Below are 144,179 nucleotides of genomic sequence, written 5' to 3' on the forward strand. Positions count from 1 at the left end.
CCGAAGAGGTTAAGTGCCTTGCCTGACCTTGGGTACTGCTAACAAAGAGCAAAGCCAGGATTCAGACTAAGTATCTTGGACTCCAGAATCAATCCTCTTTGCATTGTACCATCCTGCCTCTTCAGTTTTCTTGTTCAAACAAAAATAAAATCTATTGCAGAACAAAGAAAATTACTCGTCTTTATTCTAATGCTATTCCTTTACTTAAGGAAATGGCAGGAAAATTCCAATAAACTACAAAACAGGGATTCTTTTTAATTAAAATTCTTTCCAGGCCTGGAATTAGGATCTTCCAGTAAGAAAACCACTGGTGCCAAAGCATTTTTTGTTTACTAGTAAGAAAAAATATAACATAAAAGTTGCCAATGTTCAGGGGAGCAGATGTTTTCCAAATTTTAAAAACAGTAAAATAGATACATCACTCTGTGCCCCAGTTTACAGTGGCTTTTTAGTCAAACCAACTCATTCCTTGGTTTTCATTTGGCATCTTTCTCCTTATAGTAAGAATGCCACAAATGATACACTCCTTGTGGAGTGCTTTGTAAGTTCAGTACACTTAAAGCTCTCTCCTAGATACCCTCTATTCACTTGTAAGGGAATTGGAGGCACTGATTCCATAAGTGACCAGAGTGTGGCATCAAATCTGAAGGCAATGAATGAGGCAGGAATGGAGCCCAGACTTAGGACTTTCAGATACATAATGAGCTAGGTGGTTTGTGCAACACTGCCTCATTTTTTATAAATCACGATGAAAATAATGTACAAGCAGATGCTGGAAATCAAGCATATTTCCCATTTTACATACATGATTATTGGATAAACATTGTTAAAGATAACGATCAAACTCTTGGGTTACAACTCTTATTGTCTCATCATTTCTATAACACTCAGTTGGAAGTTTTGTACCTCAAACAATAAGTTTGAAGAACTGATAATATTTTTAAAGCAAAGTAATTGGTGAACATCACAGAATTCTCATGTTCAGTTTTTGTTTTTTTAAATAAAGCCTTGGAATCTTGCATTAGGTCACAGCTTTCATGAAGAATGGTTATTTTTCATCTTAAAAATTTGAAATACTGAGAGGAAACCAAGGGGAAAGAACCCAAAAAAGTTTATCATTGTATTTTAGGGGATAATCCCTAAGCAAGAAAGGCAGCATGGTGCAGTGGATAGAGAGCAGACCTCTACTCAAGAAGATGTGGGTTCAAGTCCTGACTCTGATACATACTGGCTGTGTGATCCTGGTCAAGTCACTTAACTTCTTAGGACCCCAGGCAACTCTCTAAGACTATAGGTTACAAGATAGTTGTCAATCTGGATTGGTAGAGGGATTTTCCTCTTTGGGAGCTCTTTATACTAGTGAAACCACAAATCTATAGTAAAAAGTTCTTGGCAAACTTATTTATATCTTACAGATTCTTTAAAACAAAAATCTAATATAAAGTAATTCCATCATGATGAACTAGTCTTCATTTTCTAACAACTCAAATGCCACCCCCTAAATTGCACTTTCCAAACAGAGAATTCCACTCCAGAGGATCAAATGTGACTTCCTTTAAATTCATTACAATATACTTTCGTACCTATCTTACAAGAAGCAAGTGCTTTTGAACAAAAAACTGAACAGGGCAAATTTCCTCTCTCCCTAGTGGAAGTAGAATAGTTAATACTTTTGACAACACTCAAGATAGTCACTTTTGGCTTGATGAAATAAGATGGTGAATTTACTTTTAATGAGAAAATTTTGAGCTTTTAAAAAGCAAAAACAGCAGTAGCTAACATGTGACCACCTGAATGCAAAGACTGAATTTTGTTTGTCACCAAGCCACACTGGGTAGCTCATAACCATCTGTTCTTTGCAGCACTATCTCTATGAACTTCAAAATTCTTAGACTGCATAAATGAGCTCCTCACCAGCCAAACATGCCTGAAGCATCATAAATAATTACTAAAAAGGATTCCCTACCCCCAACCTTCCAACCCATAATAAAAATGCAATGGGCAATTTTTTAGAGAATTTGATCAGAAGCACTGGCTTAAATGCATAGGCTGGGATCATTTCAACAATGTCTTTTTGATAGGACTACCTGTTATAATCAATAAGTATTTCTGGTATTAGGAATAAAAATGCTGATAGGGTAAATATTTTAAATGGAAGAGTATCCACAAATGATTGAATTCTTGAAACAGTGTAACAGGTATGGGTGATTTTATTTAAAATGTGTCCAATAATATTTTCCATTTGGAATTACCATTTTTAACCTCTTTTCACAGATCAATATAAACATTATTTCTTGCTTTCTTGGATTTTTTTTAAAAGAAAGTTCTAAGTCATTAACAGAAGAGAAAAATGAAATCCCAAAGATTAAATAACAGGACATTTATATACAGCAGTGGGTTCTCTCACATATTGGGATCAAAGTACATACAATGACTATTCGGTTAAAAAAAATCCAGCCATGCAAATCATCTTACAATTCACTTATTTTACTTTTTTTTGAAGTTCTGACTTTCACATCCACTGGCACATATTTAAAATGTCATATTAACTTTTGTGAACATAAATTGACATACTTTTTTGTGTATGGTTTGCCACTTGAAAGCTGACAGGCAAACAAACAAATGTGCTATCATAGCAACACTGCATTACACAAGTAAAAGAAAAAAACCCTATTCTTATTCCACTATCAATTAATTACTTTGAATCCCGTCCTGGAGTAGGGTTGCTCTTTTTATTGAAAATCTCACCAGTCTTTTCTCGTTTTGTCTGTGAATAAAAGCATACCACAAAATCAGCATAGAGTACATTTTGACCAAGTGGGCAATGAACTTGTACCATAAGAACCTGGCAACGTCAGAATTTTTTTTTCCTATGAGGCAAAAGATCAGAGAGATCACAAATGAGGTCTAAATTTAGTCACAGCAGACCATAGCTCCACATAAAGACAAATCTTCAAGTTACATTGATTTGCTAGAAAACGAAATGAAGTTAAACAGCACAGCAAACATGTATCTGCGATGCACTGCTTCCCTATTAAAGATGAACAGCTTCATTTACATTGAAATGGACTGAGCAGAAATGGACAGATTTTCCATCTCTACTCTTTGGTGCAGCTGTCATGGCAAGAAGGTGAAGACAACATGAACTGTATGGGGGTAGGGGGTGGAGAAGGTGAATGAAGGGAAATGACAGCGTCTCAACATTCGCTCTAAAGTGACTTCAAGATGACCATTTATTATTGAAACATAATCCTAAACAGTATTTTTTCTACCCAACTCTCTCCCTCCCTCTTTCTCTTTCTGTAAACAATCTGTTCATAAATAACTTAAATGTCTCCTTGACATTCATGGTACAGTATCTAACAGAAGCTGACGTAGAAAAGGATGAGTGGATGTACAGCACTGAGGAGGAGATGTCATAGTATTTGTGTGTTTTGTTTTTTAAGCGTCTAATGCAAGGGTTGCAAATATCAGCCATCAGAGACCGGAGGGGTGACCCAACCATACTTTTCGTGAGTCTTCACCAAACTCTTAAACGTTGCTTCCGCTTCCTTGCGACTGAAGGATTTTTTTGATTTGCCAGCTTTTCTACAGATTCGGCCCTGTATGAGAGAGAGAGAGAGAGAGAGAGAGAGAGAGAGAGAGAGAGAGAGAGAGAGATTTCATTTTAGTTTGATTGCTATTTTCACATATAAATACATTGTGTGTGTGTGTGTGTGTGTGTGTGTGTGTGTGTGTGTGGCACACTATGCACACCTCAGGTGATTTCTAATGTCTAAATATGTGTAGCTTAACATCCATTGGAAACAACAGGAGATTTCTCATCCAGAATATAACCCTGAAAATCAGAGCAATTAGCTTAAGTATGATATGAAAAGGAATATTCAATTATGTACCAATTATTTAAGACAATGGTATCAAATTCAAATAAAAACAGAGGCCACTAAATCATACTTAAGGACCCCATGGTTCAAATATTGACTTAGTTTTAAAATGTAGTGTTATCCACATTTTATTGTATTTTTATTTATTTTGTTAAATATTTCTCAATTATATTTTAATCTGGTGCAGGCTGCATTCAGGAGTGTTGTGGTCCATGGGCCTCATTCTTGACACCTTTGATTTATGATTTTGATGAGGAAAGGAAGGGTAAGTGGGAGTAGGGAGAGAATAAACTGTGTCCTGAGTTCATATTCAAATTTTAAAGATCCTGAAAACTTTTTTTGAGTGTGATTTTCTGATATCATGGGGAAATTTAGTAATCAAACAGAAGTCTAATCCTCCAGAGACTGTTCCATCTTTTGGGCTAGAAATATCAAGGAATTAGTTCCTCTGGGGATGAACTATTAAAATATTCTCTTTGGTTACAGAAACTCAATTTCTTTTTCACTTTAATAGAGACCCCCAAAGGATCATACTATTAATAAGAGGCACTGGAGAATCCCAACCCTCTCTTGAAGCTGACTTTTCACCTTCCAAATACTGTAAAGAATCAAATCTCTATCTTGCTTTGTGAACCAGCTTTGTTGGAGCCATGCCACTCTGACTCCAAACAGATTAGGGATAAATTGGGAGAAATGAGGCATGGAAGATCCTTATACTTCTGTACATGAGGGAAAATGGAGAACCCCCAGACTTGGGGCCATCTCCACTTTTTGGTTCTCCCTATTGCAAGGAAAAACCACTTCTGTAACAACTCCAATTTAGCACTGGCAAAAGTTTCCCTTTTCAAAATAAAGTCAACTCAGGAACATAACATGTTCCAAGAGGATTTATAACAGAAACTGTCTTCTGCCCCCCCAAAAGAATAACTTAGTGGTCATAAACTTCAGTACACTTTGACAATATCATAAACTTTCTTTTAATAATTTTGTGATCCCTTTGGGGGTTTTCTTGGCAGAGATACTGGAGTGGTTTGTCATTTCCTTCTCTGGCTGATCTTACAAATGAGGAAATTGAACCAAATAGGGTCAAGTGACTTGCCCAGGGTCACACAGTTATTAAGTATCTGAGGCCACGCTTGAATTCAGTTCTTCCTGACTCTAGGCCCAGTACTCTATCCGCTGTACCATCTAGCTACACCATTTAATCCTGCACTGTATGGTTTTTATTCCTGTTTTACAGAGGAGGAACAGAGGGTGAGAAGTTAAGCAACTTGCATAAGGTCACATAGCTAGTGAGTGGCTGGGGCAGAATGTGAAGCTGGGTCTTCCTAAATACAAGTACAGTGCTCTGTCCATCCCACTACCTAGCAGCCTAACATGCCTATACTCTGGACACATGTTAATAAAATGCCAACTACAGGAACTTCCAATGTTTGAAGATTTGTTTACTTGTTGAATTCACAGCTGAATCCATCTCTCTCTCTTTTCTATGGAGCTAGTAGAAAGAGCTGCGAGGGGTTAGAAGTCTTAGTTCTAGTCTTATTTTTTCCCTAGTTGTGGAACCTTGGACAAGCCTTGTGTCTCAGTATTTTTATCTGTCAAATAAGGGTAATGATATCATTCATAAGCATTTAGAGTGTTTTTTGGTGAAATCAAATGAGATCACAGATGTTGAAGTGATTCAAATACATAAAAGAGGCATAGAGAAGTAAAATATTGCTATTATGCCATACCCTTTTATCATTTTTTTCTGCCATACTTCCTTTATTATTTACAATTTATAATGCTATCTGCTAACAACATTTAAAAACTATTGTATTGGGCCATTTATTATTAACAATAGAAATAATAATTGGAATTATTATTGGAAATTATTCTTTTTGGAAATAATAATTTTTCTCACTCTGATTATTGCAATCACTTTTTTAAAAATTAGATTTAATTTTTTATTTTGAATTTAATGAACACCGAAAGAGAGAACATTTTCAAAGTAGAATGGAAAAAAGTGTATCATATACGAAATCTATTCTGCACAACTTGCTTTTTTAAAAAGTATATAATAAGTTCAACAGAGTGGTCAGGGGATAAGCACAATTTAGTGACTTTTTGGGCAAAGTTCCAAATTGCTTTTCAAATAACCAGTTTATAGCTCTGTGCCTATCTTCTACAGCCTCTCCAACAATTATAATCTTCCTTCCTTCCTTCCTTTCTCTCTCTCTCTGTCTCTCTGTCTCTCTCTCTGCCAGTCTAATAGATGTGAGGCAGAGCTTGAGAGGTGTTTTTATTTGCATAATTTTTAATTATTTGGAGCATTTAAAAATATGGCTATTGATAGTTTGTATCTTTAAAAATTGCCTGTTCATATCCATTGGCAATTAATCTGTTGGCAAATCAGTTCCTTATACATTTTGGATATCGTATCTTTTATCAGAGAAATTTGCTGCAAAGATTTTTCCTCCTGTTAATTCTTTCCCTTCTAATTGTAACTGCACTAACTTTGTGCAAAAGTTTTTCAGTTTTGTGTAATCAAAATTGTCCATTTTATTTTCTATGATCATTTCTATGCTTTATCTGGTAATGAATTCTTCACCAAACCCTAACTACAAATGATTTTTTTCTTTTTTGTTCCTCTAATTTGCTTAGGATATAATCTTTTCAATCTAGGCCATGTATCCATTTAGAATGTATTGTAGTATAATGCCTCTGATGCTTACTAGCTGCATTGCCCTGGGTAAGCCTCTCAGTTCTCATCTGTAAAATGAGCTGGAGAAGGAAATGACAAATCACTCTAATATCTTTATCAAGAAAACTCCAAATGAAGAGTCAGACATAACTGAAAGCAACAGTAACAAGTGATATGAGAACTTGGACTAAATCCAGTTTTTGCCAGTCTGCTTTCTAATTTTCCCAGACTTTTTTGTTGTCATTTTTGTTTTCCAAATAATGTGTCCTCAGCCTGGCATTTATGGTCTTTGAGTTTATCAAACTTTATGTAACTATGCTCATTTGCTTCCATATGTTATGTACCTAATCTGTTCCATTGATTTCCCCCCCTGCTTTTTAGCCACTATCAAATGCTTTGATGATTATTGCTATGTAATATAACTTGAGACCTGGTATTGCTTGGCTTCCTTCATCCCATTTAAAAAAAATTCTCTTGAGAATCTTGAGAATTTCTTCCTCTCCCAAAATGTAGTTATTATTTTTTCTAGCTCCATAAAGTAATTCTTTGATATTCTGATTGGTATGGAAATTAGTAAGTAAATTAAGTATCATTATTACTTTTACTTTGTTGTCATATCTCCTTTATTACTTAAAAAAGTAAATGTTTACTTTACATTGTCATATTTATTCATCCTACCATGAGCAATTAATATTTAGGTCTCTTTTTATTTCTCTAAGGAGTATTTTATAGCTGTATTCATGTATTTCCTATGTGTGTCTTGGTAGGCAGACTTTTAAATATATATTTTGTATAAAAATTCTGTATTTTGAATGAGATTTCTCTCTTTCTGCTCGATTTTATCGGTAATATATAGAAAAACTCATGATTTGCAAGGAAGGAGTTGCTTTACTTAGGATATTCATTGTTTCGATTACTTCTTAGTTGAGTCTTTAGGGTTCTCTATGTCCTTACTATAATCCATCCTATTCAGTTGCCAAGATGACTTTTCTAAAGCCCAGGTCTCCTGTTTGGTGGGCTCAGTGGTTTCCTATTACCTGCAGAATCAAATAAAGACCTTGTTTGTCATTTAAAGTTCTTTACAACATGGCCCCTTCTTCCCTTGGCAGTCTCCTTACACTCGACTCCTTTCCTTGCAGCTCCTCCCCCAGCCTAACTGCTATTCCCCAGACATGGCACTCCATCTTCCATATCAGTGTCTTTTTCCCCCATTGTCCCCTTTGCCTGTAATACTTGGTCCTCTTACTTTAGTTTTTTTTTTTTCCTTTAAGTTTCAGCTTTCTCTTGGAGGGCCTTTCCAGGTTCCCACAGATGTTACTGACTTTCCTTTTCAGATTACCATCTATCTACTCTTTATATAGCTTATATATACCTAGTTATTTAGATGCTTTCTCTCCCATTAAAATGTAGGCTCCTCGAGTGTAGATACTGGGCTTTTTTTGTTTGTTTGTTTTGTTTTGCTGTTCTTTGCATCTCCACTGCTTAACACAGTTTCTGGAACATAGTAATTTAATAAAGCTTGTTGATTTGTTGACTGATTGATTCATAGAAAATCTGTGAAGTAGGTTATGGGGAAAATATGTAATAGTCCCATTTCACAGATGAAGGAAATGAGGCTGAAAGAATTTAGATATTTTGTCTGTGGTCATAAAGCTATGAAGTGACAAGGCTGGGACTGGAACTCATCTCTTGAGTCTAAGTGCGGGTTAATTTTTCCTAAACCACATTGTGACAAGGTGATATGTATAGTTAAACAGATAAATAAAATTAAATATTAGCATGGTCTGAGTTCTTCCATTAAATATTTGCAAATGTAATTTTTACAATGCAATGTAGACCCAATTTAGACATTAAATGTCAGGGAAAATATTAAGAATTTCATTGAGGTACAAAAATGGAGATTTAAGGCAATCTATATAATTATTTTTAATAATACTGAAATAATTTTGGAATAGTATATTTAGAAATGTTATTAATAAAAGGACCTTTTCAAAATGATGAGTATCAAAAACATCTAAGAATACTGTCATTTGTGGTAAGAATAGATATCTTGACTTATTCTTTGTGAAAGTATCAATTGTTTAACAAAAAAGTCAAACAGATAAACAAACATCTCTTTATTACTCTTTCTTCTCTGAATGAAATGATGAAGATAGAGCTACGACACTGAAGCTTCAGTCAATTTAGCCATCAGGATACAGAGTCTATTATAAACTGATTCGATATCAAAATTCATCTACTACACACAAATGTAAATACAAGACTGTGGTTTTATCTTCTGTCTTACTGTTCTGCTATACACCAAACCTATTGGTTTGTTTGTGTGTTTTAAACCACAAAGCCTCACAAAACTGTTCTTTTTACTTTCATTTAACAGTTAGCTCTTTTTATACTGTCCTATGAAATGGTTCTTTAAAACCACTGCTTATTTCCTAACGATCAATTTCACAAACTTGTCACTGAGACAAATTACTAGAATCACTAATACTTTTGAAATATGCTGCTATATTGACTTGTAGTCTGGGTTTTCATCAGGGCTATAGATCTTCCATCACATGATCTTGTCACTTTTAACTTTACCAAATGTTGCCTTACTCAGCTACAAAATAGAAAAAGCAATATTTACACGAACTACCTGACAGTTATTGTGGGAATCGAATAAGTGCTTTGGTAACTATAAAAAGCCATAAAAAGTAAGTTCTTATAATCATCATCATCACCCTCTTCTTCATCTAGAGGGGGAAGTTTTGTTCTACTTTATTAAATATAAATCTGCTTCAGAATAAGGAGGTCCTCTTCTTTCCAAGCTACTATATCATAATTCAATTCCATTGCATACATTAAAGATTTATGAAATACCTATTCTATTTTTAAGTCAGGTGATACTAGGACAGAGTAAAACAGTTCCTTCCCTCAAGGAATTTACATCCTAGTGGGGAGATACAATATTTAAACAGAAAAAAGTGGATACAGTATGATTTAAGGAAGGAGATAACACTAATAATTTGGGGGAATAAGGAAAGGCTTCCCATAGGGTCAGCACCTTAGTGGAGTCTTGAAGGAAGCTACTGATTTTAAAATAACAGATGTGAGGAGGGACTGTATTTTAGACATTATAGGGATAGGAGGTGGAATACCAAGTTCTGTGTATAGTAAGCAGGCAATTGCCTTAGGACTCTACCCTGCTCATTTACTGAGAGCTAGTTTAGATGTCTCTGTTTAGAATGACAGAGTATGCTCATAAAATACTTATATTTTATTCTCTGAAATAACATGCCATGCCACCCTAACCATGGTGTTTCAATAGCTGAATGTTACATTGATCATTGGGCAGTCAGGTTGCAAAGTGGATAGAGTGCTGGGCATGGAGTCAAGAAGACTCATCTTCCTAGGTTCAAATCTGGCCTCAGACACTTATTAGCTGTGTGACCTGAGCAAGTCACTTAACTCTATTTGCCTTGGTTTTCCCATCTGTAAAATGAAGTAGAGAAGGAAATGGCAAACCACTTCAGTATCTTTGCCAAGAAAACCCCAAACGAGGTCAAGAAGAGCTAGACACAACTGGACAACAAAAGCAACACTGACCATACCAGTGGTAGGCTCTTCAACAAGTAGAAACAACATGAACTAGTAATGGTTCATATAAGCATTTGTAGGAATATACATTGTACTATGACAAACTCAATTAATTAATCAAGCAACAGGTCAGGGGAATAGTATAATTTATAATAATAATCAAGAGCCGAATTGGCATAATAGAATTGCTTTCCTTTGTTTTAATGTGAAGCTTTTTCCCTTTGAATTTGACAAGGCCCAATAACAACAGCTAATCAAACAGATTCATGTTCTCTTAAAGGTACAGGTTCCTGTTCCCAACTTGAAACCCTCCTTTACAAACCCAGGTAAAAATAATCCCTATCCCCAATTTCAGTCAGCATCATGAATTAACAGCTCCCATGTCTTTTTGGGGTGGCTATTCATTCCCTGAATGCTAACAGGGAGCCTGAATGCTTCAGGATCAAAAAGGGGACATGCAAACTCTCAGAACACCATCTTGGTTTACTTTAGGGGCTTATAAGTCACCCACCTCCATTATATTAATATAGCCATGAGCCATGGAGCCAACTGACTGTGCATCATTCAGAGATGAACCTATAAGGTGGGCAATATGTTCAACCCTATGGGTGAAAAACTTGGTGATTTTATATTTTCATACTTTTCAACAAATTGAATGTCTGATGTTGGGGACAACAAGACTATGCAATGACTATGCAAAAATGCAATGACTTCTGGAAGATGTTTTAGGAAGTCTGAGATTTAAAAAAACAAATAAAAGCTTGACACAGAACTGTTATCCAGAATTTAAAAACAACAAGCAGATTGAAGCAATGGAAAGAGCATTGGACTGGGATCCAGGAGACCTTAGAGTATTAGTCTGGGCTTTGCCACCATGTGTGACCTTAACCAAATCAGGCCCTCTGTGCCTCAATTTTGTCATCTCTAAAATCTGGAGACTGGATACTTCGATGGGATAGATAGACTTAGGTGACTTCTGAAGTTTATTCCAATTCTGATATTCTATGATTACATGACTGTTATGACTCTTGAATATGTAACTATAATACTTTTCAATATTATAAACTTTATAACAATGATTGTGATAAGAGTTAGCTGATAACGTAATTTTTTAAAGAGAGAGCTGAAGGAACTTCATCCAATGATCCAATTCAACCCTCATGAGACAGATAAAGAAACTGTGGCACAGTGAAATTCAGAGATTTGTCCAAGAGCAAAAGCTAGTTAGTTATTTTTCTAGGTATATGAAAGTCTAAGGTGTCTTGCTTGATTCAAATACTTAGTGTTGTCTTTGAAAGGGGCGGCTGGTGGCAGAGGGATAGAGCACTGGGCCGGCAGTCAGGAAGACTTGAGTTTAAATCCAACTTCAGATATCTGCTAGCTTTGTGACTCTGAGCAAGTCACTTACCCTCTGTTTGCCTCAGTTTCCTCAACTGTCAAATGAGGAAGACAATAACAGGACCTGCCACTCAAGATGGTTGTGAGGAACAAATGATATAACATTTGTGTTAAAGTGATTAGCATAGTGCATGGCTCATAGTGGGTGCTATGTAGTGCTTATTCTCTCCATCCTCTTGAAAGCATTCTAAGGGCTAAAATAGATATAAACTACTTGCCCCAAAATTACTGGAAGTGGGCAAAAACACTAAAACACAACTAGTGAACAAGTATGATTGCAAACATGCAGTACTGTTTTAGGCTATCTAAATGACACTATCATTCAAGAGAATCAAGAGGCTCAGAAACCGAACCACAACTGGTTTCAGAAATCAGTAATTCCTCTTTTCCTGGAGGTTCAACTTCAAAAACAAAAAAAAGATCCAGAAAAAAATTTGGTTGCTTTAGAAGAGACAACCCACAATCCTTAAAGAGATTAATCTCTTTGCTTCAAAAACAAAACAAGACAAAACAAAAACAAAGAAAATAAAGTCAGCTTCAAGGGAAAAAAATACCAGGTCATCAGCTAGTGGCAGGTCACTCAGGCAGCAAACAGGAGGATGGGAGGAAGGGTGGACCACGAGAAACCTATAGAATTGATCCTGTTGCTTTAAAGGGATATTACCAAATGCAACCCTCCAGAAATAGATACTTTTTTGAGGAAGGAAGTTAAGAGAGTCAGGCTATCAAGAAGATTTAAAGTACAAAGTTCATCAAGGCTCAGAGAAGCTCTGTGATAGGTTGACATGCTTACTGAGGCATCTTGAACTTCAAGGGAGTTCTGTAATAGGAGAGTAAATCAACCAACCAAACAGACAACCAACCAACCAACCATGAGTACTGAAGAAAGGGAAAGCTGAGGAAAGCAGTCAAGGAGTCAGATGACCAGGACACTCCTCAGCCAGAGAACTTTGGAGACAATTAATTCTCTAAGCTCCTCCATTAGCTAAATTATTACTTAATTGCTTTCCTCAACTGCCAAAGTTCCTGTTCTACCTCCTGGCCTTCTGATTTCCTCATCCCCTATATTCACTATTACTGAAGTAGAGACCCACTGCGTGCCCCTAAATACCTCCTCCCTAACTTTAATTACTATCTAGATTACCCCTATTCTTTCCCCAGTCCACCTTTACTCCTATTTGAGACTCTTTCTGGATTATTTTATCGTGCCCTTTGTAAGCCAGTTGGGTATGGAGGTGGGGTGAGAGAAAGAGGATGGATGACTGAATGAATGTTTCTACTACCTATTCCTTTTGTGCCTTTGACTCCATGCCTACTCATCTCTTCCATGACACACATTCTCAGTATCTTCCTCTCCTGCAACCTTCCCATCTGCTTATAAACATGTTCATGTATAACTAGTTTTAAAAATTAAAAAAAGAAACCCTTCAGTGCTATTTAGCTGCCATTCCAATTCCATGTTGTTTTTCAATACCAAATGTATGGAAAAAAATAGTCTATATTCACTGCCTCCACTTTCATACCATCAACTTATCCCTTAAGTCATGCAATCTTACTTTTGTCTCCTACCATGTCACTGAAGTTGATATCTCAAAGATCACCAATTGCCTCATTATTGAAAAGTCTAATAGTATTGCCTTATTTCTAATTCTCCTTGACTCTTCTTTAGCGTTTGAAAAGCCAGTCATTCTTTCTTGCAGTAACTTCCTTAACTCATGCAAAATCATACTCTCTGGTTCTCCTCCTATCTTTCTAGCCATTCCTGTTTTGTTTCTTTCAATAGTTTTTTTTTCTTCATCTCTTAACATAGATATTACCCAAGGATCTGCCCTCTTCCCCTTTTTTTCTTACTTTGTCAGTCTTATGTACTTTTGTGGCTTCAATTATCACCACTATTTGACTGGATCCCAGTTCCAAATCTCTAGCCTTGACTTTCTCCAGAGCCTTCAACGTACATTTATAATTGCCTGCTTAACATCTCTACCTGGACTTTCTACTGACATTTCCACCTCAATTGGTCACTCTATTTTGAGTCTTGTCACTTCTCTTTTGCCATTCATATTACAAGATTTTTTGTCACATACAAATTTTATCATGTCACCACTCTCTTTAGAACTCTTCAGTGCTCTTCTACTGCCTACGAATCAAACTTAAATTGTAGTTTAGATTTCACAATTTGTCTCCCTCCCTTGCCAAACTGATGGTATCATACTCCACATTACATAATCTTTGTTCAGACTGACTGGGAGTACTCATTCCCTCCATTCTATACTTTCTGCTGTCTGGCTTGTAGGTGATGTTGTAAATAGGGTTCATGCTTTGGGGGATTGAACTAGGTGATCTCTCTAATTCCATTCCAGTTTTAGTATCCAATTATTCTTTTTACTTACTACCTTCACCCTGAAAGACCTTTCTCATTTTTGCATGTTGAAAGTCTTATCCTATTTCACTATCCTCCTCTTCTTCATGAAGTTTTCCCTGATTTCTTTAGTCAGAAATGATCTTTTCTTTAACCTTAGATGAATAAGAAACAGTTCCAGCCTTCAAGGACCTTACAATCTGATTAGAAGCAGAAAAGAAATAAAAAAGATTGTTTTGGCTGTCAAGATGATAAATCAATTTGATCCTATTTTTCCCTCTCTCAGACTGATGGTTTGGCATTTTACATGTGAACTTTGTGTCCTGGATTTTTTATCTGTTTTTTTTCTTTAAAACCTCCCCAAAACCCACAAAATTATTGGTGCAGGAACATAGTCTACCTAAAGTTCTCACTGTCAGAAATAATGAATTAAATTTTTTTCTAGAAGCCACATCTTCAAACTTCAAAGAATACTTGGAAATCTAAGTGAGACTAAGATATTCCTGACAAACACAATTTTATGGAAAAATTCACATATATATTATGTTGGATCTTCCTTCAATTGAACAAGTTAGAGTTTTCTTGAGAAAGATAATCAGCAAATATAAAATCTTATGCTATTTTCCCCAAGTATTTGACTATACATGTTATACATTCTTCCCTAGAGCCTGGGGTGTTTGTTAATATTACTATGTCAAGTTATGTCAAGAAATGTGCCCAGTTTCTTCAATATCATAACTAATTCTTAACTGAATAATCAAGTTTTTTTGTAAATCTCTGCAATCTCTATTTGTCTTTGTATCCTCTACTCATCATGAAAAAGAAGCTCCTTAAGGGTGGGATCTATTTTGGTTCATCTTTGTATCTGAAGTGCCTAGAAAAATGCTGTGCACATAGCTGATGTTTAATAAATGCTGTTGACTGAGGGTTTGCTGAAGTCCCTTTAAACTCTGAGCTTCTGTGAATTCCAAGGTTTTTCATTATAGATTTACAATGTCTAAGCAACATTCACTCATTGATTTAACAATTAGCATTTATTAAACATGGTAGTATATATTAGGCCCTTTGAGATACAAAGACAAAAATAAAATAGTACCTGATCTCAAGGAGATGACTTGGGGGTGGGGGTTGGGTTGCAGACAGTGTGGAGGGAGGATACCATGAGCATAGAAAAATACATACAAAAACAAAACACATATGTGGTAATTTCCAGAGTAAGGACGTTAGCTTTGGGTGGTGGTGGGGGGGGGGACTCATGATAGGTTTCACATATAAAGAGTACTCAAGCTGAGCTTTGAAGGAAGCTGGGGATTCTACAAGGTGGAGGTGATGTGTGAGTGCAATCCAACAATGGTGAACATCCTGGAGGTGAGAAAATGTCATATATGAGAGGCAACAGGTAGGCTGGTTTGGCTGGGACAGAGAATGCATGAAAGAGAGTGATATATAATAAGTCTGGAAGGGTAGGCTGGAGCCACATTGTGAAGGGCTTTAAATGACAAACAAAATAGTTTGGTTTTGCTCCTAGAGGCAATAGGGAGTGACCATAATTTCTTGAGCAGGGGAATAACATGGTTAGAGCTGTGCTCTAGGAACGTAGGGTAGACTGGAAAGGGGAGAGACTGGAGTCAAGCAGACCAAGTAGGTTATTATAATTGTCAAATGCTGTGGTTGATGATGGCCTGAAGTAGAATAGAAGCTATAAAAGTGGAGAAAAGGGAATGCAAGTGAAATGTTTTAGAGGTGACAGCTATAAGACCTGGCAACTGATTGTATATGGTAGGAGTATAGGGGGTGGTGAGAGACAAGGAAAAGTCAAGGATCATTTAGTAGCTGTGAACTTGGGTGACAAATAATTGTGATGCCCCTCACAGAAAGAAAGAGGAGAGGAAAAAGGGTGAGTTTGGGGAAGAGATACTGAATTCTGTTTTGGACACACTGAATTTGAGATGACTACAAAACATCCACTTAGAAATGATTGACTCAAAGAGACTGTAGGGTAGGACATACAGATCTGAGAGTCATGTACATATAGATCTTAGTTATACCCAAGGCAGGGTAGGAGAGGGGGAGAGAGAGAGAGATAGACAGAGAGACAGAGACAGACAGACAGACAGACAGACACACACACACACACACACACACACAAAGAGACAGAGAGATAGAGGAGAGACAGAGAGAAAGAGAGGGAGAGACAGAGAAAGTGAGCACAAATTTTGTGTCGAAAAATATGTTTGTTAAGATAAAGTAGCTAGAGATGATTAACTTTACAAAATGATTTTTACTAAAAGATTAAATTAGAGAGAATATCACAGAGTGAACTGAAGGCTGGATTTGGAAATAAGAAAACTTGAGTTCAAGTCCTGCTTTGACTCCTTATATTAGGAAGGCAGAATTTATGATTTCAAAGAGAATCTCATATGTGCCTAAAAGGTCCGGAACCGCAGGATATAAGGAATTCTCTAGGCAGAAGGCAGGAGAACTAAAGCATGTATTTACACTCCAAAATAACAAGCCCACAAACCAGCGTCCCCATTTTGATATTTTCATCAAAAGCTTCCAGGCCCAATAAGTCCGCCTTACAAGGGTAATCAGAAGGCCACAGAGAAGCGAGATGGTATAAGGCAAAATCGTATACATGCTTCCCCTCTACGGTAAGAAGATTACCCACTAGCCTCTAGTCAGCTCTGCTACCGGCAGGCAGCTCAGCTTCGGCTGTAGGTGTCTCTGGCTCCAACCAGAAAAGGAAAGGAGGATCTTCAAGCTGTCCTCTCCCCTCTTATAGAGTTTTTGACATCATCAAGCGCCGCCTGAACGACCAGGGCCGATTGGTTCTTGACTTGGCCCCTCCCCCAGCGTAGACCACGTTAACACACCTCCCCTCAGCCAGCGCCACGACTCATCACACAGGAAGCTCTGGTCCTGCCCCGGAAGAGCAAGCCCCAGCGTCCAGGGAAGCTCAACGAGGCGAGCTGAGTCATTCAAAGAAAACAAAGTCCATTCTGGCTACACTCCTACTAGCTTAAAGTGTTAGTATGTCAGGTTACTTCCTAAGACTACGACTTAGAGATAGTTTGCTCATCTGGATCTGTGGAGGGAGTTTTCACACCAGGAGATTCCTAACTCTGTTTAAATATCAGGTCCAGCCTCCAATATTCCCTCCCCTCTCCCCCTAACCCCCTTCAAATGCTCTACATATCCCTGGATTTTAGTGGTGGTTATGTTAGGCAAATCAATTAACCTTTTGGGGCCTCAATTTCCTCATTTGTAAAATGTGGGTACTGTATTTAATAACAGATCAGAAGGGAACTTAAAGATTTAGACCAATATTTTAATTTTATAGTTCTTTAAGCTATTTCTATGTTTAAAAAAAAGACAGAAAGAAAGCTATACAACTGTTTGTTATTTTATTTACTAGAGTTCCTTTAAATAGTGAATTTCTTAATGCACTAAAATTATCACTTGACTAATAGGAATTTTATTTACATATAAATATCACATAAACTGAAGCATCATGGCATCTAATGTTACATAATAAGTTGAATGGAAGCAAAGGTTAACTTTTCAGATCATTCAATACACTGTATATGTTTCCATACTTTCTTTTCTAAAATAAATTCATGGCAACCTATATTTTACTATTTACTAAATCTATAATTAAAAAGAAATTATTCTAAGAGGAAAAAAAAGACATCACTCAGACTTTTCATCTATAAAATGAAGAGATTTGACCAGATGGTCTCAAACACAGATAGGTAGCCTGGAATCAGGAAGACTTGAGTTCAAAACCAACCTCAGACACTTAGTAGCTGTGCGGCCCTAGGCAAGTCACCTCTATCTGTCTCGTCACCTCAACTGTTAAATAGGGATAATAATATAATAGTACCTAGCTCCTGTGGTGATTGTAAGGATCAAATGGAATAATATTTGTAAAATGCTTAGTCTAATACCTGGTGCATTGTAATTAGGATTTTAATGAATGCTTTTCCCCTTCCCTTTATGACACTGAATTTTATGCTGATCCCTACAATGGAAATATATTCTATTTTTAATAATGAAATAATGATTTACCCCAAATCCTTCCACAAAACAAAGATTTATAGTAACCCATTTAAAAAGTAATTCCAGCTTCTCAAAATTAAAGTGCTGAGAAAAGTTTTTATGTGAACTTTCAAAGGCACAAGTTCTCTGGGTTTATGCCAATAGCATTTTTATTTAATTATGAATTTCAGAGTCAACATGATGTAGAGGGCAGCAAGTTAGCCTACAAGTCAAGAAGATTTGAGTTTAAGTCTTGCCTCAGACAAGCATATGTTCTCTGTATGATCCTGGACAAGATACAAAACCTCTCAGTGTCCTGTTACAAATCACTAGAGGGAGTTTCTGCACTACTTGTTCCTTCTACTGATAAAATCACAGGTCAATTCCCCATCCTACCAAAAAAAAAATCCTTTTGCTTTAGTCTTTTGTCTCTCAAGATTCTTTTACTATGACATAAATAAAATGGATCCTGTGATTCTGAAATGCATTCAATTTACAAAGAGTCATATTTTAGGCATGATGTCAGGAAAATAATTGAAAGTTTCAAAAATGGAATGAGCTGCCTCAGGCATGAATGGGAAAAAGCACTTAATAAGTACTTATCATATGCCAGGCATGGTGCTAGTATTGAAGTCCTTGCCCTCAAGGACCTTCTATTTTAATAAGGCCTTAGGAGAGAGTTTTGGCTTGGGGAGTCACAGGGATGGCAAGTTGATCGATCCATGGAGCTGGCAATTGATATACCCTGTCCGGAAGCGGCGGTAATATTGATTTGATTATTGTGTCCAGAGCAAAACTTGGGAAAGGTGGTTGGATACGTATGTGCACAATGACAGAGTAGATAGCTGGGTAGATGTGTGGTGTTCTCCGATGCTGGCTAGATATACTGAGCTAAGTGACCTTGCATTGACGGGTTCACAAATCAAGATAGTTTAGCCCCAGGGCACGAGTGCCAAAAACTGAGAGGATTAATTCTTCCTGTCATGGTCTCTGCAAGTCACTAGGTATCTTTTAAGTGTGGCTCAATGCTGCTTTTGGGGGACCTTGTAATGGGAATTTCTGTTCAGGTACAGGTTGGATTACACGATGTCTGAGGTCCCTTTCAGTTTTGAGATTTACTGATTGAATGTCAATGACCATGTTAGGACCCCTTACATAAGGCGGGTGAGATGACATTGCATGGTGTAATCTCTTCTTTTAGAGAGCATAAGTGGGAGGAGAGATGAAAAAGGAAGGATGATGTTAGAGGACATTTTCCTCTCTGCACAGGGAATGCCTGTTTCCTGGTGTAGGAAGGAAAAGAAAAGAGTATTACCAGTAAAATAGGAGGTGCTAAACATAGCAATTCTACATCTTCATGCCATCATCTTCCCTTTGCACTAAAAAGCACTCACATCCACACACCTATATTAATAAAGACTGTACATCATAGAAAACCATACTTAATGTGTGGCAGATAATTTGCTTCCAATCATTCTGGAGAACTGTGCCTCTTTTTTCCTATGGTATTTAACAAAAATTTTTATAACCTTCAGTAATCTGCTAATCAGAACACTTAATTACATAGTTCCGTTGTTCAGTATCACTATAGGAAAAGTTTCCAGTCATGTCATAAAACAGATAATAGTCATGGCAATGCACTCCGAAGAAAGCCCCAAAGAAATAAAGGAGACCAAGAATGTCACCAGATAATGTGGCAGGAATCAAAGCTGGTAAATTAATCTGTCAAAACAGAGGGCAGTCATGCACCACTCTTCTCCCTCTCTATCATTAGCTTTTATGAGTTTGACAAAATAATTCCAAACTCACTTGCTCTAGAAGAATAAAACTGCAATGTAAAGCAAGATTGTCTCACTCCAGTAAGCTACCATAGGCAGCACCCATCAATTTTGGGGACACGTTTTCAGGTAAGAGCATATACCTGTTTTCACTATTTAGCATTCCGTAGGATAGTGCAGTTTCACTTCTGTCCCCAAACAATATTATCATAATAGTAGAAAAATGTGTTCACATAACTTGAACAACATTACCACAGTAATTTTAAAATACATCAGCTAAACTAAATAATTAGTTAGTGCTAATTAAATAGAACTAATTTGACTTGGGAATCATTAGCAGTCAGTGATTTGTTTCCTGGGAAAAATGAATTGTGAAACATATTAAGATATGAAGGCGGAGGAAATATTTACAGCATGTGTATCTAAAGATCTTAATAGTCTGGTGGTGATCTATTTCCCAACACATAGAAGTAACAGAATTATTTTGTGGGATGGCATTCATAAAAGAACACAGAACTTAGAGTTCATCTAGTCCAAAGCCTTCATTGTCTAGAGGAAGAAATTTAGGCCCAGAAATGTTATGTGACCATTTCCAAAGTCATCTAATTCTTAATTTGCTTCTATTTCCTCTGCCACAGAGAATGACCTTTAGACTAGGAAAAAAACCCACAAACAAATCAAAATGGTTAATAGAGAGTTGACAAACAATATAACTAAGGAGTTGGCATATAAACATGTAGCTGCCCTTAATGAATTCAAGTCACTTGTCCAGATGATCTACATCTTTGGGCACTGAAAGAACTGGCAGATGTGACTAATGAACAATTATTAATGATATCTGTGACATCAGGAAGAATAGGAGAGGAATCTCATTGATTTGGATTCCTCTCAGAATTTTAGAATAGATTATCTAAGAGATGGTTAATGAAGATCTAGAAAAGGAAGCAGTGATCATAAATAGCCCATATGGCTTCATCAGTTCTGGGTACCACAGTAGGAAGGACACCAATAAGCTTAAGAGTATCTAGAAGAGGACAATCAGCATGTTCAACGGTCTTGACTCTACTCCATGTGGGGATGAACAACTAGGTATGTTTAATCTAGAAAAGACTCAAGGAGAAACAAGGGCTGTCTTCAAGAATTTTAAGGGTTATCATGATGAAAAGGAATTAGACTTGTTCTCTTTGGCCCCAGACAGAAACAACAGTTCAGGTAAACTGAGGATTAAAGTCAAGGGAAAAACAACTTCCTAATGATTAGCGCTACCTGTAGAGCTACCTGTAAGTAGAATGTTTGGGGAGCAAATGGGTTCCTCCATCCCACTGGAGGTCTCCAAGTAAAGGCTAAATGACTATGTGTCAGATAGACTGCAGTGGATTGGACTAGATGTTCACTTATGGCCCTTTCAACTCTAAAACTCTTGTGATTTTGTGACCCCAAATCTAGTGTTCTTTGCATTTTACATATGGAAATATGTAATTACAAAATAATTCCAATAGACATGAATTAATAGCCATGAAAATTCAAGTACTGCCAACATCAGATTTCTTTTAGTACTTGACTCCCTCCATCTTCATGGAACAAACACTTTTGGGCTAGACGAGACATTAAGATTTATTCTACTCTTCTTTGTGAAGCTCAAGAAAATGATATTAGTGACAACTGTTTTCAGAATCCAAATAAGTCTACTAGAAATGGCCTAAACTACCATTTTGTTTCATATTGGACATAGTACATTCTGGACTAGGACAAGAATGAGTAGTGTTCTGTGTCTCAACTTTTCTATGTAGATGATTCTTGGAATATTTATTGCTAAACAACTTATCCTCCAAGCTACAATCTTATACCTCTCTTTTTCAACTAAATATTCCTACACGGATGCTCTGGTGTTGGCTGAACCTCAAGATATTAAAGTTGAAATATTGTCAACCCTCCTACTTAGCATTTCCTCTTTACTTCTCTGTTTTTGGTAATGAATAGAATAACTATTCTTCTAGTCATCCAGGGCCTAAAACTGGGAGTCAATCTTAACATTGCCCTAGGGCCATGCTGTCCTGACGGGTGAGTCAGCTAGTCAGCCCCAGACCACAGATACGTGTGATCTTCACATCCTTGCATGCACCCTGTTTGCAGAGCCTTCTTCCCTCTGCCTCTCCCCCTTGTACCTCTTGCTTTGGGAATAGTAGCTGAATTCTTATCATTGATTCCATAAAGGGATGTCAATTGGTTGCCCTATGGTTTTGTTCAGCATCTCTGTGGCTGCCCAAATCAAAGTATCCTTCCACCACTCCCTTGTATGCATGGTTTCCTTCTACTAGAACCTAGAATCCTTGAGAACAGAGTCTTTCTTGCTTTATATTCATGTCCCCAGAATTTAGCACAATGCTTGGCATATAGTTAGTGCTTAATAAATGCTTTTCATTCATTCATCCAACATTCCATACAACATTTCCGTTACATGCAAACTGGACTTTTTCAGATCCCTGAAAATTCCTTGCAGTTTTCTTGTCTACACCTTTTACATACATCATCTCTTTCTCCCTTCACCTTTTAGAATCTTATCTATCTTCCATCCCCAGGCCAAATCCTTTCTTTTTCATAAAACTTTACTACTCAGTCCAGAGATTCATTTGTTTGTTCACTCCTTCCAGAAATACTGAGTAGTGATGTGCAAGGCACTAATGATTTCTCCCTCCTCAGACTCTTAGAGAATTTATTGTCTGTACATTTGCCACTCTCTTATTACCCTATCTCAGACACTAGCTGTGTGACCTGGGTAAGTCATTTAACCTCTCTCAGTTTTATTTTCCTCATTTGTAAAATAGGGATAACAATATCTGTAGTACTCAAATCACAAGACAAATGAGGTAATGTATGTAAATTACTTTGCAAACTTAATTATTATGTGTGTCTGTTATTTCTATTATAAGAGTTTTTCATGTCTTATCTCATAACCATGTTATAAAGTCCTGATAGTAGATACCATCATTAACATCATAAATAATAAATATTTGTTCATGATGATGGGAGTGCAGGGAACAGGTTTATTTTGCAATTAGCGAAACACAAGAAAATTTTTCCTGAAATCTTTGTGAGGAGCGCCAGATTTCTAGGACTCAAAAATGTATAATCTAGCTCCAAGCTCTCTGCTTAAGTCTAGTTCCACACCAAAAACTAGTTGCTGGAGTTGTCCCATCGGCACTTCAAACTTAATATGTCCAAAATAGAACTCAACTCATCACCTAACCCTAAGAATCTACCTGTTTCCATGAAATTCAGTTCAATTCAGTATAATTCATTTCAACAAACATTAATTAAATGTGCTATAACTTGTGCTAGGTGGTTGACATACAAAAATAAAATAAGTCGTGCACTCAAGGAGCTTACTCCATTAGGGGAATAGATACAACATGATTACAGATGAGATCATTGAAAGTAAGAGCCTTAGCAACGGAGCATTAGGAAAGAGGCTTCAAGGAAGAGGTAGCACTTGAGCTGAGTGAAGGACTCTGAAAGGCAGAAATAAGGAAGGTGCGCACTTTAGTCATGAGGGATAGTTTATGTGTATGCACGATGAGAGGAAATGGAATGTTGGGTTCAAGGATCATTTAGTTCAGTTTAGCTACAAAGCCATGTTGTGGAGAGCCTTCAATGCCAAGCTGAGAAATTGGTAATTAGTCCTAGAGGCAGTAATAGGGAACCACTTAAGATTTTTTGAGCCAGGGAGTGAACTGGTAAGACCTGTGCCTTAGGGGGAAGGGAAAGGAAGGGAATGATATGGCACCTACTATTTTCTAATCTCATTTGATCAGGTGTATGTACAATCAGTTGACAAAGGGGAGACTAGAGGAAGGGAGACCAATTAGAAATATAGACAAGAAGTAGTAAGAGCCTGAGCTACAATATGACATTGTCATTGGAAAAACAGGAAGGATGAAAAGAGATGTTTAAAATATAGAATCCACAAGACTCAGCCATTGGTTTGGTATGGTCTGAGGTGATCAGGCCTTTGTCTCAAGGTAATACAATGTTGAGGTTGGTGATAGAATTTGCACTCCATTAGGTAGATATAATTGAGCTTAGCACCTAGTTAACAAGAAAAAGAATGCTTCCAGATTTTTTTTGCTTCCTTCTGATGAAAGCTAGAACATGTAGGTACAGTGGATAGAGCCATGGTCTTGGAGTCAGGAAAACATGAGTTCAAATCCTGCTTCAGATACTTAACTAGCTGTGTGACTCTGGGCAAGTCATTTGACTTCTGTCTCAATTTCGTCAATAGCAAAATGACAGTGATAATAATATCTACCTCCCATGGTGGTTGTGAGAATCAAACAAAATTATTTGGAAAGTTGCTTAGCACAGTTCTGGGAACATAGTAGGCACCACATAAATGCTTATTTCTTTCCTTCTCCAGGTGAGCTTTTCTGACAAAAGGCCCTCTCTGGGAAGATCTGGCTCTCCCTCTGCTCTCCTTTAGTCTCTCCCATGTTCAGCACTGATTCACTGGTTATCTGGACTGCTCCCTTTCAAAGCCCCCACTCAAGGTCTGCAATAGTCATGACTTAGTTATTTTCAAAGGATGTACCCAGGGCAAAAACACTTCACAGAAAATCAAGGAGATGTGACCAAAGTCCCAAATGAGGTGACAATGGAAATATTTATACCTTGTATAGGGAGATATCTTCAAGACCAGAACAGGCTTCTTGCTTTAACTTCAAACTGATACTTTAATATTTAAAAATGTTATTGTTGCTATAAAATTTTTCTATACGACTATCACTTTTGTATATAACTGTCCTACCCCAACTTAGCCTTTAACAGAGAAAACCAGTACATTAAGATAATCTGTGCAGAAACTGCACCTGCCTTATTATGAAACAAGGCACACCTATGGCCTTCTACTTGTCTAAGTTAAGAGGGATGTGTGTTTCCTTGGTCCTCTGGGACCAAGAACCTACAAGATTTTTCAGAGTACTTTTTTCCATTCACTGCTATATGAGGTCAAGGACCAGGTTTGTAAATGCAGATACTCAATTTGATATGGATCTAACAGCACTCTTGCTTCATGAGATTTCCCTTTGCATGATGCCTCTCACATGCTAACAGCTAGGAGATAAAGAATACATATTATGCCACATTTTTTAAACTTCAGGTTCCTGAAGAAATTGTTTTGACCTAGAATACCAACCAAAGAGTTATTTTCTTTCTTTTTTCATGTAGATGCACACACACATATAAATATATGTAAATAAAAACTTTCATTAAGTAAACACGTCAGACTAGACGAGAACCATTGCTTGCCTGAAGGTGTATGTGAATGCCCAGTTTTGATTGTTTTGTGCAGAGGCTGCTAATGAGGTGATAACAAGGTGCTAAGGCTGTGGATGCAGAATAATGTATCCAACTCAGCAAGAAAATAATTACTCCCTCACCTCTACTCCATTAGAATACTGGTAGGCAGAATGAAAAGGACCTGAGAAGTGACCAAAATCATGAGCCCTTAGTGTATTTCATCAAGCTGTGCTGATTTCCAACCTGAGACTGTAACACCCTGGGAATGTGTCCAATTATTCTAAGGGTGTTACAAAATTCTCCAAAACAAAATTAATTACAATTTACTTTACTTTTTAAAATGTGTCAGGACTTTTTTTTTGGAGGGGTTGTTGTGGCTGATAAAGCTGAAAACTAATGAACCAAATTGTCAGAGTTATTTTTACATAATTGAGTAGGAAGAAACAAGCCAAAGCTACTGACAGAGAGCTAGGGTATGAATATGACTTAGGAGATTTGAGTTCTGTACTAGTACATCCTATTATCGTTCTGACCATTCAACTGGCATTTGCCTTTGCATCTATAGTCAGTTCTACTATAATGCTGGTTTTGAAAATGCAAATTTGTCCCAATGAGATTGATGCATAAGGGAACAATTAGAGCATAATTTGAATTTCAGGTTTGTTTATGCATGATTTTATCCACAAGAAACAGAGAGATGCAGAAAATTGCTACTTTTATACCACTGCTATTACGATTATAAAGCTGAAGGGATAATATAGGAATAAAAAAATCTTCTCTGACCTCATAGACAGTACTGGAAATTTCTTTAAAACTGCATATACTTAATAGAAGAGAAAAGCTCAGGTACATTGATTACTATCTCTAAGGCAGCCAGTTTTAAAGTGAACACACTTCTAAAATAGGTAAGCACGATGTTAGTAAAAATTCTTACTGAGCATTTTGAGAGCTCTATTTCAAAATGTTAAGGACCATTTTCAATTCCGTCAAATACCAATTCTCCAAGAAGGGAAGTAACTATTTAAGAATTAGGTTAGTTGTATTTTTGGTGAAGCTGGAACCAAATTAAAATATAATTGGAAAATGTTTAACAAAATAAGTAAAAATATAATATATCATAGATAATGTTAATTTGTGGTTTTCTAAGTTAATAGATATGCAGCTGCAGGGATCCATTTCTATTTGAGTGTGACACCATTGCCCTATAGCCATAGTATAACATCAGAGTAGGGTAGTGGGTCGGTAAAGGAGTGGGACTGGGGGAATTCTTGGCTCTAGAAGCTTTGGAGCACTTCCTCCTGCATTCTCTGACATTAAGGTCAAAGAATCAGGTTCCAAAGAATCTAATAAGTTACTAAGAATAGGGATTATAATAGAAACACCAATGACAGGTTTTATCTATAATACATAATTATCATTTACCATTTTTGACAATTTAAGGCTAAAGTGTCAGTTCGCTGATAATCCCAAGTCTAGTTTCTGCTAAATTTGGTAGAAGTGAGGCACTTCAAGGAAACAGCCAGTTCTGTGTGAAATATACCATATACCAGCCTGACATAAATTTCTAGGCCATTTTCTATAGGGATCTATATCTGTAGAGGGAGTATAAACACTGATAAAACCACAGATCTTTAAAGTATTGAAGTAATTATCTATCTAGCTATAATAATGTGCCTCGAACATAACCAGTTATTTCAGCCATCTTTAATAAGACCAACTTGAATGGGTGCCCAGTCAATACAATTATTCAGCAATTGACAGTATAGATAATCAAAACCATGACTCAACTATGATCCAGCTGCTTAGAGATCACATACAGTCACAGGCTAGAAGTGGAATGGATTCAAAGAGTATAAGGACACAATGAGTTAGTTATCTTGAATTAGACCTGGGTTAACATCAACCTGTGACATTCGTTGTACTAGTTAAGATAACTACTCAGCCTCAGTTTCCTCATCTGTAAAATGGAGGAAATAATTTCCTCCAGTGCCTATATGACAGGGTCATTGTAAGGATCAAAGGAGACAAAGAATATAACATTCTTTGCAAACTTCGAAGCACCCAATAAATATCAATTTTTATTATGCCACTGCCTCTTGCTTTCCAGCTTAAAAAAAGCCTAGCTTTTGTCTCTCCTACTCTACTGAATCTATAGGAATCACAAAGACTTCCACATTGTGTAGGAGTTTGAATTAGATGCTGCCTCCAGCATTTTCTAAGCTTTTGAACTTTGTGATTCTATGATCCACAACGGCATAGTACTTATGAAGAGCAAATTCCTGAATGAATTCTTCCACTGAATTGAAGAGACTGAACAAGAATATAAAGAAAAACAAGGTTAAAAAAATAACTGACTTTATCAGATGTTCTGAGAAATTAAACTAAGAAAAAAGAACAGATTCTAAAAATGTATTTTATTAATTGCCTCTTTCAAATTAAGTCATACTAGAAACTGAAAGTACCTAAAAATTCTGGTTTCTCAGACAAATTAGAGAACATTACTGGATATTAGTTTGTCAATCCTAAATGTAAAATTTTACATTCATCTTATGGATCCTTAAACTGAACCATGAATTTGCATATGAATTTCACAACAAGAAAATTTGACGAAGATGGATAATTTCTCTTTCCACCACCACTATTTAATACCTCCTTTTCCAAAAATGATTTTTATTTAGACTTTAAATGTTCAAGAATATTTAACTTTCTGCTGAAATTTCTTGTCACAAATTAACTCATTGACCAACTATTATCTTGAGTAATGCTTGATTACAAGAACTGCACTATGTGTTATAGACATTAGGTCATTGATATTTATACAACCAATGTATAATTATTAGAATTAGCAAGAGGAGGAAATAACTCAAAAATAATCTGCTCAGTGTCTTAAGATGTTAGTTCCATAAGTGATGCTGCATCCAGAAGGTACTATTTTCACTCAGGGGAAAATTACTCTATTTTTTAATTCTTAAAAATTTACACTTATCTGTGGCTAAGCATCATTCAGATCTTAATGTGTCCATCTTTAATGAACTAATAAAAACTTTGGAGGATTGGGGTTTTGAAAACAGATTTTCAGTTAACTATCCCATCTATATGTTAGGGACTCTGCACAATGTAGAGTAACATAATAGTATATTCAAACAAATTAAATGTTTTTCCCCATGTTCTCTCAGATTATGCAAACTGATTTTACAAATTAGGCTTCCTGATTTTATTCCTGTTACAATTTTTGTAGAGGTCTCTCAAGATATGACCAAATTAGGGTCAAACTTTGTCTAGGTCCCATATTCCATGTGGCAAAATTGTTCCATGATGGTCTGCATTTGCTTGTTCACCATGCTATTAAATTTCAGAAACATAGGACTAGATAACCTTTAAGATTCCTTAAAATTCCAAAAGAGGAGTGTTGTAACTAATAGGAGTCTTATACTATTGAGCCCCTAAGAAATACTATCCAAAACTTTTTGTTGAAATAAAGGTATCTGAAAAGGTACATGAAATTGGTCTAGCCATTCTGGAAAGCAATAAAAATTACTAAAATGCCCACATTTTTTGACCCAGAGATCCTCCTGGCTAGGTATTTACCCCAAGGAGGTAAAAGACAGATATAAATGTAAACCAAATAGTCATAGAAACTTTTTTTGATAGTAAAGAATTCTAAACAAAGTAGATGCCTGGAATGACTAAATAAATTATGCAATGTACATGACACATGGAGAAATGATGAAGTCATAGAAGCATATGAAGATTTATGTGAACTGATACAGAAGAAACAAGCCCAAAATGGAAAAAAAACTATAAATAATTCCTACAAAAAGGTAAATGGAAAAAAACACACAAGAGAATGAAACCAAACCCTATATAGGTAAAAGGACCAATCCTGATTCTGAGGAATAAGAAAAATGTACTCCTCCTTTATATGCTGGAGTAGGTGACTATAAAGTGTATAAGTTTAGACTTAGCTAATGTGTTTGTGAATTGCTTCTTTTTCTCTCTGTTTTTTATTCTTTGTTAGAAGGAATAGCTTGCTAGGTGGGTAAGGGGAAAGGATATATTCAGGAATGAAGGTGAAAGAAAATTAAAGATACAAATTATAAAACAAAAACATTTATTACTTTCTTTTGTATTTAAAAGAAAACTTTGTGAAGGTATTATTTTAGATAGAGTATAGCTCCTGGATCTAAAAATTAGAAATGTTAGTTCTCATTTCATAATAATATCTTAAGAAGAAAAAGCCATTTAAATTTTAATCTCCCTTTGTATAGGGTTATTTTTCCCAATACAAAGAGGAGATTTTTTTTTTACAAAAACTGCTTAATTTAAAAAGAATCTGCATTGATTTTATTTGAAAAGTTGTTAATTTTTATCCATTCCCCAACATCAGTGATGGTTTCCTGGGAAAATTGACTTCACACAATATTTGTGTTAGAAGTCAAAGAATAGACTTGGTTTGAAAAGCCAAGGTATAAATTAATGCTTTATATTGGTGTATGTTTATTATTCAAATCAGGGCTTCAAACAGTGGACAGAGTTAATGGGAAGGAAATGTTTCTTTCTGTCATAGTAATAAAAAGTAAGATGTCAGTTTTTTTAAGAAGTAGGAATCTTATTATTGTCTGATATTAGTGCAAAAATCTTACTTTATATAAGTTAATTTTTTAATTTAGGATTTATTTCCTAAAAGAGCTACATGCAACATAGCCAGCAAAAGCACAACTTTTATGAAAATATGCAAGTGGTAGTAGTATTTTAGTATTTAGTGTTTAGGTTGTAGTGGTTCAAGTATCATAATTCTGATTTCCCATTGCATTCTTCATGACATTTCTAAAAGTGGTTCCCATACCACCTTTATTTCTTCTTATTAAAAATATTTTCTCAAAGACTCTATCTAGCAAGGTACTAACTAGATTGTGACCTTGGACAAATCACTTGATTTCCCTGGGCCATACTTCCCTCATCTTTAATAGAAGAGCTAGATTAGATGACCTCCAAAATTCTAAAATTCAAACTAACTTATATTAGGTCTATATTCTCATGCAGCTGCACAGGCAAATATATAAATGCCTCACTTTAAAGAAAATGCCTAAAAATATTTATTTTCTCTCAGTAACAATGACATATCTCTGTTCCATTTACCTTCAGAGGAGATTTGATATTGCGGAAAGAAGCCTAGTCTAGAAGTCCAAGGAACTGTGCATGGGTCCTCGATTTTACTGTTTACTGAGAGTGGATACTAACATTCATTTTCCTCATAAAATGGAAATAATAATTTTTGCATGTACTTCCCTCAAGACTGCTGTGATGAAAGTACTTTGTAAGTTTTACACTGCTATAGAAATAAGATCAATTTTTGCTAACCTTCAGAAGGAATAAAGAAGACAAAAGGCATTTATTAAACACCTGCTTTATGCCAGGCACTATGCTAAGCCCTTTACAAATATTATCACATTTAATCATCACAACCACCTTGGGAGGTAGGAGCTATTATCATTCCCGTTTTACATTAGAGAAAACTGAAGCAGACAGAGATTAAGTGACTTGTCCAGGGTCTTTCCACCTGAGGTTTCTAACATTTTGTTACCAGTCACCAGTTCAGTCAATCCACCTATATCCCTAGTCAGTATGAAAGGATATAAATTCTAGGAATGATCATATATTTGCACGTATGAAATCAAGGAGATTAATTTCAATAGGATAAAATGGTTGTTTACCAAATTTTCCCTGTACTTCTCAAAAAGCATATTGTTCATGATGGTTTCCTCACTAACGCCAGGCTGAGGGGGAAAAATTGACACAAAATATAAAAATCCAAAGAGAAACCAGCCGACAGGCCATATGGTACCATGGACTGAACACAAGATAGGGAGTCAGGAGGCCTAGTTTCTAATACCAATTCATCCACTAGTTAACTATGTGAGCTTTCCATTTGGCTTAACATCTGTGATTTCAAAATATTAGGGATGGCAAAGACCTTAGAGATTATTTTATCTAACCATTTCATTTTAGAGAGGGGGAAAATGACGCCAAGAGAGATGAGGTGATTTGTCCATGTCATATGGCTACTTTGTAGAAGAGTTTGGTAGAAGATCCTGGAATATTATTAGGATCCTATAATCAATATTATATGGTTTCCAAGGATACCTGCATTTGGAGAAAAAAAATCACTTTATCCAATGGGAACTAGTGCTTAGTCCAATTAAGGATTGAAAAGTTACATATAGAGATGGAAAGGCAGATTTTTCTAGTAATAAAATTTAGACTTAAAATAAAGGTAAAAAATATAGATTTTTTAAAAATAGAGGCCATTAAAGGGTAGCCTTCAAAGTTAAGACTTGGCATCTATACAAAGGAAAGCAAATGGAAAGCTAAATGTTTCATATAAAGTTCTTTAAATTTCTTCTATCACAATAAGTTTGTCACCAAAGTGAATATTGGAAGTGTCTTATTATTGATAATTCAGGAAAGGCGAACTGACACATGATGCGCATTCAAGTTCTCTTTAATGCTAGCCATTACTGAATTACTGCCTAGTGCATTGCTGATGACTAGCTGCAGAAACATTTTAGGGAGGCATTCTATTAAAAACAACACGAAAATAAATTCTATTTTTAAAAATGAGCCAACAGTAGTTAGAGAGAAATATGGCAAAACCTCAATTATTTGGAATGTCTAGGGACCAGAATACTTTTGTTAGTAAGATATTATTGTTTACAGAGGGTTAATCAGAAAAATCAGAATACTTTTGTTTAGTTCTCCTTGAAAATACTGTGAAACTATCCTCTTTCCTGCAGTTGCATGTACTGAATGAGATTTCCTTTTTTTTTCTTGCTGATTCAGTACCTTGCAACGTCCTTGGGCTATAATTCTGAACATCTCATTATAATATACTGTAGGTGTAAGAAATTGACCTGAATGCATATTGACTCAAGAAAATGCTCTGAAAGTTGTGGGTTTGAAAATATAAAACACTAAAATTCTCAATATAAGTCTATTTTCTATTTGACTCTGAGAAAATGAGCACAGAAAAATTCCATTTAATTGATAATTGAATTTAGCCAAATCTTGCTTATTTTGTGACAGTGGGTTATTTAAAAATTGTGAAGATCATTACGAGCCAATAATAATGCTAGTTCATTATGTATATAACAGTACTAGTGCTTGTGTATTAGGGTTTATAAAGTTCTTTCCTAACAACCCTGTGAAGATGCACAGTCATATAAATATTATCCCCATTTTATAGATAAGAAAATGAAACCCAAGACTAGCAAAGTGACTTCCCACCTAATAAATATCAGAATTTGACTCCATGTGCAATAATCAATTCTGTACACCCTGCTGTCTTTCAAATATGGCTTTGGTTATACAAGTTTAATCTGAAATAATGATAATCATTTTGATGGACATTTTCATGCTAGGGATATTAGTATGGCAATGTAGCCTAATGAGTCCTATTTTGTAAATTTGGGATATTGACTCTCCTTATTTTGTATTTTACTGTATTTTGTCATAATAATAAGAAGACTGCTAGGTGGTACAGTAGATACAGCACAGGGCCTGAATTCAGATTCAGCATCAGATACTTAAAAGTTATGTGACCCTGGACCAAATCACGTATCCTCTGTCTATTTCAGTTTTCTCAAGTGGAATATTAGCACCTGCCTCCGAGGGTTGTTATAACGATTAAATGAGATAATATTTGTAAAGTATTTAGCACAATGCCTGACACATAGCAGGCACTTAATGAATGCCTGTTCCCTTTCCCTTTTCCCCTATTAAAGGAGAAGCACAAGTCTCAGTAAATTGAAGTCACTACTGATTTGCTCCAAATTAAGAAATATTTAAAATAAGTTAACAGTCCTGTCTCTTAAAAAAAAACTTTATCTGAGTGAACACTTTGTAGAAGTTGTAAATATCAGAGATGTCAAAATGATAGCTTCTGATTATATATAATTTGAATTCTAACATGAATTCTGTCCATTTCGATTAAAGAGATTAACTTGGAGAGGCTGGATTGGGAAGGGAACAACCACCTAATAGCTAAGTGAATTGCTGCTACTTTAGCAATGTCATTTAGTTATCTAAAACACTATAGTGGGTAAATCTGGGAATAATTTTTATAATTAGTGGTGTATTATATATTTCACTAATCAAACACAGGATAAAAGTATAAAATTATAGGTTTTTCCTTCCCTGCAAACATTCTGGGTATCAAGATGCAGCTCTGCATTGAACTTTATTAAAATAGAGTTTGCAAATAAAGCAGAATGATTTTTTTTATCAGACTTTAGCACAAGTGTTCAAATATTCTTCTGTGTGAGCAATGGAGTCCTAGTTGTCCTGGAACACTAAAGGAATGTGACGGCTGATTCAGCTTTCTCTGACAAAGCCCTTCAGAACCTCTTAAAAAATGAGGATGCAAGTACTAAATTTAGTCACATTAGAACTGATTGGAAGATAGTTCTCATTTCCTTTTCTGCTTATGTAGGAAACATCTCCACATCATAGTGTTGGACGTTTCGTGCCGGGTTGTGCACATTTTACACAAAGTTGTGCAGCACCTCCATTTCCATAGGAACATTCCAGCATCCTAAGCATGTGTCAAATTTATGGTTGCAGCTGCAAAGATGGATTGTGGTGAAGCACAGTTCTACTTTCGCTGGAAAGGAAACCTGTCATACTTCCCCAGACCTTCTCCAGAGTGCCGATTCATAAATGGTAATCAAGGCTTGGTCTACACTTTCCAACCAGTTTGCCCCTAAGTAGTTGTTTTCAAGGAACAAAAAAACCACTTAGCCCCTTGTAGTTAAATGGAATGGCAATATTATGGACTACACCTTTCAACTGAGTCCTAGGTGTTCTGAAAATCAAGGTCTGACTACAGGCACCAGGGTCAACTTAAGGGCAACAAGCTAAGAGTGGAGGAGGTGGCAGATGGCAAGCTGACACTGTTTTGCTTGTGTGCATGACAGCAAAGAGACAGGACAGCCCAAAACCTCCTGTTAATTCGTTGGCAATGCCCTGGCTTAAAAGAAACATTTTTCATGATCATCTGCTCAGAGGGTTCATTCTTTCTCATCAAGGCACTGTTAACACTATACTAGTGTTCTTTGCTCAAAGTGTGTCTGTCATAAAATGACAGTTTTTAAAATAAAAAAAATATGGAACCCACTCCTGGGATTTTCAAGAGAAGTTGGTTTCAAAAGATTAGTTTTCTCAAATTGCATTTTAATACTAATAAATTTCCCTCCAGGACAGCCTAAAACATTTTCCTGAACACTCTAAATTATATATTATACATACATACATACATACATACATACATACATACATACATACATGTATATGTGCATACACATGTATATATGTATATATGTATACATATTATATATATCTAGTGACCTTATTGCCTAGAGAACAGTAAAAAGTAATTTTTAAAAGTGGGAGGGGCAAGGAATGGAGGAAATACAAATGGGGCCCAATGACCACTGTTATAATTATTATTACCATGCAGAAAATAAGTTGCATAATCATATACTAGAGTGCCCCCAAAGTCTAGGTGCAATATTAAAGCTTAAAATGGTACTAAAACTTTGGGGACATCCTCAATACATAAACTGATGAAATATGTTTTATAAATTTCATTAAAAGGATCCAGGTGGTTTTAAAAATTCTTTACTAAAGTCCTTCTCCAGTGCATGAATATGGTGACTGCATTCTCAAGGGCTTTGTCAGTGAAATGTAAGCTGTAGCAGGTCCTATCAAGACAGAAAGACTTCTAGTGACGGATTGTTTGTCTGTCACCTGAGGGCCTAGTTAAATTTAGAGAGGGCCCAAAGGTGATGAAATGATTGACCACAGTGGACTATGTCTGTGCTAAATTACAGAGCAATTGTGATCTGCAAAAAGCGAGTATTCACACTGAGAAGTATAGGTCTTTGACTCAATGAAATATCTTATTTAAAATATATCATTGCTTTAAAAGGAATTTCACTGTTTTAGTCATTAACACAAATCAAGCCTTGTTTATCTTGAAGGCAACCGAACGTCACTGTATTTCTCTAAGGAAAATCTAAAATCTTACTTCATACTTCCCCAGGACAGAACCAGTGTCTGTGCCCAGCATTCTTTTAGTATTCAACATCTAGATTTTATGGTTCTGTACTATGAAAATGGCTGAATGAAATCAAATAAGGAATTCCCTTTAACAGCCTTAAAGCAGAGACTACTTTGGCTCTGAATTATTTATATAAATATGGCCATAAGCACAACATTATCTCTTATTTTTGCAAGTCAGGTAGAGAAACTTGATAATTCAATTCTTTGTTGGTTCTTTGAGACTATTTTCAAACTCATGGTAAGCCCAAGTGCAGCTACTCAATAAATATGAATTGTTGAAGGTTTATAGAATTATAGAATGCTAGAGACTGAATGGTAATTCTAAATGGAAGGGAGGAAGAGAAGGAGGAAGAAGGAGGAGGAGGAGGAGAAGAAAAGAATGAAGATAGTGATGATGATGATATTTTTGTGGTGCTCATCCATTCTGGAATCACTACCTTAGCAGAAAGTAAAGGTGGACCATCAGAATGCATGATATAATCTCATGTAGGCATAAAGATCCTATTGGAAAATAGGTTAGGTTATTCACTTGACCTCTTAAAGGGTGTTTAACTTACACTATTATTATCTGTGGAAAGAACAGAATGGAGAAGCTCCAATCTGCACAACTAGAGAAAATTTTGGATCTCTGATACATCTGACTGGTATTTATCATTATCTAAATGTAGACAGTCTACTCGATGGATTTGCTGGTCTATATAGCATACTGAGTTGAGCTACCTAATTCCAAGTAAACTGTACACAGCTTTTATTAGCTTTCCCATCATGCTTTTGTCTATGAGCAATATATCCCAGATGTCACCCTTGTGAGAAAAACACTGTTATGTGATCAAGGATGGTCGGGATTATGTGAGACTAGAATAAGCCAATGTGTGCCATGGGTCTGGCATGGTCCTTCTGTCCTCACTGGGCATACAGTCATTGACCTGTGTGTCTAGATGATGTATTTTTTGCTATAATCTTCTTTCTTTCAAATTCAGTATACATGTAAAAAAATAGAACTATTCCTGCCCTCAAGGAGTTTGCAACTTCAGAAAGGGATAGGACTAGTTTACAACTGAGGATGTGGAAAAGGCAGGGTTCAAACAGGTAACAGAGGAGTATCTGAGGAGAAATCACTGTTAACAGTGGAGAAGGAAATGTAAGAAAAGGTTTCATTGAGGAGGTGGCTCCTGAGCTGGCCTTTGAAAGAAGAAAAAAGATTTTAACAAGTGGCAATAAATCTGTCACAACCATTCATAGACTGGTTTGACTGGAACTCAGAGTATGCTAAGGGAGGATCGATAAAGTGAAAGAGGCTGCAAAGGCAGATTGGAGCCCACTTTTAGTCTTTAAATACCAGGCTAAAGAGCTTGTATTTATACTGTAAACAGCTGGGAGGCACTAAAGATTTTTCAGTCAGGGTATGATGGGATTAGACTTGTCTTTTACCATATTTAATATATCCTCTGTTGAGGATAAATTAAAGACTGGTGAGACTGGAAGCAAAGAAGCTGGTTAGTCTATTACACTAATCCCCATGGGAAAGGTGAAGCCTTAAACTAAGGGAGTCACAGTGGGAATGGAAAGGAGGGAATGAACGAGGGGGATATTGGTGAGGTAGAATCGGAACCTGCTTGAGAATGGGGGAGAAGAGAGATGGAGAAGTCAATGATGACATTAGGGTTTCCAGCTGGTGGCTGGTGGGATGGTGCTGCTATCAATAGTAGCAGAGGGGTCAGAATAGGGATATGTTTAGGAGGAAAAATGATGAGATTTGGACTTGGCTAAGTATGAAGTATCAGTGGGACATTCAGGTGGAGATACCCAGCAGGCAATTAGAGATAACAGACTAAAGACTGAGATTTGGGTGGCATTAGCAAGATGTTCTTGCAACTTCAGAACCTGTTAGCAACTCTTAGCCACATTTCTTAGGGATTATTTCAAAAAAGGGCTGAGTGCTCCCTAGACCTTGGTATTAAACATAAATGAGGCAAACATCCCATTGGTGACAACTCTACCTCTTTCCTCCTCAAATATGCTTAAAGTTTATTTTCATCCTTTCTTACTCTCACCTTTTCCTGTTATCTTTGTTCCCTTTTTTCCCTTCCCCTTTTCCCCTACTACTTATTTCATAGGCCACTGGAACCCATTTATACCTTTTTGATCCCATTAGAAATATTAAAAACTAAAGAAGTTGTTCATCTTGTGTTTTTTACTGCATACACTGACAATAAATTTCACAGTATGACCAGAAAAGGCCAGTTGGTCATTTAGTGAAAATGAGAGATAACAGACATCTCAAAGTGGCATACTAACACATCTTATTGATATTAAACAGGAGATTCTTAACCTGAGATCCATTAATTAAAAAAATTATAACTATTTCAATATAACTGGCTTCATTTGAAGTCCTACGTATTTTACTTTATGCATTTAAAATATTTTTTCTGAGAAGGTGTACACAGGCTTCACCATTCTCACAAAAGTGTCCATGAAACAAAAAAAGAACTCCTGAAAATTGACAAGAAGAGTCCTAGCAAATTGCATAGATTCTCTATCAAGTATCTTTGCAAAAATAAGAGCAAGAATCAAAGAGGATCAGCAAACACAAGAAAGCTACATTTCCATCAGTTGTGGGAATTGCCAAACACATGATATTACGGATCTCTCAAAGCATGAGCCAAACCATCGTTCCGAAGTGGTTTGGTAGGAGACATTTCCCTTCTTCTTCCTGTCCTTTCATTACACTTTCTTTTTCCTTATCTATCTCCTTCATCCTGCCTCTTCTCTCTATCTTTCCAATTGTGGATAGATTTTTACTGTCCTGCAATCCTCCCCTACTGCCTTGACAGCAGAGTAGCACGTTTATTACTTTATAAAGAACACAGAAACAACGTTTCCACATCCCCCCAAAGATGGTATTGTCTTTTCTTGAAGTTTGCGGGGGTGAGCAAGTTAATAGTCTGTTTCCCATTCTTTTCATAATAATCATCATTCCTAATGAAGCAAGTATTGTTCAGCAGACAGTGCAGGGTCCACTGGTGACATATGTGTGATGCCCAACAATGGAAGAATTGAAGTCATTCACAGATCATACATTCACATCTGGAAACTCCCATTTTTTTTCCCCTGGTTTTTCAGAGAACAGAAAAGAACAATTGGAGAAGCTATGTCTCTTTGTGTCCAGCTAAAAAGAACATAATGTTATACCACTGAATCAGAGTACAGCAATGTGGAGACTCTGCTATGATTCTGACACCAAGTCTATCTCCCTTGCTCATAAATCTGTGTCAATTGGTTTCTCTGTGCATAAACTCTCATTTGACCTAGCATATAGGTTGGTGTGAACACCACTGAGAACTTTATCTCGGTCTTGCACATATTCTTGTGAACTCTTATCTTAGTCACTCATGTCTCTGTTTGGGCAAACTTCCAAAACCACAGAAATTGGATTAGGCTTTTCACAGACAAATAGGAGCTTAGTTTCTCTCTCTCTCTCACACACACACACACACACACACATATATGTATGCATATATGTATATGTAATTATGTATATACATACATATGTATGTATGCATATATATTTATATATTCTTATATAAGTAAATATTGTCCCCCGTAAAGAATTTAAGCTCTAGAGAGGCATTGTGCTACAGAGAACTAGAATCAAGTCACTGAGGCAAAAAGACAGAAAGAAAAAAATATATAGTCCCTGCTCTCAAGGAACACATATTCTAGGGGAGAATACAAGATGTAAATAACAATGTACTTACAAGATATAAACAGGGTGGACAGAAGATCATCTCAAAGTGAACAGGAAAGACCTTGAGACCCTAAGTATTAGCCTAACAACATTTAAACGAGAAGATAGATATGAATTCTAGCCCAGCCCACCACCCCCTTTTTCTAAGCACAGGAGAGCAGGTAAGGTTCTGACCCCAACCTCCTGTTTCCTCTCCTGGCAGGAAATAAACTGTCACTTGGAGAACAGTGGGGGAAGAAGCTAGAGATATCTATTCTATCTCCCTTGGAGCCACACAACAATATCCCAATGTTACATATGAGGGACAGCCCTTACTACATCTAAATCTAAGATCCTAGAGGTAGCTAGGTGGCTCTGGACCTGGAGTCCAGAAGAGCTGAGCTCAAATCCAGTCCAAGGTAATTACTAGCTATGTGATCCTCAGCAAGTCACTTAACCCCTATCTACTTCAGTTTCCTTAACTGTAAAATGGGGATAATAATAGCACCTACTTCCCAGGGTTGTTGTGAGAATTAGATGGGATAGAATTTATCAAGTTCTTAGCATAGTGCCTGGCACATTAAATAAATAAAGGGCTTAATAAATATTTGTTTTTTTTCCCTTCCTTCAATAATTGTCTCATTTTTGTCTTTTATCTTTGATAATACTTGTTGATTGAGTATTCTCTCCCTTTTCAGGAATGACATAAAAGAAAATATATTTGGGACAGAATTCAAATTCTTGCTTCTAGTGTGAATTCTTGTTTCAACTGACATCTCACTTCCCTGGCTCTCTGTCAGGGTCATCAAGAGATTCTGTAAACCAAGTAGAGTCTTAGATGCTGGTTCATCTGATGCTCCACGGAAGACTGTGAGATATCCACCGGCTCTCATCTTGGGGCTCCTGAGGATCTGGACCTGACAGGGTCCAACCCCCTACAACCGTAGGACTATTCCATACCCAGAGGATAAACCACCACTGTTGTCCAATGGCCTATTAAGGGCAATATCAAGAGACTGGGTGAGGCTACAACAAAGTTGTGTCCTTTAGAGAGGTAATTCCCAGAGCCTGAGATGGGCCCTGGGTTGAGACTATGACAAGGGGGAAGCTCTGCTCTCAGAACCCCTTCAGTGTTCCTGTTATAGTTTTAACAGCCAATTGTGAGGCTCCAGGGACAATGCTTATCAACTGTTCTGGATTGCTAGTGTAAACTATATTCTAGCTTGGGCCTTCAGAATATGAGCTGTACTACATGACTTCTTTCCTAGAGTTCTTCCAGGTTGCAAGACAGCTGGAAGAACTCTAGTTATACAGAGTGGGTAGAAATTAGTAGCATGTGTTCTTACAGGATCAAATGTTTTATTTTTGTACCATTAAGACAGTATACAGTAGTTTCCTAAATTTACACAGGTATTGGAATGATCTAGATATAAGGTGCAGCCTTAGAAAACCATTCAGCAACTGGGCCAGATTACCTTAATTCATTACATGTTAATTGATCAAAAACAAAGCATTTTTAATCACTTGCTTTGTGGTAGGCACTGTGTTAGGGATTGAGGACAAATACGAAAGTAAGGGAGGTCCTACTGTCAAAAAGCAGATATTACGGAACACTAAGATTGGAAAAAGATAAACTGAGTTTATCACAGAGATAAACCATGGATAGAGACTCTTAACCCTACCTAAAGTACCCAATTGCCCAATAATTAGCTTCCAAGTATAAATGAGGATGATAAGTTAAGTTGCTAGAGAAAAATCCTGGAACAACCCTAAATATCAAAAGACAAAAGATGACAGAGGTATGAGGTTTTTTTCCCAGGTATTTATAAATGAAATCATGTAAGAGCTAGTGGCTGGATATAGTAAATGAGGAAATAAAACATGACCAGAGAACAGTAAAGGGTGCTCTAACCATCCCACAAGATGGTCTTAATAACTGAAACCGTAATCTCTTTGCCTTATCTCTTACATACCCTCTTACTCTAAGATGGGACAACACACATACATACTGACACACGTGTGCATGCATGCGCGTGCACACACACACACACACACGCACACACACACATACACATCCCTTACTAACCCCAAAGTAACCATCCAAGTCCAGGAAGAGCAAGAAGGGGAGAATGAGGAGAATGTCAGCAAAGGAGTATATAGAGAATAAATGTAAAAGAATACAAGGAAGAGAGAGTCACCCAAGAAAGTACCAAAGTCACAGTTCAAGGAACCTATAAAAAGCAGCCTCCATTCAGTTTTATCCCATTGGATTGACAATGGTTAGGGAAGGAATAGGTAAATCCTTAGAATAGGCTAAACTTACTCTTATATCCAGGGTGGAAGAACAACATAGATACCTTGCATGGAATCAGGACAATCCCCATTAATAGTTAGAATTTTCAGACTTCTGGACAACAGAAAATGGACTGATGAAATGGAAACTGAGATGGCAAAAAGATAATCAGGCCATCCCCCAGCTGGGGTGATGGATTTAGGGGACTTTGGTTCAAATCTCAGCTCTATCGCTGCCTTTGTCACCTTGGGGAAACCATTTATCTTTCTCAGATGTCAGCACATGTATAAAATAAAGGGGTTCAACTATATGACCTAAGAACTATGGAAAGAGGCTGATGATTGGATATCCTAAAATATACTGAGGGTGTAAGTGACTCACATCTCCACCCACAGGAATAGCCTAACTGAAACAATTCACTGGAATAAGGAAGTACACCTGCTGGCCAAAATGATGGGAAAGGTAGAGGTTCCCACCATTCCATTTCTAGCCTTGACAAGGCTAGTGATTTGTGTTTCTGGTACAATGATGATGATGATGATAAGAAGAATCATAACCAGCAAAAGTAAATGAGCTGACACTTGAACTTTAACCCCTCAGATACTCAACCAATATATCTCTTTGCATTAATAAAAATGCTTTATTTCAAAGAGGATTCATATCTGGGAGATTGAGAAAGGGATTATATGAATCTAATATATTTCTATAATCCCCAAACTGGAGTAATAATGGACAAATGGAATGGCGTGCTTGAAAAGTGACTTTGCAAACTATAAGTATGGAGTGACCTGGTGGGATGAGGAAGATTAATGAGAGAAGAGCTCAGAGTCTACAAAATGGAGTTAGAAATTTGAATGATAAAGTACTGGTAAATACAGCTACCTGTAGGAAAAGAATGTATGGGGAAAAGAATGTAGAAAGAGAGGAATGTATGTTGAGGAAAATGTCTTCACCAAAAATACAAGGATCACAACACATTATCTCTTCAGTAGAGACAGCTAGGTGGCACAGTGGATAGAGTAGTACTACCAGGCCAGGAGGCAAAAAGACCTGAACTCAAGCCAGCCCCATATAATAGCTATGTGACTCTGGGTAATTCACTTAACTTTTCTGTCTGCTTCAGCTTCCTCAGTTGTAAAATGGAGATATAGTAGCGCCTACCTCCTAGGGTTGTAGTAAAGATCAAATGAGATAATATTTGTAAAGCACTTAGCACAGTGCCTGGCACATAGTAGAAGCTTAATAAATGCTTGTTTCCTCTCCCTTCCCTTCCTCTTTCTTTTTGTTCTTTCCTTCCTCCTTCCCTTCCTTCATTCCTTCCTTCCCTGTAATCAAGTGTGTCTCTTTTGAAGGCTTGTCTGCGATGACTTTGTATGGCCCAAAGAGAGGATGAGATAGTAGAAGCAAAGAGTAAAAAGGGGATGGTGATGGGGAAGCATATCAAAGCAGATGATGTCATGTAACTTATTCTATGCTATCACAGCCCACATTGTAGGACACAATCTCCTTGTAGGAGCCATCATAACCTACCAGAGCATTCAAAGTTAGGAAACAAATATATGTTCTAGAAGAAGGGAGAACTAACAATAACAGCCAGTCACCCAAAATATTCCCCTCCAAGTTATAGTTAATAGATAAGCTTGACCCTACTTAAAAGATATATGTATTATCTATGTATATAATATGTATATAAAAGATATATCTCCCCTTGGGAAAAGAGCCAAAAGGTGAAACTGTAGCTCATGGGCAAGAAGTAGCTTTCTGACTACATAAAGAGTGAATGACAGGCACAGGATAATTCATTCCATCACCAATTATGTCTAAGGGATAAGTCCTTAACAGGCAACTTTAAGGAAAGGGTGGCTTGGCTGATAAGAGAAGCAGAATCAATAATAACTGTATTGTTCTTGCTGTTGAAGAGAACTGCTGGTACTAATAACTCATGATAAGAATAGTCCCAATAACTCTGTGAAGTCTAAGGTCATTCCATGCTGAGGATAAAAATAGCCCCTGAAGAGGAGGATGAATATTGTACTACAATGACCATGGCCGTGATGACTTGGACCCATTTGATTACAGTCTACCACCAGTGAAATAAACAATCAAGGTAATAGGGAACCTACCAAAAGGGGGATTTGGAAGGGCTATAAGAAATACATTAGAATGACCTGACTATAAAAATTAACCAGATGGGACAGAGGAAAATGTTTGTCACTCATATCTGTGCCATAGCAGGGTTACTCAGAAGGATGATAAAGATAGTTTCTTCCCTGGGGATGGTAATTTTAAAAAAATCTATGATATCACTACTTCTGGTATACAACTATACAGCTGGTATCACTATAGCATTCCTAACACAGGTAATAAAAGTATTATCTGTGTTGTCTTTGCATGAGATGCTACCACCAGCATCAAGCATCTGATTTCCCTGGTTCCTGTGATCCCAATACCATGGATACTGGTGAAAGTGATGTTATGGGGGTGATGGTGAGACTTGGAGGTTTCTGAGGATGGAGACTTGAAATGATCCCCTGAAATAAATAGGGCTGTTCTATACTAAGAAAACCACCCACTTTATTTATCCATTGGAGTACAGATCAAAGGAATGGAGGAGCTGTGAACTTGATCAAGGAATTTCCCAGGCCAGAAATGAAGATGCTTGAGTGTGTCTGTGGAAAAATAAACTAACTGAATTTGAAAAAGGTATCACTGCCATATTGACTTTTTAAATGGCCTAGATCAACTTTTTGGCATATGAAGCTTACCTCATCTTCTTTTGGTGTATTTTATTTATTTTGTAGTTGTTTAAGAAGTAACAAGAAAGCTTCTGAATGACTCTTTTATATATCCGAGATTGACAAATCTACATGCATCTGGCCAAAAGTTCTGATAAAGAAAAACTTACATTTAAAAAACATATTAATGGAATTATTCTGAGGAATCAAGACTAGATGAAAAGAGGAGACTTTTTCATTCATTAAAAATGTGCTTGTGTTAGCTCTTTATTTATATGTTAATTTAATTGGCTGCAATATGGAACTAATATAAATGCTTATTATCTAATGAATAAAGTGTTATGTTCCCTGTCTTTAATTTTGTAAAAGAGATATTTTAGGTTTTCTTAAATAAAGATCATCTAGCAATCTGTTGAAATTGGTAATAAAATCTTCCTAAAAATCCTGGACTAGACTACACCTCTCTGGAACTGGATTGCTATTTAATTTTGATTTCTTGCTCATAACACTCCACAGCATGGATTCTGTGGCATTAAAATTAGAGGGCAAACAAGACACCACTGTATTTGCTTCTCCAACTATATGTGCTCTGCAAAAGAAAATACTAATGACAGCTCACATTTGAATAGTACTTTAAGGTATACAAAGGGCTTTCCTCATAAACACCATGTGAAGGAAATAGTCAAGCACTATTTTCCCTTGGATCACATACTAAATCTAAGTCAGGAAGCAAATCCAGTTCTCCTGGTTGAGTCTAACACCCTTTCCACCACACCTTACTAAATATTTTGCATTTTATTGTACATGTTACAAAAATGCTAAACTAACATCCCCCATTTTTCCTTTTGCCCCACACAGTAGTCATAGAAGACCAATTGCAATCAAGACTCTAATATGATTGGTAGGCACTTTCCCAATGACTCTACAAGGCAGTGTCTTCTAGAGCTAGGAGAATGAGTGAAGTGGGGGCAGCTTGATCATCAAAGGTATCCAAGATTCTTATCTTTCCTTTCACGGCTTAATATGGGTAATTCATATGGAAAGGAAGATGGTCTGGTGCACTGTATGTGCATTGAGATTTACCTTTCAGTACTGGTCTGGTCCTGTTTAATTATTAATGATAATTAAACCCACCTAGCCACACCTTAAGAATCTTCACATGGGTTGCAGTGGAGTATATTCTTGGTTTCAGCAGTTGAGGCCTGGTTTATTCTAACAAAAGGAAAGGGAAACTTGGAAAGAAAGAAACCATTATTAAAATATATGCAATATGTTTGAAGAGAGGCAGAATCATATGGTGGCTGGGTGTGGACTCAGTCAATACGTCAACTGGCATTTATTAAGTGCTTCCTATGTGCCAAGCACTGTGCTAGTGTCAAAAGACCAAGGTTCAAATCCTGCCTTTTAACACATGATTACCGAATGACCATGGTGCTCCCAGGATACTCTCTACAACTATAAATTACAAAGAAGCTACCAATATGCATCAATTCAGGGTATTTCCTATGAGTACCCCCACCCCTACCTGCCAATATTCCTACAAAGTCCAATGTAGCTTTGAAAAACAAACTTTTGCAGCACGTTAATGATGATACATTGGAAAGCAAAGTAAAATTTCTAGGACTTTCTAGATCTTCTAGAATTAGAAAAACCTTAAAGATCATCTAGACTTTTTGTGTCATGGACCCTTTTGGTGGTCTGGAGAAAACTAAGAACCCTGTCTCAGAGTAATGTTTTTAAATACATAAAATGAAATAGGGTTACAAAACCCCCCCACAATTATATTGAAATTCAATTATCAAAAGTTTTTTAAAAGTTCATAGATCCCAGGTTAAGAATCTTTGATTTAACCCTTTTTCTTCTAGGAGACAGCTAGATGGCATAATGGATAGAGTGCTGGGCCTGGAGTTAGGAAGATCTGAGTTCAAATCCAGCCTCACATACTTGCTAGCTGTGTGACTGTGGGCAAGTCACTTAACCTTCGCCTGTCTTACCACTATACCATGGTGATAACAATAGCAGCTGCCTCAAAGGAATGTTGTGAGGATGAAATGAAATATTTGTAAAGGGCCTGGCACATAGTAGGGACTTTATAACGTTAATCCCATTTTGTAAAGCATGAAAGTGAGGCCCGGTGAGGTTAAGTCACCTGCTCAATAAGTAATAAGTGGTAGGACTGTGTTGCTCAGAAATAGAATGTATTAAAATCACCTTAGGCAAAAATGTGTGCTTCAGTGTGTGCTTTTTAATGACAATCAGAGTCTGACTTCAAGGAGGTGGAAAGAGAGCTCATACTGAAAAACAGTCTGCACAATACTGGTTCTATCTGCTCATTGCGTCACTTGGATTCTTTACAACATCACAAACTTTACAGCAATACTTACGGCAACATTTACCTGGCTCATAAACTAATTCTGCCATTTTTTTAACTCCAGCTGAAGGTAAAAGGAACTTTCCTACCTTCGGGATATAAAAGACAGGCTGCAAAGCTGGCAGAATGAAGAACACTTGGTGAGTTTCACAGTCAGGATCATAAATTGTGTTAGTTTAATATGCCTGAACAATGGTGTCATCATTGAGCACTTCACAGCCAAATCACACACCCTGGAGAAACTATTAACTACAAACCATTTAGAGTTCTTTGGAATCTTACTTTTGCACTTACTTACCAGAGAAAGGATCAGAACCAAAGAATAATAGAAGCTTATATTTGGAAGGTATTTTTCATGTCTCTTACCCCAACCTCTATTCAGTGTAAGAATCACTCTACAACATCCCTCACTGATGGTCCCCTACCTCTGCTGGAATTGTTCTATTAATGGGGGGGGGGAAGGCTCATTATTTTTTAAGGCAGTCTGATCCAGGGCCAGAGGGCTCTAATTGTTGGAAAGCTTTTTTACAATAGACATGTTTAATAGAAAATTTAAGAGTCCCAGCAGAATAGGATGGTCATTTCAAATACATTTAACTTCAACTGTTATCTTTAAAGGCAAGCAAGTTCTTTTAGGAATATTCTATGTTATTCTAACAAGGGGTTGTTAATCTGGGATCTTTAAACTTTTTTTTTTCCTTTTCAATATTTTGAAAACTGTGTATCAATATAATTGCTTTCCTTTCTAATACTAAGTATTTTGTCTTATGAATTCAAAAATATAAGTATGAGACTGGGGTCCACAGTTTTACCAGACTGCCAGTGGGGTCCCTGATACACAAAGGCTGAGAATCTATGTTCTAAAGCATGATTGACCAAAGTGCTATAACAGTTTTGACTGGACTGTGAAACATTTTGTGTTGTTGTTTCATAATATCCTTTAAGGGGCGTATGCTGATTTTCATAAAATGTGAAACATTATTAAGAGTATTACAAATTTGCTGTTAAGGTCTGCATTAAGCCTTGCTACAAAGTGGTTGCAAATAAATTTCTAAATGGATATCATATTCTGTAATTTTTAAGGACTCTTGCTAACATCTGCTGCTGCAGCAACATTCACTTAGATATTTATTTACTATTTCAGTATAAAGGAAAATTCTGGTGACCATTCAATACAAGGCATGTGACATTTTCCTGAAACAAAAGTTTACGTTAGAAGCTAAATAGAAAAAGTTCCTAAATGTCACAGGATCTCAAAATGAAGGATACCTTGAGATCATCTAATTTTAAGATCCTGATTTTACAGATAAGGGAAGTTTGAACCCAGATCCTTGGGGTCCAAATACTCTGTTCTTTCTTATTATAGCAACAGATGCCTGACTATTCAGAGATTATACCATGGAACTATACATGAGCAAGAATCAATATCTGGTCATTAAAATTGATTGACTATAAAAAGAAAGAAAATGAAACTCCAAGTAGGAGAGCTTACCAACAAAAGGTGGCTGCAATTTATAAGAACACTAACAGTTTTCTGTTTCTCTTATAATCTATGACTGTATCCTCTACTGCAAAAAGACCAGAAGTATGAACACCTGATTGTGAGTCTTGACTCTTTAGGTACCAAGAATGGACAACATTTCTCATTTAAGGAACAGAATATGCACCTTTCATCAAAGGATGTACTGACAAGCTGTATTGAATATTTTCAGAGCTATCATTTAACTGTCATTGTATTTCCCATGCGTTTGATTTATTTACAGATTCTTTGAGAACTGCCTTGACTTGAATACCCATTTTGGTTTTTGGTCTTGGATCTTGTTCTTGTGCATTGACCTGGCCTGTCTTCTCAGCTTCTAGCTTCTATTCCCTCTATCAGTGAGGCTTTGATCTCCTTACTCAGGTTGGATGTCAATCCACACCATCCCTTGACCACAGGCCCTATTTTCTCTTTTACTTGCTTCAGACACATTGCAGGAAGCATCAATATGAGAGGGCCCACAACTTATGTACTGTGTGACTCTGGGCATACCACTTAAGCACTCTGATACAATTTTCTTATTTTTAAAATGGAGGTCATACTATCTACCTTGTCTGACCCATAGTGTTCCATAGCCTGAATCTGTGGAAAAATCACTGTATTTGGAATGGAGAAGATCTAGACTTAAAGCTTGGCTCTAGCACTTAAAGCCTGTATTGCACAGGTGTGTACATTTTAATTCCCTGGGACTTAGTTTCCTCAACTGCAAAAGGGGGTTTTGGATTAGAGGACCTCAAAAGTCCCCTTCATTTCTAAATCTGTGAGTCTATAAATGTGAAAATTCAAAGAATCACATAAATGTAAGGTAGTGTTACAATGACAACTAGCATTTCTATAGCACTAAATTTAAGGTTTACAAAGCACTTTACAGGTATCATCTCATTTGTTCATCACAACAATCCTTCCAGGCAGGTGCTTTGATTATCCCCACTTTACAGTTGAAGAAACTGAGGCAGAGAGGTGAAATGACTTGCCCAGGGTCAAACAGCTAATAAGTATCTGACAACAAATTTGAACTCAGGTCTTCTTGATTCTAGACCCATCACTCTATCCACTGCACCACCCAGCTGCTGCTTAATAAAAACAGCTAACATTTATACAGTGCTTTAAGGTTTGCAAAGTGTTTTATCTCTTAACTCCTTTGATCATCACGATAACCCTGCGATGTAGGTGTTATTACCTCCCCATTTTACATATGGGGAAACTGAGGTACAAAGAGGGTAAATGACCACCCAGGGACACACAGCTAGGGAATGTCTGAGGCAGGATTTAAACTCAGGTCTTCCTGACTCCCAGGTGCTGTACCTCTATCCACTGTAGCATGCAGCTGCCTATTAATAATGCCTTTATTGTCCGCTGTTCAGTTGTTTTTCAGTTGTATCTGACTCTTTGTGACCCTATTCGGTGTTTTCTTGGCAAAAATATTGGAGTAGTTTGCCATTTCCTTCTCCATTTTACAGATGAGGAGACTGAGGCAAACAAGGTTAAGTGATTTATCCTGGATCACACAGCTAGTAAGTGTGTGTGAGTTCAGATGTAAACTCACAAAGATGAGTCTTCCTGACTCTAGGCCTGGCACTCCCACCACGCCACCTAGCTGTCCTGTCCCTTTATTGTATAACATGACTGTATTATAATCACAAGGGTAATTTTTACCATTATCAACAAACATCAGGAATCTCTTGATGACTCTAATGTCAGCATTGCTGTGAGTGCTTCTTATTGCTAAAGGTTGTAATAACTCTTATTCTTTGTATGAATCCAGTTCTGCACCTATAAAAAGACACACTGTTTACTTTTTGTAATTAAATATTCTGATCTAGAAAACTATCACTTACAAGACAGTGAAGAGAAATTTACTGTGTTCTCAAACTCATTTCTCATTGAGTCTTGCCCAAGTTGTTATAATACCTGAACAGGTACAGATGGTATCAGGGATGTGCACCATTGGTTATCATGATCTAGAGTGAAAATGTACTTACATTGAATGGTGTTGAGTTCAGATGCTAATTGGGCATTCAGTTTCTGAGAAAAACTGAGATGAAGTTTTTACATCTTTAAGTTATGAAGAAAAAACCCAAAAGTTTCCTTTCCCTTTCAATAACATTATTGATAAACTATTCAACACTGCTCAATGTGGTACAACTAATAATTTTTCCATTTTTATGGTTGCTTAAATTATTTCTATTTATGAATTGCAAATGTATTTTAATTTTCATGTAATTTCACAGCCTATATTTTACAAAACTATTGGTTTTATATTAGCTTATAGTGTAGGATGGCTTCTTAAATTTTGGAGGAAGAAGAAGAGACTATGGAAAGGTATAAAGAGAGTGGTAAGTGATGTTGAGGCAGAAAGAGGGGTGACAGCCTTCCAGAAGGTCAACTAATTATCCAGGAAACTGTTAAGTGTCATATTACTACATATGAAATACTTATTTCCAATTGGATTTGAAGCTTTGCAAGGTAAACTAGGCTACCTGAAAGCCATGCACTTGGAAATGTGATGTCTACCCCAATGATTTCACATGTTACATTTCCAGGTCAGTTCTTAGAAGATCCTCTGACCTCACTGGGGAAAAATATTGATATTTGTAAATTGGAATTGAAATGTATGACTAAGTCAAGCAAAGTAGGACCGCTCAAGCAGAAGAAATGGATAAAGAAATTACTACCATCTCACTCTTGTTGTGAGGAGTTTGTAGATAAGGTTTTTGAAAACAAAGACAATATTGAAATGGTAAAAATTTATGTAATCCAAATGTCTAATTTTCCTGTGGTTCAAATTATGGTGAGACATAAGAAATAAAAACAAGTTTCTATGAGAGGAAGATTCTATTATTCTTGAATTTCATTATAACAGATTAACCTTTAAATCAATTAATATCTATATGGCTCATCCAAAGATATATGCCATGTGGGATATAAGCACAGTCACGTAGACTTCTTTTTCTTTTTTACCTAATGCTGACTTAGTTTTATGCATTGTATCAATATGATAAATTCACTTTGAAAATAATACCCAAATAGTTATAATTGTGTACAATAATTTTGATAATTGTGTGCAATGTAAAATATTTCATATTTAACTTTTCTATTAGGAACATTTAATATAGGTTTTCTACCATATAAATATTCTGACCTATGATGGCTTTAATCTTGAACAGATTGAAAGTGTGAGTAGATCATGCATCCAGAAAATGTTTCTCCCTAGACTTTTATTCAGTTTTCAAGTAATTTTGTATATTTTGATGGCTCTGTGATCTCATGGATGTGGGTACTCCTGCTCATGGTGTAGGTTACAGCAATCATACATTTAAGTAAACTAAAACAGTATTTGTTAATAGGTTGATAAGATTTTATAGTTTTACATGTTTGGAAAAGAAACAAGAAATAAATCATCATGGGCAGAGAGTGAGCGGGTGCAGTTCCCTGAAATCAGAAAAAGAGGTGTCCCATTCCTCTCAAGTATCTGTATTCAATCAAAGGAACATGGAAACATTGACCAGAAATGATTGACCAGTACAGGGCCAGTTTTCAGATAAGACATATGGGTTGCTTGAGATACATAATTGCATTAATTTTCAGATCTGATTGACTTTCTGGTCTGTATAGTCTAGGTCCTATTAAAGGTTAAAAGGTTTAAAAGTTAAAGGTCTCTAAACAACAAGTAGGGGAGGTCCAGCTGCCCAGTCACACAGGTATTGGTTCAAACATTGCAATGAAGTTTTCTTACATGACAGAAATTGGGCTAGACCCATAAGTGAATAGAAAGGGAACTGAGCTAGATTTAGAACTGAGTCACAAGATGGAGTTAGTGTGGTTCACTCAATTCCCACAATGCCCTCAGAACTCAGGTGAAATTCAATATCAATGGCTTATCCACATAATCGGAAAAAGTAAATTTAAAAATTATTTCTGATGGCAATGTCTTAACAACTAGATTTTGTCTCAGTTGGGCAACTGATTAAAAACTATGTTGTAAATGCTGATATTATGAGAGGTTTTCAATTAGATTGTTTGATTTTTCATCATCATGGATGCTAATATATGAACTGACTTCATGGATTCCTAACTCTACTGAATGCTATGGCATTATACTATGGCCTCCTTTATCAATGGGTATTCCTATTAGCAACCCTTGCCTGCTTCAGACAGCATCCCCTCCAGTTTATTATAATTCTTTGCCTTCTTTATCATTCCCCTGACACAAATTTTATATACTCTTTCCTTCATCTTATATCCCTGAACCTACCACTCAACATTCCCATTTTCTCTCCTTTAGGTATTCCCAGACAGATATGTAGTAGGGTGAACAGTGTTGGAAAAGAGGGTAAGGTGTTCTCTTTGGAAAAACTAGGCTTGGAATTATGCTAGGCAGCTAAGAGGTTTCCAACAGAGGTAGAATATGCATAGGCAAAACCTCTGAGGTATCCTTAGGCCTTATCCCTAGAGTAGCAGCAGAGGCAGGACCTGCTTGGGAGGTTGAGGCAACCACCAGACTATAAAAAGAGTATTTTTTGGGTGAGTTGCCAATCCACTAAATGTATATGGGTGGAAGTGGAAAAATTTGGGTCCAAAAATATAGACTATGTGAAAATGTTTCTGTCACGTTGTGTTCTTTTGGAAAGGTCCAATTTTCCATATTTTAGCAATAAAAAAAGCAATGAAATAACATAGAAAAGCAGCTTCTGTAGAGTTTTCTTTCATAGATTTAACTTTATAACCAACTCTAAACTATCCAGGTATGTAGCATCTACTTTATGGATTTTTCACAGGAATATTTTAATCACACTAGCTTCTCCTCATCTGCTAGCATGTGTTGAATCCAAGCCGCCTCTTTTTATTGACAAGATAGTGTTTCCTCAAGAGAATGCACAACAATTACATTAGCTTCACTAAGATAATTAGTGAAACAAGACAAAGATAAAAACCAAAACCAAACATAGACTATTTAAGGATTGTCCACTTTTTTGGGCTCTCTACAACAATGCTCCCTTCCATGTATCCAATGTTTCCTTCCATGTATCAAATGGAATTTTGAATGAACCTTCATTATTGTCTTCCCCCAAAGTTAACATTCTCTCTTGGCACAGGGAAGTTGCCCAGGGACTAAGGATTTTACTTTGTCTGTGTTTTTCCACAACAGTATTTAAAGGTTGCTGGGTAAGGTGAAGGTGCTAGTGAAGAGAAGACTGGAGATGTTAGCGATTTCGGGAAGGGTGGGTGGTCAGGGTGGAGGTGTGAGGAAAAGGTTAATTGGGAATTAGTGAAAAAGTTCCCTGGTAGATTCAATTACTTTCCCTCTCTTGTATTTTTTCTTTCCTTTTATCCATTTGTTTCCCTTTCCCTCCTTCTCCAGACTCCACGTAGTACACACACAGGGAGCTGGTAGAGGGCAAAGAAAAATGCAGGCCTATTCCTCTCCCTTCTCTAACCCTGCATATTACTCATTGTACCAACAAATATTTACCAGCAGAAAGCTATTAGAGATGTGACTAGAACTCAAGAATGATTCTTAGGTCACCACATCTTTCATTATCAATGTCGGCCCATCATTCATACATTGCAACCCAATCAAGAGATGTCACCACAGCATGGAAGCAATGTCTTTCAATTTTTTTCCTGTCATGTGTATTCTGCAACTGTAAGAAGGCTGTTTCACTATTCAACTTCAGTCATTTCTGAGGCTGAGAAAAGAAAGGCCAGAAAAGGGCACAAGAAAGCTGAGAAGTATGTCAGGTTTGAACGTAACTTAGGCTACGCACTATCAATTTACCATTCACGTTGGTATTTTCTATTAGTATAATACTATCAACTAACTACCCACTTCAGTATTTTCTTTTCTTAAATAAAGAATGATGCTATCAGAAAAAGAATTGTTTTAAAAATTAAAATTTATAAACTTGAATGACAAAAACTATAAATCTAAATTTTTCATTTATACCTTCGGTCTCCTCTAAAGGAAATTAAATATCAATTTAAAAGTAAATTACTACTATTATTAACTATTTGTCAGAGAAAGCAACCACTAGAGACTTACTGATGTCAGAACACTCAGTTAGTTGGTAACTATTTTTAGGATGCAAAGTCCTGTCTGCATTTTTATGCTTGCCCTACTTGATATAAGAACAAGTAGCTATTTTTCTCCCAAACAGTCAAGCTTATAGATACCACAACCTGCAGAGTCATCAGTTAGCTGGTAATTAGCTTTGTCCCTTACACTGAGGTAGAGAACAAAATGACACATGGTGACTCATAAAAAGCACTACCAAAAATCAACATCAGGTCTGATCCAGAAACATATTTTTAAAAAAAATCAATTCCCTCACCTTTACCCTCAACATCTTTATAATTCATTATTAGATCGTCTCCTAATAAATTCAAAATTAAGTGATTTATCATGATGACATTGTGCTAATATAAAATGTCTCTATTCGTGTTAATTTCAAGCACATCATAAATAATATATAATTTCTATAGAAGAGATTCTGATTTACTAAAAAAAAAGCAAAGCTTGATATAAAGTGTCAATTGTAATTGCCTAGCATCCTATGATTTGTAGAATGTCTACTCATTCCTTTTTCTGATTAGATCATATATAATTTGCAAAACCATAAATAAAATAGTTCAATGTCTTCTTTGGGGACAACAGTCACTATTCTGGAAAAATATTGAAGAAATGATGTTTCTTGCTGGCTTTTCACTCAAAGACACATTGTACATGGTAGGACTTTCAACACTTATATTGATCTTAGTCATGCATATCATTAAATAAAACTGAGCAATGGACACCAGACCCTGTGAAAATTTCTGGCAGAATTCCAGTTTCCTTTATTCAAAAACCACAGAAATTAATAGTCAAATAATAACTGACCTGGAATCACTGACACATTTTTACTTCAAAGAGTAAAATCTGCAAAGTTTTAAAGTAACTTTGCGTTCTTAGTTTCCTTGCTTAATGGTGGGCAGTGTATTTATTCTATGTGCACAAAATTGATTAGAAGGGTCATGACTGATAGAGGGCTGAGACAATCCAAAAAAATCAGTCTGGCTTTTCTCCATTAGTAATTTGATGCCACACTTCGCTTCGTGACAAAGCTATCACAGATCAGCCAAAATTATTGTTGATCTTCTGTGTCATTTGTTAGAACGTTGAGTTCTAAAAAAAGGTTTGTCTCCATTTGGTAAATGGTTCTGGGACTGGCTAGGGCATGACCATGGCCAGAGATCAATCCCTTGGCCAGCTCCTTGCCAGTTGGAATGTCTCATCGTCAAATTGAGTAATGATCTCAATTAGTTAACTGAGTTGATATGGTCAATACAAATGAGTTATTGTTATAAAGTAGAAGGAACTTATAGGGTGATTCAAATTAATCTGTATGTCAGTTCAAATAACTATACTGATGGAATTTACTTCTGTCATCTTAAAGACTGAATCCCATGGCAATCAAATCTGCTTCAGTTGTAAAGAACATACATATTGAGTTGTATGAATAAGCTCTTAAAATATCAATATCAATTTGTATATGTTTTAAAATCATGTACCTGAAAATCTTTAAAAATGTAATTTTGTGAATACAGATTAATCGATACTCATTAAATATTGAATATCCACGATGTGCAAGATATTGTTATGAGTTCCATAATATGTATTGATTTCGAGGGGGTAGTATGATGTAATGGAAAGAGTCATGGTCTCTGAGAAGTTGTGAGTTGGAATGAAAGCTCTGCCATTTATTAGCTGGGTCATTCTGAACAAGTCACTCACAACCTCCCTGAGCCTCACCTTCCACCTATGTAAAGTAGGAAAAATCACACTTGTCCTATCTACCCTTCATGGTTGTTGTGGGGAAATCCCTTTTATGGAAACTTGTGTGCTTAGCAAAAATCAAAATACTACATGAAGTGAAAGGATATGTTGATTTATGAGTTCTTCAAATAATTGAGGCAGCCCTTGACTAGTGGATAGAAATCTGGTCTGAAAGCCAGAGAACGTCTGGGTTCAAGTGTTTTCTTTTTTTCTGAAACATAGCAGGTGCATATTAAACACTCCTTGGCTTGATTAGGTCTTGCTTCTGACACATATTGGTGAGGGACCCTGGGCAAGTCACTTAACCTTTTAGTGTCCTGGACAACTAAGACCACAAGTTGCAGTAAGAGTACCAGCCTTCATTAGCAGAGGGAGTTTCGGCATCTGATCCTTCCCTAAACCAAATGTAATTACAGGTCTATTCCCGATTCTTGTCCCTATCCATTAATTATTACTCTTCTGATTCCCAAATGATGGAGATATTGCCTAAAAAGAAGAGTTAGTTTGCAGGAGAAAGTAAGATGCAAATAAGCAAGGTATGGACATTGACATTCTTAAATAGTTTAAATTACTGTTAAATTACAAGTTATATTAGTGGTAAACAATATCAAAATTGCAATAAATTTCCAGAGGCCACATTTTTAAAACTAAGTAAATAAAAATCTCTACTAATAAGAAGCAGCAGTAGTCATCACTGACAAGTTTAAAATTTCGAATTTCAAAACCGAAAAATTTTAAACCAAATCTATTAAAAAATAGATTTTTCATGATGATGTTAGCATTGTCATGAAAACATTAAAACAGAGAAACACAGAGACCTTCATGCATTTCTATAGAGTCAGACATAAAAGCATAATATTTCTAAAGTTATTAAGAACCAGAAAATTATGTTATCTAGTTATAAAACCTGACATTTAGTTATCTAATTTTCATAGTCAGGTTAAATTAATTCTTAAAAAAAAGAAATGCCAGCTTTTAACATTTTATTTTAACAATGATTATATTAATAATCCTATGGACTTTTCTATGCATGCTCAAGAGCTCCTTTGGATTATCTACTGTATATGTACCCGTCACTATCCATGGAATTTAGTCAGGAACTACAGCCACATTGAGTGAATGGACTCAGAAGCAGTCAATTCAGAAGAGTGGGACGCAATACTGCAATAATGCTTATGTAATCTGTCACATTATCAAAACTCTTTCAAGTCATGGAACCCTGGATGAGTAATTGTCATTTGTTTCTTCAAAGACTTTTAGTCACTTAGATATAAATCTTTAACGTGTTATGTGTACCTTGAAAACTGTATTTCCTACTCCATTTGTAATATTCTCAGGGAGCTAGAGGCCAACAAAATTAACATGGAGAAATATGAAAAAGGTAAAATTAGGATTAAAAACTACATTATGGGCTTTGGGCTATATCTAACTATTTTATACACTAAAACTGAGGCTAAATAATATGAGGATGCTTACCAAAATATGCCTGGATGCAGGCCATTAGGGTGAATTAAGTAGATAGTAATCTCTCATTGACTATTACAGTGTAATTAAAGAAAACACCTTTAATTATTTCCACCAATCACATCATTCTAACTACCAACTATTTATGTCTTATTTTTGAAACTTTATTCTCTCACTGCTCACTGTATCATGTACGCTGATACATACCTTGTTATTTCACAATGTTATTAGTACAAATAGAACTATTTCTAGCACTTAACAGGAATATTTGAAACTATTGCTTCAAACAATAAGGAAAATATCTCAGTGAGGAAAAAATAATTTTTATTTTTAAGAAAATAAAGCCATCCCTATCCCCCACCTCTCAGAAATCTTTACCATGACTAATGAAAAGAAGTGTCAGGTTTTCTCCAGAGAGCTCTGATGAAAGGTTAGGGTAGAAGTAATGTAGGTATTTCGGTTGTATACTTTTCCACATAAGTATCCCACTTTTAAAAAATTGACTCCTTTTGTTAGTTCCCTCTCAAAATCTTTTCTATTAAACCATGTACCTCTATATTCTCTAATGTTATTTAACTCTAGAATTAATCATCTGCCACTAATATTATTTCCTGTATCAGTTAAACATATGCTTGGAGAGAACTGAGTCCTTAGTTTTCTTCACGGAATAGGAGAAAAACAAACCCTAGAAGAGATAGAATGCAACCCCTAGAATGAGCAGCTTCATTAAAAACAACAGATCTACTATGAATCAAGGAGGCTTTTTTAGACTTAGGATGTTATTTGTCTAGGATTCCAGGTACTTTCTGCAACCTGATCCTCTACAAGATAGAGAAAGAGCCAACAGAAGCAGAGCCAAACAGTATGGTAAAGATTGGGGGCATCTGTAAAATCACCAAACTGTAGCCTTAAAAACATCCATTCTATATGAATCAAAAATAAATGGAAAAATTTTAAAATAATTGATGTATATTCAGTCAAATGTTTACTTAACAAACATCAATACCCTATGAAGGTAAAATGATTTTGCATTCACTGTAGCAGTGAATGTGAAGGTGAAGGTTATGAGGGTTGCAGAACACCTCTCAAAAGACACACTCATTGAATTGCCATACAATCATTGCCCTAGTTTTTCTTTTAGGTAAATCACCTACCAGGATTTCATAGGTAAAATGATGCCATTCAAACAGCATGTCCCAGTTTTAGGTATTTAGTTAAAACCTTTCATAAGTACAAAAGATTTTAACCTTCTTAGGATATGGAGGTAACAAAATATAGAGGAATAACAAGAGGAAAGAGAGAGACTGTGGAAATCTACTTTAAAGTGATGATCCATTGAGAAGCAAAGATTCAACAAGCAATAGGAAAAGAGAATTGAAAGAGTAGGAAAAAAAAGGAAGGCATTTCGGTATTTCAATTAATTAAACAGCTTCATGGGTTTTCCCAGATCAAGAAGACTTTCATCACTAACTTCCTAATGATATTTCCGGTTAGCAAAATGTTCACCTTTGGGAGGCACCAGATTTCTCTGAGAATGAGTGAGAAAAGAAACAGATTGACCAATCCTTACTTACCATGGATTTTATCCCCAAATCTGCAAATGGCTCCATCTGAAATGTTTTACAGAAGGAACAGATTTCCTGGGAATTGCTACATTATAGTTTCAATCCTCATAATAAATTTTTGAGAGACAGAGGTGGAGACAAAGACAGAGACGGTTAGAAACAGAGATAAAGACAGAGACAAAGAGACAGAGACAGAAACAGACAGACAAATAGAGATTTAAGATGGAGAGACAGAAAGATACAGAGAATTAAAAAAAAAAAACCAGACTGTCAGAGACATTGATACCAACAGACAGCAAGATTGACACATAGAGAATGACAGACAGGTAGATCACGCATAACAGAACACGGTATGTGTGTAGCCCATAGGGTTACCAAAAGGAATGGGGGGGGGGCATAGATTAATAATCTGTGAATAGCCTCCTTTGGTAGCTAGTTTTAAAATAAAGGGGTAATCTGGTTGAAGCTGACGCAACTCCAGTTAGGAAATGGGAGGGGAGGAAGGTGAGAGGGAAGTTCTAGGTCTAGGAAGTCGTTTCCTAATTGAGGCTAGGAATGAGGTACTCCCAGGAAAAGCGGGATGCCGAATCTCCACTCCGATGCCCGCATCTGGCAGGTCAGAAGCAGAGAACTAACCGAAGGTGATAGAAAAAAAGCTTCAAGCTCTCCTTCCCCTCTCTCCTGCTCCGCCAGTATCTAGTGTTCCCAAGTGCTGTCCCCTCATCCACCCCCGACCCCTACCCATGCAGGGACCCTCTCCTGCCCCACAGATAGCCCTGTGAGGCTTCGGCCCCCCCCCAACCCCCCGCCACAGCCCCATGCCCCAGTCTCTGCCTCCCCCAGCCTCCTCCCCCGTCCTCCCTTCTTACCTGGCCCTTCACCAGGCTGGCAGCGAACTGCCTCATGACAGCTTCGACTGTGTAGGCGCTGGACCAGCCCCGGGGGGTGAGCAACTCCATGCAGATGGCTCCCCCGTCCAGCACATAGCCGTTCTCCAGACGGGGGCTGAGCACCCGCATGAAGGGCGGCGAGAAGGGGAAGTTGTCAGGGAAGGTGAGGTTGAGCAGGATGAACTCGGTGTTGGTCTCTTTCATGTCCTGCCACAACACCGAGTCCTTGTCCACCTGGTGCAGCTTCACGTTCCAGTCGTAGAGGCTCTCGTCCACCAGCTCTACCGAGATGAAGCGGTCGCTCAGCCGGGAGATGTCCTGCAGCTCCTTCATCAGCCGCCTGCTCCTCACCTGGGTACCTGGCTGCCCCCGCCCCATCGGCGCCAGGCTGCCGGCTGCCGGGGTCTGGGCCACCTGCGAGGAGCCCTTCCCGCCTCCGCCGCCGCCGCTGCGGCCGCCGCCCCCGCCCTGCTGCTTGGATTCCTTAGTGGACTGGTTCTCCCTAGCGCTCCCCTGCTTCTCCTTGTGGCTCCCGGAGGTGGACTGCTGCTGCTGCTGCTGTTGCTGCTGCTGCTGTTGCTGCTTGTCCTTGTTGGCCAGCTCCAGCGCTCGCTTGTTCTTGGAGTGTCCGGGGCTGCCTTCGCCGCCGCCGCCGCTGCAGCCTCCCCCTCCTCCTGGAGCATTCTGCTGCTGCTGCTTGTTGCTGTGGTTCTTCTGGTTGCCTTTGCCCCTTAGCGAGGAGCCGCCGCCGCCGCCGCGGCCGTGCTGGCTGCTGCTGTGGAGATGGTTGTGGTGATGTTTGGGGTCCTCCGTGTCCCGGTTGTGCAGCCGGATGAGCCCGATTTTCCGGAGCAGAGTGGCCATTTTAATCTTCTTCTTCCGTGGCTCGAGCGAGCCGGGAGAAAAGCACCCCCTCTCTTTCTAGACCCAGGCGATTGACTTGACTTCTTCCCCGACTGCCGACCTAGAGCGAGCAGCTCCTGCAGCGGTCTCGGCGCTAACCCAGTGGAGCAGTGGAGGATGAGGTGAAGGGAGGCGCACACGCGGCGCGGCGCGGAGGGGCGGGGACGCGGGACTGGAGGACAGGCGGACGACGAGGAGCTGGACGTCTGGCTGCCTTGGCCGCAGCCGCCACCGCTATAGGACAACTTGCTTCTTTTCCCTCTGCTCTCCGCCAACGGGTCAGGAAAGCCGCTCGCGCTGCTGGGCTCGGGCGCCGGGGGGAAGAAAGCTGGAGCGGGGGCTCCTGGGGCTGCGCAGGAGATGGGGGCCGGCTGTGACGGCTCCCTCAGAGGCTGCCTCTCCCCACACTCAGAGCTGGCAGCATTGCAGCATCTGAGCTAGCAGGACAGGCTCTCTTCGGGTTATTTATTACCACGGTCATATGATTATCCCTCTTCTCTCCTCCCTTCTATTTCTTTCCCCCTTCTAAGGGAGAGATAGAGGGGGCTGCTGTACTGCAAGCGAGGAGTCTCCTTTCCTCTCGGGGCACTCAGAGGTTGATCAATAGCTGAGCAGCCTAGGCAGGAAGGAAGATGGGGGCGAGGGGTGAAAAGGGGGTTGGGGGAGAGTGTTGCTCAGCGGGGGCGGGGGCGAGGGGCGGACAGAGATGGTCTTGCTATCTCCTAGTCTCTGCGGCGGCTATGAGCAGGTTTCCCGGTTTCTAATTCCTGACCCTTCTTTGTTGTGCGATCCTCGGGCTCTTCACGGGTTTCCGAGAGAGCAGGTCTCGAGAGTGAGCGAGCTGGAGGACTGGAGAGAGACTGCGGGTAAGCGCTGCTCTGGTGGGGGGTTGGGTGGGGGAGAGGGGGGAAATTCCGGGGTTGTTCTCTCTCCCCCCTGAAAAGTCGTGCCTCGTTCTGCGGGGTGTCCTCCGACACAGCCAGACTCTGGAGCTCACGTTGTCTCCTGGATGAAAGGAGGAGATGGGCAGTTAGGGTGGCTAATCTCTGCCCCGGGGGCTGCTGCGTTCCTCCGGAGAGCCTAGCTGCGTGTGTGCGGACTCCTCGGTTCTGGCTGGGATCTCCCCTGCTTCTACTGAGACGCTGCCGCTGCTGCTGCTGCAGCTACTGCTGCTGCCGCCGCCGCCGCCGGTGCGGCTGCTGACATTGCAGAGGCAGCAGCTCTGTCTGTGCCCTGTGCTGCGCTGAGGCGGAGCACTATAGAGGCAGGGGAGGGGAGGAAAGGGGAGGGAGGAGCAGGGAGGGAGGAGTCCTCCCAGTTGCCGTTCACCTATAGGCTGCCTCGGGGCAGCGGTAGCAAGAGTAGCAGCTGCCACCACCCCATCCCATCCCACCCCATCCCAAGCCGTCCCATCCCATGCCATCCCATTCCAAGCCATCCCATCCCATGCCATCCCATCCCATGCCATCCTATCCCGTCCCATGCCATTTCACCATCGGCACCACCACCACTACCAATATCGTCACCAACTGGAGAAGGAAAATGTGTCCCGCAAAGCGCTTCATTATTTGGTGCGCTGTATCCCCTACTGAAGCCCTCAATCCGGAGCCTAATCCGAATCTCCATAGAGGGAATAACACTGGCAGGCCAGACACTTAAGAAAAATTGGGTAACTCCAATTCCTCCAAACCCTGGAACACAATAGAAACCCTCTACCCGGAGAGGGATGGAGAGCCGGGGCTGAGAGTGGAGGTCTGCTGTCAAAGGCATAGAGCCACGCAGAGTAGAATACCTCGGCTGGCCAGTGGTTTCCAAGATCATAGTATTGGATTTCACTTAACCTAGTTAGAAAAATCAGAAAGGGAAAGGCATATCGTGAGATGACTTAAACAACCTGTTCATTGATTCTCCCTTTCTCCTATGGTGCAATATAGTCCCGGATAGCATGTCCAACCGCCCTAAATTATCGGGTGGGGGGGAGCAACACTGAAGTAGAGTTTTATGAGAATTGATTAAAGAATCACTTGGTTGGGACTGGGGAGTGAATATGCTGGGAAGTGTGTCCACCACAATTCTATTAAATAAAATCCCTTTCAAGTAATTACCTGATGAAAGAAAAAATGTTACAGGAATTCGTGTCCCTGCCCCCACCTCGCTCTGCGTCCTGAAGAGATCTGCACTGTTTTCTAAAGATTAGTCTAGCGATTGGGAAGGTACTGCTAGACTCCTCATCGTAAGCCATTTCAGAAAGACTGCAGAAAGCAAACTAACAACGGACTCCTCTGATACAGGCACATCATCAGACTAAGGTTTAGAATCATTAAATGAACCATTTTGATCTAACACATTTCAAGAAATTTTGGAGACATCCTCCTCCACTTTTAATATGTCCTACCCATTCACTTGCTCTCAGTCTGTTAAATCTCATTTTCGTCCACTGGAATTTCAGGCATGTATTGCATTTTTATAGGTAGTTGACATTCCCAGTAAAATGGAGGGATATCTAGGAAATCTCCAGATAGATCTCTAATATTTTCACAAGTACCCAATGCACGTCACATTGCCTATGCACCAGTCTGCTTAACAAAATTACTTAATAATGAACTAAAATGCTAATGATTGAATCATAATACAGGCAGTATCAGAGAGAACAAATAGGATTAGAGGTCCAAATTCTATTAGGATTTTCACAGTTTGTGGAAGCTGGACTATAAATAAATGACTGTAATATGATATTGGTTTCTTAAGTGCTATGGCATTGATTTTTAAAAACCTTGTTACTATTTTCACTCCCCCCCCCACACCCATTATTTAAAAGTCAATTCCCCAGATCAGGCCACAGCAAGAAGCCATGCAGATATGCAAATCTTAAGATTCTGGGTTTCAGTCTTTTCAAGCATTCTAAAAATAAGAGATAGTCACCATTGTTTTAATTAACTAAAACATAAATGACATAATTTTAAAACAGTAAGTACTCAACTGTGTCATAGTAAAAGAACTGCATTTCCTATTTGGTCTTCACCCTTGAACATTTTATAATCCCCCATTAGATTGTAAACTCCTTGAGGGCAGGGGTTGTCTTTTACTTCTTTTTGTATCCTCAGCATTTAGCACAATGCCTTAAACATAACAGGACCTTAATAAATGTTTATCAGTTGACTGATAATCCAACTCATCGTTATTCATTATGTTTTGATTAACTATAATGAGCCCCAGGTTAAACAGAACATACCTGAAGTATGGTCCCTGTCCATCATGAATTTACATCTCAGTGAGGCCATCATACCTAGATATATGCAAATATATCAATGGCATATATCCATCCTATAAATCATTTAAAATAAATTTATTTGATACCATTTATTTTTTACACAGCAGTCATTTCCAAATCAATCTACTGCAAAGCACTGATGCCTTCCCTGTAACAACAAAAATTAAGCAAAACCAACCACAGTGACCACATCTGATAATGTATACAAAAGTTTGCATCCATAATCACATGCTTCTCTGATTAGAAAAGGGAAGTTTATTTTTCATTATCTATTCTTTAAGACCAAGATTGTTCATTACAATTAGAGTTATATTTCTTTTAGTGTTCTTTTTGTTAACATTATTGTAGTCCCCTTATATATTCTCTTGTTTCTGTTTACTTCACTCTGCATCAGACTGTATAGGTCTTCCCATTTAAAAAAATAGTTCTTCATAACCATCAGAATTATTTCCAGTTCTTTGCTACCACAAAATGCTGACAATTATTTTTTATAAGATACTGTTCCTCTACTGACCTCTGTATTTAGGGGTTCACCAATTTATATTTGAGGTGATATATTACAAATAAAATTTTAACTGTGAGGTTTTTAAAATAACCTGCTTGTGATAATTTATAATCTTAGCTGCTTTTCATTCAGGTATTCAGTTAACAAACACATCTTAAGTGCCCTAGTGGAGAAAAAAAAGGAAGGCAAGCCAGAACTATTTTTAAAAGAAGTAATCTCTATAAAACATAATCATAGTTAATCAGAGTTGGAAAGGATGTTAGAGGTCCTTTATACCTTTATACCTAAAACAAAATTCTGAAATATACTGACATATCACATGCTATGTCTTTATTTCAGTTCATACTCTGAGTACTTTTCAAAGAAACACTAAAACACAAAGTATAATTGTGTATCCGGGTTTATCAGGTGTATTCAGTCTATTCTTGACAGTTAACTTACTCTCTCAGGAAAAAAGTCCTCTTAGTCCTTTTCTCTTTGTGCCTCACATAGTTGTTCTCAATATGAGGTTAACTCTCTCCAAATGAAAATTAAACTGTCTCAACTCAAGATTTTATCTCCTCTTGATGGGGTACAGGCTCTGGGAGCCCCCTTGAACTCTCCTAGAATCTTCCCACTTGATGAGGCCTTTGCCTGAGACCATAAACCTTTCATTATCACTAGGCCCAGATCTCTGGGTTACCCTTAACCTAGCCTAGCCCTCCATTGTCTGGCTACTTCCCACCCTTGACACTATCAAAGTGTCTATGCCGAAGTCTGTTACCCTTAAACTAGCCTAGCCCTTTATGGTCTGTTATTTCCAGGTAGCCTTCAGTTACTTCCCACCCTTAATCCCATTCTCTTGGTTCCTGAAGTCTGACCTCACCCCAGTCCCATCAAGCTCCTCCTTAGACTCCTCCTCAAGACCCTCCCTAAACCCCTCCTCCTATCACCCCAGGACCACCTTAGATCCTTCCCACAATCTTTCTGTATATAAGCTCCATCTTGCCTCTATGAAGGTACTCCTATTCAATCTACCTCAGATTGAATCTGGCCCTGGCCTGCTTATGAAAACAAGCTTCACAAATGGTGAGATTCCTTAAGACTTTACCCAATATGGCCAATCTTTAATAAACTTTGTTTTTCTTTGGCTGTGAGAAGGCTTGGGTTGAAGTCATTCAGCAGGACCTGGTGTGTCAGTACTCTGGGGTCTCAAGCACCCCCAACTTCAACATATGATTCCCTAAACCTTATCACTCTTACAACACAGCAACAATATTTAAGTCACTGTGAGAGGGGCTTTTGAAGCTGAGCTTAAAATTATATCATACCTTTTCTCAGAATATCTTAAATATATCCACCCAGCATTATTCTCTTACTCCAGGAGAGACATATTCTTCGAATATTTTTTTTTAAGCAGCAGACCTAGATTCCAGCAAGATATTTTTCTCAAATGGTTCAGGAAAATTTAATCAATTTAATCCAACATATAGTTATTAAGCATCTACTATGTGCTAGGCACCACAACAGTAGTCTTTAACAGAACCTTGAAATTTGTTATATTATTGGTGTAATAGGAGGGCTGGTCATTGAGGGCCTGATCCTCAGACGATCCGTAGTTTTGCCCTTCCTGTTGGTAGATAGAGTGTTTATTACATTTGCTCCCTGATTCCAGTCCAACATGTACAGGTTTCATCTGGGATAAACTTTGAACCCTTTGAATTTTCATAGCTCCATTAAAGAGATTTTCCTCCCAAGACTCTTTATTGTATACCCTAGTTTTCAATATATGCTAGAAAAAAAATTAACACTTTTCCTCCTTTGTTTTAGACTATAATTTTACAGCTTTCTCATGTTTTTCCTTCCAAGTCAGAACAATTCCAATGTGATAACTATTGCTATTTGAATGCTTAAGTATTAATATCTCTCGATTCATTTAATTGCAGTTTACCTTGAGCACAGTAAAATAGCTTATCAGTATCATTTTTTTTCTTTTCCTTTTCAAATAGATCTAGGCTGCCTGCCTTACTGTGATGTACTTATGGACTCCAGGTCCATAGTTACCCCACTGGCTCAAAATCATTACTATCAACCCTAAATCAACCTTTTTGAAACCCTACATGTGGTTAGGGCTTACTTGATAATGTTGGTTTTTTTTTTTACCAACTTATTCTACTTTTCATATTGTCCAGTGAATTTGGAATTCCATTTGGATTGCCTTACAGTTGAGATTCATTGGGGAAATTTAGTGCCTTCTTTGGCATAGGGACCCAGAGGAAATCTGTTTGAATATCTAAAGGGTATTACTCATAGTATAGGAACCCCTGGAGGAATTTTATTGTACTGTGTTTGAAAGGTGACTTGAAGATTTTTGACTGCACCTCTAATTGAATTCCATGTGTTTCTTGGATCTTCGGAGAAAATTTTGCACATCCTAGAGTATATCAAGGACCCAGAGGACATTAATGTGTCCTACTTGAGAAGGAACACCTGGATATTTTGTCTGAATCTCCATTTGAATTCCCTCTGTAATTTATGGATCCCTGGAGAAAATTTGGGTGTCCCATGTTGTGAGAACCCAGAGGAATTTTACATGATTAAACTTGGTCTGTGAGTGGAAGCCCAAACTGATGGCACTGCACTGGAAAAGAAAGAGAGTTCCTCAAATTCACTCTCCGTCCTCCACTTCCAATACTGATTTGCTGGAACATTTGGTAATAGATTGAGTGTTTTATGTAAATAACAAGACAAATTACTTTTGTTTCTCACCTGAGGGTGAGGAGATGACTGCTAGTCAACCTCAGGTCCTAGATCTTTTCAGAAAGAGCCCTACATGTTCTGAGAATCTCTCTACAGAACAAGTTTGCTTTTTTTGTTTGTTTGTTTGTTTGTTTTCTGAGATAGGAAACTTGATTTCATTTTATTGTTTTCTTTTACTTATTGCCTTTGGGTTGAAGAATGTCACTTCAATCGCCAAGATAGGCACTTGCTAAGTACTCAGAAAGCAGTAACCACTGATAAACTTTGTAAATTGTTCATTTGTTGAATCTGCATAATTCTGTATTTAGTGGTCAGTTGTGATTTTTGCATACATACATACATACACACACATTATATATATATACATACGTACATATATATGTGTGTGTGTGTATATATATATATATATATATATATATATATATATATATATATATATGAATAAAATGTTCTTGAGACTGTTTTGAGAATTTTTCTTGTAGGACATTGGGGAAGTGCATGAAAGGCCTATGCTTAAGTCCAATGAGGACCTCAAAGAGCTGTTTGTTCTCAGTTGAGGATATGGATAATGATTTCAAAATGCACTCCATCAGGGTTGCTTAGGATGTAAATTTTTAAAGAGGGAAGAGTATAATATAGGGAGAGAGAGGAATGGGGACTGGCCAATGAAGACCTAATTTTTAGAACATGTGTGAATTTGCCTTCTTGGTTGGTAATATACAGCATGCATAATATTGTTTGCTTAGTTCTGATTTAGCATGTGGAGACTTGTTGAGCCTGCTTCTGGCCATGAGTGATCAAGGGGCTACCACTCTAGTGATGAATTATTCTAATTGGCTGAGGAGCCAGGACTGAGGGTGCATGCAAAAGGCTTAAGCATATGATTTCTTACCCTCTTTCCAGGGGCCTTTTGGGTAAGAAAGGATATTTCAAGCTACTTGATTAGGGAGGAGCACAGCCAAGCTGCATGCCACCTACCCAGCTGCCATGTGTTCTTTTTTTGTTTATTCGTTCCTGATCTTAAGTGAAAGAATATCTTGAAACAGAAGCACCTAGGGAACCAGTGAGACTAGGAGATCCATCTGAAGTCCCACCATCTGCTTGGTTCTAGATCTTGGTTCATTAGGACTATTTTCCTCATTCTTACCTACAAAGAACTTTCTCAGTTATCGCTTCCCTATCCAAATAGGTTCCCTATCCCTACCCTCTACCAAATAGGTGGAGGTTCATTCAGTGACATGGACCAACTCAGTCTCAGTCCCTTGTCCAGGGGCAATGCTCTTGGTAAACAATAAAAGACCTGCTGCACCTATTGGAAAGGGTGGCCCTAGTAATGTCCACATGAAACAAAACCAGTCAATTCAAAAGAAATCTGATACATTCAGTAGATTTGGCAGGTATAGGCAATTAATACAGGTGAGAAAAAAGCCATCTAGGGCCAAATTGCAATATACTTGGCTCAGTCTCATAGAAATCTTGGCTTAATATTTTGTAAACTTTCTTTTTTAAATTAAGAATCATTTAAATGATGGAAAAGACTTGTTTCCCATCTGCCATCTCCATTCCCATTTCCCATCATATCAGAAATCTCAATTGAATCATTAATTCCTCTTTTCCTACCATGTAAACTCCTAGAAGCCAGGGTCTATTTTCACTTTTGTCTTAATATCCCTAGCACCTATTAGAGTGCCTGGCAATGCTTATTGAATGATTGAAAGTCTTTACTCAAACAAAGTGGTACCTGGTTTTAAAATAAGCATTTAAAGTAAGTGATTTATCCCATCAGATGAAAAGCATAGAGGTTATAAACTTTACATTCTGCTTTTGACTTATTTGTGGTATTAGACAGGTCAGAAGGTCCCATCATCTGCCTCCTCATTAGACTTTCCAATACCATTTTGTTTGCCAATGTCTTTTTTTAAATGGTGGTACCCAGAACTGAACACAATACTTCAGATGCGGTCTGCCAACAGCAGAATACTGTGAGGTTATCAGAGTCCTATTCCTAGCACTAAGCCCCTTTTAATGGAGCTGAAGATCAGATTACTTTTGGGGGCTGCTACATTGAATTTCTGATTTGTATTGAACATGCAGTCCATTCCAACCCTTGAATTTTTTTAGAATAACTGCGGTCTAATCATGCTTCATCCATCAAACTTAGGAAGTACATTTTTTTTGTACTCAAGTGCAAGACTTTACATTTATCCCTATTGAATTTCATCTTTTTAAATTCAATCCAATGCTCTAACCTGTCAAGATTTTTAGGAACCTGCCTCTTTCAGCTTATCCCTCCTAGCTTATGTCATCTGCAAATCTGATGAGCATATCATTTATGCTTTTATCCAAATCATTCACAAAAATGTTAAACTGCACAGGGCCAAACATATATACTTTGAGAGGCAGAGCCAAGATGGCAGAGAGAAGGCAGGAAGTTGCCTGAACTCTCCCCAATTTCCCTGAAAACAACTTTAAACCAACTCAAAATTAATTCTAGAGTGAAAGAACACACAAAAGGATAGGGTTAAATAATTTTCCAGCCCAAGATAACTTAGAAGGACTGTAGGAAAGGTCTTGGCTACCTTGGTTAAAAGGGACACAGCTCACGGAAGGTAGGGTCCAGGAAAACTAGCGGGAGGCTCACAGTCCAAGGACAGATAAGCAACAGAGGTCCCTCAGTCCTGACTTAGCAGGCCAATGTCACAGAGGGTCAGCTGTGAGGCTTCCAGCCCCAGCACAGCAGGCAAAATGCCAGCCCTGGGACCCCCACAACAACAGGCTCCACTAGGCCCGACGCCTCTAGCTCAGTGGACTAACTGGTGTCCTCTAAACCCCCAGTGCAGCGGGCAAGCTGCTTGCCCTGGAGGACCCAGTGTAGAAAGCAGTGACTAGGCCCCTGGCACCCAGCGCCAGAAGCTTGGGACAGTGGCCTCTGTACCTTAGGAGCAGAACTCAACTTTAAAAGTCACAAAGTAGGCTGGAGAATGGTGGGGGTTTGGGGGGCGGGGAAGAAAGCCTTGACCATAGAAAGCTACTATGGCAACAGGAAAGATCAAAACAAACTCAGAACAAGACAACAGAGTCAAAGAACCTACATGCAAAACCTCGAAGAGAAATACAAATTGGTCTCAAGTTCAAAAAATCCTCCTGGAAGAGCTCAAGAAGGATTTTAAAAATCAAATAAGAGAGGTAGAAAAAAATTGGGAAAAGAAATGAGAATGATGCAAGAGAAATCATGAAAAAAGAATCAACAGCTTGGAAAAAGAAAACAGCTCCTTAAAAAGTAGAATTGGTCAACTGGAAAACTAGGTACAAAAGCTAACTGAAGTGGAGCAGCTAGCTGGTACAGAGAGTAGAGCCCTGGCTCTGGAGTCAGGAGGATCTGAGTTCAAATCCAGCCTCAGACACTTGACACACTGACTAGCTGTGTGACCTTGGGCAAGTCACTTAACCCCAATTGCCCTGCCTTCCCCCCTCAAAAAAAAAGCTAACTGAAGAAAATAATTCCTTAAAAATTAGAATTGGGCAAGTAGAAGCTAGTAACTCTACGAGACATCAAGAGTCAAACAAAATTTTCAAAAAATGAAAAAAAGAAGAAAATGTAAAATATCTCCTTGGAAAAACAACTGACCTGGGTAATAGATCCAAGCAACCTAATTTAAGAATTATTGGACTACTTGAAAGCCATGATCAAAAAAAGAGCCTAGACAGCATCTTTCAAGAAATTATCAAGGAAAACTGCCCTGATATCCTAGAACCAGAGGGTAAAATAGTAATTGAAAGAATCTACTGATCACATCCTGAAAGAGATCCCAAAATGAAAACTCACAGGAATATTATAGCCAAATTCCAGAACTCTCAGGTCAAGGAGGAAATATTGCAAATAGCCAGAAAGAAATAATGCAAATATCAAGGAGTCACAGTCAGGATTAAACAGGATTTAGCAGCTTCTACATTAAAGAATCAGAAGGCTTGGAATAGGATATTCCAGAAAGCAAAGGAACTTGAATTACAACCAAGAATCAACAGCTCAGAAAAACTGAGCATAATCTTTCAGGGGAAAAGATGGATATTTGATGAAATAGGGAACTTCCAAACTTTCCTGATGAAAAGAACAGAGTCAAACAGAAAAATCAATTTTCAAAGACAAGATTCAAGAGAAGCATAACAAGTAAACAGGAAAGAAAAGAAAATGTTATTCAATAAGATTAAACTGTTTACATCTCTATATGGGAAGATGATACGTATAACACCTAAGAACTATATCTCTATTAGGGCAGTTAAAAGGAATATACATAGACAGAGGGTGTGAGTATAAGTTGACTTTGATGGGATGGTATAAAAAAATGAAAAGGTGAAAAGGAGGATTGCACTGGGAAAAGAGGGAAGGGAGAGGCAGAATGGGGGAGGGGGAAATTATGTCACATGAAGAGGCATGAAAGCCCTATTACAGCAGAGGGAAAGAAAGGAGGCAGGTGAACATTTTTGGTAACTTACTCTCATTGGATTTGGCTCAAAGAGGGAATAACATATCTACTTAAGTGGGTATAGAAATCTATCATACACTACAGGGAAGTAGCAGTGGAGGAGGACAAGAAAAGGGGAAGGGCAGATTGAGGGAGGTGGTGGACAGAAGCAAAACACTGGTGAGGTGAGACAGGGTGAAAGGAGGGAGAGAAAAAAGTACAAAGAGGGAAAAAATAGGATGAAAGGAAATACACAGTTAGAAATCATAACTGTAAATGTGAATGGGATAAACTCTCCCATCAAATAGAAGTTGATAATATAGTGGATTGAAAACTAGAATCCTATAATATGTTGTTTACAAGAAACACATTTGAAGCAGAAAGATGCACGCAGAATAAAGGTGAAAGACTGGAGCAGAATATGTTATGCTTCAGCTGAGGTAAATAAAGCAGGGGTAGCAATCATGATCTCGGACAAAGCAAAAGTAAAAATGGATCTAATTAAAAGAGGCAAGGAAGGAAACTACATCTTACTAAAAGGCACCATAAACAATGAAGTAAGATCAATACTAAGCATATATGCACCAAATGGCATAGTATCCACAATTTTTAAGGAAGAGTTAAATGAGTTACAGGAAGAAATAGACAGTAAAACCCTACTAATAGGGGACCTTGACTTCCCTCTCTTAGAACTACATAAATCTAACCACAAAAGAAACAAGAAAGAAGGAGGTGAATAAAATTTTAGAAAAGTTAGATATGATAGACATCTGGAGAAAATTGAATGGAGATAGAAAGGAATATACCTTTTTTTCAGTAGTACATGGTATGTACACAAAAACTGACCATGTATTAGGGCATAAAAACTTCACAATCAAATACAGAGAAGCAGAAATATTAAAAGCACCCCCTTTTAGATCATGATGCAATAAAATTTATACTTAATAAAGAACAATGGAAAGAAATTAAAAATTAGTTGGAAACTAAATAATCTAATCCTTAAGAATGGGTGGGTCAAACAACAAATCATAGAAACAATAATTTAATCAAAGAGAATGATAATCATGAAACAACATACCAAAATTTATGGGATGCAGTCAACGTAGAACTTAGGGAAAAATTTATATCTCTATATGCTTACGTCAACAAAATAGAAAAGGAGCAGATCAATGAACTGGACATGTAAATAAAAAAGATAGAAAAGACCAAATTAAAAATCTCCAATTAAATACCAAATTGGAAATCTTGAAAATCAAAGGAGAGATTACTAAAATGAAAAAAACCACTGAACTAATAATTAAAACTAAGAGCTGGTTTGTGTAAAACAAAAAGAACCAAAAATGATAAACCTTTGGTTAATTTGATTTTAAAAAAAAGATAACCAAATTACCAATATAAAAAATGAAAAGGGCAAATTCACCACCAATGAAGAGGAAATTAAAGCAATAATTAGGAGCTATTTTGCCCAATTGTATGTCAACAAATATGACAATGTAAGTGAAATGAATGAATATCTGCAAAAATACAAATTGCCCAGATAGAATACTTAACCTCATTTTAGAAAACGAAATTGAACAAGCCATCAATGAACTCTCTAAGAAAAAATTTCCAGGGCCAGATGGTTTTACAAGTGAATTCTACCAAACATTCAAAGAATAATGAATTCTAATACTATATAAACTATTTGGGAAAATAAGCGAAGAAGGAGTCCTACCAAATTCCTTTTATGACACAAATATGGTGCTGATAATTAAACCAGGAAGAGCTAAAACAGAGAAAGAAAGCTATAGACCAATTTCCCTAGTGAATGTTGGTGCAAAAAAAAATTTTAAATAAATATTATCAACGAGATTACAGCACTATATCACCAGGGTCATACACTATGAACAAGTAGGATTTATAGCAGGAAAGCTGGGCTGCTTCAGTATCAGGAAAATTATCAGCATAATTGACCATATCAATAACAAAACCAACAGAAATTATATGATTATCTTGATAGATGCAGAAAAAGCTTTTGGCAAAGTGCAGCATCCATTCCTCTTAAAAACCCAAGACAGCAGAGGAATAAATGGAGCTTTCCTTAAAATGAGAAATAGTGTCTATCTTAAACTATCAGTGAGCACTATCTATAATGGGAATAAGCTAGAAGCCTTCCCAATAAAATCAGGGGTGAAATAAGGATACCCATTATCACCACTATTATTCAATATCATACTAGAAATATTAGCTTTAGCAATAAGAGAAGAAAAAGAACTTGAAGGAATTAGAATAGGCAGTGAGGGAACAAAACTATCACTCTTTGTAGATGATGTGATGGTATACTTAGAGAATCCTAGAGAATGGACAAACACATGTACTTTGAGGATACTTCATTGAACTGCTTTGCCCACTTTGGTATTGGTCCATTAACAACTACTCTTTGAATCTATCCAATACAATTTTGAATCTACTTGATTCTGTTATCATCTACTCCATATGTCTCCATCTTCTCCATAAGAACAGAATAAGACGTATTGTCAAAAATTTTCCTGGAAATTTAAGTAACATTTCCCTCACATATGAATTTAGTAATTATGTATATAAAGCAATTATGATCAGTCTAGTATTACGTGTTGATAATGAAACCATGCTGGTTCTTTAGAATCACAGCATCCTTTTCAAAGTGCTCACCAATCATCTCTGTAATGGCAGTGGCTCCGCAATCACATCAGTCTTTTCTTTCAGAACCTGAGGAGGTAGTACATCTGGGCCAAGTGAATCAAATTTATTAAGATGAACTAGGTTTTCCTTTACTATGACCTTACTTACCTTAGTTATTTATTCCCTGTTAGTTATTTTTGTACTGCCATTTCCAGTGTAGAGATCATTCTCCTTTGCAGAGAAAACAAACCAAATAAGAGTTAAGCAGTTCTTCCGTCTTTTTGTTATCAGTTCTTACCATGCTATCTATCCCAAGTAAAGGTGTTATCCTTTTATTGTTCCTACCTTTCTTTCCTGTTGATATAGATTAAAATATTTTGTTTTGTTTTATTTTTGGCTTCCCTCAACAGTCTCAGCTCATTCTGAGGTCTAAGATCCCTGACACTATTTTTGCAGTACCATGCTATATTCTTAGATTCATATTCTATTATCTAACCTTGTTACTACCTTCTGTACATTTATATTTCTTTTTTTACTCATTTGCCAAAGATTAGCAGACCCTACTCCCTCTAATTCATCCTGCACTGGGTTTTAGAGTTTTAGTTTTAGAGTTAAAAGGACCTGATTCCAATCTTGTCATAGACACATATTAGCTCTGTCTCTCTGGGTAAATAACTTAATATCTTTGGACCTCAGTTTCTTCCTCTGTAAAATTAGGGGGTTGGACTAGGCCCCTGAGGTCCTTTTTAGCCCTAAATCTAAGATTATTTGAATCTAAGAATAAACTCTTTCCACCCCACTCCTCTTTCCATCTACTCTCTTTCTCCCATTAGCCCCTGTCTCTCTAACTGGAAAGTGCAGCTATGAACTCCAAGTTTCTTTTTAAGGAAAGAGCCAGCTCAGACATCTCCTCATTTCTTACCTGGCTGCATTACTTTAGGACTTCTCTGATGGACTTCTCCGCCATGCCCCTGCACCAGGTACTGTCTCCTCTTCCCTTCCCCTTCCTCTTTCCAGCTTCCTTTTGTGTATGGTCATTTCCCATTAGATTATGAGCAAATTGACAACAGGTACTGTCTTTTTTTCATATTTATATCCCCAATGTTTAATACAGTGCCTGGCATGTAGAAGGCTGATAAATTTTTGACTTCTGCCCTGCCACAGAACTCTGGAAAAGAGAGTGAGGCTGACAACTTTGTTCAATAGTACCTCACTTAAATCTAATTCATGGGCAATTCAAGACATCACCCCATGATATCATTGGTCCTCTTCAGAAATGAAGGACCAGCAACAACAACCACCTTCCATCTACTCTGTATTTATCTTATACATACCAATTTATGTATATGTTGTCTTTCCCATTAGAATATAAGCTCCATGAGGGCATGGACTATTATTACCTTTGTATCTCCATGTTTGGCACAGTGCTTTGCTCATGGTAAGCAATTAATAGATGTTTACTGATTGATTGATTAAGTAATTGGAAGACCCTTTGAAATCACAACTATTACACATGTAAAAAAAATCAGTGGCATCACAGGCATTTTTTTTCCAGCTTATTTATATATAGGGCTAAGTAAAGAAAAAGAAGGCACTAGGAATTACACTCAGAATTGAAAAGTCCATGTTTCCTGTGGAATTTAAGTGTAGCTTGAAATAAAGAGAATTAAGTCATGCATATCTGAAAATGAAAATACTTCATCCCAGGGAGCTCCCTAGAGAAAGTAATTCTCATTTCTCCTGCCCCTTCTGAACTTCATCCAGAGTATACAGAATTACCTCCTGTCTGGTTGTGCAGAGGCACAAAATGATCGACAACTAATGCTAAGTGGCAAAGAAGTAGAGTTATTCTATGTCAGCTTTAACTATCTTAGTTCTTTTAATGAAATATCTAAATATAAGTCCATATTATTGCACACTAAAAAAATATTGAAAATTCTTTGTTCTGTCATAGTTGAGAAATATCATGTCAACCAAATAATATTTTAGTTTATATGTACCGCATCTACTTTATAGGGATTATCAAATAAACTTAATATTAAATCTGTAGTGAAGATAATTTAAGGTGTGGGCAGCTAGGTGGTACAGTGGATGGATCACTGGACCTGGAATGAGGAAGACCTGAGTTCAAATCCAGACTCAGGCACTTATTACCTGTGTAACCTTGGTCAAGTCACTTAACTCTGCCTCATTTTTCTCATCTGTAAAGTAAAGATAATAGCATCTACCTCCCAGGATTGTTATGAGATCACGTGAGATAATAATTGCAAAGTGTTTAGCACAATGTCTAGTAGGTACTATATAAATGTGAGCTATTATTATTAATCCTTCATTTATAATTCAGAAGGAAAACAAGACTCTTACATTGATTCAAGATCCTGGAAAGAGCTGTGCATTATCAGTCAAAAGACCTGGGTTCAAATCCTGGTAATACAGGTAACTCATTTTTTCTTAGCCTCAGTTATAACATCTGCAAAATGGTGGTAATACTTTCACTAACTACTTCATAGGATAATTGTGAGGAAAACACTTTGTAAACTGAAAAATGAGCTTTTGTCATTAGGAACATAATGAAAGTCTCAAAGATCACACTCAAGATAAATTCTGATCAGTTTCATACTGAGGAGCCACAAATATTATAAATTAAAAACATGAATATTGCATGGCACCATGGACTTGTTAGTTAATGGAGCATTTCATTTAATGAAATGACTAATGAGAAAGAATTTCCTCTAGGCAGTACTCACCAGTCTTTATTCTAATGCAAACCTTGTCATGTCTTGACCAAGTCACTGATGAAGATGTTTTAAATCTCTTGATGTTTGGAAATCCTGATGCAAATTAATGACGTCATAGGGACTAGAGCCTCTGTGTGTGTGTGTGTGTGCGTGTGTGTGTGTGTGTGTGTGTGTGTGTGTGTGTAACCATGTTTCCTCAGGGAGTCTACTAGAAGATAAGAAGACCTCTACTCTCACTTCCAGGAAGTAGAGGTCTCAGGACTTCTAATCAATTACCCATATTTTACATGCTACAGATGAGGGAAGAGAAACCAGGGATACCGCAGACCCACAAGCTTCAACACTCTGTGGTGCATGCTTCTCTCTCACCAACCACAGCGTGATGTAGCAGATAAACTGCTGGACTTGTAGTCAGGAAAACTTGGGTTTGAATCTCATCTCAGACACCTACTGGTTGTGTGAACCTGTGCAATTCACCTTACCTGAGTCTGAATTTCTTCAACTCCGAGATAAAGAGATTGAAATTAATGACATCCGAGGTGTCTTTCAGTTCTAAATCTGCTATCCCATGAAGTATGATCCTATGTCACCAACTTCTAAATGACCTGTTTGGTGTGGAGAGCAAAAACCAAGGTAAATTGAATAAATATTGGCTCTTTTTTTGTGGCATAGTGGCATCGGAAACTCAGAAACATGAAGGTGCTTGGGACGGAGCATCATGAGGTTACTGTGTTATTTGAGAAAGGCCTCCTAGTACAGTGATGTGGCCATGGAAAACTTACCTGGTACTAGAAACTCATGTGTTAATAAAACGTAAATTGAGATCATTTTCTTGAAGAAAATTGGGAGATGACCAGACAGCACATTTTATTTTTATGTATAATGTGTCAGGCTTTTCATACATCACCATCATTGATCTCAAAGATGAGAGAGTCATTAGGCTGTTATCATCATGATCTAATTACTAATTAATTGCTCTGATAAAGTAGTCTACATGAATCTAGTCCTTGCCATTGATGACTCTGAGACTGGTGCAGATGTATAGGACACACATGTTGTAAAACGTGGATACTAAGCTAGCTTGTATATCATACACATTTCAAAGGTAAATCCATTTCAAGGGTGAGAGAGAACAATAGAATCTGGTCTAAGCATGTAGTTGGGGTGGGGACCAAAAAGTATTTATGGGAGTTCTAAGTCCAGATGTTTGGGGTAAGAGAAACAACCAGCTCTTCTTTAAGTAATATGGAAAGGTATGTATTCCCATGCCAAATAGACCTTTTCAGCAGCCTGCAAAACCAGAATATGTTACATAACAAACTTCTTGAAAACACGGAAGGGAAGAAAAGCAGGATTGCAAAGCACATGTTGATTTATTTCCTGAGAGGAAACGTAGCGTATGTACATAAAATCAGGATCTGAGGTGGGAAAAAAGGGACCATAATATACCCCCCCTTCTCTCTACCGCCACAGTAGTAATTATCCTTTTTTGCCCATCTGCCTTCTTTAGACTTTGGAACAAGAGAAGAAGAAGAAACAGAAGAAAGAAAAATAGTTAAGACTAGAGAGGAGTGTATGTGGTTGGGAAGGGAAGTCTGAAGGAACAGCAGGAAATGGAAGAAGTAGATGGTCCAGTTGGGGTGGTTTGTGGCTGCCCAGAAGTAAGCAGTGCCAAAAAAGCAAAATACAGTCTGGGTGCTCCTACCTTTCCCAGCAAATGGCTGCCCTCACCTTAAGTTTCATTGACTAAATCTAATCTTTGGAAGGAAGGGATGGAGGACTTGGAGAATATTTGTCTTTTATTTCCAAGAATTTGTCTTAAAAGGTATACAGCAGTCCTTCTGTTAATCTTGGTTGAACCTGGCTGCTTTAGCTACATGCTATTTTCACCATAGTACCACAGAAATGTACAAGAAAGGAAGGTAGGAACATTTTTGGATGCAACTTTTTTTCCCCTTGAAAGCAATCAATCCATGGTGAGTTTAGGCATTCTAGGCCAATTCTCCTTCTTGTTAGGACCCCATACATCTCTGTGTACACAGGCCTCCTTTGAAGTCATGGGAACTGTATGCAGAGGAGAGATAAGCAAGGTTGAGCTTAAAGGCAAGGGATTCAGAGCCAAGTTTAGAGGAAAGTGAAAGGCTCAGATAGAGTAACTTTTATACATTTTTTTATATATCTAATAAGAGATTCTTACATGGGATAGGCTTACTTTATAATCATTATACTGCCTTTAATTTAAGAGGTAGGATTACTATGTTTCCTATTTCCTCTACCAGTTTGTTATTTTAATGACTTGTCAAGAATTTAGCGTTCAAGATCAAAACAACTAATTAAACTCATTTTATAAATATTTATGTTTTTGAATAAGTAAATTTCAGGATGTACAATATACATCACAACTTATCAGTTACTTCCTCCGTGTCCCCTTGAACTTTGTCTTTGCCCTAAAGTGATTAGAATGTTCATACCTTTTTGGCCTAGAGGTTCCATTGCTTGGCATATACCACAAAGAAGCCATTGACAAAAACAAAGACTTCTTATACACCGAAGTATTTATAGCAGCACTATTAGTGGTAGCAAAGAAATGAAAACAAAGTAGATGCCCATCAATTGGGAAATAGTTAAACACATTGTGGTTCACGGATGTAATTTAATATTATTGGGCTGTAAGAAATGACAAAGATGACTTAGAAAGACTAGAAAGACATACCTAAAATGAAGTAAAATGTTGCAAGCAGAACCAGAAGAGCAATAGACACAATAACTGCAACAAAATTACCACAAAATAATCAAAAGTTAATACTGCAAAATTATGAAGAACAAGAAAGACTCCAAAGAAGATGTATGAGGAGATACTTCCCCCATTCCTTTGCAGAGGTCTGAGGGAAGGTGGTATTTGGGGTGTAACTTTACTAATTTTTTCTACTGTGTTGATCTATAGTGATTATTTTTCTCCATTCTCTTTCCTTCCTTCCTTCCTTCCTTCCTTCCTTCCTTCCTTCCTTCCTTCCTTCCTTCCTTCCTTCCTTCCTTCCTTCTTTCCTTCCTTCCTTCCTTCCTTCCTTCCTTCCTTCCTTCTTTCCTTCCTTCTTTCTTTCCTTCCTTCCTTCCTTCTTTCCTTCCTTCTTTCTTTCCGTCTTTCCTTCCTTCCTTCCTTCCTTCCTTCCTTCCTTCCTTCCTTCCTTCCTTCCTTCCTTCTTTCCTTCCTTCTTTCCTTCCTTCCTTCCTTCCTTCTTTCCTTCCTTCTTTCTTTCCGTCTTTCCTTCCTTCCTTCCTTCCTTCCTTCCTTCCTTCCTTCCTTCCTTCCTTCCTTCCTTCCTTCCTTCCTTCTTTCCTTCCTTCCTTTCTTCCCTTCTTCCTTCACTGTGTTTAGCACTGGGGATTTAAAGAAAGGCAAAAACAGGGTCTGTGTGCTCTAAGAGTTCACATTCTGATAGAGGAGAACACATACAAACAACTATATGTTTACAAAATATATACAGAGTAGATGGAAAGTTATCTCAGAGGGGAGCCATTAGCAGTCAGAAAGACATGGAAAGGTCTCTTGTAGCAGGTGAGAACTGAGTCTTGAAAGAAGTCAGGAGGCTGAGGGCAGGAAAGTTAACAGTTCAGGCACAAGAAAAAAAGCGTCCTGTATGAAGGAAGAGCAAGGAGGTCCCTGTTGCTCAATCCCTGAGTATGTGGAGGGGAATAAAGTATAAGAATAGAAAGATAGGTAAGGGCAAAGTTGCAAAGGGCTTTAAATGCCAGAAGATTTTATATTTGGTGCTGAAGGTATTAGGGAGCCACTGAGTTTACTGAGTAGAGGAGTGACATGATTAGGAAAACCATTTTGACAGTTGAATGGAGGATGAACTGGAGTGGGGAGAGATTTCAGAACCTGCTGGATAATTTTTTCCCAATTTTTTAAACATTTTTTATTAAAAGTTTTGAGTTCCAAATGCTATCCCTCCCTTCCTTTTTCCCCTCCTCCCTTCCCGAGAGGGCAAACAATCAGATATGCTACGCATGTACAATTATGCAAAACATTTCCATGTTAATCATTTTGTACAAGAAGAAAAAAGAAAAAAAAAGAAAGTGAAAAATAGCCTGCTTCAGTCTGTATTCAATCAATATCAGTTCTTTCTCTGGAGGCAGATAGTATGCTTCATCATTAGTCCTTCGGGATTGTCTTGGATCATTATATTATTGAGAATAGCTAAGGCATTCACAATTCTTCATTGAACAATATTGCTGTTACTGTGTACAACATTCTCCTGGTTCTATTCACTTCACTATACACCAGTTCATGTAAGTCTTTCCAGGTTTTTTTTTGAAATTGTCCTGCTCATCATTTCTTATAGCACAATAATATTCCATTGCAATCATATACCACAGCTTGTTTAGCCCTTCCCTATTTGATGGGCATTCCTTTTATTTCTAATTCTTAACCACCACAAAAAGAGCTGCTATAAATATTTTTGTAAAAAAATGTCCCTTCACCCCACCCTTTTTTGGATATCTTTGGGATATAGACTCAACAGCAGTACTTCTGGATCAAAGGGTATGCAGTTTTATAGTTCTTTGGGCATAGTTCCAAATTATACACCAGAATGGTTGGATCAGTTCACAACTCCACCAACAATGCATTAATATCTCAGCTTTCCCATATCTCCTCCAATATCCAACATTTTCCTTTTTTTGTTGTTGTATTAGCCACTCTGATCGAGGTGAAGTAGTGTCTCAGAGTTGTTTTAACTTGCATTTCTCTGAACAATAGTTATTCAGATTATTTTTTTTCCACAGGACTATAGATAGTTTTGATTTCTTTGTCTGAAAACTGCCTGTTCATATCTTTTGACCATTTATCAATTGGGGAATGACTTGTATTTTTATAAGTTTGACTAAGTTCTCTATATATTTGAGAAAAGAGAGCTTTATCAGAGATACTTGTTGCAAAAAATTTCCCCCAGTTTTCTGCTTTCCTCATAATTTTGGTTGCCTTTGTTTTGTTTGTGCAAAAACTTTATAATTTTATATAATCAAAATTATCTATTTTACATTTTGTAATGCTCTCTATATCTTCTTTGGTCCAAAATTCTTCGCTTATCTATAAATCTGACAGACAAATTATTCTATGCTCTCTTAATTTGCTTATGGTACCACCCTTTATGTGTAAATCATGTACCCATTTTGACTTTGTCTTGGTATATAATGTGAGATATTGGTCTACACCTAGTTTCTGCTATGCCATCATATTGTTTTCCAATTTTCCCCAGCAGTTTTTGTCAAATAATGTTTTTGTTCCAAAAACTTGAATATTTGGGTTTATCATATAATAGATAACTATAGTCATTTATGATAGTCACTGATCCAGCACTCTATTTCCTAGCTAGTACCAGATTGTTTCAATAATTGCCTCTTTATAATACAGTCTGAGTTTGGTGCAGCTAGACCACCTTCTTTCATGATCTGTTTTTCATTGATATCTCACTGATGATTGAGCTTTTGTTCTTCCAGATGAATTTTGTTATTATTTTTTCTAACTTTATAAAATAATTTTTGATTGATTGGTATGGCACTGAATATATTAGTTTAGGTAGAATTATAATTTTTATTATATTAGCTCAACCAACTCATGAGCAATTAATATTTTTCCAATTGTTTCTATCTCACTTTATTTGTGGGAAAAGTGTTTTATAGTTGTGTTCATACAGTTCCTGGATTTGTCTTGGCACATTGTTTACAATTATTTTAAATGGAATTTCTCTTCTATCTCTTGCTGTTGGACTTTGTTGGTAATATAAAGAAATGTTCATGATTTATGTGGTTTTACTTTGTATCCTGCAACTTTGCTAAAGTTGTTAATAATTTCAAGTAGTTTTTTAGTTGATTCTCTAGGACATTCTAATTATAACATCATATCATCTACAAACAGTGATAGTGTTGTTTCCTCATCGCAGATTCTCATTCCTTTAATTTTTTTCTTCTTGTTGCTACAGCTAACATTTCTAGTAGAATATTGAATAACAACGGTGATGACGGGTATCCTTATTTCACCGCTGATTTTATTGGAAATGCTTCTAGCTTATCCCCATTACATATAATGCTTGCTGATGGTTTTAGATAAATATTCCTTATCATTTTAAGGAAAGCTCCCTTTATTCCTATGCTCTTTAGTGTTTTTAAGAGGAATGGGTGCTGTATTTTGTCAAAGGCTTTCTCTGCATCTACTGAGATAACCATATGATTTCTATTGGTTTTGTTATTGATATGGTCAATTATGCTGATAGTTTTCCTAATGTTTAAACGACCCAGCATTTATGGTATGAATCTTACTTGGTAATAGTATATGATCCTTGTGATATACTGCTGTAATCTCTTTATTAGTGTTTTATTTAAAATTTTTGCATCAATATTCATTAGAGAAATTGGTCTATAATTTTCTTTCTCTGTTTTGCATCTTCCTGTTTTGGCCATCAGCACCATATTTGTGTCATAAAAGGAATTTAGTAGGACTCCCTCACCAAATAGTTTATATAGTATTGGGATTAATTTTTCCTTCAATGTTTGATAGAATTTGCTTGTGAATTCATCTTGTCTTGGGGATTTTTTCTTAAGAAGTTCATTGAAGGCTGGTTTAATTTCTTTTTCTAAAATTGGGTTAAGCATCTTATTTCTTCTGTTAATCTTGAGAATTTATATTTTGTAGATGTTCATCAATTTCATTTAGATTATCAAATTTATTGGCATATAGTTGGGCAAAATAGTTCCTAATGATTGTGTTAATTGCCTCTTCATTGGTGGTGAATTCACCCCTTTAATTTTTGATACTAGTAATTTTGTTTTCCTCTTTCCTTTTTTTAATCAAATAAACTAATGGTTTATTTATTTTTTTTTCCATAAAACTAGCTTCTAGTTTTACTGATTAGTTCAATGGTTTTCTTACTTTCTGTTTTATTAATCTCTCCTTTGGTTTTTAGTATGTTGAATTTGATGTTTAATTGGGGATTTTTAATTTGTTCTTTTTCTAGTTTTTTTACTTGTGTGCCCAATTCATTGATGTGCTTTTTCTCTGTCTTATTGATGGAAGCAATTAGAAATATAAAATTTCCCCTAAGTACCACTTTGGCTGCATCCCAGATATCTTGGTATGTTGTCTCAGTGTTGTCAATATCATCAACTGTTTCTGTGATTTGTTCTTTGACCGACTTGGTTTTTTTTAAAGTAGATTATTTAATTTTCAATTAATTTTAATCTCTTCATTGCCATTATTGAATGTAATTTTTATTGCATTATGATCTACATAGGATGTGATTACTATTTGTACTTTTCTTCATTTGATTGTAAGGTTTTTATGTCCAAATACATGGTCAGTTTTTGTGCCATGTACTGCTGAGAAAAAGGTATATACCTGTCTATTTTCATTCAGTTTTCTCCAGAGATCTATCATATCTAGCTTTTCCTGAATTTTATTCACCTCTTTACATTCTTTCTTGTTTATTTTTTGGTTATATTTATCTAGTTCTGAGAGAGGAAAGTTGAGGTATAGTTTTATTATCTATTTTCTCCTGTAACTCATTCAACTTCTCTTTCAAAAATTTAAATGCTATGCCATTTGTTTATGTTTAGTATTGATATAACTTCATTTTCTATGGTACCTTTCAGCAAGATATAGTTCCCTTCTTTATCTCTTTTAATTAGATCTATTTTTTGTTTTTGCTTTGTGATCATGACTGCTACCCCTCCTTTCTTTACTTCAGCTGAAGCATAATATATTCTGCTCCAGTCTTTTACCTTTATTCTGTGTGTGCATCTCTGCTTCAGATGTGTTTCTTGTAAACAATACATTGTAGGATTCTAGTTTTAATCCATTCTGCTATCTGCTTCCATGTTATGGGTGAGTTCATGCCATTAACATTTATGGTTATGATAACTAACTGTATGTTTCCCTCCATGCTATTTTCCCTTGTTTACTCCCCTCCTTACCTCCCACCCTATCCATCTTCACAAGTATTTTATTTCTGATCACTGCCTTCCCCAATATACCCTCCCTTTTTCAGTCTCCCCTCTCCCTTCAATTACCTCTATCCCTTTTTACTTCCTTATAGAGTAAGATAGATTTCTATATTCAATTGAGTGTGCATGTTATTCCCTCTTTGAGCCAATTTTGATGAGAGTAAGTTTTAGACTTTGCCTTCCACAACCCTCTCATCTTCCACTTTATTATAATAGCTCTTTCATGCTTCTTTTATGAGGAATAATTTACCCCCATCCAATCTCCCCACTCCTTCTTCTTCCAGTGCAATTTTCTTTCTCACCTCTTTATTTTTTGAGGGGCTGTCATCCCATCAAAGTCGCCTTGTATCCACATACTCTGTCTACATATACTCCTAATTGCTCTTATATTGATCAAATTTTTAAGAGTTACAAATAGTATCTTGCCATATAGAAATACATTAATTTCTTGTGTTTTTTTCTTTCTTGTTTCTTTTTTCCCTTTTTATGTTTCTCTTGAGTCTTGTATTTAGAGGTCGATGTTTTTATTCAGGTCTGTTCTTTTAGTTAGAAATGCTTGAAAGTCCTCTATTTTGTTAAATGTCCATTTTTCCCCAAAAAAATTATATTCAGTTTTGTTGGGTAGGTGATTATTGGTTGTAATCCCTAACTCCTTTGCTTTCTGGTATATCATATCCCAAGCCATCTGATTCTTTAATGTAGAAGCTGCCAGATACTGTGTAATTCTGATTGTAGCTCAATGATAATTGAATTATTTGTTTTTGGTTACTTTAAATACTTTCTCCTTGATCTATGAACCCTGTAATTTGGTTATGATGTTCCTTGGAGTTTCCATTTTAGGATCTCTTTCAAACAGTTATCAGTGGATACTTTCAATTTCTGTTTTGCCTCTGATTCTAATATGTCAAGGTAGTTTTCTTTGATAATTTCTTGAAAGATGTTGTCCAACCCCCCCCCTTTTTTTGATCATGGCTTTTAGGTAGTCCAATAATTATTATCTCTCCTGGATCTATTTTCCAGGTCAGTTTTTCCAATGAGAATTTTCATATTTTCTTCTATTTTTTTTTAATTTTTGTTTTTGTTTTATCGTATCTTGATGTCTTATACAGTTATTAGTTTCTACATTTTCAATTTTAAATTTTGAGGAATTATTTTTTTCAGTGAGCTTTTGTGCTTCTTTTTTCCATTTAGCCAATTTTATTTTTTAATGAGTTATTTTTCTTTGCAAATTTTTGTGTATCTTTTCTAATGCTGTTGATTCTTTTTTCCCACCATTCTCTTGCATTACTCTCATTTCTTTTCACAATTTTTCTTGTACTTCTCTAATTTGCTTTTAAAAATTCTTTATAAGCTCTTCCAGGAATTCTTTTTGGGTCTGATATCAATTTACATTTTTCTTTGAGGCTTCACATGTAGCCATTTTGACACCATTATCCTCTTCTACATTTATACTTTGATCCTTCCTATCACCATAGTGACTTTCTATAGCCAAACTCTTTTTTTTTTTTGGTTTTTCTGCTCATCTTTTCTTCCCCCTTTTCTTGGGTGTCTTGAATGTGACAGTTGGGCTTTGGTCTTGCACTGTCCCAAGCTTTTTTGTGCTAGAGCTCTGTGTCTTACTGTTTGCTTTCTTCGGGCTTGCTTTCTCTAGAGGGTAAATTTCCCTTCTGGCTTGTACTAAGGGTTGGATTTCTCTGTTGGCCTCCCCTGGGTGTAGAGATTAGCTGCTTGCCTGCTCTGGGGTGGGGCCTTGCTACTGGGTTGCTATGGTAGCAGAGTCTTTCTGGTGGCTGGCCCTGGAGGAGGGATCTTGTTGCTGGTTTGTTCCAGGGTTAGGGCTCTGCTGATGGGTTGCTATGGAAATAGAGCTTCTCTGCTAGCAGGTGGTATCTCATTGTTGGCAAGCGCTAAACACAGGGCTTCACTACTGGTCAGCAATGAGGTCAAGAACTCATTGGTGGCTTGTGCTGGGGTGGGGCCTTGCAGAGATGCACAGATTGCTCACTTGCCTTGCCGTGGTTTGCAGGAAGGTTGGGCCTCACCGGTGGATTGCCTCAGCCTTGGAGCAGCTTATGGTGCTGCTCTTGGACCTTACTACCCTCCCACCTCAGTGAGACAGACCATTCCTGCCAGGCTGGTAAACAGCTTCCCTGTTCCTAGATCAATTATGGGGTAGTTTTCTAGTTGTTTGGAGGGGAATTTGGGAGGGCTTCAGAGGCTTCCTTCCTCACTCTGCCATCTTGGTACTGGAAGTCTCCTAACTTTTAAGGGTAAGCCTACATATGGGAGTTTGTGGCCTAGTGTTAGGAGTCTAGTTCTCCTCTAGAGCCTGAAAATAGAAGCAGCCACTTCTCTGAGGGTCCAACTTGCTAGTGCCAGTTCAAGTTAGGGGACTAAGTCTGGAGGGCTCATACAGAATAGGAAAGGAGTGGCCAGAAAGCAATTCATGGGAAGAAGAGCTCAGCGAAAGAGTAGACAAAAAGCTTGATATGAGTCAACAATGTAATATGGTAGCCAAAAGGGCTGATGCCACCTTATACAACATTAAGAGAAGCACAGCATGCGGAACAAGGAAGGGGATAAGTTCTTGGTCAGACCATATCTGGAGCCCTGTGTTGATTTGGTTCTTGGTGCTACAGCTTAGCACCAAGATGAGCCTAAGGCTGTCCATGGGAGGGTGGCTGGGAGGGTGAAATTTCAGGAGACCATATTATATGAGAATCAACTTAAGGAACTTGGAATATTTAGCTTGGAGAAGGAAAGACTTGGGACATGACAGGTTTATTAAAGAATCTAACTGACTGATAAGTGGAAAAGGGATTGGATTTAATCTGCTTGGCCTCGAAAGGGCAGAATTAAGAGTAACAGGTGGAAATACAGAAATTAGATATGAGGGGAAAATCTTTTTGTTTCAGTTAGGGCTACTCCAAAGTAAGAAGGGCTCCTCCAGGAGGTAGTAGATTCCTTCTCAGTGAGTCTTGAAGCAGAGGCTGTATATATAACTGCTTTTCCAGGATGTTGCAGAAAGAATCATCACTCAAGTATGGGTTGGGTGAGATAACCTACTGTGACTGGAGGAAAACAACCATCAATGGAGAATTGGCCTTAAACTTGAAGAAACTGGTTTAAACCCAGAGATAAGAACACTGAATTCTGTGTGTTCTGCTTAAAATGTCAAACATTAAACAAAAATCAACATATATGTCTATATCTTCATCTTACTATCGATAGCTCTTTTCTCTTCTTTATTTGTGTTCCAGAAGGACCCAGAAGGAGCATTAACATGATACATCTTCTTTTTGAATGGGAATCCTACTTACAAACTAATGTAGAGGGCATTACCCTTATTAATAAACCTTTTGTACAAATGTAAAACATCCCTGGATTCTTTTAAAAGAAATCCACTATACAGGCATTCTTTAGTTATCTGCAAAACCACAGCCTGCACATCTTAATGTAGGAGGTGTGTGTTTGTCTTATTAGCTATTTACAGGAGTCAGAGTGATGCCAAAGAAAACAAAACTCAAGCTTGGCCCTAAGGCTGAACTGGACTGGTTTTGGAGTGGGCTGATAATAGGGCTGAGGGGGAGATCGATTGAAGTACTTGTAATCCTTGTGTCAAAGACTTTGTGATGACCAGAGGACACATATATACTTTGGGGGATTTAGAAATTTCCTCACTCTCTAGGCTTGTGGCCTAAGGATGGGTGGAGGAAATGTATTCCCACACCACTCCCAAACTGCCAGTATACCATACTGACTATGTACTTCTAGGCATGTAGCCCACAATGTTACAGAATGATGTTTATTAACAAGAGGAAAACAAAGCAAATCCTTGAATGAGCTCTTAGAAAATAAAGATACCTTTCCCTGAGCAACCCTTCCCCAATACCTGCATAGCAGCCTTGTCTCTTCTCCTTAGAAGTAAACAAAGTTGCCAACATCATCTTCTCCAGTTCTGGTGGCATTAGTCAACCCTCCTTGTTGAGAAGACTCAAGCAGTTCTGCCTAACTCCCAGAGGGCATTACTGGCTTTGTTCTCTTTGCTGGCTTCCCCTTTGGCTCCCAGGAGGTTACGTTAGGGCTGCTCTATGACAAAAAGTCTCGTATCAGGAATTTCAGTCTGAGCATAGGCATGATGACAGTGTGGACCAGAGCATACCTGGCTAATATTCTATACATACCTATACCTATAAGAGGAATTGGGACCAAAGCCAAGAGAGGCTAAAAGAATTGGCGCAGGAACAACACCCCCTCCCCCTTCTCTATTCTCCCTCACCACTACCATGGTGGCTTGACAATTCTAGGTTTTCTCCTTTCGTGTTCTGGTGCATGTATCAGGATGCATACTCTCTGGAGGAGAGGAGCAGAAACACATGTATGCCTGTTCCTGGGGTATTTGTGTGGGTCAATGGTTGTGTACCTGGATACAAAGCCTATTGGAAAGAGGGAGGGAGCACTGAATTCACGGATTCATCTTAAGAGCTGATCAGGATCTTATCTGAATGGGCAAGCTCACTCCCCCATCCCTGGGAAAGGGTGCTGGCAGTATGCACTGGAATGTGTTACAAAGTAATTGTGAGGATCAAATAAGCTAATATTGAGAGCTCTTTAAATTTTAAAGCACTCTACAACTGTAAGTCATTATCACTAACCAAAGCCAGAACTTATAACATTTCTTCTTAGGAGGTAAGAGCACCTTAAATTATTTATAAAGATCACCCCCACCCCCAACATACATGTACCTGGATCTGCAATGACTAGAGAAATTCTACTGCCAGCTTGAGTCATCTTTGCCATTTGAGCTAGATTTCACACTGCCAAAGCAGTCATAGATTTTTAGTTTTAAAGGGGAGATACTAAGACAATCATAATGCAGCATTAGTTTCCAACACTCACCTCTGGGCTCTATTACTATCTAAACTGGATATTATTGCACCTTGAAAGGATAAATCAGTGCTGATTATGCTGCAATGGGATGCTGTCGTGACTGCTGTTTGGCAGGCAGCGTAGATGCTGCTGGCTCTGTCATGTTCTGAGTTCATGCATTGCCCTGATATCCAGGGTTTTAATGAAGAGCTTATTCTTCTGTGTGTCACATAAGCACCTGTCACAGGCTGATCACTCCAGAGGACAGACCATGGCACGCTGTCATCTAAACCAGAGGGGGCTGACCAGTAAACGAACACATTGCTTAACTAAGATTAAGTGATAATTGAATGAAGAAGAAAAAAAATGAATGTCAGTCAAATGTCCTGAATATTTTGAGGTCATAATTAAGGCACACTGCTGTTACCATAGCACTAAGATTATAGAATTAGATGTGTTCTCACAGCTCTTAGAGACTTTTTGTGTAGCCAAATGAAAATGAATTGTTTTAGGGTATGTGGAGTGGGACAAATGGCATTTTTACATTGACTGTGCTCAGTGGTTGATCAGGTGATACCCCAACTGTATTTGCTTTGTCTTTAATCCTATTTTTGTTATGCTGTTGGGAATCAAAATTTTAATTAGGAATTGCCCTGCAGAAAAGAAAAAAAATATTAAATTTTCAGATTTTTGTTTCTACCAGTAGAAGCTACTGTGTACATATAGACACAGCACTGGCACTTCTGGGTAGTCTTATATATAAATATTACACCAAAGTTATACTATTCAATTCAATAGAAAATATAGGTATTTAGTATGGATGCCTACTTTCATGTCTATATTTAGAAATGTGACATCTTATGATACACATTGATACCAAACATTCATCTGGATGCCCCCTTCTTTTTTTCTTTCTTGACCTTTGTGGCAAATTTACAGCTTCCTTCACTGAAAACAGTTCAGAAATGAACAGGCTACAAAGGCATAGCATGTTTGTTGTTCTATCGACAGATAAGGAGAGACAATCCAGCTTTATGATTTTCTGGTTCTATCAGATATGACTGTTTGGGACTTGCTCCAGTCTGATTTTTGTTCCGTTAAATCATCTGCTAGTTCTTCACATTACCTGCTCCCTGAGAATAAAATTGGCATGTCTGGAGAAGCATTAACTCTTGCAGGCCTAGGCATAAGGCATCGCTTAGTCATTTGCCACAGCATTCTCTGAAGTTGGGTTCTATTGGCTGAAACCCAAACCAAAACGAAACTTAAATGCCTTCCAGAGAGTAAGCCCTTGACAAAGGATCTGGAGAAATGTTGTAAGGGCAAGCAAAATGGGACTTTTTGTTGTCTTTTGTTTTGGAGTGCTTCTCAACACTAAGGCAATCAAGTGCCTTTGACTGAGTCTTGCCTTTGTTTGTAGGAAGATCCCCCACCCTTTTGCTAATTAGGTCGCAAGAGGTGTAAAGCCCTTGAGGGGTGTGAAGCTCTCTGACCTTGAAGAAGTGTGTGTGTATATATATATACACATGTACTCTGAGGTTAGCATTTTGTTTGGGGCTCACTCATTGGAACACAGTTGGTGTGGAGACCTGGGTAGCCATTAAGGAGCTCCCCTGCTTTGAAAACCCAGATGTTGGTGCTTCTCTCTCTGGTAACTGTGTATGTATAGCTTTGGTCAGACAGCTAGAAGCCTGTCTGTTGATTTGTGTTATTTGCTCTGTTTATATTTTCTCTGTTTGTAATTTCTGTTGTATTTGCTCTGAAGTTCAAGGTGCTGGCTTTCCCCCCTGAACTAAGTGAATGATATATGTATGTTTGATTTAAGTGAGAATGTAAACCCCTTAAAGTTGCTTTCTTTAGAAAAGCAGATCAAAGAACCTAGCAGCCCTCATGTGCGCTGGTGTTATTCGTCTTACACTGCCACAGTAGCGGCAGGTAGCATTGTTGTTAGAAATGGTGAAGCTGCTCTGAAAGCAAGAATGGATTTTATGTATTTCTTTTCAAATCACCTTTTTAAGGTGTGTACATTTTCTTAGTGTTTCATTTTTACCATTTGACAGCCTACTAGAATGTCTAGACAAGCTTCGAGTGGCTGAGGCCACTAGCTCTGGTGATTTTCACAAATCCTTGCCTTTCATTTGTCCTTATGGTTTCCTCCAGGTTCATTACTGTGGCATTGACTGTGAACTCAGTGGAACAACTGGGTGCTCCAGGGTTTTAATTCCACCTCCCACCTGAGATTCCTGAGAGACAATTCTATTTGGGGATCAAGTCTAAGGCATGCTTGACAAAAAGCAAAATGGTACCTAGAATACAAACGTAAATCAGGTATGGACAGAAAAGAGAATGCTAAGCAAAAAATGAATCAGAATGCTTACAAGCAGGTGATAATATCCAAGACTCATTTGGATAGTTGCAAACTGTTTCTTTGTAAGGGCTGCATTTTTTTTATTTGACTTCCAATGAGGACAGGCTGATCCACCCCAGTGAGCTCATTCTTTCCGGTGATCCCTCTCTTTCTGTTGGTGACTTTCTGCTTCTAGGCCAGTTTGATTTAGCTGTTGTTTCCCCTGCTGCTGGTCTGATAGGTGATAGAGACCCTGCTGCTTCAGTACTGAGAAAGGAGAAGACACTCTTCCATTCGAGATGTCACAGGACCCTATACCAAAGGCAAGGAGACACAAATGAGAGACAGCAATTCTCAATTTATGTATCAATTGATATATCAATATATCACATATTGATATATCAATTTTTGTCAGAACTTTATTCAATTAAAAGAATCATTAAGCAACTACTATGTGAAAGACACTATGTTAGCCAATGGAGAACCAAGATGAAATACAACACAATTCTTAACCTCAAGAAGCTTATAGTCTAATGGGAGGGGAAATCAAACGTATATAAATAAATATAAGATGCTGTGTGATAAGAGACAAGGAAGAATCTGGACAAAAATCTATAAGAAAATGTAAAGAGCTGGGGGATCAGAAAGTGAATTTAGGAAATTCATACTCATAACTGGTCTAATTCCATTAAATTTAGTTCAACCAACAAGCACAGAAACATTGTGCTAAATTTGAAGAAGGTATACTTCTTTTATACTTCTGTGGTTTGGGGATCTCTTTGATGTGTGTATTTCTTCTGATGGGGGCCCTCTCCAGTTGTCCTGATCTATATCTTGCCACTGGAACCAGATGACTCCAGAGGAGAGAGTGAGGCTTGTGACTTTGCACAGCCCTGCCTCACTTAAATCCAAGTCATGACATCACCTTCCTGATGTCATGGTCCTCTTTGAGAATGAAGGACAAACAACAACAACCACATTCCTTTTAATGGTGCAGGTCCCAACCCATCCACACTTTTTAATCATGTGTGACTTGGGTCCATGTCCTCCCGTAATTCCTCCATCAACATCCCTTCCCCTTACGTCCCTCCTTCTCCACTATGAAAAACGTACAAATGAGTGTGTTCTATGGCACATACTTAAATAACTCTAACACAAAATAAAGCAATATAAATGCATTAGTGAGGTGCAAAAGAAAGTGTTGGACATGAGCAGGTAAAAGGTCACTGTTATTAACTACAAGAATCTAGAGAATTTGTAGTAGAGGGGGCCTTTGATTTGAGCTTTAAAGAATGGGTAAGAGTTCAGCAGGCTAAGAGGGGGAGGAAAACCATCTTTAGTGCCATAAATAGCATGGATAAAGACATGGAGATGGAAAAATGCAGAGTATGTTAGAAGGTCAAAGAGTAGTCCAATATAGCCAGAGTATAATATACATAGAAGGTGGAAGTATGAAACAAGCAAGGATGTCCTGGAGACAGATACAACCAGCTAGGGAGAGGCAGTTGTTAAGTTTTCAATGTGAGCATTTGCGCCTCAGAAATTGGTAAATGATACAGATCAGGTGGGAACTGACATTGTTTTGTTGATTATCTAGACTTAATAAAGTGATGGGAAAATGTTAAAAAGCAGATTACATTTAAAAGTATATCCTGGGCTTTTTTGGGAGGAGAGATGGTCATTAAATGTTTACTAGCACACCCATGGAAATAAAGACAGTCAACAAATTCACTTCAATAGATATTTACCAATCACCTACTCTTTGAAAAGCATTATGCTAAGCCTAGAGATACAAAAGTAAATCAACAAGACAATTCCTGACTTCAAGGAGCCCACATTCCACTATAATCAGACAATATATCTATTGACCCCAGACAAAGAATCTAAGGTAATGGAATCAAGGAAAAAGGTTGAGAAATCAGCCTTTTCCTGAGCACTTTCCAGTTATAGGAAGAATGGATGCTGCTGTTCAAAGGAAGTTCGGAAACCACCAATAAGATGGCCTCCATCTTTATGCTGTCTCTTTCCATCAAGAAAGGGCAAAAGATCAAGATGATAGGAGAAATATGCTTAAAATCTTACCTTCTGAATCTCATTACTATGCATTTTCATCTTTCCCCAGAAAACATTCTATTTTTATTATGTTTTGCTTTTTCTCAGTCAGCAATATCTTCTTTGAGAAACTAAAAGATTTTCTTCAGAGCTGTTTTAGCCTCTGCTGAATAAGTAATTAGGCAATTTTAAAAGATAGATAACACCTACTTGATACAGATAACTTAAACTGATAAGACAAGAACTGTATATTTTTAAAAATGCAATTACTGCCTGCCTGATAAAGAAGAATAACTGTTGAAATTTAAGTTTATTGCATAGTTTTATAATTAGGATGCATCTGAATAAACTAATATCCTTATTGGGATTCATGGACAATCTTTTCTTTTCCATATTTAATATGGAAATATACAATGATTGTTTTTGATTAGGGAAATTTATACTACTGCCTCTCATGGAATAATTTTTGATTACACACACACACAAACACAATATATACATACATATATGTATAATAAGTTAAATAAATTATTCCATGAAAGGCCATAGTCTAAATTTCTCTTCCCATACCTTCCCCTTTACCCCCAAGGTAGTGAGACAACTCATTAAGGTGAAAGAGGGTTAATTTTGGATTGACATCAGTCATATTCACCATCAAATTCCCTTTACTGTAAAAGATGCATTTTTCCCTTGTCAATTGAGATGATTGGATATCTCTCTGGGAGCCATACTCTTCCTTACCCATTACTCCAGAACTTTGTCAAATGCCTGTAGAGGGATATAAGAGCAGGTGCCTCTCTGTTACCCATCAGTCTCTCGCAGGTGATACCTGAGCTGCTCTCCCTCTCTCTGCCTGCAGCAATTGCTTCCCACATCTCCAGATAATGTGGCATTCATCAGTCTATTGCTTGAATTCAAAAACAATTTTAAGAAGCCTTGATAGAAAGGGAAAATAATAACCTTGTTTTCACTTCTTTTTTTTTAAAAATCCATTTACTTCACTTACCAAGAACCATGATGGACTTTGCACAAAATGAAGAGACCCCATTGTCTTCCCCAAACATTTAGACCACCTTAGTTGGCTACTTAAAGCAGTGAACATTAAAGTGTAAATGACTAAACAAATTATCTTGATCACTAGAGAAGGAATCTACCCTGGAAGGGGGCTTTTTAACTCCTCCAGTTGGTGGAACGAACAAAAATAATATTTCTTGAAGAGAGTATTCTGGTGGTCTCAGTTTATCTTAGAAACAAGATGCTACTGTATCCTCTTTCATCCCCTCCTTGAAACTAGTCCAATCAGAAAATAAAATACGTATAATCAATGCAGTTTAATAGCAAATAGATCTTTTCCCTCCCACCTTCCCTGCCTTTGCTAGTGGTTTTATTTCTTGTGGGTCTCAGTGAAAACAAAAAAGAAAAAAAATTGTCTAGGGGAGGAAAAGACATCTGTGAAACTGATGGGCTCCTATATTTTGATAACTATAAATAATTCAAGAAATAATTTCATGTAATTCGACAACAATTGAGGACTAATGATTGTCATCTATTCTAGCCTCCTTATTTTAAAGATGAAGAGACTAGGGCCCAAAGAGGTTAAGTCACTTGAGCAAAGTCACAGGTAGTAAGGGTCAGAGACAGGATTGAACCCAAGTCTTCCAACTCCAGGCCAGGCCCTTTTTGCACCACTCCCTGTCTGCCTCCCATTTCAGGCCTTTAAAGTATGAATCCTCCATTAGCTTTCTATTTTTAGGCTTCCTCTTGGTATATAAGTGACTCTTAATCCTCAAAAGCATGTGAAACACGTGGTTTGAGGAGACCGAACAAAGGGGAAGAGCAAGGTGCTGTCCAGAGATTGTGTGACTGCAGCCAGATGACCAATTTACATAAACTTGGAGAGGATTATTACCTTAAGGTTAGCCACTGCAAGATGATTCTTTTAAGTTATAGCAACCTCACAAAAACATTTTTTTAAAGTGAAGGGGGCTATTTATGTCAATGAATTTATGGATTTTGAAGAAGATAGAGATAATTAGACAGATAGATAGATCGATATAGCAATAGATAGATAGATAGATAGATAGATAGATAGATAGATAGAACAAACATTTACTTACTACTTACTATGTGCTAGAGGTAAGCACTAGAAATGCAAATAGAAGCAAATAGGACAGTTTCTGGTCTCAAGGAGCTTACATTCTATAGGAGGAGACAACATGAAAAGAGCTGCTGGAAAGGGAAGAAGTGCATGGGATGGAAGATATGCTGCCATGATCTGGAGATGCCAGGGAAGTGAGGTCAAAGACATGAATCTGGATAAGATAAACCAAAAGTCCACCTATGGAAAGCAAGAGTGATTTCAGGGGCAGAGTCCTAGTTTCTGGTAGAGAGGGGATGTGATGAAGTAAGGCTGCAAAGTCTGGAGATGACCTCAAAGTAAGGTGGAAGCCTCTTGACCCATCGGCCCTGTGTTTAATTTTCTCCCTTTTGGGGAGTCTCCACCAAGTTCCCTTCAATACAAAGTGCTCTCTTACTCAGTTGGGTTGGCTCCTTTCAGGACAAAAAGTTCATAGGTCCATTCATGACTGGGTTGGTAAAACAAGTCACTCGGCTGCTGAGCTAGCTAGTCCCCACCAGACTTGGGACTTGCTTGCTATTGCTACCAGCTCCAGTTGCTTGTAGAAGGCTCCTCTGATGCTTGCAATGGAAAATACTGATATGTGGTAATTGCTTATCAAGTTTCCTTTCCAGTGGTATATACATTTTAACCGAGGACTCTATGGATACAATACACCAGACTGAAAGGGACGACATTCTAATGGTGGAACTTCAGCCACAGCAGCAGGCCAGAGTGAGAGATGTTTCTTAATTTAAGAACTTTCCTTTCAGGCCTCAAATCACAAAATATAGGCAGCCACTGAGATTTTGCCTATATGTGATTAATGACTTTGCCCAAAACCATATCAACTAATTGGTATCTACCTTCAATCAGAACCATAAATAGAAATTCTTTCATGTAGGGCAAATTCATTTGGAAAGGGGATTGGAATTTACAAATCAGATACCAACTGGGAGTACTCTCTTCAAAAGGGTGTCATACAAATCTAAATATTACATTATTCAATTCCCTAATTAAACATTGGGGGAAAAAGACTATCTGTGCTTCCACAGCTGGCTGCCTATGCAATCTTTACCTAATAGGAAGCTCTCAAACTTATTCTACTGGGGCAAGACATTCTCTGCTCCTTTTTTCCCCTTATATCCCATCTTATTCAACTGCTTTTGCCTTGTGTACAGGAATGGGGGCATGGCTCTGGGAGAAGGTGGACTCCGATAGAGTGTATCCAGAGCAACAACATCTTTGGGGTGCCTGGGCATATCCAAAGGCACCTCAAGGTCTGGCAGGCCAAGTACATTTTCCTCCAACCCCCTCCCATGCTGTAATATCAGATCAAGGTCCTGGTCACACCACTCTCCTTTATCACACTTCCATTCAAATAGAGATATCTAGGATTTTTTGTTCTGTTTTGCAGTGATGGTGAGGGCTGTACAGTTAGGAATATAAATAGAGTCCTGCACATGAAGTGTAACTAAGTTAGAACTTTGGCACATTTCCATTCTTGTGGCCACTATCACAATGCATGGGTTCAAAACAAACAAGGCATCCAGAAGCTGGGGGACTGCCTTACTGTGAAACAGCATCCTATGTAAGGTGAACCAAGGGCCACTAGATTACCTGTGTCACCTGACTCAAGGGACAGGAAACCTGCCCTTGTACAAGGAGATACACCTGGCTTCAAACAGCTTTCTGGGCATTGTCCAAGTACAGAAGGACACAGGGTCATTAAGAGCTAAAATCAACTCATTTTCAAAAAGGAAATATATTAATACAAATGCCAAATTACCTCTCACTTGAAAAACAGACAAATAGAATTATGAACTCATTAGAAGGCAATTGTAAGATATTCTAAGTCTGAGAACTTATTTGGGTAGGATTTATTTATTTGGCTTTATTCAAGTCAAAAGGTAATGGTCATAAGGGTTTCAAATGAACCTTTAATGCTTCTCTTCTATGAACATGTCACATCAAGCTGTCTAGTAGGACTACCTCTACATGGGCAGGTATCTACAATGGGCCATTGGCCATAATAGCATGAGGTGCTACATGGGAAAAAAATACAGAATATACATTTGTAGTCTTAAAATTACATTATACTTTGAATATATATACTACGTCTAGAGAAGGTAAAATACACATTGTGGTCTAACAGCTTCATTTGTTATTCACAATATTGTTTAACCACTTATACGAATAAAAATCTGTATTAGGAATCAGAAAAATGAGGTTATTTTCCTGGTTTTGAAAAAATATCCTAGCTGCCCAGGTTTCACATTTTTCAGTGGCTAGTCCCTGACTGGTAAAACCAGGGGGTGTAGTAGAAAGAGTGGTAGCCTCGAAGTCAGGAAAGCAGAGCTTATAGTCCTTCCTCAGACACTTACTAGATGTGTGTGACCCTGAGCAAGCCACTTATCTGACTTCATCAGTTTCTTGATCCATAAAATGGGGATAATATTAACACCTACCTTTCAAGGTTATTGTGAGGATGAGATAATATTTATAACATGCTTTGCAAACCTTAGAGTTTGCATTCCATGATGGTTTCATTCATACATGGAAAATTTTTCAAAGTGACATCTACAGCTTTTTTTTTGAAGAGGGGAAACATCTTCTCCTCCCTCCCTACTCTTAAAAAGGAAGCTTTGAGCATACCTCTTTAAATCTTGGCATCAGCACCTTTCTCCAGTTTCAGTCTGAGACATCCGACCCTTTAAAGGGTTCTGATTGTCCAGGTTTCAGTTAATCAAGGTGCCACTATATAAAGGGCTATTTAAAGTCAAAGTGAGTTCTACCTTTGGCACGCAGTTGCAACGACAACAACAAAAAGAAAAAAGAAACAAATTGGACTCTAGGATGCCAAATGGATATTCAAGTTACAAATACCCTTCCTCAGAAACTCTGTACTTTTCTCCCATTTTTCGATTGCTCATCATTTTCCTAAAAATAAAGTTTGTAGATGCAACTCTCCACTTTCAATCCCATTGCAAACGCAAATTACTTTTGGTTCATCTGAGGTAAATGAGCTCAGCTGTTAGTTAATTTTGCAGGTGTGAAAAACTCGCTCTTCTCTTTTAACCCTTCTCCTTCCTCGCCATTGGCTCCGTGCCAGTTTACAATGACTAAATTCAGGAAGTGAAATTTGGCAGGGCAATAATACACCAACCCAGAAAGAACAAATGTGGTTTTTAAATGTTTATTCTTTCTACACTCTTTACAAGTTTTAAAATCACAGATATTCATACTGTCAACATAATACATTATATAGTTTTTGAAAGGTTTTTGTTTTAGACTTTATGTGTATTCTTGCTGTGGAGTAAAATATGGTAGCACAATATGTTTATACCGCGTTACCTTACAATGTGTGGCTTGGCTAACTCAGGAGGTAGGTGCATGGTAATAGGCTAAAGTCAATGGTTCAGTCTTCAAAAGGGCACCACCGTCTCTCATGGTCACAGAATGCTAGACTAACCCCTGCAAGTCATCTCAAAAATGCAAACCATTGGCTAAAAGGGGAATTAAGCCAGAGAGTGACACAGGTTTAGCATAAATCCATCACTGCTCCCAAGAGAAAAACTAATTAAAGCACATGCCCTCAGGGAAGAGGCAAGGTCAGCAGTATGGACAATCTTGTGTTATCTCTGGAAAAAGATAGCACACTATCTATAGAGTACATTCAAAGAATTATAAATCTTCGACTTGGAAATGGCCTTAGAGATTGTCTAGTTTGGTCCCCACTTTAAGCATGTTGTTGTTCAGTCGTGTCTGACTCTTTGTGGCCCCATCTGGGGTTTTCTCGATAAAGATACTGGAGTGGATTGCCATTTACTTCTCCACCTCATTTTACACATGACAAAACTGAGGCAGAGAGGGTTAAATGACATCTCTAGGGTCACACAGCTAGTGTCTGAGGCCAGATTTGAACTCAGGAAGATGAGCCTTCCTGACTCTGCAGCTCTATCCACTTCACCACCTAGCTTCCCTTAAGGCATGAATCCCCTCTGATCTTGCTCCCTTAACCCCTTTGTCCCAACTTTATTTGATTTATAAAGGTATATTCCTAAGTATTTCGTGGGTTACCAGATCATGAAAAGCAGTTAAGTGGGAAGCCCACTGGTCAGTTGATTAATATATCAACCTCGAGCAGACCTGGCATTTGGACAATGAGCTGGGGCCAGAATCGAAAAGCAGGCTTGCAATTCTGAAATTTTGCAGTATTTCCAACCATCCTGAGCTGCTTCTTGACCCAAAAAATTCATCTTTTGAGATCTGTCTTCTCTCCCTGATGTTTATGACTGAGAATCATGGGACACTATGACTTTTAAAGAAATAAACTTGGCAGTGAACCAGATAGCAATGGAGAGACCCATGAAAGACATTAGTAGGCTTCAGGATAGTAATAATAGGTAATGGCTAGAATTTATAGAGAGCTTTAAGATTTGAAAAGCACTTTATATATTATCTCATTTCATCATAAAGATGTGTGTAAAAATGCCATAAAATTTATTATTATCCAGGAAATCTATGATTGGAAAAGGAGGTGGGTCAGCCATGTGATAAGACCAAGGGACATCAGATGGACATGACAAGTGCTGTACTGATAGACTGGAAATATTAAATAGCCTAGAAGGAGTCCTCTCACGTATTGGCCAGATCTTCTATGGAGGATGTATGGGAGCACGTGAACAAGAATTAACCAGGATGGGGAAGGTAAGGCAGGGTTGTGACACACATAGCTGGAGGGAGTGCCTGTAGCAGTGACTCCATATATATTCCCTGGAAATTTTCAAGTTTCCTAGCAACATTATCTGGGGAGAAGGGAAGAGTTCCAATCCCCCAGGGGTTCACACATTAAATAACAGCAATAGAATAGTAGAAGGGAACTCAGAGATCATATGTTCTAATCCCTCCATCTTACAGATGAGGAAACTGAGGCCAGTGTCACAGGGCTGGTTAATATATCCCCGAATGGCAAGGATTTTACTATTGGGACCTCATAGTATACTTTCCTTCGAAACTCTCTAATGTACTTGTTATGGAATAACGTATATCACCGCAGTGGATACATCGTCATATTGACCTACTTCCGTTTTGCCTCCACTGTTGAGAACTTCATCCTGGAATTTATGCTGTCTCCTCATAAGGAAGGAGTGAATTCATAAGATCATAGATTTAGAGCTAGAAGGGTCTTTAGAAATCATCTAGTCCAACTCCTTCATTTTATATGTGAAGAAACTGAGGCCCAGAGAGTCTAAGTAAATTGTCCAAAGTCACACATGCAGAAAGTGAAGAACTGACATTTGAACCTGGGTCCTCTGACTTCAGATCTAGCACTATTCCCTTCGCACCATGTTGCCTTCTGCCATTCATATCTGGGAATCCCTAGCAACACTACATTGAGGATAATTATTTTTTTTTGTTCTTTTCATTTACATTGGTTTGTTCACTTTTATGTTGCTTTCTTGGTTTTGCTTACATTATTTTGCACCAATTTTTTTGTCTTCCCACACTTCCCTGGATTCTTCATATTCATCAGTTTGTGTGGAGCAGGAATATTCCCAGGTTTCATTGCAGATAAGACATGTCTCTCTCTCTCTCTCTGTCTATCCACATACATACATACATTTATATACATGTGAGTATCTATATCTATCTATATCTATTTATATATCTTTACATATATATGTGTAAATATATGTATATATATGTGGAGAGAGAGAATATGAAAGAAAGAGAGAGAGAAAGAATATGAAGGAGAGAGAGAGAGAGAGAGAGAGAGAGAGAGTGTTTATGAAAGTGCGAAGTCAAGGGTGATATTGAAGTTATGAGCCTGGATGACTAGGAGGATACTGTTGCCCTTGACAGTAATAGGAAGGTTTAGAAGAGAGGAAGATTTGGATAGAGAGATAATGAATTCTTTTCTGGACATGTTGAGTTTGAGACACTTACACGACATATGGTCTGATATAAACAAAAGGTAAAGTGGTACTAGAGATCACTAGACAGACTGTTTAGGACTAGGAATCATCTGCTCAAAGATGATAATTAAGGCCGTGAGAGCTCAAGTTCCAAAATACTCAGGGAGGAAAGGGAATAAAATCACTCCTTTTTGACTGTTTAATGCTGTTCCTTTCTTTGGCTTGTTAACATGATGAGCAACAACTAGGCCTGAATTAACTTCAGAACTCTCCAATTTTTTTAACTGGGTGGAATAAGCAAACCAAGGTAAATAACTTACTATTCAATTTCTCACAAGTCAAACCAATGTCTGAGAGGATCCAGAGAGACAACGGGACTCATGGGTTCCAAGGAACAGAAAAATGATAGAGGGGCTCAGTGCTTGTAGATGCCGTTTTGGTGGAGTTATTTCACCATAAAGGAGACCCTGTGGTAGCTGCCAGTGGGGCTAAATAAGAGCTATAGCTTGTAGATAGATAATCAGCCCCTAAATATGGACAATTAGAGCTGGAAGGGCCCTTAGAGAACACCTAGTCCACTCCTATCATTTTAAAGAAGGTGAAGCCCAGATATATGAATCAAATTTCTGAAGATTAGGGTTAGACTTCAAACCTAGCTCATTCACAGCCCAATATTTGTTCTGCTGCCTCAGTATCCCACTATTATCCATGCAAAGGTATAAGACTATTGCACTCTGCACTCCCCTTGACACACATACCATCAGGTTGTATTTTTGTGCCATTTTCTTCCACAGGGTTACCCTTTATAGTCATGTTCACTTCGTTGACAGATGTAACAAGGTAGGCAGTATTGTTGAGGATGCAGTGTGACTCTTGCCCATCACAAAACCGGTAGAAAGGACAACACTGATGATGGCGAAGGCCTATGAACCCAAGTTCTTCTTAGTGAGTGGAAAGAGCACTGGTTCTGTTTGTTTGTAAGTTACTCGGCCTCCCTGGATCTCAGTTTTCTCATAAGTACAATAAGCAGGTTGGGCTAGCCTTACAGCTCTAGATTTATGATCCTATGACATGTGGTAAGATTTCAAGTAATGAGTTTTGTACTACCCTACACCAAAGATGTAAATTCAAAGAGCTAATGAAGTAGGGGTAGGAAGGTACTTCACAGGAGTTTATACACTTGGTCTTTTCCCACTAAAATAAATAAATAAATACCTACCTACCTACCTACATACATACATAAAAAAAAATAAAGATTGGGAAGAAAGATATCTATTTTTTATAATGGAAGCCCTTACCATGAGTGCTATTCCACCAAATCATTGTAGTCCCATGACACACACATGTTCACTATAAAGACATATACATGTGTACGTGTATATATAACCAGTAATTATTGAAGGACAGCAGGAATACATTATCTCACTTTTATATATTGTATTGTGCCTGTAGTCTGATAGAACTAAAATTTGTTGGCCTACTGGGCATAATAAAAAGCCCATTCTTTAAATCATGTTTCTGTCTGATTAATAAGGGGAATCCTATCAAGGTTAGAGAAAGCAAGGAAGAAATAAAGCAGTGATGTCCCCTCATATTTTTTTTAACAATGTGCTTCTAAGGCCCAGAGAATCTGTACGTTTTAGAAATAGAAAACAAAAGAATGTGTGGTTGTATTTATGGTGACTTAAGTATGTATTTTAGAAGAATAAAATCACAAGGTTAGCTGGTACATATTTAGCATCCGAAATACAAAAGTAGAATGTATTCCCACTGTCCTTCAATAATTACTGGTTATATATACACATACATATATGTCTAGATAGCAAATGTGTGTGTTTTGTCATGGGTAAACAACGGCTTGGTGGAATAGCAATTATTTCCTGCTCTGGCTCATTTTACACATGAGGAAACTGAAGCAGAGTTGAACGATTTGCCCAGGATCACACTAGCAAGTATCTGAGGCCACATTTATACTCAGGGGTTCCTAACTTCCTCTGGCCCCCACACCCTATCCTCTGTGCCACCTAGCTGACCAACTCCCCCATTTTACACATAAGGAAACTTGCTTATGGTTGCACAGGGAGTAAGGGACAGAGACTGGATTTGAACTCAGGTCTTCTGACTCCAAAACATGCCTTCAATATCAGAAAAATGCAAACAACCTAATGGGTGGAGTTAAGTGGCCATTCTTTACATTTTGTTAGTTTTGTCTACAAACAGAAGATCTTGAAGGCTGGGAAGGTGTTTTGCTTTAGGGTGGCAGCTGATTTTTTTTTTTTTTAAAGAGGAGTTTTAAATATGTCTGTGACATCATGTCCTTTAACAATGTATGGTATAATTATATGATATATCTGTGCACTGTAAAATGCAAGGCTAGAAAAAACATATAATTGGTAAATTGGTATCTACTACCTGTGTATAATTATCTGCCTCTCCTTTGGTTCACACTATATATATACCGGGTGAAGGATGTCTGGGTTGTTGCTGTCTTTGTTGAAATGAAATAATAATGATTAATATGCCAAGACTACAATGTCATAGTAAAGAAATAGTGAATTTTATTGCTTGGATGTTTTTATTTCTGGTCTAATGTGATATGAATGAATTTAGCCAACGCTAATGGCAATTTTTGCTCTTGATTCTCCTTCTTTCAACTGATGGTGTGGTTGTTTTTGTACTAGATCATTTTGTCCCAGTGATGTTGTTATTTCAAGACTTTGGCAAGAATAACTAAATTAGGGAAATTAATCTGGAACTTGAAAACATGGCCAGTTTCTAAGATTTTCTCTAGAGTTAATTTGGAAATACGGCCTTTGTGAATTCTTTGATGAAAGTTCCAGAATTTCCAGGTCTTATTATCTTCTGATTTAGGGCTGGATTAAGAGGCCTAAGAGACTAAGCAATGATAAAGAGGTAAGGTAGATTTGGTGTGAAATCTTTGTACTTTATGCACAATGGAGGTGTGAACTAATACTTGGTGACAAAGAATGTTAGCTCTGAGGTGGTCCATTTTCTAAAGACATATATGCTTGTGGTACTATTTATGTTCCCAATCTCACAAATTGAAATGGTACACACAGAGAAGGAAGGAACCCATTGGGATGAACTCTCTCATTTTACAGAATAGGAAACCATGGCCCAGAGAGATTGCTAAAGGTCACCCAGGTAGTAAGTAGTGAAGCTGGCATTTAAACCCCATCCCTCTGATAACTCATCTAGTGCTCTTTCCACTCCACCATACGTCTCTCTGGCATTGCCTAACTCTAGCCACTGTTCCAATTAACAGAGGCGGAGAGGTACAGTAGAAAAAAATGTTGAATTTGGAGTCGAAGAACCCGAGTTTAAATACTGGCTCTGCTACTTTCTCTTTGGGTGACCGTAGTGAAATCATTCAGCCTCCTTGAGTTCCTGTTCTTCGTCTGTAAAATGAGGGGCTTGACTGTATGATTTTTAAGGTTCCTTCCAACTCTAAATCCAACTGGACTGTGTGTATAAAAACTTGTATTAAACATATTTTTCCCCTTTAGCCCTTTCCAATTAAGTCACACCTATTAGGGGTTGGTCTTAGGCTCTACAATAAATGTGTTAGGTCCATCCTGGAATTATTAGCAACTTTCCATTGGATAATTGTGGCTGTAGTGGTCACAGATGATGCATCTGAGATGTATACCTGAATAGTATGCTTGGGCCCCCTCTGGTCCTGGCAGCCTCAGAAGCCAGTGTCTTGAAGGAATCTCATAGATTTGTTTGTCCTTTATTGTGCACCAAGGTTTGAGATACACATTCAATTCATTTCAACAAATGTGTGCTAAATATACAATATATGCCAAGAACCAGGAAGGAGAGGGTGGTGCCACCTAGCTGCCCAGAGTCACATTGTAGAAGTCCTTAAATACTAGGATAAGGAGATTCTATTTTATCCCAGAAGCAATAGGGAACCACTGAATATTTTTAAGAGAAGGGAAGTAACATGATCAGGCCCTTTTCAGGGTGGAGGATGTATTGGAGAAGCTAAAAAGACTATAAATCTCTTCTGTTAAAGAAGGTCTCAGTTTCCTTTGGTGAGCAGGAAAGAGGAGCAAAAAAAAAAAAAAAGCTCTTTTGTGTGTTTTGGGAGTATAGGGAATAAATTCTGTATTGTAGTCTAGTGGAAAGTGTGCTTAATTGATTATCAGAAGACTTGGGCTCAAATCCCAACCCTTCTACTCACTATAAGTAAGTAATGCTTGTTGGATATGTCAAGTTATTGCTCTGGCACTGTCTTCTCACCTATAAAATGAGAGAGTTGAATTAAGTGATCTCTACTGTTCTTTCTATTTTTAATCTTATGATCCTCTGATGCTATTTCTAATAAGAGGACATCAGTGAGACTAGCTGTAACACTTTTTTGATATGTGGAACTGTAGTTAACAAAAGCAAAGTATAGTTTAACAATTATTTACTAAACTTGTCCTATATGCCAAGCTTTGTGATCAGAGTCAGGGATGGGAAGATAAAAATAAAACAGATTCTGTCCTCACAGAGCTTATATGCTATAAGAGGAAAGAAAAATTTATGCATTCAAGTATGTGATATGCACATATGTGTGTATATATAAATATATATATATATATATATTTATGTGTGTGTATATACACATGGTAGTTCTTTATCTGTAAAAACTATCTTTATCTGTTGTTAGATGAGATGGTCCTTGAAGTCCCTTCAGGCTCTAAATGTGTGATCCCATAAATCCACATGCTTAGTCAATAAACATTTATGAAGCACCTACTATATGCCAGGTTCTATGTTAAGTGCTGGGTTTACAAAGAAGGGCAAAGGACAATCTGTGCCCTCAAGGAGCCCATAATTGAGTGGAATAACCTGTTCCTTAGCGCTTTGGCTTTACCAAAGAAAACTGAGCATTGTATAAGTATCCAGAACAATTTCACTTATCTTTTCTAAAAAAAAAAAAAAAAAGAGTCTAATGTGAATTAATGAAAATTCTTGACTAAAAAGACACTTTAGAGAAATAGGATCTATTACTTTCTACTAGTAGTAATACCGGTTGGTTGTTTTCCTTCATTCTCAAAGAGGACCAAAATGACATCACTATGCTTGAGTCAAGACTCGATGTGTCCGACTGTGACTGATCAGGCCAATATAAGCTTGGAATACTCTACCACAGGTCGGGCACAAATAGTCTGTGTCAATATTTGGGGTGGATACTCCAAACTTGAACATTCTACTTTTCCTTTGAGCTGTTTCAATTCTGCTTTGCTCATAGGGCATGCCAAGCTGAGCGGCCCTGTGCCAGTGCCTCCCATGTTACACAATCAATTCCAAAGTTCTTTACAGGGATGTATACATTGATAATGAAGTTGATGAACACATTGCCATATACATATACATATATTATATATATACTCCTATCTGTACTACGTCTGTACCTATACTTGTATTTATATCCGTATCTATACCTGTTTCAAGAAAGTGGCAATTGAATTGAACTTGAATGAAATCTAACATGGAAAAACTACTACTAGAAAGACTGACTCCAAAACATCTACAAACATGTCTTAGAGGAAGACACAGCTTAGGCACAAACTCAACTAGAATTACTAGAACAGATAGAGGAAAATTTTTTAAAAAGGAAGATTTTTTTTAAATGGAAGATTTAAAAAATACATTTTTATTTATTTTGTTAAATATTTCCCAATTAAATGTAAAAATTTTTCCAATAATCAGTTTTTTTTAAAAAAATTTGATTTCCAAATTCTCAACCTTCCTCCCCCTTCCTTGAGAAGGCAAGTTATTTGATATTGATGATACATGTAAAGTCATGCAAAACATATTTCCATATTAACCATGTTGCAAAAATAGATATATGGACAAAAAAGGAAAACAATGAAGAAAGTAAAAAAAAGTATGCTTCAATCTATATTCAGAGTTCATTGGTTCTCTCTCTGGAGATGGATAGCACTTTTCATCATAGGGCCTTTTGGATTGTCTTGGATCATTGTCATGATGAGAGTAACTAAGTCTTTCACAGTTGATCATCCTTACAATTCTGCTGTTACTACGTACAATGCTCTCCTGGTTCTGTTCACTTCACTTTGCATGGGTTCATATAAACCTTCCCAGGTTTTTCTGAAACCACCCTGCTGATCATCTCTTACAGCACAATAGTATTCCATCACAACCATATATCACAACTTGTTCAGTCATTCCCCAATTGATGGACATCCGCTTAGTTTCCTATTCTTTGCTGCCAAAAAAAGAAACTGCTATAAATATTTTTCTACAAATAGATCCTTTTCCCCTTTCTTTGGGATACAGACCACTGGTATTGCTGGGTCAAAGGGTATGAACACTTTTATAGCCCTTTAGGTATAATTCCAAATTGTTCTCCAGAATAGTTGGACTAGTTTTTACACACGCCTTCCAGCATTTGTTATTTTCCTTTTCTGTCATGTTAGTCAGATAGGTATGATTTGGTTATCTCAGAGTTGTTTTAGTTTGCCTTTCTCTAATCGATAGTGATTTAGAGCATTTTTTCATGTGACTATTGATAACTTTTGAAATCCATCTATTCATATCCTTTGAACATTTATCAACTGGTAAATGACTCTTATTTTTATAAACTTAACTAAGTTCTCTATGTATTTGAGAAATGAGTTCTTTAATCAGAGAAACTTGTTATGAACATTTTTCCCCAGTTTGAAGGAAAAGTTTTTTTTTTAAGTTTAAAAGTTTTTATAAATGGAATGAGAGTGCCTGAGGGGGAAAATTGGAAATGAGAGATACGGAAGAAAGAATTGGAAAGAAAATCAATAGCTTGACCCAAGAGGTACAAAACTTTGCCCAAGCAACAAAATCCTTGAAAAGTTGAATGGGCCAAATAGAAACTAATGACTATATGAAACAAAAACAAATATTAAAACAAAGTCACAAGGCTGAAATAAAATAGAAGAAAATGTAAAATGTCATAACAACAACTGACTTGGAAAAAAGATTTAGGAGAAACACTAAGAAAGATTGGACTATCTGAAATACCATGGCCAAAAAAAGAGCCTTGGCACCTTATGTCAAGAAATCTTTAAAAAAAAATAACAAGAACTGCTCAGGTTTCTTAGAACTAAAGGGCAAAATGGAAATAGGTTATCTCCTGAAAGAAACCCCAAAATAAAAACTCCCAAGAACACTATAGCCAAAATCCAGAACTTCTAGTTTGAAGAAAACAATAGTGTAACCAGTCAGAAAGAGCTCAAGTACCAAGGAGTTACAGTCAGGGTCACACACCATTTAGCAGCCACCACTAGAAAGCATTGGAAAACTTGGAATATGATATTCCAGAAGGCTTATAGCTAAGAATAATTTACCCAACAGAACTGAGTATAATACTATTGGGGGAAATTTAAAGAAATAGAGAACTTCCAAGCATTTCTGATAAAAGAACCAGAGCTGTGGAGAAACTTTGAAATTCAAATACAAGAGTGAAGAAATATAAAAAAGGTAAACAAGAATGAATAAAGATGAAATACCAAAACAAGGGTAAACTGCTTATATTCAAATACAGGGAGATGATACATGTGTCTCCTCTGAACCCTATAATCATCATGGTTCATAGAAGGAGTCCATTTAGACAATTCTGGGAGTGGTTCTGTTATGTCTTGAAGATTTTAAGAGTGAAAAGAGAGGGGAAAAGGAATATATTTGGACAGAGAAGGGAAAATGGGGAAGGAAAAAAACTTAGAGGAAATTCACCTTCTTACTTAATCAGGGTACACAGGTAGATATTAATACAAAAAAGGAGGAGAGAGTCAAGAAAGAGCAGCTGACATTTTAACTTTACTGTCATCTGAACTGGTCAAAAGAAGGAAGCATATACACCCAGGCACAGAGTTGGGTACAGAAATATATTTCACTCAACAGGGAAGTAGGAGGAAAGGGGAAAAATGGGGAAGAGTGTTAAAGAGAGGGTAGATTAAGGGAGGGAATAGTTCCAAGCAAGACAAATTCTAAGTCATACAAAAATATTTATAACTCTTTTTGAGATAGCAAAAATAGGAATCTGGTTGAAAACTATAGATAAATAAATTTGTAAAAAATAATAAAATAGTCATCTCAAAAAAAAATTAATTTGGTGTGTGGCAGGGGAGGCAGTACTAGAGGATTAATGATGAAACATGCTACCCAGCTCCTGAAAGAGAGGTGAAGGAATGAGAATGCAGTGAGACAAATATTTTTTAGGACATGGCCAATGTGGACATTTTTATTGACTGTATATGTTTTTTAATGGGTTTTGTCTTAGTGGGTAGTGGGGGGCGCGGTGAGAAGGTGAATTTTGCTGATTAGAACAAAAAAATTTAAAAGGAAATTTGATTAATTGAGTCAAAAGGATATCAAAAAGATAATTTGAATAATTATCTGATTAACATAATAACCAGCCACAATTCCTGAGGACCTAGAAGGAAACATTCTGCCTACCTCTTGATGGAGAGGTGATGGACTCAGAATGCAGAGACATTTTGTTTTAGACATGGCCAATGAGAAATTTTGTTTTTCTTGACTTTAGATGTTCGTAAGAGAGGTATTGTTTGTCCCACTTTCTTAATTGGGTTGGGGTGGGGGGCGAAGAGAAGTGGGAGAGTGAGAAGGCTAATTTTTGTTTGAAAATAAAATAAAATTTAACTTAAAGAAAAGGGGGAAAAAAACCACTGCTGGGACCAAAAGGTGGGAACACTGTACTCACTTACTCTCCCTATAGGGTATCTTTGCTCTAGAGCCAGGCATGCAATCTGTACTGAGCTTGGGCCTGGAGGAACCTGGACTCTAATCAGAGCTGGGTTTGGTTCCCTTGTCTCACACACTTTGGAGCTTCAATCTGCCCCTCCCTCATGCCCTACAGAAAAATTATTTAAAGCTTATATTTAGGCTCACAGTTAGGGTTTCTTCAAAAGGGAAAGCTTAAAAGTGTGCTTTTTGTACTCACTGTACAATATGAATCAGATATGGGGCAGGTAATTATTTCCCACACACGAAAGGAATGCTAAACGCAAAGCACTCATAAGTGTTCATTTGACAAAATACAAACTTAAAACAGGCTACAGTAACTTCACTTATAACTTCTATTACAATCTTCTGTCATGTTAATAGTTATACCTTATCTGAACATAAAGTAGTTTGGTAGAATTGCTAATTAGGCATTTTATCTCTACCTCAACACTGTCCAAACAATCCCAGGACATGTCTTCTGGTAAAATGTCCAGACTTGAGCCAATTATTCTGTGGGTAATCATACTCCATGACACAGAAGTTTACTCTGCCAGAAACTTGCTCCACTCCCTGGACGCAGGTCCTATGGACCTCTCATACTCACAAGGCCACTTCCAAGACTGGACAGGTCCATTTCATGGACCCACAATGAAAACATACAAGGAAGGAAACTCAAAGGAGAAAAGGTAGTCAAGGGCTCTGGTGAAGAAATTAGACTCAACCTTTTGAAGAAAGTTCCATCAATTAGAACAGGATGTCAAAATATTAAATTATTCTATCTAATGGAGATTGTTTGTTCACCTTACCCTCAATAGCTGAGCATTGGTCTCAAGTTAATGTAATGCTGTTTAGAAAGTGATAATTTGAAAGTCCAAGAATCTAAGATGTTTCAAACGCAAGGAAAAGAGCTACTGGGTAAATCATCCTGTGTGATTCTCCTGAACCCTTCCCATGTTTTTACATAGGTAGAATGAAGTAAAGAAATATAAAATTATCAAATATCACCTTGAAAGGGAAAAGGAATAGCCACCAACAGGCAACTTGAACCTCATTTCTAGAAAGGTGTGGAAAGTAGTCCAAAGCTCTTTCCCCTTTGTTATATAGTGGTTGGGTAGAGGGAGAGGGGGCTTCCCCTATTCCTAGGCTGTGCTAATCCTTCCAGTAAATCCAGGCCTCCATAATTAAAGATTATGCTGTGGTAATAGCACAGAGACCTCAAATTTTTGCAGTCTAGGGGTGCTGGGAACCATGAAATTCAAAAACAAAAGGCACAGGTCTGCCTGGAAAGAATTTGACTCAAGCCTTCTTTCAGTCAAAGACCAGGTTTATCATAATATGGGTTGGGGAGGTCTAGATTCGTGGTTTGTATTGACAAGCCAGCCAGATTCTTAAGGGATCTGAACAGTCTAATGGGGGCAAGATGTACACTTATATACAGAAAGACTGTGAGAAGATCTGGATGTGGTCAAGGAGTGGCCAATAGCTTGGAGTGATGGGGAGGTTACAGAGAAGGGGTCTAGTTCGAATTAAGAAGTGGCAAAATAGCCAGGGTGGGGCCAAGTTGGGGAGGGCCACAAAGAAAGGGCAGTTAAAAGGATTATACTGGGATGGGCCCGGTGCCTCAGGCAAATGCCAGAGACTTGGCTTTGCTGGGTTGAAAGTTCAAAGAGGGGAGGAGTGTTCAGAGCCCATACCCCTTCAAAATGATATTTGCTTTTTAAATGCCATCTCCCATATTTTATTCCTCATTTTTCCACCTATACTTCAAATGCGTCACTATGAATGAACTACAAGTCACTTCTATTAAGAGTATAAACCCATAAGGGAACTGTTTGGCAAATCATTGGACTTTGAGTGGAAAACTTCTCATTGAAACTTTTGTAGCATATTTCCAAATGGAGGGAAGAAAGAAAATATCTTTCTTAGTACCATTTGCTTACTGGTTGTAAAGAAGGTAGGTGATAGGGCTTCTGAAGAGATAATGCTTGGCACTTTTACAGCATTGTGATGCTGACGTTTTAATGTGAGATCTTAAGGAACTCACATAAACTTCAATTAAGTTTCACCACATACCCATGAAGTAGTTGGTTATGAGCTCTGTGATATGCCCAGTGTTGCATAGCCTCCCTGTGACTGAGTCAGAACTAGAAGGAATGAATCTCAGACAGAATTTCACGTGCATCCCTGTTACTATATTACCTCATGATTCTGCCTCCTAGTTAAAATTATGGGATGTGCACACCAAATCCACATCCCTTTCCTTTCCTTTTTTTTTTCTGGTGAGGTAAAAATTCTGCTTAAATCCCTTCTTTGATGTGGACTATTCTTGGTCCCAAGAGAACTATTTTTTCAGTGAAGGGATTGGAACAGAATTGCCCAAGCAATTGATAAGAGAGAAATGCAGAGTTTCTATCTTAAGTTGGAATGGACATTGAGAGGGTATCTACTTCAATCTCTTTTGAGATGCATGATGTTTTGAGATGCATGATGTAAAGCATTTAGACATGGTTGAGTACAAAATGTAGTCATTATTTTAAAGCATGCCGCTGCCGCAGATGTTGGCTCTGCTACTTATTCTCGGTGTGACCTTGAACCAATCCCTTAATCTAACTGGGTCTCAGTTTTCTCATCTCTAAAATCAGGGAGCTGAACCACATGACCTCAAAGATACCTTCTAGCTCTAAATCTATGATTCTACGCTATCACCAGTAATAAAATGGATCTTAAAATTGATAAACTCTATGCTATGAGATTGCCTTTATAGATGAAATCACCTCTTTCAATTGGTTAAGTATTAATTATTATTTAATAATTATTCCCACCACATCCTAGGTACTGTGCCAGTTTCTGGGGACAGAGACAAATATGAAACAGTCACTGTCCTCAAAGAACTTGTATTGGAGGGAGGGATGTAGGACAACATGTATATAAGAAATTAAATGAAAAATTTATAGGAATATGGTTTAAATGAAGGACTGTCAACTAGTCTGGAGGACAGAAGAGAGTGTGATAGGTGTGACATATGAGCATAGATTTGGAATCAGAAGGAACCTTTGAGGTCATCTAGTCCAATTTTCTCCTTTTGCTGATGAGGAAACTGAGGTCCCAAATAGAATGACTTGCCAAAGGTCACACAGGTGATACCAAGTGACAGATGAAGAATTTGATCAGTGTACCTCACTGCCTCTCTGAAGGAATAAAGAGTGATGGCCAACCAAAGAGCTTCATTCTAGACATCCAGCAACTAGACTTAGACTCAGTGGGATTCTGAAGGAAGTCATTTCATCAAGTCAGTGACTTGATGGAAACAACAGAAATAATGATTGTTCTGATTCTGAGGAAGATGTGGAAATTGGGTTTGTGAATGTGAAGGCTGTGTATAGAAGCAAGGCATCTGAGAATAGTCTGTGGCCCTGAATGCAGGTTAAGTGAAGAGTCCTTGGAAGCAAAAGACCCAGCTGGTTACAGAAAGGTGAGTTGCATTTGAAGGATTCACCTTCCAATTGCCATCTAGGTTACCTCTGTTCCAAGATTCACTCCCATTTTGAATAGATTATTTCTCCAGGGAAGTCCTTTTGGTGTTTCATAAATTATATCTTCTGACTAGGTCTAAGGCTTAATTTACTCTCTGAAAAACACTCTTATCATACATTCTATAAAGTACCACTATAGATCTTAATTTTGGACCTACAATCAGGAAGATCTAAGTTCAAGTCTCACCTTAGATACTAGATGGGTGACATTTAAATTGCCATTTGCCTCAGTTCCTCAACAGTAAAATGAAGATATAAATAGTACCTACCTTCCAGGGTTATTGTGAGGAAAAAATGATGTAGTATTATAAAGTGCTTCACAAACCTCAAAGTATTATACAAATGCTAACTAGTATTACTATTGACAATAATAAACAGTGATGATCCAGTTTATAGATTGTGCCAATTGCTCCTCCCCTTCCTCCTGCTTTCTGGCAATTTCATGCTTCACCACATCTCTTTGAGAATCAGGAGAAAGAGAAAAGAACATCTGACTTAAATCTATTGATTTTGCTATGTTGGGAGAGGGAGTGACACTATTGGATTTCATCATTCCCTGCTCTCCTTAGCTGCCATTTCCCCTTCGGGATCTGATTGAAAGGAGTTGGAAAGGACCTTAAAAATCACCATATTCATCCTTCATTTTTATACACACAAGGAAACAGACCCAAAAAGAGTAGCTGGACAAGTGTTAGACTTCAAATGCGAGGACTTGGGCTCATTCACCCAGGTTCATTTATTGTCAGCGTGACTTAGGGCAGGTCATTTTCTCTCTGGGTCTCAAGTTGTTCATGCATAAAATGAAAGGGTTTGACTTGATGATCTCTAAGGCTTTTCCCATTCTAAATTCTATGATTCTATTGTAATGTGTTTGTCTTGATGTGTTTGTCTCGACATGACTCACAGGGAAGCAAGAATAGACATCTCTAGGATATCCTTCACTCACCCTTCTCTAAGAGAGACTTTAATTCTTGTTAGGAGGGGAAGCAAGAGATTGGGGTCAGAGGCTGGCCACTTTGCTCTTCTCAGAAAGAGGAGGTACTAGACTAGAATTATATCTATTTGCTCTCTCAAATATTATTGGTCTAAGGGATATCATTTTTTGAATTCAAGCCAAATTTCTGATCAATATTCATTAATGGGGATAGAAGGGGACCCAAACTTTATATACAAGGCTTGATGCCCTTTCTACTAAATACCAAGTTCACAATGCATACACATAGCAAATAGTAAAGAAATCTATTTATCCAAGTAGATAACAAAACATAAATCACAGAAAGTATATATAGAATGAAAAACCTCTCCCAAGGTGAAAGAGATAGAGAGTCCCAGATCTTACCCAAGTGATAAATTCCCCAAAGTCTCTAGTAATACAAACTGAGTATAGAAATATGGTAGAGACTTCAAGTTTCTCTAGGACAGGTAGGTGGCACAGTGGATAGAGTACCAGGCCTAAAGTCAGAAAGACTCACCTTCCTGAGTTCAAATCTGACCTAAACATTCCTAACAGTGTGACCCCGGGCAAGTCACTTAACCCTGTCTGCCTCAGTTTCCTTATCTGTAAAATAAGTTGGAAAAGGAAATGAAAAACCACTCCAGTATCTTTGCCAAGAAAACCCCAAATGGGGTCATCAAGAGTCAGAAATGACTGAACAACAAAAGCAAGCTCCTCTCATGTCCACTTTCTTACTAGGGTCCTTTTCTCCCTTCAGTGACTTCAAGGGAAGTTGACATTGGACGTCTATCCTCTTGAAGCTAGAAGCTAGAGGAATCCTGGATCCTTCTCCTCTTTCAACCATGTGAATCACTGATCTCCACCAATGATGAAAGAATTCCGTACCACTGGGCTTTGGGTTACACTACATTTGTTTCAAGGTCACAGGTTGAATTAATGACACAGGTAAGAGAGTACAACCTGGGCTTCTTTTCACAGTTTATTCATTTTATTATTTAAGGTTGTTTTCAGAATGAATCTCCAAAATAGTATTAAATGTAGCAGAAAAGAAAAAGAAACTTCTTCTGAACCTGATTCCTATAGGGCTGTTATTTATTAATTCATTCAGCAAATATTTGTTAAAATGTGTACTGGATGCAGAGAAATGTGCTAGACACCTGGAGAGATAAAAAGCCAGGCTTTTTGCAGACTTCTTGCCATGGACAAAAGCCAAAGAGTGATACCCGACCAGCTTTCTTTTTTCTATCTTTCTTTTTTTTTTAAAAAAAAAAAATTTAATCCACTTGAGTATCTATACATTAAGAACTCCAGACCTGGAGTATGATTTTTACTACATTGAGCAAAGACAACATATGGAAAGTATAGCTAACATCCGTTGTAATGTGGATGACAGACAGACAATTAAACACTGAAGTCACTTTCTTCACCGGTCCAGATTTAAACATCCAATTTAGAAATTAAAATAAAAAAAAAAATCTCCTAGCCCTAGTAAATGTCATTAGTCATTCAGTGCTGCCAACTTTGTGTTTCATCAAGAAGTCAGCTGAAGTGGGAGAATGAAAGAATGAATTAATGAATGAATGAACAACCTTCTCACATCAGTCCCTCTGGTCTTGAGGAATAGTTCAACAAATGTTGTTGTTGTGGTTTCCCTTAGGACAGAGAACTTGATTTCCCCTAAGTGTTTCACACCTTTAAGTCAGAAGACAACAGTGCTCCAATTGCTGAATTGACAACAGGCAATGTGCAATTTATGATTATTTACTTTTTGAGATCTGGATGTAATTGCCCCTGTCATGGATTCTCCCGCTTACGTGCCAACCATAAGAGAAGTGTGTTAAAGAGAAAAAGAAAAGACCAGCTTTTGTTTCACCTCACCAAACTCAGATTTTCCTATCGATAACACCAAAGTGAATTGATGACTTTCCACATCAGGTCAAAACACCATGACTTTGTCAGAATAGGAGGCAAAATGAATTGAAAGCATTCCATAGAAAAGTCTCTGCCTTCAGCTTGGTGACATAAATCTCCACATCATTAACAGGAATGCAGTGGGTTCATCTAAATTGTAAATCAAGAGAGGCAATCTATAAGCTAACTAGAGCACAATCCATTTACAAATTCACCTTGAACTATATATGGCTCATGGGTACTCTCTGATCCTATTGTGAATCATCGCCCAAGTCTAGTCCAAAGGATTCCAGAGAGTCTGGGAACATTCCAAGGTCATGCTCTGTGGCATTGCATTTACCCCAGGGTGAGTGAGGAGGTACAGTTTCGTCCATTGCCCCAAGAACTCCCCAGTGGGAATTGTGCCTGATTCTCATCTCATGATTGGAATGATATTTCCCCAAGCTGGGGTGGAATGGGACTTATATCTCATCAGCCTCTTTTAGGTTCCCTCTAGGTTTGTCCTGGTCATTGGTTGAATTAGCATTAAGGTAAGATACAGATAGTTTCAACAAAGGACTATGGAAAAGTTCCAATGATGCCAGGTGTGAGGCAGAATTTCTAGCCATAAGAAGGCTATGGCTACACTTCTGTCAATCTGGAAAAGGTAAAAACAAGCAAACAAAAAAAGACCCCATAATACGTTACTTCACAGGCTGATGGGCAAGTGGTCATTTAGTCTCTGAGTTAGTCTAGTTTACATGTTAGCCTTTGCTAGCACTATTCTCCATGCCACCTCTTCTCACCTGTTGAATCTTACCCACTCTTGTCACATAGAAGGCAGTAAGTAAATGTGAGTTTACTTGAAGCAAATTTTTTAAAAGCACATTCAAATGGAACTTCATCCAGGAAGCCTGCCTTGATTCCTACCACCCCCATTCACTTTACTAACTACTTTTCCCTCAGACCTTACTTCCACTTTGTTTCATAACCTTTTAGAGTACTTACTTGTTTTATTTTATATTTTATATTTTTTATTATATTTTAAATTATAACTATCATATCACATGATGATTATTTGAAGGAAATAGGATTGTTTAGCTTGCAGAAGAAGAGACTCATGTGAGGTATGATAGCTATCTTCAAGTGACAGATGTTCTATGGAAGACTCTTTAGATCTGTGTTTTGCCTCAGAGAATAGAACCAGTAGCACTAGATGGAATTTGCAAAGAGGAAAATTAAATTTTGATATCAGTAAAAACTTTTTAATAATTAGAGTTGTCCCAAAGCAGGCTACCTAAAAAAAAATGTTGGCTTCCCCCTCCTTGAAAGTCTTCAGGTAAAGACTGAATGGCTCTTTGGATGTTATATTAGAGACACCTTTTGGATCTAGCTTGGTCTAGATGGTCACTGAGGTCCTTGTTGTTTCTAAAATTCTGTGTTTCTGTGTTGGTGCCTGTAGTGGTAATCAGAGAGGGGCTTTTTGCTGTTCTTCTCTTAAGTGCCTTTAATAATTCTGGCCTTTGTTTGAATGGGGCAGGTAAAATGGAATCTTTTTGTCTTGGAGTATTTCTTAGCACTAAGACAATGTAATGGTAATCAGGGCAGGACATTTTGTTGTCTTCTGTGGAATGCTGAGGTAATTAAGTACTTTTGATGAGTCTTGTCTTTCAAATGTATTGGCCAGCAAAATGGGACTTTTCACTGTTCTTTGTTTGAGTGCTTCTTAGCACTGAGGTAATCAAGTGCCCCAGGGCCCAGAGACAAGTATATAAGATCTGAGATTGGTATGTGACTTTTGGGGCTCACTCATGGAAGGAGTCTTGAGACCCTGGGCAAGCTGTTGTAACTGCCTCCTGGCTTTGCTAACTCAGACCCATTGGTTCTTCTCTGGTAACTATGAATTGTGATTTGGTCTGTTTATATTGTCTCTGTTTGTAATTTGTTTGTATTTGCTCTGAAGTCCAGGGTGCTGGCTTTTCTGCCTGAACTAAATGAATGATAAATGTATGTTTGATTAAAGTGAAATTGTTAACCCCTTAAAGTTGCTTTCCCTAGAAAAGATCAAAGAACCTGCACTGGCAGCTCTTGTTGCTCATCATATTGGGTCTTATACCTCAGCAGCAGCTACTAGCTGAATTGTTGTTATAGTGCCATATTCTCCTACTAGACTAAAAATTATAAATTTGTGTGTTAGTAAAACTTTACCCAGAACTTCTATTAAATAATTCCTAGATGGCTCTCTACACACAGAAAATGTTTAACGTTTTTTGTGTATTATATTTTGGATATGTGTATAGGTACTTTGCATATCATTTATGTATAATAATACATATGTGTATATATGTATGTGTATACACACACATATAATTGACTATTTTGTCCATTTTACTGAGTTATGAAGAAAGCTGATATAACTCAACGATGTCAGGAATGACCAATCAATTCTTTCTCCTTGTCCTCTGCTCCTAAAGTCCCTACAATGATTGTCAACTACCAGTTGAACAGAACTCAGCCATTTTCAATGGAGTAAAATAAAAATCAGTGAGCCTCAAAGTCTTCTTAAATGTCCTATGAAAATGATTTCAGGACTGCTGTCCATTTAACAAAACATTCTGCTCTGAAGAGGACCCCAAGGAACTGAGAATTTATATCCAAGCACCACCTCCTTTCCTCCTCCAAAGACAGACAGACCTGCTGCTATATCTAAGTGAGTAGTAAGTGAACAACAATTTATCTCAAATTTTAAAACATTATTTACCAAAATGTTGATTTGTAAGGGAGATTAAAACATTGAAATGTCAACCTTGATCCAAATCTTCAAAACTAGGGGGAAAAAGCCCGGGGAAATTTCCAATGCATACTTAATTGGAAGGCAGTCAGTATTAGCATTTTTTGCTATTCTATTCTCTCTATTAAGCAGATTTTACTTTTTTATTTTCTCTTATTTTTATTGTCACTTTTTGTTTTTACATCATATTAATTTTCAAATATATCATTCCCTTTCCCCTTACCCAGTTATTTGTAACATTATAAATGTACTTATTGATTAGAAAAATTAATCAAAACATCAATTATGTATGATCATATATGCAATATTCTAGATTTGGTTCCCCACCCCCCAACCCTTTAATGAAGACAAGGAAGTGAATTTACTCTTCTAATCCAGGATTGGTCATTAAAGATGAACAGCATTTTAAAATTTTATTGTTATTTCCATTTCCATTTGTTATTGTGCCTATTGTTATGCTGGTTTGGCGGACTTCACTGTATCAATTCATATTTTTTCCTTATATCAAGAAAGTACTTAAAAAGTCCAAATCATTTTTCATCTCAGTGAAAACTTTAATTGCTTGATTTTATTGCCAGCATCCACAATAACATCAGGTAACTATAGTGGTGTGCCACTGTCCTCAGGATTCTGTCAGTCCCTACAGGGCCTTGAAGGATGGAGACATCTTTTGATCCAGCATGCCCAACATAAAGGTAGATTACCTGACACTCATATTCACAGGCCTTCAGTTGTCTAACTAGGCCTGCATGTTGCATGCTATATTCTTCTTTCACTTTCTTCCTGGTGATAGAACGCTATAGTCTCATCTCTTGCAGAGGATATTTGTTGTAATGTTTTGGCTAGCAGCTGCTGTGGGGGTGAGAGACCAACACAAGCCCAACAACAAGAACGCTGCCAGCACGGGTTCTTTTGATCTGCTTTACTAAGGAAAGCAATGTTAAGAGGTTAACACTCTTATTTCAATCCAACATACAAATATCGTTCACTTAGTTCAGGGGATAAAGCCAGCACCCTGAACTTCAGAGCAAATACAAACAGATTACAAACATACCAGATACAATTCATAGTTACCAAGAAACCAACATCTGAGTTCAGGAGCTGGGGAGCTCATACAACGGCTGGCCCAGAGTCACGCACCTCTCCTCCTGTGGCTCTGAGCCCCAAGCAAATAGCTCTGTTCTCTCTTTTTATACACTCTTTAGCCATCATCAAATGTCATCTGAGTGACCAGAACTTAGGCTCCTACTATTGGCTCTGGTCTTAGCAACTACCCTTAGGACCCTGATGGCTTCACGCCCACATAGGCTTAGCACCTAGTAATTAAGGGTTTGGGCCTGGGGCTTTGAACTTAGTAAGGCTCAATCAAAGAGATTTGATTAATTTATCATTCTAAAACAGTAAAAAAGTCCCAACTTAATTGAAATTACAATATTGCAAGAAAAAAGTTATGGAGGAGGCATAGTCAAGGTCTCTACGTAAGTTATTTACTGTGAAGCAAAGGTGAAAAAAAAAGTGGTGAGTCAGAAGTCCTCTCCAATGTCTGTGATGAATGCTGCTTCAGTGCCAAGGCAGTGAGTGCTGTAGGAATAACCACGAGTCTTTGCATGTACATGAATGCACAATCAAAAGCAAACGATGGAGCTCAGAGTCAGGACAGAGGGACATTTGAATTGTGTTTTCCTCTTGGAAAGTATCATTGCCAACCAATGTGAGTCAAGTTTCTTCCTCAGTTTCTGGCCTGAGACCCACCATAAGGAATCAAGAAATTCTGGGTATTTTAGACCTTCTAGATAATAAATAACTTCCCTTCCCTTTCCCCTTAACAACTTGCTTCTCAATCACACTATGGAAAGGAGATTTAAGACACATGGTAGTTAATGAAGACATCAAAAGACACAGTTTACTGAGTGGAGGTATGACTGACAGTCTAACATTAAAAAGACTTAAAGAAGTTGTTGAAAAATGTTATCTTTCCAATGGTGCATATTCAGACTTACCTGTCAAAAGCATATTTTTAAACTCCCCCTTAAGTCTCAGTTCATCATTTTGATATACATGCTCCCATAGACAATTTATTTTACCTTTTCTTTTAAGCACTTTTACTAACATAGCTCATTGTGTCTTTAAAGGGCAATTCAAATGTTTTGTAGGAGGGAAGATATTTCAAAGAATAATAAATCTATTTCATTTTTTTTAAAAAAATGAATTATACTGCTTCCCTTGCTGGGCAAACAGTCTCATCTAAAATCTATCTTTTTCTCCCATTAGGAAAGAAAAAAGGCCACTACAGGTTTAGCTAAAACTTCTCACACTGGACAAGTTGGAAAGAGCTCTTAGCCAAGATCTGGAACTTGTTAACTGGTTTTCTTTTGCCTGTTTAAAATCTCTCAATGGAGTGACTTTTGCTGAGTGATATTTATTTACATCTGATTCTTTCTATTGGAGGTTGGGGTAGGGAAATATACTATTTTTCCCTATCACAACCAGACAACTGTTTCTGTGCATTTAATCAGTTTTTAAAATGAAAGGGAGAGTAGTAAAACCTGCATTCCATTATGAGTACCAGCCCAGTATTGAGCCATCGTTTCCTCTTTTATTGCAAGGTAGTAGTATCGTCTTGATGTCAGCACATCAAGTATATAGCTTTGCTTCCATAATATTGACCATTTATGGGTGGCACGCATTCAATATATAATAACTATGATAAAACTAGTAGAATTAAAACCTGAGTCAACACAAAAATCAATGCTATTCATCTGCTCTAATTTTTTTTTACTCCTACTAATGGAAATACTAAAAGAAATCCATTTAAAACAAGATAGTATGAGATAATCTATAATTACCGCCCTGGAAGATTATCTGAGGAAGTCATAAGATTCTCTAAATGCTTTGTTTTGTAAAATAATCTAACCTCCCCCTTTTATATCTATGGTGTCCCTTTTTTGGGAGGGGGACTAGTATCCCAATATATTTTCCCTTCTTTTGTCCTCAGAATCAGTGGGAAAAGCATATTATTTTCATTGCAGCTGATGGAGAAGCAAGGGACTGCAAGGAGAGAGCCAAGCTTTCATAAGAGTTCATATAAGGGGAAGTTGACTTGCAAACAATGACTCAGAAAATCTACATTTTGAATTATATTGTCTCACCTAAAAACACATACTTTTTCTTCATTACTGTAACTGAATCATTATGGGGTTGTTTCTGGCCTAGAGTTAAAGATGAACAATTTCACTCTTAGGAGCCACTTCCTTCCTCAAAGATGAATTGGGTGAACCCAGAAATCCATTATGATTATTGCTGAGTAATGAGATGCAGAAAGGGAGTGAAAGAAATCATCGAGCTCAATGACTCTCTGGTCATAGAAGCAGCTGTGGTAAAGTATAGAAACAGCTGACTTCAGAGCCAGAAAGACTTGGTATAAAGATCTGTCTTTATCCCACACTGATTGTAAGTCCCATTTCACCTTTGAGTACCCTAGGCCAGGGCTTCTTAAATTTTTTCTATTTGTCACCCCTTTTCAGCCGAAAAATTTTTATATGACCTTGGGTATGTAGGTATATAAAAAAGGTAGACAAATCAAACATTTTTTGATAATAAATCATAAAGAAATTTATTTTAAAACAACTTGGTATACCACTAATTTTACCATTTATTAGAGATGAAAGCAAATTTGCATACTAGTGAGATGGATGTGCTTGTTTATTTTTACATAAAGAATTAAATCCTGGAGGAATATTTGATATTGCAGGACATAGAACACCTTTAACATTTTTCAGAGTTGATCGATATTTTGATTTTATAATCGTCAATGCTGAGAACACCACTTTGTCCAAATACATGGTATAAAATGGCGGAAGTATGTTTAGGGCTATTTCAGAAATTGTCGGAAATTCTGTCCTAATCCCAAGCCAAAATTCATTTAGCAATTTCATATGTACAGTAAAAACACCGCAATTCATACCATACAATAGTCTCGAATCTGAGCCAAGGTATTTCTGACAGCATTTGTTAGCATTGCGGTGTGATGGCATGTGTAGTGCAAAATGGACATGTTGTATGGTTAGAAAGAAGGCTGCAGTGAAGTTGCACGATACAACACGAACAAGTACTATGAGAAACCCCTCAGATTTGGTTTGATTTTGAATTAATTTTTGGTTGTTGAGCATTCAAAAACCTTTTACTATTGCCAAATTTTTGGCGACCCCACATTCAGTCACGACCCACAGTTTAAGAAGCACTGCTGGGCAATTCCCTGGGAATATAGGAATATAGAGACAGCACCAATCAGCCCTAGGAAAAGGAGTTACTAGCATCAATAAAATCACAGATCCAGTACTTATCTCTACTCCTATGATCAGTTTAGTGATTTTTGATGGTTTAGTAATTAGAGTGCCATGAAATCAAGATTGAAAAAAACTAAAAATGCAACACAACCCGTTCTCTGGTTGGAACTTACAGATTGTAGCAACCCTTCTAGTGCCCTAAGATTACACCAAAACTTCTCTACACCTAGCCACACGAAGAGTCAGGATCAACTTTAATACACAGTCTCCTATTTGACATTTCTTATGGCCATAAAATGAATTTATCCATTTTTTAGAAATGGAATTTATTGTGCTAATTTAATCTTAATAAATCCTGCTTTAAATGTTTAGAAAACTTGTTTTAAATTTTCTATGTTATATGACAAAAACATAAGGAGGTAAATGGATGTTTTGCATTCTGCACTTACAGGATTTGAAATTCAACATAACAATTGGAGCTAAAATATGAGTCTAGGATAAAGAAGGGCCCACGGAAACATGAGTCTTTAAAAAAAGGGTTTATGGCCCTTTGCACCAAGAAATTTAAAGTCTTCAATTTTATGAAGTGTCTGAAACAAACTCAACATATGCACAAAGCTCAAAGACCTCCATGGGTATGAATTTTAAAACAGTGCTGTCACCAAAACTGAAGACAGATGTTAAAAATGGCTTATTTCTTGAAACTGACAACTTTATTGCTACAGGGTCCTCACTCAAACAATCAAATAAATCAAAGGTACTGGTTTCAAATGCTCTCTTTGATACTTACCACTTGTATGACCTTGGGTAAGTCACTTATCTTCTCTGGGACTCAGTTTCTTCATTCCTAAGAAGAGGCAGCCTATAAGATGCCTTTCAGCTCTTAATCTCTGATCCTATGACTGTTGGGTTGGAAACAACCTTTAGAAAAAGCAGCCAGTGGAATTCCCTCACTTTATGGGTGAGGAAACTGAGGTGGAGAGATGCTAAGTGATTCTTTTAAGGCTTCTACTGACAAGAATGGGTATTCTGTATTAATTGGCAGTTATTCCATTCATTATATTTTGGAACCATTATATGCAGAGCAGTGTGCAAGGCAATGGAGTAGGGAAGAGTGATAGCCTTGTTACTCATACCTCATCAGTACCCTCTGCCCCTCTGATGGAGGGTAGAGCCCCAAACTCCTCCACTTGAGGACAGGGATCAGGACAGACATTTCCTCATTTCCCACCTGGCTGCACTCATTTTGGATTCCTGTGGCTTCTCCACCATGCCACCAGGCTGGTTACCATCCACCCTTCCCTTCCCTCCCCCCCCCCCGCCCCCACCCTTTTTAGGCTTCTTTTGTGTGTCATCTTCCCCTGTTTGATTCTAAGCAACTTGAGCACAGAGACAGGCTTTTTTTTCCCTCTCTTTATCCCCAGCACTTAGCGCAGTGCCTGGTATATAATAGATATTACTAAATGTTTATTGACTACGTCTATGATTTTATTGTTAGAAAGATAAAAAGACCTAATTTTTGCCCTCACCAAGGTTACAATTGATTGGGGCCCAAAATATACACAAATGATTAAAAATGCCAATAGATGATTGTTGTTGTTTGTCCTTCATTCTCAAAGGGACCATGCCATCAGAAAGGTGATGTTATGACATGCAAATGAATTCAATCCAAGCAAGGGAGAGTTGTGCAAAGTCACCAGTCTCATTTTCTCCTCTGGAGCCATCTGGGTCCAGTGGTGAGATATAGATCAAGATGACTAGAGATGGCCCTGGATGCAATGGGAGCAAAGAGATATAAGAGAAGTATTTAAAAAGTTCAATGGCAGGTGTGACAAGAGAAAGATCATTTTCCATGGGGGAGCAGGGAGGGTTTGGTGGAAGCCACATTTGAGCTGGGTTTTGAAGGATAATAGTGATTATGATAGTAATAATAGCTTATGTTTATATAGGACTTTAAGACTGAAGTATAACAAAACTTGTGAGGTATGTAGTAGAACTAGTATTACTTTTTATTTTGTAGACAAGGAGTCCAAGGCTCAGAATGACTGGCCCAAGGTTAGCCAACTAGTAAAAATGTCTGCAGTCACATTTGAATCCAAGTGTCCTAACTCCAAGTCCAACATTCTTTCCACTACACTTCAGTAGTGAGAGGAGGAAGGAGGTGTTTCCTGAACAAAGATGATCTCTACAATGAAACACATACCTCAGAATTATAAATCTAGGAGACCGTGTTAGAACAAACAAATAAAGCAAAAAAAGCCTTGCTTGAAATACTGTACCTTCAATCTTTCTTTGACATTTTATCAATATTAACTTTCTTCTTAATCATGGTGATTTTAAAAAAGTCAGGCTAGACTGTTAAATGATTAGTTAATATTTATAACATTAAATAATCTGTAGCCGATAAAACTTGCTTTGAAGCTAGATGTATTGAAGTGGAAATCATGTGAAGTTGTTAGACCTGACAATAAGAAGTATTTCATCTTTATGTAATTTTTGTGCTCATGTCTAATAAGTAATATTTATAGGATTCCATATCATGATGAATACTTATTCTATAATCAATAATACTTTCAAAGTTATATGGAAAAATACCTTGTGTGAATGTATAATGAATAGTACTAATAAAAAGCTGCATATATAAAATTAAATGCTGGGCAAAGTTATCTTTTTCCTACTGAATTTCACTGCAAACAAAATAAAGGAAAGTTAATAATAGAATAGAGTAGAATAATAAAAAAGTACACATAAAGCTTTGGAATGCAGAGTAGATTTCCAAGGGAATTGCATGAAAGGAATCGTAGTTCTCTTGTAGCAGCTGGAAATTTCCACTTCACTTGGAACTTTTCAGGGTCTGAAGATGTTCAGACCTTCAGAGTACTAAGAAGCTGCTCAAGATACCCCAAGAATGATCCATAACCATGATTCTTAATAAAAACTGCTGCATAACAAGCAATCTATATTTACCAGCATACAAAGTTTTCTAGTTCTATGCAGAGAGAAGCAAGGATGACCAAATAAAATGACTACTTTAGGACTGACTAAACCTTAATTGTAGTTCAAGCTGGTTTAGTCATGCTCATGCTGGAAAACATCAACCTTTCTGTCTTGTGCTCATTTGTAGACAATAATTCAGACTGTTATGATTTGAGGAAGAGGAAAAAAATAGGACAATATATTGCCTGGGTTTGAATTCTGTTTGAGTCTCTGACTCCAGTCATTTTTAGTATGTACTTCATCTGGAGTAGTCCCCTAACTTGCATTCATACTCAAGGAGTGGGTCCCCAGAGGTCAGGTGCTACCTTGAGTTCTAGTGGTGATCCTGTGAGTTTTCACTCCTAACACTTAAGCTCATGAGCTCCCACTGGTGTGCTTCCTGTCAAAAAGCAACCTGGAGATACAATTAGTTCTTAGCAAAGGTATTTATGAAGATTCTATAGTAGGAAAATTTGTTTCAAAACATTCACTCCATAAATATGGGGACATACTCTCCCACAAATACTCAGTGCTCCTGAAAAAAGGGGGTTTAAACTTAGAAGACACTGGTAGTGAGGCACATATGTAGGATACACATGATACAAAGGTGATTCACAAAGGTGATTCACATCCCCTAGTACTACAGGACCTGAAAGTCTTTTCTCTCTTCATAGCACAATCCCTAGAGTTTGCTTTTCTCAGCTGCCTAACTCTTGATAGCCAGTGGTTGTGATCTTTGAAGCTGCTTCCTCCTTAGTTTCTGTGTATCTACATCCATCTGGAATGTGCCTCTATTCCCTGATGGATGCAGTGTCTCCTATTGTTCTAGTAGCTCTCCTTCAAAGTTGCATGATTAGTATGTATGTTAAGGGAAGATAAATTCTCCTGTCTACTGCTGTTGACTTCTCTAGGGGCACAAAGGTTTTCTCTGTAGCTTCCTCTCACTCATTCAGGGATCAACTGTTCAAGGTGTGGTTATCCTGAATACTTAGGCAATCACAGTGTTCATTTCTCAACCTAATCAGAGAAAAATTTATATGTGATTAGACACATCTCTACAGTCAGTTTACTACCATATTATTATCTTGTGATTATGTGATAGGCCTTCTATGATCTTATCAATAGAGATGGAAAGGGAAAATTCCTTCTTTACTTTAGCTCCTCATCTCATGGGGCATATGGTTTATAGTCCTCCTTCATTTCAGGCAAAAAAAATCATCTATCTCCCTAATGTTTTATTGGTTGTGGAATCATTTCTTCCTTCCCTAGTTTAATTGAGAAAAGTAAGACTTTCTTTTCTTTTCTCTTTTTAAATTATATTTTATATTTATTCATTCTGAATAAATGGGTACATCCCTTCAACAGAGTAGAGGAAGAGTACAAGGACTCAGAGTAATCCCAGTCCTTTCACTTTTTTATTATTTTTTTGAATTTTATCATTTTTCATTTAATATTTTAGTTTTCAAAACTGATTTCCACAAGATTTTGAGTTACAAATTTTCTCCCCATTTCTACCCTCCCCCCATTCCAAGATGGCATATATTCTGATTGCCTCATTCCCCAGTCAGCCCTCCCTTCTGTCACCCCACTCCCCCCATCCCCTTTCCCGTTGCTTTCTTGTAGGGCAGGATAGATTTCTATGCCCCATTCCCTATATATCTTGTTTCCCAGCTGCATGCAAAAACAACTTTTTTTTGAGTATCTGCTTTTAAAAATTTGAGTTCCAAATTCTCTCCCCTCTTCCCTTCCCACCCACCCTCCCCAGGAAGGCAAGCAATTCAACATAGATCACACATGTATCATTATATAAAACACTTCCACAATGCTCACATTGTGAAAGGCTAACTATATTTCCTTCCATCCTATCCAGTCTCCCTTTATTCAGTTTTCTCCCTTGACCCTGTCCCTTTTTGAAAGTGTTTGCTTTTGATTAACTCCTCCCCCTATCTGCCCTCCCTTCTATCACCCCCCCTTTTAATCCTCTTCCCCTTACTTTCCTGTGGAGTAAGATACCCAATTGAGTGTGTGTGTTATTCCCTCCTCAGGTCAAATCGGATGAGAGCAAGATTCACTCATTCTCCCTCACCTGCCCCCTTTTCCCTTCCAACAGAACTGCTTTTTCTTGCCACTTTTATGTGAGATAATTTACCCCATTCTATCTCTCCCATTCTCCCTCCTCAATATATTCCTCGCTCATCCCTTAATTTGATTTTTTTTAGATATCATCCCTTCATATTCAACTCACCCTGTGCCCTCTGTCTATATTCCCTTCTGTGTATGTTCCCTTCAGCTACGCTAATACTGAGGTCTCATGAATTACACACATCATCTTTCCATGTAAGAACGTAAACAAAACAGTTCAACTTTATTAAGTCTCTTATGAATTCTCTTTTTTGTTTACCTTTTCGTGCTTCTCCTAATTCTTGTATTTGAAAGTCAAATTTTCTATTCAGCTCTGGTCTTTTCATTGAGAAAGCTTGAAAGTCCCTTATTTTATTGAAAATCCATATTTTGCCTTGGAGCATTATACTCAGTTTTGTTGGGTAGGTGATTCTTGGTTTTAATCCTAGCTCCTTTGACCTCTGGAATATTATATTCCAAGCCCTTCAATCCCTTAATGTAGAAGCTGCTAGATCTTGTGTTATCCTGATTGTGTTTCCAAAATATTCAAATTGTTTTCTTTCTGGCTAGGAGTTTTCTTTTTGGGATCTTTTTCAAGAGGTGATCGGTGGATGCTTTCAATTTCTATTTTACCCTCTGGTTCCAGAATATCAGGGCAGTTTTCCTTGATAATTTCTTGAAAGATGATGTCTAGGCTCTTTTTCTGATCATGGCTTTCAGGTAGTTCAATAATTTTTAAATGATTTCTCCTAGATCTATTCTTCAGGTCAGTGGTTTTTCCAATGAGATATTCCACATTGTCTACCATTTTTTCATTCCTTTGGTTCTGTTTTCTAACATCTTGATTTCTCATATAGTTGCTAGCTTCTACTTGTTCCAATCTCATTTTTAAGGTGGCATTTTATTCAGTGGTCTTTTGGACCTCCTTTCCCATTTGGCTAATTCTGCCTTTGAAGGCATTCTCCTCATTGGCTTTTTGGAGCTCTTTTGACATTTGGGTTAGTCTATTCTTTAAGGTGTTATTTTCTTCAGTATTTTTTGGGTCTCCTTTAGCAAGTCATTGACTTGTTTTTCATGGTTTGCTCGCATCACTCTCATTTCTCTTCCCACTTTTTCCTCTACTTGTCTTACTTGCTTTTCCAAATGCTTTTTGAGCTCTTCCATGGCCTGAGACTAATTCATATTTTTCTTGGAGGCTTTTGATGTAGGCTCTTTGACTTTGTTGACTTTTTCTGCCTGTATGTTTTGATGTTCTTTGTCACCAAAAAAGGAATCTAGAGTTTGAGTCTAAGTTCATTTTTGCTGCCTGTTCTTATTCCCAGGCAACTACTTGACCCTTGAGCTTTTTGTCAGGGTGTGACTGCTTGTAGAGTAGAGAGTAGTTTGTCCCAAGCTTTAGGGTCCAAGTGCTGCTGTTTTCAGAGCTACTTCTACTCCACTGTCACCCCAGGCTCTGTCAAAGCAGTGCTCCTCCTCCCCCAAGACCTGCCAACCAGTGCCACAATCCAGATCCAAGCAGGGCACAGCAAGAGAAACTGCCTCTGTACCCACAAAGTGCTCCTTGCACTCCCACTGTGATCTGCTGCTATATTCCTCCCACTGTGTGAGCCAGGGACTCAGGAAGCAGCTGATACTGGAGCTCTGGAAGCAGCCTCAGGAGCTTCCTTCTGCACTACCTCCACCACCTCCAGGGATGGGGCTGGACCGCTCTCACCTCGATCCTGCAGTTTCCCACTAACCTGCTCTTTGGAGTTTGTGGGTTGAGAAGTCTGGTACCTGTCACAGCTCAATGATTCATGGCCCTAAGGCCTGTTCTGGCTGGCTGACTCCAGATCCGGTCTTTGGCCCATGCTGGGCTGTGCTCTGCTCCCAGCACCATGCGATGGACCCTTCCCAGTGACCATCCAGGCTCTCCTAGGCTGGAGACCTGTTTCCCTCTGCTATTTTGTGGGTTCCACAGCTCTACAATTTGTTCAGAGCCATTTTTTACAGGTGTTTGGAGGGATTTGGGGGAGAGCTTAAGCAAGTCCCTGCTTTCCAGCCACCATCTTGGCTCCACCCCCAACTTTCTTCTATTTTAAACCTCTATGGGATCATCATTAAGAGGATAAAATAACTTTCCAGGTAACATTCCATTTTCTATCTGTAGCTCTGCTCAGTTTCCATGGAATATCATGCCTCATCCAGGATGAGCTGATCACCAGAAATCTTGTCACTATGTTGATTGGCTCAATATTTGATACTCAACACCTTCTCAACTCCTTCAGTTGCCTCTCCCCTATGATTGGAAGACTGGAGGGCACAGCAATAAACTCCTTCTAAAGCCTTCCTTTATAAGGGTCTCAGAATGTGCAGAACTTTCAAGGTAACTTCATTTTCTATCAGACTTCATTAAACATCAGGTCCCCTAGATGCCTTCTGGGGCCTTTTCCAACTTCCTTTTATGTGTAGTCTTCACCCATTAGATTATAAACTCCTTGAAGGCAGGGATTATTTTTACTTTTTCTCAGTGTCTGGCACAGAAAAGGTACACAACAGATGTCTTTCGAATTGAATTGAATAAAGTCTTTACCCTAAACAATGGCCATAAAACAGAGATGGACTGTGTGGTATGGCACAACAACAAAGATTCTTCCCCTAGTGACTGGTTACCTAGCATAGGGAGCAGAATGTATGTCCTATGTCTTCAGGGTGCATTCTGCTTGCCACTAGTGATTCCAGAAATGCACCTGTCTGACAGCTAACTTCTGTTGCCTGAGAGAAGCTGCACAAGTCAGGCTTACTAAAGAGCCACCACTGCAGTAATTAATCAACAGTGAGTTTTACAACCTCAGCGTTTAAGAAAAGGTTCCGGCAATTCTGTGTTGTACAGAAGTCAGTGACTGTCATACCCTGTTTTCACTAGCAATGGTCCAATAGGGTGAAGAAACAGAGACATTCTACAGTAAGAGGAGGATATAAAACTAAAGAGAGAAACTAGGCCGTGAAGCCAAATAAAGCAATAGAAAAGAAGATACCAATCCACTACAAATGGGAAAGCAGATTTCTCAAATCCATACATCGACAACTTGGCATCTGTAAATAGTGATAAACATCATGAAGTACAACTTCACAATCCTAGGGGGTAGGGGGGATATGTTTGCTTTTTGATAACTATGGATTTTCTAAAGTCAGTAATTATTTGCAGTGACCGGGATAACATTTATTCCTGAGATTTTTGTTCACAGTTGTTTATGCTTTAATAAAGACTTTTCCATTAAAAATTTGGTGGTTGAAAGTTCACTAATATAGTTTATACTCCTAGGATAATTCATAAAAATGTTGATTTATGGGGTATGTGTGTTCAAAAGTTGGGTGATCCTCAAAATTCCAGTATAACAACGCTTCTGATGCAAAATCTCAGCGCCCGCAAGGACCTTAGGGCTATCCAGTATATTAGCTTAGGAATCATCCCTTAACAAATGGTCATCTATCCTTTGTTTAAAGACTTAAAATGAAGGAGTATTGACTATCACCAAGAGAACCCATTTTGCCTGGGGAGAATTTTATCGGGAATTTTTTTTCTTTAAATTGAGGCTAAATTTGTCTATTTGTAAGTGCTGCCCACTGTTTCTTGTTTTGCTCTTTGGGCTAAGCGGAACAAATCCCTTTTCCCATCAGCCCTTCTGTGCTTGTGAGGAACTACAATGCGGCCTCTAAAACTTCTCTTCTTCAGGCTAAACATTCCCAATTCCTTCAACCAAAGAATGATTTTGTAGCCTTCACACATTATATGAGCTTAATTATGGATAACCAACAGTCTAACTCATCAAGTGCTAAAATACCTATGCTGAACTTTGAGAAAATACAGCTTGTGAAATGATATTCTGGATATTAAAATCTTTAAAATGTGTAACTTAGGGGTTTATTATGTTTAGCTTGTGACCTTATGAGGCCAATTTACAGGTTCCAAATTTGTGGTAATTCTATTTCAAAGTACAGTTATGATATGTATGAGTGATGATGAGATGATGAGACCCCCAGTTAAATCTCTATAACAGTAGATGGGGATTGGGATCCCAGGCCTATAGTAGAAAAGGTCATTCTCCCCTATGTGGGCTCCAGGGCTCTCTCACAGCATCCTTCACACCATGAACAAAGGGGCACAAAGAAATACAAAGGACAATATCAACTGCAGGTTTTTGTGAGAAATGCCAGTAGATCTATCAGATGCAGTCTTTAACAGAATTTTTTTTAAATGCTTAGAAATGAGTGCCAGTTGTGCCTATCTGAAGTTAGGCCTGGGAATGGGATCAAGGCCTCCAATTCCTGTGTATCATTTTTTTACTTCTGTTCAGTGCTTTTTGCCTCTCCAGTCTCCCAGAAAGAGGCAAAGATAATCTAATCAGAGTAGCACTCCTGAGTAGCACTGTTGCTCCACAATTCTAGGATGCCCCAACACTGCTCTGTACTTCCTACTATAAAAATATATTCAAAGCTCTCCTCGAAGGGGAAAAACTCCACTCTTGAGTCCTGATCTTGTGTTAGTGTCCTCTCTTCCTAAACATGGAGGAAATACAACTCCTAGCCTCTTTGCCCCCCTTGCAGTGAGACCAGTCCAAGCCTTAGTAGGACTGTTATATATGTAAAGAAATAGTAGAGCACTCTACCTCCATCAGGTTCTGAGTCATGAACCAAATAAATAGTTACTGGTGGAGGTGTGAAGATTTCCTTGTTTCTACTAAAGACCTTGATTTAATCACTCTGTGCTGAGACTGAACAGAGGCTTTTTTCATTGCCAGTAAAAGATGGCATTCTAAAGGGAGATCTGGGACAGAAGTGAAAGTACGCCCTTGTTTGAGCTTGGTATTGCTATACCTCAGGGATCTGATGTCCAAGAGTGATTTCAAAAGCAGGATTCAGCCATCAAAATGAGCATAGAATTGATTAGATTCATGGGAGAATCAGATAGCCATCACAGGATGTTACCTAGAAGGTAACATTTAATTCCACTTGACTCCACCAAAATAAAATGCTGCCTGAGGAAATGGGAGCAGCAGTCCAAATAATTCAGGCAAAAGTGCATTTTTTCATTTTCTTTTAATTATTTGGATAACTATGTAACAATTTTCTTTTCTTTTAGCTATGTAGGCCAGCCCCTAGTAAAAAATGTTCTTTATAAAAATACAAAAGATTTTATTTTTTTATATTTGTGTACTCAAAGGGCTTTGATAGTTGGATGGAGGGGATATGAACAGAAAGGAATGTTGAAGACAATGCATGGCTGAGAATATATATATGTGTATATATATACATTTACATATAATATATACATGAAGATTTATAAGCACATATATACACATTTGCATATATGCATGTGTGTATGTATATGTGTGTGTGTGTGTGTTTGTGCATGTGAGTGGGTATGTGTGTGTATGGTGGATAGAGAGCTGGCCTGAGTCAAGAAGATCTGGGATCAAGTTTCATCATAGATAAATGCTGACTTTGTGAGCCTGGGTAAGTCACTTAACTTCTCAGTTAAGCCCTGGCAATCCTCTAAGACTATAAATTGCAGTGCAGGTACCCATGAGTGTTAGTGTGTGTATGTATATAAGTATATGTACCTATATATATATATACACAAAATCAAAGCCTCATATGCATATATATATACACATACCAAACTGAGAATAAATTAATGAGATTGCTCAACATAATCATAGACTCTTAGAGCTGTAATAACCTTAAAAATCATCAATTTTTTATTTTATACATGAAAATACTGAGGTCCACAAAGACAATGATCTTTTTAGTTTTTTCAATAGTTTGTCAGGGATATTATCTTGAATTAAAATACTCTAATAACAGGGTCAAGCAAATTTTTGAAGAAAAAAATTTTCTCATGGAGCAAAAAGTGACTTAAAATTATTTTTTATGTTACTGTCTTCCTTCTTTCTTTCCTTCCTTCCTGTGTTCCTTCCTTCTTTCCTTCTTTTCTCTTGGAATTCCTCTACTCTTCTCCTCTCTCCTCTCTCTCACTTGATGCCTACCTGTCTGTCTCTCTCCTCTCTCTCATTTTTAAAAGGAGATTCCCCTTCTAGCTATTGATCTTTCAGAAAGAATAACTCATTCAGCTTTGAATCTCTTTCTTATCATGGACCCCTGGATTGAGCTGTTTTGATTGGTGAGTGATCACAATCTGAATGAGACTGCCATATCCAACTGACCTCAGACCACCAAAAGATCCTACACCCCATCAGGTCTAACTCCTGCCTTCTTGCCATTCACCCTGCCATGCTGACCTAACTGCCCCTACACACTTGGCATCCTTTGCTCTAGGCAATCAGTAGCAGTACCAGTAATCAGAGCAATCAGAGCAACACCACCATATGATCCTTGTTCCTGGATGTTGCATCCTTTCAATTGACTTCCCTGTGGATCGAATCACTATTCCTGTGATTGATTTCCCCATGCCCTTCTCCGGCTCCCACTCCCATACATAGGTTTTCTCATCAGATAGAATGCAAACTTCTTGAGGGCAGGAACTATTTTGTTTTTGTATTTGAATCATAAGTGCTTAGCTTTGAGCCTGCTGCAGAGTAAATGCTTAATGGTTTTAAAATTATTTTCAGTACACACAATCAGAGCCTCTGATCCATCATATTAAGCATTGATTATTTAAGCAATTAATCAATCTGCAAATATTTATTAATTGCCTGTTCTGTGTCAAGCACTGTTCTAGTGCTTGGGAATTCAGAGCAAAACAAAGCACTCCCTAACCTCAAGAAGTTTCCATTCTAACTGGTGAGACAGAACATATTTAGATGTTATTAGATCCCATAAACTAGCTGGCCTTTATTCATTTCATGATGTTTGGTTTATAGTTGCTGTGCTGTTTCTTCTGGTGTGCATGAAAATACATTTATTTCTTAAAATTTTTGTAACTGAAAATTTCATTTTCCCCTGGCAGTGCAAATGAATTGAAATTGCTTGCTAGAAATTGTAAATGTACACATAGACATATAGACATTCCTACATACCTGTATTAAGAATTAAGGCCTCTCCCTACTCCTCCTACCTTGTTCCTCCCCCCCCCTTCCCCCAAGTTGTGGTCACTATGTATAGAAGACTGTTTCCCTTCTCTGTAGAATCTGATGTGTCATTTAAGCACTTCTCTCAAAAGGCTTGTGATTTCTCACATATGAGAACACTCCCAGGTGATTCTCCTAGAAATGGCCAGGAAATTTAGAAGTAGACATCTTTGGGAATATTCACTTATTGGTTACTATCCCATATACCTCTGGAGTTCTGATTATTCCTTGCTATCTTTTGCTTTCACTCCTAAAACCAGTTCTTCCTTTCAATTATAACTTCATAGATAAGTGTCTACCCGGCCTTAAATAGTCTCTTGGAACCTGGCTTCATAGGTAATGTCTTTCATATCTTCCTTTTTCAGCAGGACTCAAGTACTGCTTATTAAAAGAGACATGCCAGAGGGAGGGGGGAAGGGAGGGAGGCACCTGTGCCTCTGGCTGGGCAGAGAAAAAACTTCTTGGGAAGTACCAGTATCTGATGCTTACCAAGGTCTCTAAGAACCAGGTTGGTGGTTTGTTCCTAGAGGGGCTGATGTTTATGTTGCTTTCACTATTGATTAGTAGAGTTTGATTGTATACATTGAGAAGCATAAGTCGAATTGGTGTTTCCATCATATGTAACATATGTAATGGTAAGTTGACTATAAGTATGCATGGTGCATTACACATCCCTTATCAGCTTTCATCTTTCCAAACAGAAGAGTTCTATCCTTTTAGCTCATCCTCATTCAGACATGTTTCATTACCCCAACTCTCCATGGTCATCTAATTGCCCCTTAACAGAATGTTTGCACCTTTATTTGCTTTTTCTTGACCAGAGCTATATGCCATGTTCCCGATGCAGGGTCATTATGATTTTTTTAATAAGGCTGCCTGGTGGGCAAAGCCCTAGGCTTAGAGTCAAGAGTGATGCTTTCAAAACCCAATACTAACATGAAACAAATGTATGACATTGGGCAAGTCAAATTACCTCTGAGTCTCAACTCCCCCATCAATAAAAGTGCCTTTGCAAGCATCAAAATGCTACACAAATGTGAGTTATTTTTCATACCAATAAGAAAAGATTGTATTTTCTTTCCTGTCATGATTAGAAGGCATATCTGAAGTTAGCTTTTTTCAATTCAGAGTATTTAGGATACTTTTATTTCAGATTAACCTTTTTAAACATGTGGTGGTGTTGTTATTGTTTATCCTTCATTCCCAAAGAAGACCATGACATCATTAAAGTGATGCCATGACTTGCGAGTGAATTGGATTTAAGTGAAGGAGGGCTGTGAAAAGTCACCAGCCTCACTTTCTCCTCTGGAGTCATCTGGGTCCAGTGGCAAGATATAGATCAGGATGACTGGAGATGGCCTTGGATGCAGTGGGAGACCTTAGCCTTTTTCACCAGTTAGTAGCATCTAAATAGAGGGGTTAAAGAACTGGGAAAGTAATAAATCAGAAATAGGTTGACTAGGTGTAAATGTGAAGGAAGTTTACGTTTAGGCAAAAATTCTGCCTTATACAGTAGTTGGCTAATACATTTTGTGCAGTTCATCCAAAGTACGGAGCAGAATATATTCCCCTCTGCTAACTCTGGCAACAATAGGGAATCTGCATAATATAAAATATATCAATCAGCTGCTGATTTCTTACTAGGGAAATACTTACATAGGTTTTTTTTTCCACCTTAAATGGAGTATGGCCTTTCTAATTTATTCATTAGAATGAATGCTGAAAATGTCCAGAATGTCAGTTCCCAGGGACATGTCAGCCGATAGACAAGTAATAACTTAAAAAGGGAGAGGAGAGAGGAGAGAGGAGAAAGGAGAGAGGAGAGGGAGGTGGGTGGGTGGGAGGGAGGGAGAGAGAGAGAGAGAGAGAGAGAATATTTTGTGAAGACAAGGACATGAAAATTCCCTGCTTAGGAAATTCCCAATGTCAGTGTATGTCAACGTTAGAGAGAAAACAAGAGGACACTGTATACATGTCATTGAAGATTGGCGGTATTCCAGAAGGTAGGCTCTTTACATGAGGACCATAAAACCCTGCTGCTGTTGTTTCCAGCCCTCCATAAACATAGCCCAATTTTAGAAGTCAAAGTTTCAAGGTTTAAAAAAGTTTCTCACAAATCTATATCATGTATTTTGGAGGGCATCTGAAATGCTGTTGAAAGGGAGATAGCAACCATTTACCGAGTGTAAAAAGGTCGAAGGGACACTTCAAAATTGGTTTGATTAGATTCAAAATGTTACCCTAGTCAAAGAATAATATTCCAGCAAGCTGTAACGAAAAACTAACAGCACCAGGGAGCAATAATTCTGTACAAGTGGAAGATAAGTGACTTAGGAAAGACTTTAGGCTCCTACTTGATAAGGGGACTTTAATTGCTACATTCTGGAAGGTTTTGCAACTAAGGCTGCTAAATCTCCAACTGTTGTCACTCTAGCCAATGTCAGCCTGATATACATTAAATTAACTTCATTCTACTTGACAATAATGAGGATATAAAGAAAGAAAATATTGAAATAAACAAAAACTGGGGCTGAAGATTAATCATTGTTAAGTCAAAGGACCAGACCGACGTTTATGAGACAATGCCACATTTGAACTTTATATGTATTTGTAATGTTAGTTCTTGATCTTGGGTCAGTTCAATTTAATTTAGCACATACTTATTAAACATCTGCTTGACAAAAAGCTTTGTGTTAGGCTCTGGGTATGCAAAGACAGATGTAATATGTAATCTAGGGCCCACAATCAACACCTTGAGATTATAAATACTGGGTTCTTTCTTGGAGATTTGTTCCTAAAATCTCTTTTGTTTCACACCTCCACTGAGATTTTCGCTAGGAAAATCAGAATTTGACTCATGTCAAGGTCTGAACAAAAGAGGAACAAAGCCCTCAACTTCCATGAAAGCATGCTGGATAATGAGATGTTGCATAAAGCACCAGATTTATTTAACCCAACAGAGAAAAGCAAAGAATATACAACCAAGCCTCCAAATAGTTGTCAATTCTTCCCTCTTCAGTGAACTCAATCTTCCTAAGAATCTACGTAGTTCTCCAGATCATAGTCTTTTGTGAGTGCCATCATCCTTCCTGCAAGGGGGAAAGACTTGTGGCTGCTTGAGAGTTAAGCAAACCTCCCTTTGTTGAACCTCATCTCCCCAAGGACTTATAACCTACTCCTTTAACCTTATAGTGGTACCCTGAGTAGGTCTTCTGGAACATAGAAAGTACTTAAAGTTAATAGAAACATCTCCCTGGCTCCCTCAGACCTTCACAGTTCATTTAATTTACAATATCAGTGAAGGATAAGGTCTGGGTTTGGGGATTTTATCTTTTACATTGTAGCATAGAGAGGCAATGTGGCATAATACACAGACCCCTGGCCTAGCAGCCAGGAACACCTGGGCTCAAGTCCTATTTCTGACCTGCTAGCTGTGTGACCCGAGGCAAGTGATTTAACCTCAGTGCCCCAGACAGAGAAAGTACTGACCTCCAGTGGTAGACAGTTTCCTCTTCTGGAAATTTCCTATCCCAGTAAACTCACATGTCTTGTCCCTAATCCTATTATAGCATTGACTCTTACTCCTTCATGATCCAGCTTCCATTTGCCCCAGGGCAAAAGATCCTTCACTTGGTCCTCTTCATTTGATGCTGATTCCTCAGTGAACATTACTCTGTGGGCGGGTCACAGAGTTTTTCTTTACCTAGAGACGTGAGGGGAAGTGTCTTGTGGGTTGCTGGAGAGGTCCTATGGTCTTCTAATCTTCTTGCTGACCAGCCAGTCAGTGTCTGTGGGTATCCCGTCTCCTCTCTGTCCTCTGTCACTGACAAATGCAAGGTTGTTATGCAGGTGTATAAACCAGCCATGAACCAAACATCAATCATCATCAACATAACCTCCCTAAGGAGACAAGTACCCAGGACAGAGCAAGAAATGCACACTTTTCAAAAAGTCATCCATGCCAGAATAAAGAGCCATACTAATAGGTCCATGGAGACCAGGCAATGCATGCACTCTCTCTCCTGATGTAGACATATTATTTTCTCATAGACCTTATAATGCAATAGGAAAGAAGTGAGATGTATACGCAAATATAAGGAGATACAAAGGAGATTGTGAAATTTCAGAGGTAAAGGTAAAATGCCATGCTAACTTTGAGGAAGTATAGGTAACTTTTGTCTGGGAAAAAGGGGAGGAGAGGAAACATTAGGCTTCGGGGATAAAAGGCACAGAGACAGGAGAGGGCAGATGAAGAATGAGAACAGAGAGTAGTCTAGTTGTACACTGTGTAAAAGGGAAGATTATAAAATACACATAGTAACTAACATTTCTCCAGCACTCTAAATCCAGAGACTTTTCCTCTGCTCCAGACTGCATGCCTAGGCGGAACTCAGCTCATGGAGGGTTTTCAATGCCAAGATCAGGAGTTTACAACAACCAACCAAGCAACCACCACTACCACCAACACCACCACCACTTTTCCATAGCATTTTAAGACTGGCAATTGAGTACAATTCAATTCAACAAGAATTTATTTAGCACCCGTCATATACCAGGCTCGGTACTAGGTGCTAGAACTGCAAAGACAAAAACAAAAAAGTCCCTGCCCTCAAGGAGTTTACAATCCACTGGGATAAAAAGCAGCTTACTAGGATGATGAGGAAACTGAGGCCTAGAAAGGTTAAATTACTTTCCTAAAGTCAGTAAATCATTCAACTAACATTAAAGTACCTACTGTTTGCCAGGCACCCTGCCAAGCTCATACTGGTACTAAGTGGAAGAGACAGGATTTGAACCCACGTTTGCTCCTTCCAAATCCAGGGTTCATTTAACTGTACCATGTCACCTGCCAAATTAAGTTAATGATGAGAGATGGTCTAAAAATACTGTTATTCCTGGTGCTACTTGTAGTGTTAATTTTTATTATTTTCTGCTACTCTGTGACTGTCAATGAAGAAGTAGCAGTGAGCCACACATCATCATGTGCAATGAACGCACTTCTGGGCACTGGGCAACATACCCAGATAAATGACACATAGCTGTTGTCCCCAAGGAATTTACAGTCTCATAGAGATGACAGGATGTTAATAGACTAAATATAATACAAATTAAGACTAGGAAAGCTGAATTAAACTTTGCATTCCAAATTGTACTACATTTATCTTTGTACATATTTTTAGATTAGGTACCTTAGCTCATTTATTTTCTCAAATGTCTACTTCAACAGCCACAGTAGACGATAAGTCTTTGTTGAATTAAGGCATTACACGGTGCTATATGTATAGGCAAAGAAGAAATCACTTTCAGCTGGAGTAACAAGGGAAACCAAGGTGTCATTGACATTTGAACTAGGCCTTGAAAGATATGTAAGAGGTCAACAGGCAGAGATGGGGGACAGATGATAGTCTAGGCACAGGGAATATTATGAGCAAAGGTGGGAAAAGACAGGATGTGTTTGGGGGATGATGAATAGTCCAGTGTGGCTTAAGTATAAAGTACAATAGGGGGAATAGTGTGAGATGCTTAGGAAGGTAGTTTGGAGCCATGCTGTTTTGTACGCATGTCAAATATAACATATACAAAGGAGAAGTCATATTCTTGTGGTGTTGTTCATTTGTTTCAGTCACATGCAACTCTTTGTGACCCCAGTTGCTTGGTTGTTTTTTTTTTTCTTTTGGCAAAGATACTGGAGTGGTTTGCCATTTCCTTCTCCAGCTCATTTGACAGAGAGGAAGAGGAAGCAAACAGAGCTAAGTGACTTGCCCAGGGTCACAAAGCTAGTAAGTATCTGAAGACTGATTTGAACTCAGGTCTTCCCGACTCCGAGCCCAGGGCTTTATCTACTGCATCACCTAGCTGCCTTATATCCCTGTACAAACCCATAATTTTACAAATTTCCCTACCTCCCTACCAATCAACCAGGTTTACAGTCTTGGAGTCACCCATGACTATTTCTCACTTCCCATATTCATATATAGAGCTACATTTAATGAATAAATAAGTTAATGAATGAATGAAAAAGCACTTATTAAATATTTTTGTGTTCAAAGCTCCAGAGCCACAAATAGAAAAGTAAGATAGTCCTTAATCTCAAGGAACTCATATTCTAATAGGGGGAGATAGTACATTTAGGAGATTTACTGCCACATGGAATGGTCCGTTGCTGATTAAAATATAGTAGCAAAGTAGATGGTAATGCATATTCTTTCAGTTAATAAAAGAATATTAATTTTTAATTTGAACCTTGCTGGTGTCAAGGACTTTGGCATGGAGAACTTTCTTCATTCAACTATGGTTGCAGAGAAGGTGGGGACTATAGCCCCTGCAGAGGCAGTTGCCAGGTCCTATCTCTCCAAGAGCTGCTTGCCTGGATACTGACTTCAGGCAAGCAAGGCCAAATCCTGTGGATGCTGCTGCTATTCCTGGGGTTCTTGGGTTTAGCTGCTCATTTCTCATAGTTGATTGACAGATGGTATTGGTGGTGGCAGAGATGGTGCATCCCTTCTCTGTGGCATTGCTCTAGTGGATGAAGGCAGTGGAGACTAGGCTGGAAGCAAAACTGATGGATTGTCTTGGTGGTGCTCCTGTTCTTGTGTTCTTCTGAATTGCAATCACCTATCACCAAGGGACTATTAGGCATTTCTAATTGAGAGGAACTTAACCTATCCAATACAGAACTAATTTTCTTTGCCCTAAAGCCCATTCCTCTACCAAACTTCCCTGTTCCTGTGGAGGGAATTGTCATTCTTCTTGTCTTCTAAGTTTGTAACCTCAGAGTTATCCTTGGTTCCTCTCTCTCAAAGAACCAAAATATCCAATTGATTGTCAAATCTTAACATTTCTGCCTCCAAAACATATCTCAAATGCAACCTATTATTTTTACTGACACAGCTACTACCACTTAATTCGTGCCTTCATCATTTTTCACCTGGACTAGCACAATGACCTCCTAGGTGATCTCTCTTCCTCAAGTGTTTCTCCACTACAGAAGATCCTCCACAAAGTTGCTAAAGTGGTTTTCCTTAAATAAAATACACAGAATTACAAAGGAAAACAATCATATTGAAATAAAGATGTTATTTTTTTTCCCATCCAAGTTCAAGTGACCTCCTGATTTCTGTCTGTAAACCTCAGACTAAGAACACCTGGTTTGGATAATCTCGAAGATAATTTCAAACTCTTAACAGTCTATGATCCTGTGACCTCCTCTACTGCCCTATTGCTACTACTCCCATCAGAAAAATCTCAAATTATTAATTATCTTTAAGCAAAGATCTGACCATGTCATTTCCCTACTCTATAAACTACAGCAACTCCCTATTGCTTTTTGGAAAAAACACAAATTCCACTGTCTGGTTTCTAAAATCTTATACATACTGGCAGCTGTCTTCCAGCTTTGCTACACTCTATACATATAGCCTCTACTCATATATTTCATACGGGCATCCAGATGGTACAGTGGATAGTGCTGGGCCTGGAGTCAGAAGACCTGAATTCTTACTTGAACTTTGATGTTGTCAAGGATTTTGTCATGGAGAACTTTCTTTATTGGGTCTTCTGACCATGGTTGTTGAGAAAGAAGGTGGAGACCTGCAGAGGCAGTTACCAGGTCCCATTTCCCCAAGAATTGCTTGCCTGGATACTAGCTTCAAGGCAAGCAAGGCCAGGTGCTTACTAGTTGTGTGACCCTAGGCCAATCACTTGCCTCAG

At 37.8% G+C, this 144,179-nt stretch overlaps 1 protein-coding gene across 1 annotated transcript; it reads right to left on the reverse strand.

Moving 5' to 3' along the window:
* Positions 1-1,271: 1,271 nt before the first annotated feature.
* Positions 1,272-61,665, reverse strand: UBE2QL1 (ubiquitin conjugating enzyme E2 Q family like 1). Its single transcript, XM_036749939.1, has 2 exons — positions 59,508-61,665; positions 1,272-3,602 (listed from the first exon to the last, which is right to left on the reverse strand). The coding sequence occupies exons 1-2, from the start codon at positions 60,390-60,392 to the stop codon at positions 3,471-3,473; spliced, it is 1,017 nt and encodes a 338-aa protein (XP_036605834.1). The 5' UTR covers positions 60,393-61,665; the 3' UTR covers positions 1,272-3,470.
* Between the last annotated feature and the right edge of the window lie 82,514 nt (positions 61,666-144,179).

The sequence above is a fragment of the Trichosurus vulpecula genome, chromosome 1 (genome assembly GCF_011100635.1).
Source record: "Trichosurus vulpecula isolate mTriVul1 chromosome 1, mTriVul1.pri, whole genome shotgun sequence".
Lineage (NCBI taxonomy): Eukaryota > Metazoa > Chordata > Mammalia > Diprotodontia > Phalangeridae > Trichosurus > Trichosurus vulpecula.

Excerpts from the sequence above, each read along its gene's own strand:
- UBE2QL1 (XM_036749939.1), bottom strand. The coding sequence starts at position 60,392 with ATGGCCACTCTGCTCCGGAAAATCGGGCTCATCCGGCTGCACAACCGG. Across the intron at positions 3,603-59,507 it reads CCAGCCTGGTGAAGGGCCAG|GGCCGAATCTGTAGAAAAGC; the intron begins GTAAGAAGGGAG and ends TCTCTCATACAG.